General features: G+C 35.8%; 8 protein-coding genes across 32 annotated transcripts; 4 read left to right on the top strand and 4 right to left on the bottom strand.

Annotated features, from left to right (window-relative positions):
• Positions 1-9,575: 9,575 nt before the first annotated feature.
• On the top strand, positions 9,576-15,806 carry LOC114291045 (chitinase-like protein). Of its 2 annotated transcripts, XM_028235042.2 has the most exons (5): positions 9,577-10,014; positions 13,155-13,205; positions 14,380-14,513; positions 15,208-15,308; positions 15,428-15,806. In XM_028235042.2, exons 1-5 carry the CDS (start codon positions 9,628-9,630, stop codon positions 15,607-15,609), a joined length of 855 nt encoding a protein of 284 aa, XP_028090843.2. In that variant the 5' UTR covers positions 9,577-9,627; the 3' UTR covers positions 15,610-15,806. The 2 variants fall into 2 exon arrangements, with proteins under 2 accessions (XP_028090853.2, XP_028090843.2); XM_028235052.2 differs by lacking the exon at positions 13,155-13,205 and having other exon boundaries at positions 9,576-10,014.
• Positions 15,807-27,475: 11,669 nt separating this feature from the next.
• On the bottom strand, positions 27,476-55,637 carry LOC114291032 (phospholipase SGR2). Of its 21 annotated transcripts, none has more exons than XR_014333110.1 (23): positions 54,850-55,607; positions 52,597-52,697; positions 51,800-51,994; positions 50,592-50,747; positions 48,988-49,059; positions 48,747-48,899; positions 48,088-48,138; positions 46,663-46,833; positions 41,859-42,008; positions 37,805-37,870; positions 37,135-37,698; positions 37,000-37,054; positions 36,553-36,674; positions 36,178-36,250; positions 36,041-36,109; positions 35,838-35,940; positions 33,664-33,757; positions 33,521-33,583; positions 31,830-31,914; positions 31,557-31,657; positions 29,733-29,779; positions 27,945-28,210; positions 27,476-27,870 (listed from the first exon to the last, which is right to left on the bottom strand). XR_014333110.1 is itself a non-coding variant. In XM_082874810.1 (23 exons), exons 1-22 carry the CDS (start codon positions 55,091-55,093, stop codon positions 27,976-27,978), a joined length of 2,934 nt encoding a protein of 977 aa, XP_082730936.1. In that variant the 5' UTR covers positions 55,094-55,607; the 3' UTR covers positions 27,476-27,870; positions 27,945-27,975. The 21 variants fall into 21 exon arrangements, 7 of the variants coding, with proteins under 7 accessions (XP_082730936.1, XP_028090827.2, XP_082730937.1 ...); XR_014333109.1 differs by having other exon boundaries at positions 27,476-27,859; XR_014333108.1 differs by having other exon boundaries at positions 27,476-27,859; positions 31,830-31,906.
• An 11,545-nt stretch (positions 55,638-67,182) lies between these two features.
• Positions 67,183-69,659, top strand: LOC145793609 (serine/threonine-protein phosphatase 7 long form homolog). The gene is made up of 5 exons (XM_082876473.1): positions 67,183-67,346; positions 68,602-68,686; positions 68,795-69,229; positions 69,293-69,457; positions 69,552-69,659. Exons 1-5 carry the CDS (start codon positions 67,183-67,185, stop codon positions 69,657-69,659), a joined length of 957 nt encoding a protein of 318 aa, XP_082732599.1.
• A 9,035-nt stretch (positions 69,660-78,694) lies between these two features.
• Positions 78,695-83,822, top strand: LOC114291023 (tropomyosin). Its single transcript, XM_028235015.2, has 12 exons — positions 78,695-78,955; positions 79,072-79,158; positions 79,308-79,441; positions 80,115-80,173; positions 80,264-80,318; positions 80,406-80,456; positions 80,952-80,991; positions 81,631-81,671; positions 81,748-81,846; positions 82,636-82,683; positions 82,956-83,075; positions 83,465-83,822. Exons 1-12 carry the CDS (start codon positions 78,907-78,909, stop codon positions 83,564-83,566), a joined length of 885 nt encoding a protein of 294 aa, XP_028090816.2. The 5' UTR covers positions 78,695-78,906; the 3' UTR covers positions 83,567-83,822.
• Positions 83,823-84,104: 282 nt separating this feature from the next.
• On the bottom strand, positions 84,105-97,326 carry ATSPS4F (Sucrose-phosphate synthase family protein). 2 transcript variants are annotated; one of them, XM_028234993.2, is made up of 14 exons: positions 96,780-97,326; positions 92,051-92,140; positions 89,415-89,641; positions 89,048-89,111; positions 88,643-88,842; positions 87,812-88,292; positions 86,949-87,080; positions 86,692-86,823; positions 86,421-86,597; positions 86,134-86,187; positions 85,960-86,022; positions 84,913-85,749; positions 84,644-84,771; positions 84,105-84,497 (listed from the first exon to the last, which is right to left on the bottom strand). In XM_028234993.2, the coding sequence occupies exons 1-14, from the start codon at positions 97,038-97,040 to the stop codon at positions 84,224-84,226; spliced, it is 3,120 nt and encodes a 1,039-aa protein (XP_028090794.2). In that variant the 5' UTR covers positions 97,041-97,326; the 3' UTR covers positions 84,105-84,223. The 2 variants fall into 2 exon arrangements, with proteins under 2 accessions (XP_028090794.2, XP_028090807.2); XM_028235006.2 differs by lacking the exons at positions 86,692-86,823; positions 86,949-87,080.
• Positions 97,327-107,042: 9,716 nt separating this feature from the next.
• On the bottom strand, positions 107,043-110,386 carry LOC114290996 (Tetratricopeptide repeat (TPR)-like superfamily protein). The gene has a single exon (XM_082872635.1). It carries the CDS (start codon positions 110,303-110,305, stop codon positions 108,035-108,037), a length of 2,271 nt encoding a protein of 756 aa, XP_082728761.1. The 5' UTR covers positions 110,306-110,386; the 3' UTR covers positions 107,043-108,034.
• Positions 110,387-121,104: 10,718 nt separating this feature from the next.
• Positions 121,105-126,544, bottom strand: LOC114279099 (uncharacterized). Of its 3 annotated transcripts, none has more exons than XR_014331281.1 (6): positions 126,342-126,544; positions 125,362-125,481; positions 125,193-125,271; positions 123,316-123,548; positions 122,526-122,588; positions 121,105-121,371 (listed from the first exon to the last, which is right to left on the bottom strand). XR_014331281.1 is itself a non-coding variant. In XM_082872634.1 (6 exons), exons 1-6 carry the CDS (start codon positions 126,395-126,397, stop codon positions 121,291-121,293), a joined length of 486 nt encoding a protein of 161 aa, XP_082728760.1. In that variant the 5' UTR covers positions 126,398-126,540; the 3' UTR covers positions 121,105-121,290. The 3 variants fall into 3 exon arrangements, 1 of the variants encoding a protein (XP_082728760.1); XR_014331282.1 differs by having other exon boundaries at positions 123,290-123,548; positions 126,342-126,543; XM_082872634.1 differs by having other exon boundaries at positions 123,462-123,548; positions 126,342-126,540.
• Positions 126,545-130,940: 4,396 nt separating this feature from the next.
• LOC114290980 (RNA-binding (RRM/RBD/RNP motifs) family protein) lies at positions 130,941-134,303 on the top strand. The gene is made up of 4 exons (XM_028234987.2): positions 130,941-131,198; positions 132,782-132,993; positions 133,494-133,668; positions 133,782-134,303. The coding sequence occupies exons 1-4, from the start codon at positions 131,162-131,164 to the stop codon at positions 133,943-133,945; spliced, it is 588 nt and encodes a 195-aa protein (XP_028090788.1). The 5' UTR covers positions 130,941-131,161; the 3' UTR covers positions 133,946-134,303.
• The last annotated feature ends 9,876 nt before the right edge of the window (positions 134,304-144,179 follow it).

Here is a 144,179-nt window from a genome sequence, read left to right as displayed (position 1 = left end):
TCGACGCCCCACCTCAAGACATTATCAATGTAATACATGGAGTCTTTGAACCTGAGCGTGTATGCGAGCTCAGGGGATCAATCAAAAAGGCTGAACACTTAAGAGATGTGCTAAGTGCCCAACCTGCCATCAAGAAGGGGAAGACAGAGGTAACAAACGTCATGTCTTTTTCAGATAAAGACTTAGAATGGATATATTGCCCACACAATGATGCCCTGGTCGTCACTCTCCGAGTCAAGGATTTTGACGTCAAGCGGATTCTGATTGACCAGGGTAGTTCATGTGAAATCATGTACTACGAAACATTTAAACAATTAAAGCTGCAAGACAAAGACTTGGCGCCTACCGTATCTCCCCTAATTGGGTTCAACTCCATGCCATAATGGCCCGTCGGCAAAATAATTCTTCCAGTCAGAGCAGGAAGCGTGACGAAACAAGTGGAGTTCTGGGTATTGAAAGTCCCCTCCACTTACAACATCATCCTGGGCAGAACATGGCTGCATGCCATGCGATCGGTGGCGTCATCCTACCACCAAGTAATGCGGTTCCCAAATGACACCGGTGTAATTGAAGAAGTCTATGGAGATCAGATCATGTCGAAGCAATGCTTCGTCACGGTGAATGGCAGCCGCGCTGCCAAAGGATACGTTCATTCGGTGGAAGTACCTGAGAGCAATAAGCTATTCGCAGATGTCGGCAAAGCGGCAGATCAGAAAGCAGTAGAGGACTTGGTAGAGGTAAAAATAGATGAAAAGAACCCGGATTAGTTCTTTTTGCTCGGTTCATCGTTGTCCAGCACTGAGAGATTAGAGGTCTTGGAATTCTTAACCTCTAACATCGAAGTGTTCGCCTGGACACCCTACGACATGCCAAGCATTGATCCAAACTTCATCTGTCACCAACTCAATGTCCACCCATCCGCCAGACCAGTCATTCAGCGCACTCGCAGATCGGCACTTCACCATGCCGAAATAGTGGCGGAAGAAGTAGGTAACCTGCTGGAGGCAGGAGCAATTAGAGAGGTGCACTACCCAAAATGGATCTCCAACACGGTCGTAGTGCCAAAGAAGAATGGCAAATGGCGTGTCTGCGTCGACAACAAAACAGTCAACAAGGCGTGCCCAAAAGACAGCTTTCCTCTACCACGGATAGATCAACTGGTAGACCCAACGGCGGGGCACAACCAACTTAGCTTTCTAGATGCATATAGAGGCTACCACCAAATCGCCATGCATGAGCCAGACCAGGAGGTCACATCCTTTACAACACCAAGAGGACTATACTGTTACAAGGTCATGCCCTTTGGCCTGAAGAACGCAGGGGCAACATTCCAACGAATGGTCACCAAGATGTTTGAACCATTGTTAGGAAGAACGATGGAGGCTTACATCGACGACATGGTGGTTAAAAGCAAGGATGAGAATGACCATCTCAAGGACCTATGAGAGATGTTTGAAATCCTGAAGAAGCACAAGTTACGCCTTAATGCATCTAAGTGTGCATTCGGTATAGGATCTGGCAAATTCCTGGGCTTCCTTGTGACCAACCGGGGTATAGAAGCGGACCCCTCCCAGATCAAAGCAATTCAGGATTTGGAGAGACCAAACTCAGTAAAAGAAGTGCAGCATCTCACCGGCATGGCAGCCGCACTCAATCGGTTCATAAGCCGATCGTCAGACAGACTACGACCATTCTTTCAAGCTTTAAAAGCCAAGTTCGAATGGGACGAAGAATGCGACCAAGCTCTGGAAAGCTTGAAAGAATACATGTTCTCTCCACCATTGCTGGTCACCCCAATACCAGGAGAAGAACTCTTCCTGTACCTGGCAGTCTCTCAGCACGCAATTAGCGCAGTGTTGGTCCGTGCTGAAGGAATTCAACATCTGCCCATCTATTATGTCAGCAAGACATTGCTGGGAGCCGAAACAAGGTATTTGCCACTGGAAAAACTGGCATTAGCCTTGATGATGGCCTCCAGAAAATTGGCACACTACTTTCACGCCCACACCATAGTCGTCCTCACAGCCTTCCCACTAAAAGCTTTGTTTGAGAGGGCGAACTTTTCTGGGCGAATCTTGAAGTAGGCAGTCGAGTTGGGACAATTCGACATCAAGTTCCAACCCAGAACCGCAGTAAAAGCCCAATCTTTGGCACACTTCATCACAGAGTTTACTCCTGAAAGTCATCATATCTGCCCAATCGACCTAACTGACACAACTGAACTAGGGATGGAAGTTGACGCCGGAATAGCGCAACCCCTAGCAGAAGGTACTCAGTCAAACTCTAAGGCAGACCAGGCTAAAGACAGCAAGGAAGAAGCAAGCCAAGCTACACCAAACCAAGACTCACCAACAAATAAAGACTTGGTTCAATCAGATAGCGAAGGGCAGACAGCAAGCATGGACCTTGAAGAAAACACCAGCAACATTCTTGACCCCACGACATCATCCGACCCCTCCACTTGCTGGAAGTTGTTCGTTGGTGAGATGTGGAAGCTCTTTGTGGATGGAGTATCCAACCGGCATGGTGCAGGACTTGGCATAGTCCTCATCTCACCAAACGGCCTGGTTATAGAGCAAGCAATCAACCTTGGCTTCCCAACATCAAACAACGAAACGGAATATGAAGCACTCCTAGCAGGACTCAAATCAGCATACTACATGAAAGCCACCGAATTAATGGTCTACAGCGACTCATAGTTGGTGGTAAACCAAATTTCTAGTGACTATGAAGCAAAGGATGATAGGATGGCCAAGTACCCAGAATTGGTCAGAACAGAAGTCAAGAAATTTGAAGTAGTGAGGATAGAACAGATAAGCAGGGAAGAGAACGGCAGAGCAGACGAACTAGCTGGCTTTGCTTCAATGGCAGATACATCCATCCCTCATCCATTGCTCATCAACTACTTACCAAGACCAAGCATCGAAGACCCCGAAGCAGACGAAATATGCTGCGCCGATCTAGGCCCCTCATGGATGGATCCCATCATACTATTCTTGAAAGATGGCATCCTACCGAAAGAAAAGAAAGAAGCCAACAAAATTAGAGCAAAGTCACAGCGATTTTGGCTCTCCCCCATCTCTAGCATTACACAAAAAGTCGTTCTCAGGACCCTATCTAAAGTGTGTTCACCCCAACAAAGTGGAAGCATTCTTATACGAGATACACGAAGAGGTGTGCGGAAGCCATCAAGAAGGAAGATCGCTAGCTTATAGGGCCATTTCGCAAGGATACTGATGGTCATACATGCAAGCAGACTCAGAAAAATATGTGAAAAAGTGTGAGAAATGCCAAAAATTCGCACACCAAATACATCAACCAGCTAGAGAACTCCTACCATTGACCAGCCCATGGCCCTTTGCAATGTGGGGCTTGGACATCGTAGGACCACTTCCAACAGCACCCGGAAACAGGAAGTTCTTTCTCGCAGTAACAGACTACTTCACAAAGTGGGTGGAAGCAGAAGCATTGGCATCAATCAAAGAAAAAGATGTGAAGAAGTTCGTTTGGCAGAATATTATCACTCGATTTGGCATACCAAAAGCCCTAATCTCAGACAACAGCACTCAGTTCGACGGCAGAATCTTCAGAGGCTTTTGTGAAGAGTACAAGATAGAGTTCTACAATTCTACGCCGGCATATCCCCAAGCAAATGGTCAGACAGAAGCATCAAACAAGGTAGTATTGGATGGACTGAAGAAACGATTAGAAAAAGCCAAAGGCAAGTGGGCGGAGGAACTCCCTCATGTTTTATGGGCTTACCGTAATACACCACGACGATCAACTGGAGAAACACTATTCTCCTTAGCTTATGGCATGGAAGCAGTGATCCCACTGGAAGTTGGTCTCCCCACAATTCGAAGCGAAAATTTTGATCCTGACTTGAATGGCGAAGCCATAACTTTGGAACTCGACCTTGCGGAGGAAAGAAGAGAAAGAGCACTGGTTCACATTGCCTCATATCAACAAGAGTTATCCAGGAAATACAATAAAACAGTTCATCCAAGACAATTCAAGGTTGGAGATTGGGTAGTGCGCAAAGTGATGGGAAACACCTTGGTGCCCGGAGATGGCAAGTTAAGGCCTAATTGGGAAGGACCTTACAAAGTGGTTGGATTAGCAGGCAAAGGGGCATACCACTTAGAAGACGAGGACGACAAGACAATTCCCAGGCCGTGGAATACTGCCAATCTCAAATTATTTTATTTTTAGCTTTTTCTTTTAAAAATTGGTGTAAATTTTTTTCTTCTCATCAATAAAATAAAGTCAATTCTTTTCAGCATAGTTATTTTCTGTAAAAGAAAGTTTTAGCAAGTTAGAAACATTGTAAACATTTTATTCTAAGTTGGCAGGAAAAACCAACTTAGAGGTTGGCTGGATTAAACCAACACCCCTCCTAAGCCCAGGATAAGGATCCAGGCTGCAGGACGTTTGGCCGGGATAACCAAACAACTTTACTTTAGGTTGGCTGCAAAAACCAATCTAAAGGTTGGCTGGATTAAACCAACACCCTTCCTAAGCCCAGGATAAGGATCCAGGCTACAGGACGTTTGGTCGAAACAACCAAACATTTTATTCTAAGTTGGCTGGAAAAACCAACTTAGAGGTTGGCTGGATTAAACCAACTCTTTGTACTCTTCAGCCGAAGTAAGGGTATGGCTGAAGAGTGGTTGGCTGGATTAAACCAACTCTTTGTACTCTTCAGCCGAAGTAAGGGTATGGCTAAAAAATGGTTGGCTGGATTAAACCAACTCTTTGTACTCTTCAGCCGAAGTAAGGGTATGGCTGAAGAGTGGTTGGCTGGATTAAACCAACTCTTTGTACTCTTCAGCCGAAGTAAAGGTATGGCTGAAGAATGGTTGGCTGGATTAAACCAACTCTTTGTACTCTTCAGCCGAAGTAGGGGTATGGCTGAAGAGTGGTTGGCTGGATTCAACCAACTCTTTGTACTCTTCAGCTGAAGTAAGGGTATGGCTGCAGAATGGTTGGCTGGATTAAACCAACTCTTTGTACTCTTCAGCTGAAGTAAGGGTATGGCTGAAAAATGGTTGGCTGGATTAAACCAACTCTTTTGTTACTCTTCAACCAAAGTAAGGGTATGGCCAAAGAGTGGTTGGCTGGATTAAACCAACTTTTGTTACTCTTCAGCCGAAGTAAGGGTATGGCTGAAGAGTGGTTGGCTGGACTAAACCAATTCCTAGTACTCTTTAGCCGAAGTAAGTACAATCGGCTAAAGAGTGGTTGGCTGGACTAAACCAACTTAGCGGTTGGCAGAATTAAACCAACACTTTGTACGCTTCAGTCGAAGTAATTATGTCGGCTAAACAGTGGTTGGCTAGTAAGCGTAGTCAGATTGACCAGCTAAAACCGGAATAACAGTTGGAACAAGAAAAAATGATTTCCATTGATCTAGTTCAGAAAGATTACATGGGAGCCCGGTTTCAAGTCAAAGCAAACAAAAGAAAAAGAAAAATTACAGAATCAATTTAAAAGATTCTCCAGATCGGCATCAACATCAATAGGAACACCAGTGTCAGAGGTTAAAGCAGTCTCAGTTTGAAGCCCGGTCTCTATCGGAAGCACGGTTTCGGTTGTGAAGTCTTCCGCCGTTAGCTCCAATCGAGCTAATTGATCATTTGTTTGCTCGTTGACAGCCGGAGTTTCAGTTTGCTCATTTCCTTCATCATCAGAATCCTCAAGAAATTGCTTCTGGAGATTGGCAGCATACTCCGCCAGTGAGTTCGGTATGAAATACTGTGGAGCATTGTAGACCTCGGTGTCAGGACCGTTACCGAGCTGCTCCACAACACCCCTTCAGCCACATTTGAAAAAAAGGTCCTTCGCAGCTTCGCACTGCTGGATATACAAGGCTTCACCTTCTTTGAAACCTCGGCTTTCAGCTTCCTCCAGCTTCTTCTCAAGCTCAGCTATTTCGGCTTTCTTTTTGCCTTCAAGTTTGGCCAACTCGCGCAAGTATTTGTCTTTCATCGTTGCTGTAATTTTTTGTTTTTCTGCTTCAGCCGAGCTAACAAGTCTGATCAAGCGACCATTCTCGGACTGTAGCTCGGCTATCTGCTTCTTGGCTTGCTCCAGCTCGGCTGTCTTTGCCTCGGCATCTGCCATGGCCTGCCTGGTAGTCTTGCGGAGCTCCAACACTTTCTTATGTGTAATGTTGTTCTTCTGAATGGCCTGCAAAAGAGTAGTGACTCTTTTTAGCCGGACTGACAGTTGGGAAAAGTTAGACAAAGAAAAGGGAGAGCCACTTACCAGGATCATTGATTTTGTTGATGACCGGATGGCCTTCAACTCGGTGTTTAGTTGTTTGTTGTGGTGCTCCATGTCTTTTGGAAGGCAAACACTCTTGGCTAGATTGAAAGTCATCAAGTGATCCTTCTCAGCAACAACCAAGTCAGTTTCCTGAATATCTCGATTTTGAAAGGTAAGACTTGGAGCCCATTTGGAGGAGTCAGCTCGGTTAGAGTACTCTGGTTGAGGGCTTGGTTGAGGGCTGGGCGGAAGAATGGTCTCATCCTCATCAACAAGTCGTTGCTCGGTTTGGCTAGTCCGGGCACGCTTGTTCGCCCGAGATGAGGATGGCTGCTGGGATGGAAGGGCTACCACGGTCTCAGTCGTTTGACCGGTTTGTGATACCTCGGGTCTGTTAGTTTCGATTAGAAGCGCCCTTACTCTGCTCCTTTTTGCCATTTCTTGTTCGGCAGTCAGTGGGACGAGGTTGATTTGGGGCAAGGTTGGGTCCGGTTCTAGTGCGTCTTCAAGAAGGAAATCGGTCACTCTGGCTTTTCGGCGACCGCTGTATCTATAGGTCGGCTCAAAATTTAACAGCATAGCCCAACTCCTTTCTTCAACATGTAGCGCGGCACAGAGTGTGTTCAGGTTGGGGTAACTGTACAAGGATGCAAGATGAGCTGAGTCTGCAAAAAGAATACAACTGTTAGATCGGTTGTGAAACCAGAAACCAAAGTAAAACAAAAGCATGCATATAGCCGAAGTAAGTTATACCAGGGATTCCTTTTTTCCAATTTATACGTCGGCCAGGAATCTGGGCTTGATGATCCTCAAAGTTCCCAGACACCCAGAAAAAATCGTCATCGTTTAAGTCTTTATCCGGTGTATATTTTATTATCTTCTCTCGGCGACAGCGTATTCTTAAATAGTAGACCCATCCATCTTCTTTTGATCCTAAGGAATATTGGTGGAATATTTCGGCTAGACCGAGGTTAAGACCGGCTTAGCAGTTTAATTCGACTATTCCTATTATTATACGGTATGAATTGGTGAAAAGCTGGGTTGGGCATAGTCGTGTTTGTCTAAGGAATTCACAAATTAATGGCTGGACTGGAAATCTTAGTCCGGTTTCTATTATTGAAAGGAGGGTAAAAGGTACGAAGCCCTTATTCCCCCATGGTGTGACATCTTTTTTGGCTAAGACAAGTTGTACGTCGTCGAGGATGTTGTAATCCTTTCGGGATTCGGCTAGGCCTCCAGGGGTTTTTACCAAAAACCTATACTTTCTCATTTATGTTTAAGTTATAAAGAAATTAGTTCGGTCGGAAAACGGTGCTCAGTAGCTCGGTTGAGCGCACAGAGGAGTGCCTGGGCAACCTAAGTCTGCAAAGTGGAAAACAAAGGTGTTAAGCACAGATCGTTGACCATGCTACAAAATCAAAGTAAAGATTAGGAAGTCCTACTTCGGCCTATGGGGGATGCTACAGGGTTTATCTCGGTTCAGCATAGTGCTTGGTAGCTCGGATTGAGGAAGGGGTTCGATAGATCGGTTTGTGTGTGGGATTGGTTTTATACGGTTTGAACTACGGGTTTTGTTACCTCGGTCAAACCTATAGGGGCAGCTTTCTTAGTTCGGTTTAAAAATTAGGAAAGCTGGCTTAGCCCCGAAGACTTAGCTCGGTTGAAGGCAAAGGTTTCCAGTTGGCTTAGTTCAAACTTAATTCGGTTCGTTTATCTCAATTAAAGTAAATCAGAAGGTGGTTTGACTTGGTGAAACTACTAGTTTTGTGTGAAGTGTTAGTCCGGTGGGTAGCCTAGCTATGCAGGCACCAGCCACAAACAACTTTTTAGTTCGGTTATGTTGGGGTTGTGGATCAAAAGTGATGTTCTACAGGTTTCATGAAGTTGAGTGGTTCTATTACATGTTTTGCAGAAAAGACGAAGGCTAAACAGAAAAAGTGTTTGCAAAAACACTCAAAACAAAGTACGAAAACAAGGAAAGCAAGATAAAAGTGCAGTGCTTACTAGATGAAGAGGCAAGAACTGGAGATGAGAGCAGCAGCAATGGAGAACACGAGCTCAGAGGTTGAAGAAGCAATGGAGGTTCAGAGAGAGACGTTGAAGAATGAATGGCGTAAGTGATTCTCTAGCCAAGGGTTGTTTTGTGGAAAGAGAAGGGGCAAAAGGCGGGAACTGTTCAAATTGTGCGAAGTACGAGGGCGGCGTGACAGCTGCGATAGGCCAGTAAGGGCGTGCCACGTGTCCTGGGAAGGAGAAGCGATTCAGTTGCTGCGATTGAAGAGACGTTTTGACCGGACAGCTAGAGCCCGGCGTGAATTTAGCTCGGTTGGATAGGCTAAAGGGTTTTTTAGCTCGGTTGGATAGGTTAAAGGGTTTTTAGCTCGATTAGAAAAGCTAAAGGGTTTTGGCTCGGCTGGAAAGGCTTAAAAACCTTAGCTCGGCTGAGAAAACAGGTAATCCCTATCACGCTATGCAGATGGAATTAAGGGGCAATTGAGAGGGTAATTTATATGAAAATTGGGTCGATCTGGGTAATGGGCCGTCATGGGCTGCAATACAAAGGGCTGAGTAAAAAGGCTGTAAAGTTAGTCCGGTCCAAAAGCCCCGAAGCTAGTCCGGCCCGGAGGAGACTTGAAGTTAGTCCGGTCTAAAGACACTTTGAAGTTAGTCTGGTCTCAGAGTTAGTCCGGTCATGGCGTATTGTGGTTAGAACGGTCAGAACCTTGCTACTCGGTAGCTCGGTCTAACCACGCCATTGCTTTGTACATGGGAGAACCGATATAAGGTGTAGCGAAAGGAAGAACCGAACTAAGGATAGTTCGGCCTACTCAGTGGCTCAGCATAACCATGATTACTTCGGTCATATTGGAGTTCGGCCATGGTAAAACCATCTCACTTGGTTTAAGCAGTGAGGATGTGTTGAAGGATAAGCATCATCTTTCAAGAGTATGAATCTTAGGAGGACTCTGCATGGAGGAGTAGAAGCCCTACTAGGATTGTGCCACACGAAACCTATAAAAGCTCACAAACATCATCTTTGGAGGGGTAACACAAAAAGTTTACTTTCTGAATACACAGAGCATATTGTCTATTGTCTAGTTGCTGACTTAGGCATCGAAGGGGTTTCCGGCACACGCCCGCCGGCTAGCTCACGTTTGTGTTTTCAGGTGATAAAACGACGACATATAGAGGAGTGAAGACTTGATCAACAGGATTATACAAGAAGATTTATTTATTTCCCGTATAAATCTAAATTTAGGTAAATTAAAAAAATATATATCTCAATCCGTCGACTTGAATGAACTATTAATACCGTTCGACATGTGACGAATTGGTTCGAACTAACCAACCATCATCACCATGAAGTCTGGTCTGCTCACTGCTCATTCCCTTCAATTCTGTGGCCTCGCTCCAACTCATCACAATCCCTTTCTCAGAACCCCTTCTTCTTCTTCTTCTTCTTCTTCTTCAAATCCCATCTCTGTTGTGACTTTGCGAATCAAGCCCTCTCGTTCTTGTTGGCTCACACTTTGTTCCTCCTCCATCCCCTCAAATTCGAATACCAAATCGACCACGAATCAAACAGAAGAGACTTCGAATCCTAATCTTGATGTAGAAGAGAACGACACGACACAGCAGAATCGATGGACAGTCCAAGTGGGAAGCCCCACTGTTCCGTCTCTTCCAATGTCCAAATTGAGCTTGAGCGATCAAGCTTTCTTTCTCCTGGCCTTCATTGCTTGCACGGTACCTGTTTAATTTTTTTTTTTTTTTTGTTTTTTTTTTTTTTGTTGTTAAATTCAATTTTCTAGTTCTATACTCTTTGATTCTGAGTTTACCACGTACGAACTAGTTTTTGGATTATGCTTTGATAATGGGCAATTATTACGATATCAATGATTTGAAAATGGGTATTAAATGTTCAAGAGTTGCTCTAAGGATTATGGGTAGGGGTGTTCGCGGATCGGTTTTGTGCGGTTTGCGGTTCGGTTTTGACCCGCCCGCATTTATGCGGTTTGGGAAAAAGTCAACCCGCAACCGCCCGCAGTGCGGTTTGCGGTTTGTGCGGATAGGGTTTGCAAATGTGCGGGCGGTTGCGGGCGGTTTGCGGTTTACACTTAACACTTTTTTTCTTTAAAAATTAATTTTCGAGTTTTTTTTTCCCTGCGAATTTAGGCATCAAATTCATTTTATATATTTGTGATAACAATTTTTTGATGAGTTTACAAATAAAAGTTGAATATCAATCCATTAAATGAAAGTACCCAAAACAAAGAGACCTTACACTAGCATTTTTGCCATGAAAAAAAATGTATATCAATGCATTAAAGGTTGTACTCAATTAGAATTGCCAGTTCAGTAATCAATAATCAAACTATAAGTTCTATCGACCATTAGAAGGAAAATTTTATTAGGAAAAAGTGGATGAATCACCAATGAAAATCATATAAGAAACCAAGTTTAGGACTTGATAATTCTACGGCATTAAGAAAGTTGAGAAATACTTAAAAATAAGGATCCTATAGTGTCATAGATAATATAATGGTGCTCCTGTAAAAGTTACAAAGTTGGTATATAAAAAGTAAAAATAATAATAATAATAATAATAATAATTAAAGTGCGGGCGGTTTTTGCGGGTTGCGGGTTTAAACCGCGACCCGCCCGCAACCCGCAAATTTGTCATATTTCAAACCGCATCCGCCCGCATTTTGTTTGCGAAACCGTCCATTTATATGCGGGTTGGGCGGATTGGGCGGTTTGAGCGGTTCGGATAAACCGTTGCCCACCCCTAATTATGGGTTGTGGTTCAATCCGGGAGTGGGTTTCTTTGGAATTTACCTTTTCTGCTTGATTTGATTTTGCCTCTGATTTAATTTTAGAGTGTTTATGTTATGTTGAGGAAACTATTATAATCTTCTATTGTTTTAATCTCTCTTTTCTATCCAAACAAAAGGGGAAGAAGTCACAATCTTTTCTTTTCTTTTCTTTTATTTTCTCTTATAAATTACTAAATCATTTCTTTTCTTTGCTCTCCTAGTTACCAAACATAGTGTAAGTCACTCACCATACCCTCTAGTATTAATGTCCATATTCGATAACCTTTTCTCCTACTTTTGTGTCTTGTAGGACGATACTGTGCTAGATTACGTATTGCTATGCTTGTGTATGGTTTAGCACTCTACTTTTGATCATTCTGTCATTTTTTGTTGCTCTTCCAAGGGGACTATTGTCTTGATTGTTTATGTGAATGATATTAGTATCTATGCTTGTGATTATATTGATATTGATGATTTGAAACACTGTTTGAGTCAAGGACTTGGGTGCTTTTCGCTATTTTGTTGGGATTGAGGGTTGCTTGTTCTTCATGGGGCATCTCTCTATTTCAAAGGAAATATGGACTTGATCTTCTATTTGAGACTGAGCTCTTGGGTGCTCAACCTATACTCTCATGGATTGTACTGTTAAGCTTGACGGTGAACACATGGAACTGTTTCTTGATGATGGTGTGGTTAGCTAGTATATGTATGCTACTCGTTGTCATCATTTTGAAGCTATTTGTTGTATCTCGTGTTACTTAACTAAAGACTTCACTTGGACGAGGACTGCCATATCGGCCTCCTCCTTCCTTTTGTCTTTGTTTATGATTAGCTTTTGTGATGCTAACTGTGCTGGAAATTGTACTGCGAAGCTATCCACTTCTAGCTATTGTACTTTTGTAGGAGGTAATCTTGTTACTTGGTTGGCACAATGAAAAGCTTAGCGTTGTTGTTCACTGTACTGTTAAGGCCTAGTATAGAGCTATGATTCATACTTCTCCTGAGATGTTAGGGTTCGATCTCTTCTTTAGGATCTTGGTATTCCTGTTTTAAATTCTATGTGAATGTATTCTAACAATCAAGTTGTAATATTTATTCTTAATAATCCTAATTTTCATGAGCGCACTAAACATATTGAGATTGACTGTCATTTTATTCGAGACTTGAAACATATTCGACTTCCTTTGTTCGCTCATGATCAATTGGGTGATATTCTCATGAAGCCATTAGCATGTTCTTCATTTAGCATTTGTCTTCAAAACTGGGCATGCTTGATTTGTAAACTCCGACTTAAGAGGGAGTGTAGAGTATTTCGTTTATTTATGTTATGTTGATGGCACTTTTGTAATCGTCTATTGTTTTATGGTAAATTACACTTTTCACTCAACTTTTAATAGAATTTCACTTTCGTTATTCATTTTCTAATTGTAACAATTAAGTCTTCAAACTTCAACCTTTGTTTCAATGTATTCCTTCCTCCGTCACGCACCATTAAAACATTGACAGTAAGTGCTCATATAATGGCCATATGAGCAAGTTTTAAAGGCATTTTGGGGGGGGGGGGGGGGGGGTGTTGGCAAATTCTACCTTGGCCTTCATGTTTCAACTTTCACTCAAATTTTAAACAGTGAGGTGACAGGAGGACTACATTTAAGCTCGGGGTGAAGTCTAAGGACTTAATTGTTGCAATTAAAAAGTTAGGAACCAAAGTGAAATTCAGGTGAAAAAGTGAGGGTGAAAAGTATAATTTACCCTATTTTTAATATAACTTCCTCTAAGGTAGAGGAGGATTTGCTATATACCCAAAACCTATTTGTCTAATTCTCTTCTTCTTCTCCTCTTCTTTCTCTTCTAATTTTAACCTGAATTTCTCATATTTTACACTTCAACCATTAATATGTGTGTTCTGCTTTTTATAATATGATTAGTCTTTTTTCTTATCTTTTTCTTTTTCTTCTTTTTTTTTTTTGGGTGTGTGTGTGTGTGTGTCCTAATTTGTTCTAGTTCAGTACCTCAGTTATGATAATTTGGCTCCGTATTACTAATGCAACTGAAATGTGATGGATGCAGACATCTGTGGCCTTTATGAGCCTTGTCACCGCAGCAGTACCAACACTATTTGTAAGTTATGCAACGTTCTGCTTGGTAGCAATCTTTTTTGCTTTAATGTTTAAACCAACTATATGTGGGTTGTAGTATGTGTTTATTGGAACCTACATTACTCCCATGGATTCCCACAATGTTATTTGGAATAACTATTGTATGCATTGAAATGAAATGCATAAAACTCGATGATTTTCAGTGTAAGCATGTTCTGGACTTCCATTGATTAATTTACGAATATCAAGCTTCATCTTCGCCTCTTTTCAACTTGGGCACAGAAGAGGAGACAACATGTTAGCATTTGTGTTAGTGACACAGTGAAATAGTGCAGATACCAAAACTTAATTGTGATGGATTAGATTAGGGTAAATTACACTATTCACCCTTCAATTTTCATTTGGATTTCACTTTGCTCTTTCATTTTCTAATTGCAAAAATTAAATCTTGATGCTTCAATTCTTGTTTCAATGTAATCCTCCTATCACTCACCTTTGAGAAAATTGACAGGGAATGCTCACTGGCCACGTGAGCACGTTTTAATGCCATTTAGGGAAAAAAAAATTATGCAAATATTACACTTCTCACTCTCTTACTTTACCTCAAATTCCGCTATCGTCTTTCATATCTTAACTTTCATTCAAATTTTAAATGGTGAGTTGACAGGATGACTACTTTGAAATTTGGGTTGAAGTCCAAGGACTTAATTGTTGAAATTGAAAGGTAAAGGACCAAAGTGAAATTCATGGGTTCACTCTCTTCTTTAGTTTTGCTTCTTCTTTGTTTGGTTGGTTGTAACCAATGCCCATTGCCCAAGGCTTCTACCTATGGCAAGGTGTGGGAGAGGTTGTAGGTAGGCATCATTACTAGTGCACATGGCTCATAACTTTTTCTCTCTATTCTTTTTTTATCATTAGTGTTGCTTCACTTTTTTTTAGGCTGACATATGTTGAGGAACAAAGTTCCCCAGTAAAGAAAAAAGAAAAAAGATCTGCATGGTAGGGGTTTTTCTTTTTTAAAAAAAAGAAAGAAAGTAAAGCTCCCAACTTTCTTTACCTTGTGACTTGTCACAAATTGATGCATGACAAGGCCTTAACCTTGAGGTCCACTCTGTTATTCTTTGTATAAATTACATTTTTTGTCTTTGGAGCATGGCATCTATAGACTTAATTCTGTTTTCCTGTTTGTTTGTTAGGCAATGCGTAGAGCTGCAATATCTCTTTCAAAGCTGGCAGACACTGCTCGCGAGGAGCTCCCTAGTACAATGGCTGCAATCAGGCTCTCCGGCATGGAAATAAGTGATCTTACTCTAGAATTGAGTGACTTAAGGTAACATATCGAATTCTTCTATATGATGTGTTGTTTTGAACCTGATCAGGAATTGTACTCCAAAATTAGAAGTATTACAATGAAGCCCCACACCTGCTTAAACAACAAGCTTCTCTACCATGATTTCCTTGATTAGCAGCACTTGGGGCCATAAAAATGGTTTACTGTTTTGAATGGGCAAACAAAGTTTTTAACTCCCTAGACTGTTGATCTAAAATTTTGAACACTGGCTTACACCACCAAAATTTTGATCACCTAGTCTACTCCAAAAAATTTGAACATTTGGCCCACTCTACCAAAATTGTGAACACCCAGCTTACTCTGCCAAAACTTTGTATACGTTATCTGTTAAGCTATGTTTCGAAGACAAGAATTGAAAGGTGGAAAGAGAATCTCATTCTAGTTCTCCATTCCGTTGTTTGTGTGCATCCAAAAATAAAATGTGATTCCCAGTTAGCTTCCAAACACATAAATTGGCAGACTCGAACCCTTGACCTGCTAGTGAAATGCAAAGACTAAGGGCCAACAAACTAGCCCCATTGGTTAGATGATATATATTGACAAGCGCAATTTATTTTATATAATTTGTAAAATTTAATCTTTTGAATGTCTACCTTGTGAAAAATTCTTGGACACAGGACTGCTTTGATTACCTATCATCATTACTCTCGTTTGGAATTTTTGGAATTTTCAGCCAAGAGATAGCTGATGGGGTCAACAAATCTGCTCAAGCTGTGCAAGCGGCTGAAGCTGGAATTCGGAAAATAGGTTCTTTTGCTCGCCAACAAACTATGTGTATGTCATCATATATGCATGTGCTTTCTACTTTGTTCGCTTCACGAAATTGTTCAAGTCATATTTTTTTAAAATCAGAACCAATCATGATTAATTAATTGCTTTGCGTGTATGAACAGCGATGATTCAGGAGAGGGCAAACCTGCCCACAATCCCTTTGCAGCCCGTTGTTGCAGGGGCTGCAATGAAGACTTCTCGTGCTGTTGGCCATGCCACGAAGACTTTTATGAACATGATCTCTAGAGGAGAGCTTGGCGCGGAAAATGAAAGTGAAAACCTAGCTGATAGATTAGAAATATAGCAAGCTTACGAGTTCCTATTGTTTTAGTACCCATTGTCATCAACCCAGAAGTTGTAGTTTATAATTGAGATTAGACGTGTTTAAAATTAGTTATTGCGAGCTCGGTATGACAGATAGGATTTGCTTTGTATACATAGGATAAACATGTACATTTTACCTCCTAATATTTCAGGATTGTAAAGAGATTTATTTTGCTATTTTGTTGCTGGTTTGTACTCGGATTTGGGGTTGGGCGTATTTCAAATCCAAAGCCCCAAAACAAATGAGAAAAACTACTCCCTCAGACATAACTATCCAGATTTTTCTGGATAATGTGTTGTATGGTGGAGATTAAATTTGAATAGTGTGGGATTCATCTATAGAATAAATCTGAATCACAATATAATTATTCTAGGTTGATAAGTCTGGGTTCATAGTATTCCTCAAAACAAATAACCGCATTGATTTTCATAATGACTAAAATCTAAGAATTTCAGTAGGGCATTATTTTCCAACTAACATCATCTCTTAGCTTTTGAAAATGTTAGACATTCCAATTTCAAGGATTATCACGAAATTGAGGAATATTATTAATTTTGGTAATAATCAATGAAGTTTTACACCTTTATACATAAATAAAAATGATATACATACTATTTTTTAAATTCACTTTTTAGATTCAGTGATGTCAATAAGATGATTAGTTAATAATTAAAAAATAAATGAGAGAAATAATTGGTTTAGATATTTAATAGAATGTTACATCATTAGTCTAAAAAGTGAGTTTAATTTTTGAGTCTATTCGTAATAATAAAGTAAAATAAAAAATTACAACAAATATATAGCAAATTTAAGTGAAGCCCAAATTAGTCCTAACAATCATGCCATCTAATATAGTGCAGTAAAAGAAGTCGCATGATAATCAGCTTTAAGTGGGGTATTAATCGAATAAGTTCGGGTTTGAGTTTTTCAAGTAATTACTCAAAAATGATTTACAAAAGTTGATTGAGAAGCTGAGGCCGAAATACTACTAACTTCTGTTTTTAAATTCCAATGGTTGTCAAAATAATAAAAGTGCTCTTATTAACATCTCATAAATTATTTTGAATTTTTTAGAGTGCTGCTATTAGCACCTACTAAAATTCTTTGGACCCCCTATTTCTTTGGACTCCAACCCTAAACTCTAAATTTTAATAATATTTTTTTGGACACCCCACTTATTACCAAAACTACCCATATTCATAATATTTTCACAATGAAATGCACACCCACCTAATTTTTCATCCATCTCCTTCCCTGACTCACTCAATCTTTAGAGTTTGGAGCTTTGGTCCAGTACAGTTCCTCCAACCTCCCCATTGCGTAAGGATGGTAATTCACTCTCATACCCTTCTTCACTACTGTCCTATCTGGCAACACGTCATTCTTTAAAGCTTGCTTTCCGTCAATGGGATGGGTGGGTAGAGTCTCATGGTCTCGCTCAGTGACGCATGTGTGTAAACCATGTCTTTCACTTCTTCGTAGATCGGAGCTTCAGATTTTTCATTGATTTCTTTGAAAATCTCAGTTTCTACATTTGGATTTTTGGAGACAAGCCAGAAGAACCAGATTAAAGCTTTCATCTAAATGCCCTGAACTTAAGAATCTCGATAGGAGATCAGCAGATTCGAGTGATAATTTTGAATTTGTTCACCACTGTGTAGCCGAAAAAATGTATTTTATTCAGAACTGTTTTGTCAAACAATAACAATCCTGTCAGCACTGTATGTCCGAACAAAATTTGTTCATCACTGTGTAACTTGAATCCATTCCAATTCACAACTTAAAATAACATGAATTAAACCCATTCAAAATACATAACTTAAATCCATTCCAATTCACTCTTTTCCATTCTAAGTTAGTTTAACAAAGAAAATTACATAACTGACTATCTGCATTGATGTTCGGAATCTATGTATTGAACGAAAGGATTATGTTCAGTACTGTATTACCGAACATAATTCTAATAGTCAGCAAACCAGTACCGAACAGCTCGAACAAAACAAGAACAACCGAAAACGACCGAGAATGTTAATATAAGACAGATAAACTTATTAATGGAACGCCAGTCTCACTAGAATTGTTGTCCTCGTCCTCCATTGCTCTACACAGTAAAATAAGTGATGAAGTATACGTTATAGTTGAAGCAAAACTTTCAAGTTCAATAGCGTTGATGATGCTGATGAAGATGACACATTCAAGATTTAAGATGATTATGAAAAATAATAGATTTAGGGTTTATATTAATTGGTTATGAAAAGTAATAGATTTAGGGTTTACAAACATGGAATACGTATAGTTGGAGTTGGGGGAGGTGGGGGTGGGGGTGGGGGTGAGGGTGGGTGTCCAATATTATAGAGTATTAGTTCTTATTGATAGGTGGGTGTTCCATTTAATAATGTCTTTTAATGTAATTTTACTTTAGGGTATAATTGTAATAAAAAAAATTATAAAATGAGGAGTCCAAAGAATTTTGGCAGGTGCTAATAGCAGCACTCATCTTTTAATTTTAATTTTTTTTATTACAATAATAACCTCAAATAAAATTACTATAAAGGATATCATTAATTTTGGGACACCCCACCTCACAATTAAACTTATACACCCATTATATAATGAATTAAGGTTTATGAGAGCATCAACCTCCATCACCACCCATCCATCTTCTCCAAATCCCACTTTCAAAACCTACCCACTCTCAAAATCTTGAAACCCATTTGGCGGCAATATTTCGGCGGTAATAGTGGTAACTATTTAATTAGCTACACTTATCTGGCAATGACAATCAGTGAAGGTTTTTTTGGTAACCACAACTCTGTAAGACAAGAGGAGTACAACAATAAAAGCTTAGAGAAGGTTCATAACTTTAATATTGTTTTTAACTCAGAGGAGATTGGCCTTGTAAGGGTAAGTTTCTTTAAAAAAATAGCAAAAATAATAAAATATGTTCGTCATTTTTTCGAGGCTGAACTCTCGAACATATAGCTGAAATTTGGGAACACAAGCCCAAACATTGTTTATTTGTTCGGGAAGGCATTCTCACACAAATAAGTAATGTTCGGGAATGTAGGTTCGAACATAAAAATTTTTTAACACATTGAACGGTCAAAATTATTAACGCTTGCAGAAGTTCTCATTTTTTTAAGTTTGGGAACACAGGCTCAAATATTACTTATTTGTTCAGGAAGGCATTCACGAACAAATAAGTAATGTTCGAGAATGCAGCTCCGAACATTGAAATTTCTTTACACATTGAACAGTCAAAATTGTTAACGCTTGTAGAAGTTTTTATTTTTTCAAGTTTAGGAATACAGGCCTGAAAATGAAAATGAAAATGAAAATGAAAATTTCTTAATACATTGAATGGTCAAAATTTTTAATACTTCAGAGGTAGCCCAAATCCATTATCAAGTTGAAAAGTTATTCCTTTATCACGTAGTTTTGATAATATTGTTGTGTAATTCTCTACTGAACTCACAATTTTATATTATCTACCAACAAAACTAACTAAACCAATTATTATAATTTTTTTCCCGCAAGAAAATAAATTATTATGAGAAAACTAAGAAATTATGCATATGTATATATATAGCGAGAGAGAGAGAGAGAGAACATACCAACTGTGATAATAGTGGATAAGGTAATAAAGACAGTAATCACATTGGCTCTTCTTCTTCTTGGTGGGTTTTGTTAAGATTTTTTGGAAGATGATTTTTTTAGGATGTGGAGGGTGTGTATTCAATGGGTGAAATGTTTTCATAAGGATAATTTTGGTATTATATGAGAGGGGAAGGAAAGAAATTTTGAGGATTTCAAAATTAACAAGTGGGGATCCAAAGAAATGAGGAGTCCAAAATAATTCATAGGGTGTTGCTAGCACCACTCAATAATAACTAGTAAAAGGAAAAAAATTAAATGCATATTACTGAGGCCTCATTTGGTGACAGGCTTTTTTAGTAACTTTTTAGCTTTTTGACTAAAATGTGATGTAAAAAAAACTAGTATGTTTGAAATGACTTTTTGACTTTTTACAAAAATGTGCAAAAAATAGAAAGAAAAAGAAATCTTTGACTTTTTGATATGAGTTGTTAGTCTTTTAATTTTTTTAATAACTTCTTTATTTTTTTTTGACTAAAAGAGACCTTTCCCAAACGAGGCGGGAATATACCCTTTGTTCTATTCTACAGTAGTTGGTTTTGTAAACTGTTGAACATATACACGAATACAATGCAAAATGTTCGCAAAAAGAGAAGGGTAAATGACAGTGACCTCGTCTAAGCTCTGGAAAAAAAAATAACAAATCTCACAGTTTAAAATAATTAAACTGATCTCTCTTTTAACAAAGTTAAATGGTATGGAACCAATGTAAATGGTATAAAAATATAAAGATAAATAAAATAAAATATACATTTTAATATAAAAGAATTGACAAAGGAGACAACGTAGGGCCATTTCCCTAAATAAGTTAAATTATCAATTCAATTCTCAAATTAAGTCTAGTATTAAAAGAATTCTCAAAATAGGCTAAAACGTGGTTCATAACCACACTTTCAACGTTTGTCCCATGAAAATGGCGAAATCGTAAAAGCGTGATTACAAATCACGCTTTTAATTAAGAAAGCGTTGTTCCTAATCACGCTTTTAAATCAATTTTCTTTTTTCAAAAAACATGATTTCTAACCACGCTTTAAAAAAAATATTTTTTTTTTCAAAAAACATGATTTCTAACCACACTTTTAAACAAAACTGTGTTGTAAAGAAAGTATGATTATAAACCACGCTTTCAACCCTCACAGCCCACGCACTCACTCACAGTCACACCACACACTCTCTCTCCCTCTCTCTGACACATCACTCACACACAACTCACATCAAAATAAATATAAATAAATTTTAAGAATTAAATAAATATAAATAAATAAATAATGTTTAAAAATAAATAAATTTTATCCCTAAACAGTAAAGTAATGTTTGATAACATTTACGTTTTTAATTTATGTTTATAAAAATTTTATAAACTGATTTTTATTTATTTTTAGAAAAACATAAATTACAAATGCGTTTAGTTTGAACAAAATATTTTAAAAAATTTAAAAACATAAACTAAAAAATATGTTTGTTCAAACTTGAAATATTTATATTTATATTTATTATTTATGACAATAATATCACACATATTATAATTGAAAAAAATTAATTAAAAAAAATAATTGAAAAAAAATTAATTAGAAAAAAATAATATTTGAAAAAATATATATTTCAAATAATTTTTTTTTCAATTATTTGAAATATTTTTTTTTCCAATTAAATTATTTGAAATAAAAATTATTATTTGAAAATTAGGCCAAATTTTAATTGAAAAAAAAAATAATTGAAAAAAATATATATTTGAAAAAAAAATATTTGGAAAAAAAATTAATTAAAAAAATAATTGAAAAAAACATTATTTGAAAAAAAAAATATGTGAACAAAAAATAATATTTGAAAAAAAATATATTTCAAATAATTTATTTTCAAATAATAATTTATTTTCAAATAATGTAATTGGAAAAAAAAATATTTCAAATAATTGAAAAAAAAATTATTTGAAAAAAAATTATTTGAAATATATTTTTTTTCAAATATTATTATTTTTTTCAATTAAATTGTTTTCCAATTAAATTTTTTTTAATTATTTTTATAAACATAAACTAAAAACGTAAACGTTATCAAACGTTACTTTACTGTTTAGGGATGAAATTTTTTTTTTTTAATTTTATGATTTAGGGTGTAATTCTTAAAATTTATTTATTTTTAAACATTATTTATTTATTTATATTTATTTAATTCTTAAAATTTATTTATATTTATTTTGATGTGAGTTGTGTGTGAGTGTGAGTGTAGTTGTGTGTGAGTGATGTGTCAGAGAGAGGGAGAGAGAGAGAGTGTTCTAACCACGCTTTCTTTACAACACAATTTTGTTTAAAAGCGTGGTTAGAAATTACGTTTTTTTTATAAAAAAAAAGATTTCTTTAAAAGTGTGGTTAGAAATCACATTTTTTTTTAAAAAAAAAAAATTTATTTAAAAGCGTGGTTTGTAATCACGCTTTTACGATTTCGCCATTTTTACGGGACAAACGTTGAAAGCGTGGTTGTGAACCACGTTTTAACCTATTTTGGGAATTCTTTCAAAACTAAGCTTAGTTTGGGAATTGAATTGATAATTTAGCTTATTTAGGGAAATGGCCCATTGTAGATGTCCCCGAATGCCCTGGGAGGGTCGAGCTCCCGTTCTGTTCATTTGGGGTCACTACAGCTCAGGACTCTCAAATTGTCACGGTTCTAAGTCTGAACCAAAGAGTCCAAATCCGGCAAATCATTTTGAGAAAAAACAGATTTTTGAAAGAAGTGCCAAACATGGACTGCTTTGCCAGATACAGAGTCGCCACCTAAATATTTTATTTTTGGGGAAATTTAGGAAACCCTGACTCGTTTGCCTAAGGCCACGTGTCCGTCATCACCAAAGTTGCCTCGGCTCGGGAACTTGGGCACGATTGGGAAAGGTCACTTCGTGAGCACCCCCGCTCGCCCGATCAAAGATCGGCCTCTACTAACCATGATATCAAGTTTTGAAAACATTGTGTGTTCTTATTCCGGTTATTAGCCTAGATTACTATGTGATGCGCACAGCATACAAGTATAGACTGGATCGTTTGAATTGGAACAAAACATTTCATGTTTGTTTTTGAAAGATGGTTTGCTACTCGCAAGTAGGCTTAAAATGTAGATTTTGCCACCCTCAGGTGGGCTTAAGAAAAGATGGTTTTGCCACTATCTAGTAGGCTTAAAACAAACAGTTGATGATTTATTCTAATCCAACTAACCCGACCTTCACCCACAGGCATTCAAGCAGTTATATCACATAAGCAATTAGCCTCATGGTAAGCATGCTATTCATAGCAGTCACTCACACGCATGCAAGGATGCTAAAGCATAAAACTCACCGAGTACTCCAAGCCAAAACAAAAACTCATTAGAAATCATGCATGAATCCTAAGTATACAGAAATGTCTAATGCAACACATGCAAAAATGCAAACTATAGCAGGCTCGGCTATTCTAAACATGGCATATGGAATACTACAGCTAACATGTATTCAACTTGGAATTGAAATACAAATGCAGTTAGTATGATGCGCCGAGCCCGGTGCATGCAAAACAGATGAATGAATGCAAACATGCTATCATACTGTATGCTAATTGAAATATGCCCTAATCTAACCATCATAAGCAGGTAAATAAAAGGGAAGAAAGACGTGGGGTTGGAAGACATACATCACACTCACGCACACTTATTACAACATTGCCCTCGCGCAGAGGGTCCGAATAAATATACAGTCCCGAATAAAAGAATAGTACAGTCCAAATAAATATTACAGTCCAAATATGTACAAATTCCTAATTAATTAACGAATTAACTAAGAAAATAAATAAACTGGCATGCAAGCCAGAGACTGCCTTGACTCTTCTTCAGATGATGAATGATGCATGTTTGGGCTGCCTTGCGCGGAAATCCACTGGGATGCCCCGATTAGCCTCTGTTTTACAATTATTCTTGGAAAGCGCGCCAAGCTCCGGAAGTTTGCTGATTCTTGATTTGCTGCAACAGAGAGCAGGAAAGGGGCATAGCAATGTATTTTCACAAATGTATGCATGCCTCGATCCTCGTGCCACCAATCACGCATCTCGATGCATGATGGCCGAGGAGTCGAATTGCACAACTCAATATAGAATGAATGCATATGAAAACAAAACAAAAACCTAACTCCATCATGGATAATCCGAAGTGTCGGTGACTGGGGAATTGAGACACGTTCCGTCACTCGGAGTACGAAACGTACCTCGTTTCCCGTGCTCGGGCTAACTCCTATCCCGAACACGATGTAATATGCATGACATGCATGAAATGCAACTAAGATACAATCCTAACATACACAATGTCATGGAATGGCATACACGCTGTACGAGGTAATACACAACCGAGCATACACAATGTTATGGATGAAATGGCATATGCAATGCAATAATGGGCTTACACCAACACGAGAGAGCCTCAGCCACACTCACATAGGAGGCCATCAGATGAAAACAAGACAACTCGAAATGCGTGCACGCGTGCACGCAAACCGAGGACCGACCCTCAGGCACCGAAATGCCACTCTAATGAGACATGGCAAAGACATGGAATATGATATGCAAACATGCAGAAATCAGTAGCAAAATGAGGGGCAAAACAGTCCCGAAACAAGGCGAAGTGACACCCGATGCATGGAATTTCTCCCGAAATGCAAAACTAGGTACATGAAATGGCTTACAGCTATACAAAGCATGCATAATTGGTACATGGAATGAAAAGACAAAAGCAAGGCAGCCCCAAAATAAGCATTTTTACAGTTCAAAGCATGGCCAAACAGCAAACACAAATAGGGTAAAACTAGCATGCAAAAATGGCCCTAAATGTGAGATAAAGAAGCAACTCACAGCTGCTGACCCCAAACAGATTTAGGCCCTTCAACAATGTTGAAGAGGAGCCCGAAATATGATGTTTTACAGTTTATGGCAAACCACAAAAACCAGCACAGGTATGGCTAAACTCTCATGCAAGAAATGGGCCAAAAGATGGCCAAAGAAGCAAGTAATGGTTGCTGGTCTTAAACACAAAGGGGCCCTTCAACAATGTTGAAGAGGGGCCAAAAATAATGCATTTTACAGTTGATGGCCGGACCCAAAACAGTATGCAAATATGTCCAAAATGCTATGCAAAATGAGGCCAAAAAGAGAGATATAACACAAAGTATATAAAATATGCCTCAAATCATGAAAGACCCTTAATGAAACATGAAGAATGGGTCAAAATAAGACTGTTTTCAGTTCTGAAAAGAGCCCAAAAACATAAGCACAATAGGCTACAAATCATGCAAAAATGGAGCCAAAATGGAGATATAAAGGCAAGTGAAAGATAGAAGCCTCAAACAGTAATGAGCCCTTCAACAATGTTGAATAAGGGCTCAAAATAAGCAACTTTTCAGTTCATGACAGAGCTCAAAACAGTTTTTACACGGGTCAAAAATATTACACAAGATAATGGCATATAAGGAGGATAATGAAGCAAGTGCCTTAAGGGGGCCTCAAACAGTGAGGGGCCCTTAAACAAAAGTGAAAAGGAGCTCAAAAAAATGCCACTTTCAGTTAGGGTCGGAGCTCAAAACATCAAGCATGTATGACTTATGTATTGAACAAAATATGGACCAAAAGAGGGGAAATGGAGCTTACCCTTGAAGACTTGACTTTGGCACCCTTTTGGCTTGAGATGTAGCACTCCTAGGCCTTGAAGAAGAGCCTCCAGCTGCTGGAAATGGAGTAGTGGAGGTGATGCTAGGTAGTGATGAAGAAAAAGGGGTAGAACTTGGTTGTTTGAGCTTGAAAGAGAAAGATGGAGGGAGATGTGTATACAAGGCTTTTAGGTAATTTTTCCAACCCTCAAGACAGAGCTGGAGGCTCTGTTATGTAGCCAACAATGGGGGAGAAACGGAGGGAAAAAGTGGGGGGAAAACAAGCCAAGTTTCCCCCCAAAAGTTGTCCCCCCCGGATACAGATTTTTGGGGGGAAAAAAGTATACAGCTGGAATATACACACCCTGAGGAGCAAGGCCGCCCAGTTTTTGGAGCTACAGGTGACCGGCCGGCCACCCCCCATGGCCGGCCGGCCAGGGGTCAAAAGGGCCAAGGTGAATTAGTGGCCGGCCACCACAAATTGGTGTCCTCCCAGGTGCCCTTAACACAACCCTGTGGTTCAAAATTGTCAACTGTAAAACAGGAGAGAGAATAGGCCATTTTTAGGAAGGGTTCAAAAGGGTCAAGTGGAATTACTGGCCGGCCACCAACTTTTGGTGTCCTCCCATGTGTGTACAACACAAATATGGGGGTTAGGATTGAAGAAAGTGACCCTAGGGTGGTCAACATTGGCTTGGAAGTGAGAAAAACGGGCGTCGGAGGGCGCTTGAGGAATATAACTGGTTGCTGAAACAATTGCTGGCCTCCCACCCTTTTACGGCCTTCCTGATGATGAAACAGAGGTACCTGCCAAAAATGAACGAAAACCGATGCAAAACGAATGTTCGGGGGTCAGAACGAGCAGTTCGGGGCCCCGAAAACTGCCTGTTAAGCACCGAAAGTGGCATTCGACCACGAAGTGGGTCTCTCAGACCTCAGTGTCCCTCAAAAGGGAGTAAATAAGAAGTATGCCAAAAACCGAAGCAAATGGAGGTGGTTAAGCGGTCCCGAACCGAGGCACACGGCCAACGGCACCGAATAATCGAAAACCGGACTCCAAATGGGCAAAATGACCTACGACCACAAAACGTAGCCTACGGCCACTGAGAGATGATCTACGAGACCTCTCTCTCCCTTCGCGAAGAGAAAACAGAGAAAACCGAGCCTGATTCGCAAACCGAGGCAAAGCACAAAAGAGTCCGGAAGCCCGGAGGCAAGGCTCACGGCCAAGACTCTGAAACTTCTGAACGAGCATATAACGCAACATCACCGAGCACTCAATCGGTGACGTCTGAGTCTTAAGATCGGTCAAAAATGGAGTGTCTACACCCGTCAACGTAACTATGCCAAATTTGTGACATTTACTATATTTTATCCAAACCTAAAGGGAGGTTAGTGTAATTTATCCAAAAAAAAAAAAAAACGGGTGCCTCTATTTACACACCATAATTTATCTCAAGACAAGCCACTTCTAAAAACACACATTTAATAATTTGATAAATATATATTTTGCTCATCACTCACCACAAATTTACATATTTATCCTTACTCACACACTCATCCACAACAATATACACACAAACTCCCATATTTACCCTCACTCACTCACACACCCCACACACCCACCTTCTTCTATCTTCCCCCCTCCATTCTCAATTTTAATCGGTGAACACTGTGTTGGTGCTCAACACAAAGTTAAGCAGTGGTAAAGACATCGTTGGTGCTCAAGTAAAGCAGTAGGTGAGTTCTCATTTCGCCTAATGAACGGTTCGGTAAATGTCGAACATAATCAATTCCAAACCGTTCGACACTCTAAATTGGGGTGGAACATAATAAGTCAAACCGTTCGATTGTAGTTTGTCAAACAGATGTAATTTGTTCAATTATAGTTTGTCGAACAGATGTAATTTGTTCGATTGTAGTTTGTTGAACAATGATATATTATTCACCTCTGGTTAACCGAACAACGATTTACCACCCATAAACGAAAACGAAGACAAAAACAACAAAAAAAAATAACTTTTTCATTACTCCATTGTTCCGAATGAGAATTGTCATATGCATCCTTCATTGAATCCAATCAAAATCTTCAATAATACTATATTTTTGATTATTTGTTGAAGGGTTTTTAATTTTGGTTTTAGGATTTTTGGATTCTTGACAGAAAAGATACGTAAGGAACAAGTTTGAAATTAATGACTTAGGCCAAGTTTGGCTACAAAGGAAAAAGTGCACTTATTTCATCTTTTTATCTTTTTTGGGTCACATCAATCAACATCTCCTCTCTACTTTTTCTACACATAATACAAAAAAAGTCAAAAAGTGCACTTATTTAGTCTTTCCAAACTAGGCCTTATATTATATTGATTCTTGTCTTTTATGAAAAATACGCAAATGGTGTGTATCATAGCTTGTCCTCTATAGTCATTTCACTTAAGGTTAAAATTGTAATAAAAAATAAATTAATTAATGGTTTGCCTAAAGAGGGAAGGTGGTGTGTAAATAAATAGAATGACCCAAACAATTGAAGACCACTGATTCAAGAATACCTCCCTGAAATAACCATTTTCTTAGCTATCCACATAAATAATTCAGTAACTATATATAGTTTGTATATACAAACTATGCACAAACCAACCTACAACATTCCATACATGTAGTGTAATTCCTCACAACAGAACAGACCACTCTCCTCACAACAGACCAGACCAGTCCTAAAATTTCTTTTTCTTTTTTTATTTTTTTATTTTAATCTTCATGTACAGTGTGAAGTTCTCAACTAATGTTAACTTTGTACTGCTGATGATTAAGTAGTTACATCGATCTGGACAATGTACCCGCAAATTTTATTCTTCATAATTCATTCTCATTCTTGTAATTCCAAACGCCGCCTGATCTTCCTTTAAGGAGTCATCCTGTCAACTGCAATACAGCTATCAAAATACAGTTAAAAATTCAGTGTGGTGTTTGGTGCAGAAATTGAAAATTACCACTAACTGCAACTTACATTTTTTGCAGAATAAACAAGGATGAAATTTTCAGCGCTTTTTCATGAGCTTCCTTGCTCCCCTAGAGAAGTTTCTTACGAAAACTCTATCAGCAAATGTTAAAGGAAGCTCTTCATCCACGGCCTCTCTTTGGTCCGACCAGCCTTCGCTCCCATTTTTTGAGCTGCTATCTTTGATTTCTTCAAGCACCTCGGGATCTTCAGGTATGTCTCGATACAAGTGTTTCAGTATGAAAAGGGCAGTATCAGGATCCCTCCAATAATTCCTGTATACCAAAGCAAGTACCAAATAATAAAAACATTTTCAGTAGTAAACATAATACCCCAGCTAGAACCAAATCACCATTTCATTTTATTTTATTTATTTATTTTGCAGACAAGGTGGGTGGAGTAAAAAAATAGGGGAAATTGCAATTCAATGGTGCAATACAAAAATATTTTCATTTCCATGGTAGTGCAAGTTTTATGTGTGCATGGTGCAAGTCGATCTTGTGTGTCAGAGTTGCATCATAAAAAACTTAATCTATAGTACAATTACTTTTCCACTCTTCCACTGATTTGCTATTTCCCCAAAAAAATATGAAAAACCATTAAGTAGGTCCATGACCGCAACAAATTCAAGGTTAAATGTGCTTTGAGGATACTTGCCTTTGACATGTCCTCAAAGCACACATTAACGGTGGATCACAAATATGGAGGATCTGGGGACCATTACTTGGTGAAGTGGTAAGAGCTTGGGCTGTTAGGCATGAGAACACATGTTTGAGTATGCCTCAGTAACTTTGAGCATATTATGTCAAAATATAAGATTTGTCTATAATTTTTCAATGTTTAGGGGGAAATAGCCAGCAATCTCTCTTTGGTAAACTACCTTGCACAACTTGGAGGGAACATACCACTGTTTTTTTTAGTAGGATGCACCTTTCAATACACTGACATGCAAAGTGGTACATTTACATCCCAACCAAATTGAGAAATATGTCTCCTTTGTCAATACTCGGTTACAATCCTATATCTGTTAACAGTGAGCTTGGCCATGTGAATATAAGTCAATTGGGCAGTTTTCAACGGTGAGTTCTACTAAGGGGTTCGTATCATTTGGTATCAGAGCTACCCACCATGTCAAGTATGGGATCAGACACGACCTATGTGAGTATGGGATTGGATGGACTATGGCTTTTAGTATGGGATCGAACACAAACTATGCGAGTATGGGATCAGATGGACTGCAGCATTGCGGTTCAAACTGTGGTAGGGGCGACCTATAGGCTGAATTAAGATACCTATGAAGGTGCAGAGCATGGTGGGATGTTACGATCCTACATCGTTGGTTGAGTGAATATAACTCTCTTGGACACCTTCCCCTTGCAAGCTCGTTTTCAAGGGTGAGTTCTACCAAGGGTTCAGACCTTGCACTAACTTAAGGGAGCATTATGCCACATTTCACAGATGGTGAAATCCCACAAATGAGTGGTATGCTTCTGTATAGCATAGTATCCAAAGAATGGTTCTGTATACTTCAGACTATTCATTCTCTACAATGATTGGAAATTTTCCCACAATCAGTGTTGCAGAAAATTGCAGCATTATAGACAATCATGCATGCACAATGAAATACTAGAAAAAATTCAAAAGATAAAGAATTCACTCCACAAAACTCAAACCTGACAAACTGTAATAAGTTTGCTCATGTGATGCAATTTTTTTCTCAATAAACCAACAAAAAATGAAAATCACTGAGTATAAAAGATACATATCTGAGGTTCGAAGTACAGATAGGTAACTTACGTATGTGCTCCAATCGCTGATATGTATGGATGCTGAAAGGTTTTATCCTGCATTAACAACAACAAAAATAGTTCAGAAAAAAAATATTAAATTAAATTATCAAATGATTGAATGCTACCATCCAAATGTTATTGAGCACATTAAACTCCAATTTTGTGTTTATGTTTGTCAAGGTTGCCATTTTGGATGCTGAAACTTGTAGTCCATTTGGTTTAAGGTTCCAGTGTCTAATTATTCTGTGTCAGTAACCAATACCACAAAATATGCACTGCCAAGGTATCTATTAACAACTGCATGGGTAAGGAATACATATAACACTGGCATGAAAAGCAGATCATAAGCAACAGAAGTCCTGTGTTCACTGTGCACGGTGCGGTTCGGGCGGTTTGAGAGTAAAATTATAAACTGAATGGCAGATTAGCGGATTGCGGTTTGAGTGGTTTTGGGCGGATTGGCGGATAGAAGAATATTCTAACCAATTATCAAGCCCTTGTATAATATAACACTAATTTGCATAATATTTTTCATATATATAATTACTAATTTGTAATAAATTTCACATCTTAAATCTCTCTCATACTCATTTTTACTTTAATATTTCATTATAAGTTAAAAAATATATATGCAATAACTATAGCGAAGCGGAGTGGTTTCGAAGATAGATTATAAATTTTAAAATTTAAACCGCAGTTAGCGGATAGAGCAGTGCGGATTGATGCGGATCGGTGCAGTTTTAGCAGATTATGCGGTATTTTGCACAACTCTTGATGTATTCTCTCTCAACTTAGATTATCTATGAAACATCAACTCTTGAGGTCACCATTACGGAAGCCTGATTTGTTAAACTCTGCTGATAATTAATCAACTGGCGTGATAGTTTAACTTAGTTTCCCTTGGGAAGGCCAGATGTGACATTGTCACAAAGTCCCATTTTACACCACCCAAACATTCACCATTGTTCCCTCAATGTTTGGCTCAAGATCTTTAACTTTTTCGATATATGTATTGGTTAATGATGCAATGTCACTAAAAGAAGACATGCCAATACTTATAATAAAAAACATATGCCAAAAAAATTATTAATGGATGCATGCATTGCTATGTGAAGAGGACTGACAACACAGCCTGAAAAAATTTATTAAACGAAAATCCACTTAGATCACCAAGACAGTTGGAGGTAGTACTGCAGATAAAATCCAAGGTTCTTCAGATGACCACAAATTAATTAGACGGAATTAATGGCATCAATGGCTTCATTAGAAATAACAAGTTACATCTTCATACAAGTTTAGTCTAAAAAAGTCTTAGTATCACACATCATAACTACATCCTGAGGAGAAATCAATGACAAATATGGGAACAACATGCAGTGCAAACAGTCTTATGTTGGGGAATCGGGGAAGCCCACGAACACGCAACGATACCGGCCCAATCTATCAAGGATAAACTCTGGAGTCCACATGCATAACACTAGGGCCCAACATACATTATTTAGAACTCATACCCACTTAAAAGCTTAAGCCTGTAAGTGAGAGTCAATCTAATGTACATTAAGACCAACCCTTTTTACTCTTTATCCGATGTGAGACTCTACTTTCACACATTCTCCAACATCTTAATGTTATAGTAAGGAAGAGACAACAGCAGAACAAAAAATATTTAACAATGGATGCAAAAAATTACTAAAAGGTTTGTTACTTCCAAGAAGATCATGTGCTCCAAGTAGAATTTTAAAAATAAAAAAAAATAATAAAAAAAAAGTAAGCTTCAATTTATAAACAAATAAAAGCTCAAAAGTTAGCACAAAGAGGTACAAGTGCATACTTGAAGCATGTGATCTATTCGCCCATCCTCACTCCCTGTCAACCTCTCCATCATAATTGAACCGTATGATCTCTCTTTCTCATGAGTATCTTCTGATTCTTCTGCAATATATACACAGACGAAGGAGACAACAAAACATGGGATTTAGCAGTTAACAGGGCCCTTTAGCTAAATGATTGTTTCTATTTATACAATTAGCATGGAAAAGGAAATAGTTAAGCAACCAAAGGCAACAAATGTAAACAATAAAGAGAACAGCTATGTTTGTATTACCATCAAGGTTATCCTTGTCTTTTGATTGGCATAGCGTAAGCACTTTGACCTAGTCAAAAAAGTTGACACTTCAGAACCTGCATTTCTACCAACGATCGGAAATAAAAAAAACTAAATGCAAACTAGAATGAATTGATGCCTGCAATAAAAGAACAAATGCACCCAAGCCAGCATTAATTTTATTCAGCAATATGGTGGTGGGTTGATTAATCAAGAACCAATCTCCTCAGATGAATTCATCAATTTAAAGACTACATTGTTGAATAGGTTAAAAAAGGCATGATCCATAGCATATGTATTTACAGAAATAAAATGTTCTTTATTCAAACCCGACAATTACCCCAAGCAAATAAGAACCTAACTTCGTAGCTATTGAGCAAAGAAAAAAATTCCAATCCGAGCAATAAAGTAGGGGTATTGAAGAAACTGAATAAAAAAGATCACAGTTCGGGTAGTAATCTTTAAAGCAAGCAATATAATAATCAATATGAGAATTGATATCACATGGTGAAATTATGTATCCACTTCATTTAGTAGGAATGATTGTGAGGGATTTTAAGGGTCAATGTTAATTAGTTTATATGGCTAAATGGAAGTTAAAACATAGTATTTTTAGGGTGACAATAAAAAAGGCAAGGATTTAGGGGCTATCTATGAGCTGTTCAGAGTGCTCTGAATGGTACTTCTGAATACTATGGTAGGCTAGTTGATTTCCTTTTATGCACTTTCGTAGATGGAATGAACGAAGATGTATGAAGATTGTTCATGGGAGTAATTGGTGGTAAACAAAGATTATTCAGGAATCTTGTTCAATTTCCCCTCACCAAACTTGTATATATGGGTTCACTTTGGATGCCCCACTCCTAGCTTGGGGAAAATTTCAACTTCCTGTGCACCACCCTGTACTACCCCAAGAACTCAACCATAACTTACTCAAACCTTATTTTTTTCTCCAATAGGGGAATCTGAGAAATACTTTTCTAGAGCCTAGGAATTGTTGTGAATCTTAATTGTCTACTATTTTTTAGAATGCCACATCCTCAAGAACTGAGCTTCTTGACTTTTTACAGAGCAAGTCAAATCCACTACAAAAAAGATCAATGGCTGAAAAGTTGTGAGCCGATTTTCAGCTTAAACAAAATGGAGAACAAGCAGAATGAAAAGATATCTGAAGTTAACAAAGACAAGGGGAAAAAAATTTAAGTATTTTTCCTTTTCAATGCAATATAACTTGCAAAATTTTGAAAAATAAGCATCAAAATATAATATTATTTGTCTTCACCTAGGGAAACATTTATTCAATATATTTTGAGTCATGCTGTTTAGTCAGTATCATCCCCACTGCAAAGACATATTGAAGACACAGCTAAAAGGGGTTTAAAAAAACAAAGAAATAGAGCACAGAGATATAGCACTCAAACTAAGGATTCACTAAAGTGCCAGCAGAGAGGCAGAAAATAGGCAAGAAGAAGCCAGTTAAGAATTAAGATGCTAAGTGGGAAAACTTTGATCCAAGGAAATGCATGAATCTTATTGCAAAGGAAACTGAATCTAAGAAAGAATTCTTTAATTCAAAGGATCATTAGTCTGTTACTTATGTAATAGTTAGAATGATATAAACAAACCCACACACGAAAATGACACCAAAAAATGCCGGAAAGTAATGCAAGTTTGAGTCTAGCATAGCCTACCCTTACAGAGTTCAGTTCATCTTTTATTGCCTGAGAACGTAAAGCTAGATCTTCAGTAAATTCCTGGAACACATAGTATGAGAACAGAGTAAGGTGAGGTAGGAAGATTAATCCAAAAATAATATTACTATTAAAAGGTATACCCGAAATCCGATATGCAATCGTTTTCCACCTTTGTGGTAAGGAACAATAACAGGGCGTTTGCTGATGTATTCTTTACAGATGAGTGGTTCTATTCTGTATGAAAAGCCAATATAGCTTCAACATGTTATATTCAACAAGTTAAATAATATATTCAACATAAGCTGATCAAAGAAAATCTAACAAATGTATAAGAATAAGAAGGATTTATGAGTACATGTTTTGTAAAGGTAAAAGGTCATAGTAATCACATAAAAATTTCAGGTGGGAGTTGAGACGAATAACCCATTTTATATAGAAGTACCACAATTCTAGCAGATACCGTTATCTTTAAAATAAAAATTTATAATCACCATAGTGAAGAATAAATTTGGAAAATCTGGGAACAGAGTTTAATGTGTGGATTAATTCAGCAGGATTCCAAGTATCGACTGGGTAAAACCAACCCCACAGCACCAGATTGGAGAATTAGAATCATTGGACTACTAGATAAGCTCTCATTCAAAGGAAAGAATATTCTCAATCACATCTGATTTCATTTTCTATGTTTTACTACTGAGTACTAACAACTACTAGTATAGAACCCATATGTAAATACAACCACAAACATGTATAGTACATGCTGCACAGCTTCCAAGCACCTAGCCCCAGGTTTTTCTTTCTTCTTTTTTTTGGGAATGGGGTGTGTAACTCTACTTTTGCTATTTTAGATGTTTTATTCCTCTTTGGTACATAATATTTTTTTCCCAACTCAACAAGGAAAATAATGTCATGTTTTCTATTCTGTAATTGCACAATACTCCACAATGAACCCGTTGTACATTGACGAATGCCTAAAATTGCATAATTATATGAATTATATAGGCAAATTTGTATTCTTTTGATGTTAATTCCTTTCATTTTGATGAATTGTGTGCTAATACTTAAATTTTCATTTTAGGGATTAACTTGACAATTAAGGTGGCATTATGAGGTCTAGAGATGATTAGGACCAAGAAAGAGGTGGAACAAAGCTAATAGAGCATCTGATATAACATGGGCACTATTTTTAAGGGAAATTCCGTGTACCTCTCCAATAATATTTTATTGTGGTCCAGCAGTTAATATTGAATTTTGGTTCATTTTTTAGATAATTAGTTGTGTGTTATGCTAAAAGGTTTCCTTTTCCAATTAAACTTGGATTTAGGACTTTTTTAATATAAATACATGTAAAGACCCAGAATTGAGAACATCTTTCATCTAATGCCATGTCTAAATGCAAAGTCCTTCCTTCTTCTACATGGATTGCTAAGCTATTTGCTAAGGCTAGGGTTGAAACCGCAATGGATTCTTAGTAGGTATTCCTTTGATAATAATGGTTTCTGTGCAAGATTATTTTGATTGATCAATTATCTGGGACATTTCCACAGCTTTTTGGGACATTTCCATACACCAATCCCAGTGATTTGACCTTGCACTCATGAGTTATATTCACCATGTTTGGTTCCAGAAAATTGAATCCACTTTTCAGAAAATTGAGTTTTTTATTTTCCATTTTTTTTTGTTTTTAGTGAATTTTTTAATATTTTACACAATTTTTTTATTTTTATTTTTTAGATACACCCAGTCTAAATACACTTAAAAACTATAATATTTGTGGAAAAAAAAAAAACTTTAAAAAATTCACCAAATACAAAAAAAAAATATGAAAATTCAATACATTTTCATATTTTGTGGTATTCAGTGGGGTTTTTAAAGATTTTTGTACAAATTTTTTACTTTTTAAGTAAATTAAGATTAAGTGGATCTAAAAATTAAAAAAAAAAATTTGATTAAAATATTTTAAAAAATCATTAAAAATACAAAAATATGAATTGAAAACTCATAAAACTGTTTTTGAAAACTCAAAACCAGACAGGGTGATTGTTTTACAACATTCTCCAATTAGGATTGCATTATAAAAGTTGCAACATAAGTAGTGCATGTGCATATAATATTATCAATAGACATGACATGACAAATCTATTAAGTGTTGAAACCCTGCAATTGAAGTATGGATGCAGCAACATTGAATCAGATTAGATTAGAGTGGATTAAGGAGAAAGTATAATGGCATGAGCCTTTCAAAGAAATAGGGTGCATGTGTGAGATTGATTCCAATATATAAAAGCATCGCAAAATAGGGACTAAGACATACCTATAAGCCACAGGATCAAATGGGTGAAAGATGTTGAACATTTGGCGACAAGCTGGCATCTCTTCACTTATATTTTCCTCTTCCCAATATTCTTTTCCTTTGCCTAGAAAATCGAAAAGAAAATGTAAACGAACAGCTGATTACAACTGAACCTGATAAGTTTCAGAATGGGAAAACTGTTAATAAAAGTGTCAGGGTCCCACACATGCTCTGACAGGGACACAGCTTGTCTGCGAGTGTTGAGCACATGTGCACTGACAGGAACAGAGCTCCTGTATAGCAATAGTATGAACACACAGTTTATAGCAATTACAAAAGCATGCAAGTATTAATTTATTACCAATTCCAATACGAATATTACGGAGGGCAAGAAATACACCAAGGGGAGACCCAGCTGCAAAAAAGGTGTCCACCTAACATATAAAATTGAGGAAAAATAAGGAACACGATCCACTATAACATACAAATAATTGACCAGAAAATTTGAACCTGTATAAAGAATAAAAACCTTAGTGTGTTTCCGTACGAGAGAGAGAGAGAGAGAGAGAGAGAGAGAGAGAATGAGCACTTTGGCCTTATGCACAAAGTGGATGCCAAAAAAATCACTCCCTTTTATTAATTAATTTATTTTCCGAACTTAACATATGCCATACCCTTGGCAGTTTAAACCTTCAACAGTTCCCCAAAAGCTTAAGATTACAAGGAAAAATAGTACCTCGAATTCTAGCTTTGTATATTTTATATAAGGAGTATAACACTCCGCCATATCAATTTCCCCTGGTGGAAGTTTTCCAGAATCAGGTTGATTTGTAATAGTTGTGGGCACCACCTCATTTCCTGTTTATATTATATTACACATCAAATCCCAAATTCCATGTTGACATAAAAATTCATTCCAAGAAAAAGAAGAGTAATGCTACAATGACCGTGTCCATATACCACATTGGACTTACCAAGTGGTGTGTCATCATTGTACTTGCTGGTAACAGACATGAGTGGTGAAACCCATTGAACCAATGTAATTATGACAAATGAGATGGTAAACCCAATGTGGTATACAAAAATGGTCATTGTAGCATTACTTGAAAAAGAAACACTGTGGAAAGTATAAAAGGAGGGGAGAAAAAAAACCACAATTATCTTAAAGCCAGTCTGCATGTACCTTTACCACCACACTGATATTCCAATTCTGTGTTCCTTGCTTTTAAAGAATCAATCTGTAACAGCAGAAATTTTACTCAATAAAAGAAACATAAATATATACAGAAATTAATGCAGCATAGTTACTGAATACCACCTCTTCCCTCAGGAGTTTGATTGCTTTGTCCTTATCACTCTCAAACACTCCTTCGGACACTTCCTCAGAACCGGCCACCAGGATTTCATAGTTCATGCTTGAGGCTTCATTAAAATCATTCCTTTTGCTAGAAAGCATGCCTCTAAGATCAGAAACCTGGTCCTGGACATCTTTCTCCAGTGATGAAATACCATTTGGTTGCTTAGGGTCCACAGCCCTCACAGAAGGATCATCTAAATCTAATGTGACAGAAGAACCAGCAGGAACGGAAGATTCTTCTGCATGTTCTTTCTCCAGGACTGGCAAAGATGGCTGTTCACTCGCATTGTCTTCTCTAATGGGACCAACCATGCTCTTAGTTTCATTATTTAATGAGCCGTTCTTGTCCTGATTGGATGTGAAGTTGCATTCAGGAGGTTGGTTGTTGATAGTAGGGGAAAATTCTTCATTCCTAGTGTGTTCCTTGTAGATCCAGTCCATTGGAAATGGGGAGGATAAATTCTCTTGATGACAAATAATATCGTACGAGATGACACTACCCAAAGAGTGACCGTACAAGGAAACCTACAAAAAGAGTATCACAACCAGAGTATCTTCAGCATGAATCACAAAAGCTAATAATTAAAAACATAATCAAAGGAAAGAAGTAAATGTTCAACAAACCATGTACCTTTCCATCATAACCAGGATTCCTCTTCAAGAACTTCAAATATAATCGGTTTAGTTGGTTGGAGACCTGGAGAGGAATATTGTTGTATATAATGTTCTACAAAAGTACTAAAGTAATGCTCATGACTTGTCTGCAGGAGAAACTATGATGAGCTGATACCTATGATATGACACAATTTAGCACTGCTCTTATTGTGATATCCCTATTCCGTAATATGTTAATTGGTCCTCAATATGAGCATGATTATGTGTTTAATATGATTTGGTGTGCCATTATGTGAAAATATGTGGTTTTGAATTTCTAGCTGTTCACCGTAGGAATATCTGTTTGATTATCTGCTATGGAAATTAAATCGAAGGCCTTATCGGCCACAGAACCCGAAATTGATTACGCCATTGTGATTAGCGTAATTTTTAGAGCCTACGGTGAAATTTAATTGGAAATTGATTCGGATCAGATTAAATTGATTTAATTAATGGCATAGTGCTTAAATTATTTAATATTATAATTTTGGTTAGTGGGACTTTCACTTATAGTGCCATATACACTCTTTTAATTCTTTTGAACTCAAAAATCTGAGTGATACAATTGTGAGAGAGAGAGAGGGCCGGCCATAGAGAGAGCAAGGGGGAGAAATTGTGCAATTTTGGCTCAAAGCTTGAATTTGTTATAGATTGTGAGAATCAAAGCTCCTAGGTGAGTATTTTATGGATTTTAGTTTGTAATTTTGTGTATTCAAGCTAGTTGGGTAATCAAGAGTAAGTTTGGCATGAAATTAAGTTGATTTTGTTGAATTTAAAGCCAATAGATGCATGCATGTAGGAAATTGCTATGAATTTCCATGTTTGAGCATAATGTGTATGATCCATGTTGGGTTTTTGGTTTGAGTCTGTGTATTTGATCATCTCTTCACCAATTAAGTTGAGAATATTGTGTATATTTCACATGCAAGTGCAAATCATGGGAGTTTGAGTCTTGCATGTTTGAATCTAGTGTGTTGGTGATGAGTTTGAGTTAATTTGAGACATGCATGTGATTAAATTGTGAAATTGAGCTTCATTGTGTTATAAATTGATGTTTATACCATGTTAGAATATGTATATGTGAAGTTTGAGCCAAAATCATGCATTTGGAACCTTTGAATGTCGAATTGAAGCTCAAGATCATAATCTGAATTTTCCAGAATTTTGATTCCCGCTCAAGCGGGGAAACCAACACTCGAGCGTGAAAATCGTGTTCCCAGTATTTTCTGCAGACATGGTGTCCGCTCGAGCGGGGAGCCATGTAGAGGGCCTTCCGCTCGAGCGCCAGAGTTCGCGATCGAGTGTAATTTTGATGCATCTAGCACTTTTGCATGCCTTAAGGATCCGCTCGAGCGGGGAAGTCCACGCTCGAGCGGGGGCCCTGTTTTCTGAAATTTTGAAAAGAAATTCTGTGTTTCTTTTTTTGTTCTCTTTCACTTTCAAGTACTCTTAGGCATGCATTGAGCATTGTAAATGAGTTAAAGAGATAAGAATCAAGCCTAAAGAGGAAAATGTGAATTTAGAACGGATCGAATTGTTTGTGACCCTTTTGTGTTCATGGAATGTGTAGGGTCGAGCTCCAGGGCAAACCAACCAACCGATCACTGTGAGTAATATCGATATTTTGAAACTTGCCAATGGTCCAGTTGCTTATTTCTTTATAAGCCTTATAAGTGCTAGTTTGAATTATGGGCAAATGTTTGTTATGAATAACTAAATGGGCCAGAGGCCATTTTGACATGAATGAATGGGCCAAAGGCCAGTTTGACATGAATGAATGGGCCAGAGGCCATTTTGACATGAATGGATGGGCCAAAAGCCAGTTTGACATGAGTGGATGGGCCAGAGGCCATTTTGACATGAATGAATGAGCTAGAAGCCATTTTGACATAAATGAATGGGCCAGAGGCCAGTTTGACATGAAAGCTTGAATGGGCCAAAGGCCAGTATGCTTGGAACTACAGTCACTTGACCTAAATTATGTATATGTATGTTAAATAGAAATATGAATTGGGCCCAAGGCCGTTTGAAGCATGTTGTTCTACATATCGTTTGTATAACTTCTGTATTTGGTATTATTCACTGGGCTATCGCTCACGCTCATTCATGTGTTTGTAGGTGAGCCAAGAGAAGTCCCGACCCAGCCTCAATGATGTCTGTGTGGAACAACAAAGGTTTTGAAGAGTCAGCCCTCGCGTCTCACGCACGAGACCCGTCTTCGCCTTTTTGTCATTCTGTTTTATTTTGTCATGTGGGCGAAGTCTTTGAATATGGTGTATATAGTTTTAATGGGTTGACTTAGACTATTATGATCCTGTACGTACAAAACCTTGTGTGGTACATATTTGGTAGTGAGTTATTAACGTGCATACGTATGGTTTGTTTGATGTGCCATGTAAACACAGCTCTATGGACAAAGTTTTTAATTGCTTCCGTTTGGCCTCCATTACTCTGTTGAAATACGTTTAGATTGGTTTGAGGCCGTAATTAATCTCATGATTACTGGCCAGTTATGTCCTTAACCCATGGGGGCGGGTTCGGGTCATGACACTTATGCTATATGCATGAGAATTCAACAAACCATAAAACTCAGCTCATCAAGTTCTTTTAAGAGAGAATAAACGAATGGGGCAAAGTAACTGAAAAGAAGCACAGACAACAATATGAGGATGGAGTTTCTTGTGATAGCATACTGCTGCCTGCCGCCTGCCGATGTGCAATGGCACCGTTGATATGGAAACATCAACAAATTATGTAGAAATATACTTGAATTTAAATAGAATTTAGGAAAAATATGGAATTTCTATCTATCATCTATGTTAGATTCTACAAACGTTTCTTTACTAACAAATGTGAGTTTATTATCCTTCAAACATCGTAAAAGTTAGAGGATCCAAGTATTTAAATTGGGAATGAGTGTCATACTCATACACATACTCCACACCCTTCCCTTGTCATATTTGACACAGGTACCTGGGGAAAAATAGAAGAGTCCATGTAACATAGTTGTTAGTCAGAGGTAGATTTATCTGTAGGTGATGCAGCAATTCACATTCTACTTGTAGAGAGCCTTTGTTGATGTTTCCATAAGACATTTATTAACTTTACAAAATGAAGATGATAAGATAGTGAGTGGCTTGAGAAGCAAGAGTGAGGCAACCAACAAGAAATCATGTTAGGGGGTTGCAACAGCAAGTATTTAAGATCTGACCATCTTTTAGAGCTCTACCTTATGGACCTTCTTTCAGGCCACTTAATACACCCCAAGTTCTAGACTGTCTTTCAGGGCTTTTACTTAGGATAATATAAATGGTGTTTCGGACCGATAATATACATTTTAAGTACCAGACAATCTTTTAGATCTCTAACTTGGGGTTCAAAAGATTACAATATGGTCTTATAGTTAAGTATGAAACAGCATCTGATGCAGATGTAGGTAATGCAGCCTTAGTATGTGGGGTAGGCAATATAGCCTCAGGAGATAGTCTAGGCAAAATAGCCTTGGGAGATCGTGTAGGCAATGTAGCCTCAATTGTAAGGTAGGTAATGTAGCCATAAGATTGAGAGATGGTTCACAAAACCTTATGTTATTGTAATCCGTTGTTCCTTCCTCTCAAATAAAAGGAAAGGGGTATTTTATAGGTGGGAGGAGGGGGGTCAGTAAGTTGTTAGCATAAGAATGGCACATGTCCCAAAGGGTCAAAATAGTATGGTCCAATAGGTAAGTGACGTCCCAAAAAGATATTCCAAAATTGCTCTTCAAATCAGCCACTGATACTCACATTTACATAATCTATAAGAGAGTCAATTGAGCTTGCACTGTTTTGAATCCTTTTCAATCAATTTGTGAAATTTAAGTTGCTAACATCAATAGAAAAGTATTGATTGAGCTGCATAAGGACAAACTACCATGTTGTGTATGTACATGCCATCTTCAAAGAATTATAGGACACAAACAGGAATGGGGATAAAAAAATTAAAATAAAAGGGAATTAAAAAATGAAAGCTTTTGCGGTTGTAATATATAATACCGAATTGATGATATCCTGGCAGTAGATGGGGCTCATGTAGTACAATACATCATGAACCGTAGCACTCAACATCACACGCAAACCCCGTACGCCGTCCAATGTTATTTTCTCAACTGCAGATTCACCACTTAGCTTCAAGCCTTTCCTCCACTAGAAAAGAGAAAGGGGGGAAAACAAAGAATAAGAAGAAAACGACACAAGTGATCATGAGTATCAATTAAAAAACCATCCTTTTTATTTTTGATAAATAATCAAACTTTATTAGAATAGCATCAAGGTGATGCAACGAATACAAAAAGACAAACCCACAAAGGACACAGAAACTAACTAATCAAACTATCCACAAAATCTACAAAGGCCAAAACATCCAGATCAACCGAGACCGTAACCCAACTATGTAAGAAGCCTACTATCCAACCACATAATCGAATAAGACACAACCTGAAAGACCCGCCTATTATGCTCCAACCAAACCAACCACATCAAAACAATGGAAAGCAAGCAGCCACGGCTTTCGACATCTTCTCCCAACCTTACCCCCCTCCCCCAACTCTGCAACATATCCACCACAGTGCCAGTTGAACCCAAACCAAACCAAACCAAAAGTCGCAACGACAAGCATCCAAAGTCGCAACGCCACCGGAAAATGAATGAGCAAATGATCTATCGACTTCGCAGCACCACAACATAAACAATACCAATTAACCAAAATTTGCTGATGACAAATCAATTCAAAAACCATCCACAGCTAAGAGTGAAGAGTGTTAGATAGCTTGATATACATTGTTGGGCTCATTTCCTAATAGCTTAGGCTTTTGGAAAAATTGATAACTTAACAAGGTATCAGAGCTCTGGTTGAGAGAGGTTTGGGGTTTAAGTCTCTCCATAGCATTTGGTATTATGTCCCCATTTGGCTCCTTCCTCTCTATTTGGTTATTTGCTTCTCCTTCTGTTTGGTTCTGTTTGTCTCTCCACATGCAAGAAGGGAATGCACGTGAGGGAGGGTGTTAGATAGCTTGATATACATTGTTAGGCACATTTCTTAATAGCTTAGGGTTTTGGAAAAATTGGTAACTTAACAAAAAGGACAAACAAAATGAATTTGAGTAAAAGAGAGCCAGGAAGAAGAAGAAAATAAACCAGTTTAAGTGGTGAAAAAATTTGAACAACATATAAATAGAACAAGATTAACATACTTCGTCACTTAACAATATACAAAAATAGGGAAAGTGTTAGAATTTACCATCACCTACCACCACTACCACCTCACCTACTCCACTAAACCTAACCCACTACACCACTATCACCATCCACTACACACCATCCACTACACCTACATCTATATAAGGAACCATTTGTAATATACAGAAAAATCAATACATCAATAAATAATACATAATTCATTCTCTCTATTTCTATATACATCAATTTATTTTACATGGTATCAGAGCAGATTTAGATCCTAATATTTTCGCTTCCCCGGCGGGCGGCAACCTCACCTTAGCCGCCCGCCGGACCTCAATCTATTCCGCTTATTTTCTACACATACCTTCCCATCATTGCCCAAATCCTCTTTCCCTCGGATATGTAACCATTAATTTGCTCAACATCTTTGGCATCTGCTTCACACTCCCATCTGGGTTCACAAACTCTGCTTTTCCAAGTATGGGAATATAACACTAATGGGGAGCATCCCATTGTCGAGGTCATGGAAGAGAGCAGACACATCAGCAAAGAGCTTATTGCGTACTTCTTCACCGATTAGACATCTACTGGCTGTCAAGATGATTAGATGCTCCAACTCATATTTCAAATCCACCTCGCCACTATCTCCCCATTTTGAGAAAATCTCCCTTGCTGTTACCAGGCGGGGATACGCGGCAGCATCACGAGGAGTTGCGTCAGGACCCGTGACCGCAAGAGGCGGCGTGATGGGGAAGAAAGGTGGGGAAGAAGAGGCAACAAAGACTTCTTGGGTGCCTGATCCAGTGACTGGGTACTACAGACCCGAGTATAAAGCTAATGAAATCGATGTTGCTGAGTTGCGTGAGCTGCCCTTGAAGAACAAAATCAGACGACACTAAAAATGAAGATTAATCGAAACTGAAGGACCCTTCATCCATCGCCGGTGAAGAAGATTTGGAGCATTATGAGATGGTTGGGAAGATATCAACGAAGAACGGGGCTGTGCTCTCGTGGATCCTTAAAAAGAATTATTCTCCTCTCCTCTTCTCTCTCTCTCTATAGCTCTCTTTCGGGTTAGATCACACAGGAGGGACATAGCACACACTGTCACTCTCTCTCTCTGCTCCTTTTGGCAGATTCTAGTTGTTCAACCAAGCACGATTGACAGAACTCATGTCCACATGCTGCCAGCTGATCACCCAATTATGTTGTTTTTCTCTCTCCCATGTGACCCACTCTCCAACCTATACTTTTCTTTTTTATTCTTTCCCCACAATCTTTTTTTTAATCAACCCATTATCTCTCTCTCTTGTGCCGTTGTCCACTTTAATCAACCCCACTATCTTTTAATATTATAATATATTTCTCACACTATTATCCTTCAAAAAAAAAAAAAAAAAAAAAAAAATCATCATCTCTCCTCCGTTTGCTTTCAACCATTTCCTTTTTTTTTATTTTTTATTCTTCAACTCACGTGGCATGTCTTTTCTTGATTTTTATTTTCTTTTATCATCATCACATTACCCTCATCATTTCTCCTACATTTCTTTTAATATTTCCCATCATTTCTTTTAAACTTTTCTTCTGCCAACATGTTCCCCATTGATTTTATAATTTCATTTATTTTATCACATATCTATTTCAAAAAAAAAAAAAAACAAAAAAAAAAAACAAAAACTCATAAACCAAAACACACCACACATCGTTTTATTCATGACAGGGAATTAACCCCCATCACATTTCTACACAAAAACAAAACAAAAAAAAAAAAAAAAAAAAAAAAACAAACAAACAAACAAACAAACAAACAAACAACAACAAAAGCTTTGTTTTCTTTTCTGCAGCGGCCATACATCGACCTCACTTCTTCTCTACTCTGCCGCCGGTCTTTTCTTTTTGCCTCCGTCCTGGGCGGCCCTTGACGGTGCTGCCTCCGTGTTTCCCATGCCACCGAGCACATTCAATCCCCCCTGCTCCTCCACTGCAACATATGGAGGACCTCCAAATCGAAACATCACGGTGGCCTTCCGCTTCAGCTCCTTGTTTTCCGCCTTCAGCACACTTATCTCTGCTCGCGCATCCTTATACATGCGTTGGAGCAGAGCCAGTTGGGAGTTTAACTGTTGCACCTCATTTGTCCTGCTCTGCAGCCGGTGCGACAAGTTTGTGACCGCAGTCATGGTTTCCACACATGACTTCAGAGTATACTGATTGGCCTCAATATCAGTTTGCACCGCCATTTTTTGCTCCACCGACCGCATCGGAAAGTTCAACGGAGCAAAACCAGAGGTGTTTGGTTGAGGTTCACTGGCCACCGCACCAGTTATTTCTCTTGTGGGCTCGTTCAGTTCTGGAAATAGCGTGAGCAGACCACGGGAAGAGGAGGCCATGTTTTGGGTAGCTGGACGGGAAGAAGAGGCCATGTTGCTGAGTATTTCAGAGACGGGTTGGTTACAGCGTATTACAGAGTTTCTCTCTCAGGCAAGGAAGAGTTTTTCAGAAGATTTTAGCAGGTTTTCTGCCTCAGCCTCCGCATTGATTTATATAGAACATGACGAAGCGGCAGACACGCGCATCATGCGCCGCTCGACGCTCGCCGACAATATGGGCGCGCCTTTTGATGGCACATTTTTTGATGGCACGCCTTTTGATAAATTGGGCACGCCTTTTGATGGCACGCCTTTTGAAAGATTGGGCACACCTTTTGAGGGTGCAACTTTTACAACGGTCCGACATGACCCTATAAACTGTCCCGACATTGATTCCGGTTAGCTCCTTTATGGGTCCGACAAGACTCTGTAAACTGTCCCGACATTGATTCCGGTTAGCTCCTTCAAGGGTCCGACAAGACTCTGTAAACTGTCCCGACATTGATTCCGGTTAGCTCCTTTATGGGTCCGACAAGACTCTGTAAACTGTCCCGATGATGGGAAGGTATGTGTAGAAAATAAGCGGAATAGATTGAGGTCCGGCGGGCGGCTAAGGTGAGGTTGCCGCCCGCCGGGGAAGCGAAAATATTAGAATCTAAATCTGCTCTGATACTATGTAAAATAAATTGATGTATATAGAAATAGAGAGAATGAATTATGTATTATTTATTGATGTATTGATTTTTTCTGTATATTACAAATGGTTCCTTATATAGATGTAGGTGTAGTGGATGGTGTGCAGTGGATGGTGATAGTGGTGTAGTGGGTTAGGTTTAGTGGAGTAGGTGAGGTGGTAGTGGTGGTAGGTGATGGTAAATTCTAACAGAAAGGCTACCACATGCACCCCAAAAAGGGTGCATATGGCATGCACCTTATACAAAAAGTATTAACTTTTTGCTCATCACAAACAATATAACTTTTTGCTCATCACAAAACGTATAACTTTTGCCACAAAAAAACATAACTTTGCCATTCATAACTTTAGGGTGCACACCATAACTTCACCTTTCATAACTTCCACCACAAAATTGTAACTTTTCTTATGATGTGGATTTAAACATGGTTACATTTTCAGATTCCATTAAGTATAACTGAGAAGTTTGTTATCCCATTTTCTTATGAATCTCATCATAGGATCACAAATTTAGAACAAAAAAACATTGTCTATGGTGAGAGAATATATCGTCTACCTGGCACGGGATGAAAAGGACTCTTTGGGTCCCCAGCTGATATGAACTTAGGTGTCGTTCAGCAAGATTTGTTGTGACTTCGCGAAAAGTAGCCACGTCATCTACCAAATTAGATTTTTCCAACCTTTGACCAATACCATGTACCATAAACACTACATGTTGAACTGGCACCTAGACAAACAATAAAAGGTTAAAGAGTGCAAACTGTGGTCTCCATAACAAAAGCTTATAAAATTCAAATAACAAAAGAATCAAAACTATATTTATTGAGGAATAAATATGAAATTTTCTTATTAAGTGCAAAAAATTGCAGGAATGAGAAAGATCGATATAGCTCAAGTGATTATTAAATACAAAGTAACAGGAATCAATAGCTTAGTTCTAATAGAAACTACATACTTGCTGTAAGAGTAGGATTATTCCATTCCACATGACCCTTTCTCACATGTACAGCCAGCAACATATGGAAATGGTGCCCAGCATATTTTACAAAATAAATTGGTACAATTTGTTGAATGGCTATTGGGGCCATTTCCTAATAGCTTAAGCTTTTGGGACAGTTGGTGATCTAACATAGTACCAAAGCTCATGTTGGGAGAGGTCTTGGGTTCAAGCCTCTTTGTTTGCATTTGGACACTGTTTGCATTCTCTCTTCTCCCTATGTATAGATGTTTTTTTATCTCCACATGCAAGACAGGGTTGCACATTAGGGAAGGTGTGAATGACTTGATATACATTGTTGGGCCGATTTCCTAATAGATTAAACTTTCAGAACAATTGGTGATCTAACACAACTGACCTAATTAAACTGATTCTTAGCGCACACCATTTCATTGTAGAATTATTATAATACCCAACAGCGTGTTCAAGCATCTGCCCTAAATCAAACCTAAAATTTCAAACATGCTACCAAAATTTTCCTAGATATCATAAGCTACCTAGGAGTAATGACCCAATTAAAGAACATGATGAGTTGATTTCGTTAGAGAACCAATTCCATCACCAACTCAATTCCAAATGTTTAGCCTCAGATTTTCCTCCATTGAGTTGTATCTAGTGCTATATTTACCTATAATAATTGGCAATATGTATTTTCTCATAGCATGACTCAATGCATTTCGGGGCATTCCACACATAAAGTTGTCCTGTATCACCAAATCACTATGCTTTATCAGTGTACCACCATCTTATACAACTTTCCCTCATTCTGCACATTACTAACCAATCTCCCACAAACTTTCATATGGTAGTGTCAGTAATCCACCATTGGCAATACTCTAAAGCTCAAGACAATAAGCTTGGACTTTATAAGAAAGTTTAATGGGAGATTGTTATGACCTATGAAATATAAAAATGTTGCAAATAATTAGCAGAACACAATAAAACAAACAAGTTGTTAAAATGGCCATGAGCAAAACACTACACCTGTGAACAATAATCATCCATTTCTTCCTCCTTCTGCTGACGTAACTCATCCTGAAGCAACCAAAAAATAATTTCAAGTTTTAGATGTTTCCTTGAGGATGAAAGGGCAAGTGAATAAGCAACACTTATGGCACCAATGACTACAGCATTCACTAATTCAAAAAAAGAATCTACCTTGATAATTTGAATGCAGAAAAAATGAGGGGGAGAAAATAAAACATAATGCTCCAGAAACATTTAATTATAAATTGAAGATTACAATAAGATGATTGTTTTGCATAACGATGTTTATAATTAAAATAGATGCATTTTATATGCAAAAAATTGTAATGAGAAAGTTAAATTCAACCTTAATATGTGCAAGCATACTTTCATGCTCAAACTTGATTTATTGTATTTTGCAAGTGGAAAAAGGAAGCAAGGATGTCCTTGAGAAGAAATGCACTGATATTAGTCCCAAATTCGTGTGGCTGAATATAATTAAATTACAAAGCATCGATAATATATTAAGTAACATGGAAGTATATACCTGTAGTCCAGGAATCAAAAACTTTAATCCATAGTTGTGGGAAGCAATGTGCAGATCATAGCAAGATTTCGTTTTTTTCAGGCACTTCATACAAATAATTAATAAAGACCTAAATAAGAAAGAAAAGGACCTGAGTTGGTTTCAATGACTGAGATGCAGCATATCCACGCCTTAACATAATGCCATTGCCTCTCAAACTAATCACACTGGAAAAACCAGAGGCATCAACATTTAGCCAAGCCTCCCATGTGTCATCTTCTCCAGTAAAAAGAACATGCAGTCCCTACATGCACAAAACCCAGAGAGACGTATACAGGATATTAATAATCAAAAGAGTGAAATTTGCCCTTTATTGAAAGAAAATACTATACCGGGGTAGAGCCTTGCAAATCAATACGAGATGCAAAAAGTCCTGATGGCTGAAATGTTCGCCGATGCCAAACCTGAAGGCAATAAGACAAGTTCAACCATTTATTCTCCTAACAATTCAAGGAAGGATAGAAAATCCATGAGCCTTAACTTTCAAACATAAAGGAAAGATAAGAAACAGAAAAATAATAGATACAAGTGGCCTCCAAAATTGGAGACCCATCCTGTAGACTTTTTACAAAATATAAATATATAAATAAATAATCTGCAGAAATAAGGCATCCTCAAGAATCCAAGCCAATTACTCCCCATTTTGGCATTCATGTTGTGTTTCCCTTTTTTAATGAAAGTGAAATAGATATTTATTATGATCCCACACAAAATACTGAGAAGCACTAGTAACTATAACATAGAACTAGGGGTGGCAATGTTAACCCAAATCCATCAATCCATCCAAACCCACCCAATATAAATAAGTAAAATCCCAACCCAATATAAATGAGTCAAAACCCAACCCAATTAAAATTTGAGTTCAAATGAGTCTTGACCCACTTATACCAATTTAAAATTAATCCCAAATGGACAAGTATTAAGATAAAAAAAAAAAACAATGCCCAGATAGAACACATAATTTAATGTGTATTTGGGAGGAGAAAGATTGGGTACACACCTAACCTTTAGCATGGACAAGTATTAAGATATCCAATAAATACCCATTAGATAACCTGACTCGACTTATTCTTTTTCTTTTACCACCATTGTCACCCTACCACCACAGCGCTGCCGCCACCACCTTATCATCACTGCCACCAACACCAACACCGCTACCGCCACATCAAAAAATTTTGGTTTCTTACAATCCAAATTATCATAGCAGCTACCCAGATAGTTAATTTTCATCAACTGTACCCTTCTCGCCACATCAATTTTTTTATTTTTATTTTTTTTCCAGTAAGGAATGATAAATCACTCAAAGTTATCAATGGTGCACAGAAGCTCGCAGCCACAACTGAAGTATCAATGTGAAATATGAAAGAAACAAAAAGACAAAACTGAAATTAAAAAAAAAAAAAAAAAAAAATTCCAAACATCTTCCAGATGACTTAGTGGACTGGGACCATCTACAAAGCACAAGCCACGTGGCTGAAGAACATGTTCGCAAACTCTCCCTCCCTCTGTCAAGCCTTCTTCTTGTTCCATTTACGTCTCCATCTTCAATTCCAATTTTACTACTAAGTCATCAATTGTATAAGCTTGAAATCAAAGGGTACCTAATGTTTATTGGGCCTATGGGTGGAAGTTACATAGATAATAGTTGCTGCTACCACAAAATTGGGGAGGTCAGTAGGTGCCCGATGGCATTGGTGGTGGTAACGAGTGGTAGTTATTTTATATGTGAATATAAAATTGAATTAATGGATGGGTTGGATTGGGTAAGAGTAATAATTATGTAGTAAAATGGGTAAAAATTTAGTAAATGAGTAATTAAAATTTTAAAAACTCGACCCATTTATGACTAGCCCAAGCCCGTCCGTTTGCCACACCTACATAGAACCCACTCAATTGATAACTTAAACAAAGTACCAAATCCTAAACTGTTTCAAACCTGGCTGCGATACGCAAACTCCAACTGTTCACTGACATCTTCACGCAGTGGAAGCCAATCGAGCCCCCCTTTACGAGCAAACCAATGACCTCTTAAAACACGCCGATTTTCTCCATTCCAGTAAACAGGAAAGCAATGTCTTTTCACTAAATCTACCTGCCATGCGAATCAGTCAGAAAAACAAATATTCTAAGACGTACCTAGTATTGGTATTTTGTGCAGCACCAAAATCCATATTCATAGAACGGAAACTAGAAAAGAAAAGAGACAATGAATCAACCCTAACAACATTTCTCCTTTTACAATTGTATTTCTAAGAATATTCCAAAAATCATAATACATGAATGTGCATGCTAGAAAATAGCAAAGAACCAAAATAAACAAGTATAAAAAAATGAAATATAAAATAGAACAAAGTAAAATAAATTACTGAGACTTATCATAGAAGGTTTGGGGGAAGAAGACACAAGCTAGGATTCACCACTTGGCAATATGAAATAAATCCAGATGATGGTGTCAATAAGAACCAAGTATTACATATAATTGATAGATAGGTAGATAGGTAGATTTATAGATATTAAATCCACCTTCTTTAAACTTTCGAACTAAGTATTATGCTGTATTTTTTATTATTTTTGAAGAAAATATTCATATATATATAACATATAATAAATATATAAAACTATATATATTGCAAATGCCCTCACGTGTCATGTCTTGCATTTATTTAAAACTATAGTGTCAGCATGTTTTTGTCGTGTCACATGTCTGTGTTCATGCTTGTTAAATTATAATATTAGAAAACCAACTATGATAGTGTCATTGTAAACAAGTCCTTGTGGTGAAGAACCAGAAAAGGGGATGGAGGTGAAAGATGAGAAAGAGAAGGATATATATATATATATATATAGAGAGAGAGAGAGAGAGTGCGAGCATTTGCTGACTCGGGTGCTTCATACATTTAGAAGGGTCCATGTAACATAGATAGACACTATACAATAAGACAAAAATGGCACGAAAACAAAATAAAAAAGATAACCATCGTGAATTATTTATGATGCATAATTTGACAACTACAATTCTTGGGATTCAGGGTGGTGAACACTGTAAATGGAGTACAACAAAATCCTCATGCAAAATTCTAAATCAAGTTCTTCACACCTGACACATGTATCATTAACAAGGGGGCAAAATATAGAAACAGATACCTCATACAAACCTCCCTTCACAGGTACACCAACTCTTTCTTCTTCAAATTCATATAGTTGGGATGATTGTTCACTCTCTAAATAAGATGATTTTGGTTGTGAATTCAATTTAGAACTGGAACTAGGATGGCCCATAGGACCTTCACTACATTCCGCATACTCCTTCCACCAACTAGAAAGCAATTCTTCCTCTCTCTGTAGATGGATATAACAAACAAAACCTTAGGGCATGATGTGTATGGTGCTCATGGTTGTATCTACATTGAACTAAACCATTTATGTCACTTGAGATAAATGGACTTGTTTCTCTCAATTATACCTGTTGACGCCTTTTTATGTGCATTGAATTAATTTGGGAAAGCATGATCATAGGACTTTTGATGGGGTGGGAGAGCAAATTTTAAAGCTAAAAATTATAATTTTGAAGTATTTAGTTGGTTCTCAAGTGTTAACCATCCTTAAAACCAATTTTGGGTTTTGTAGAATCATTTGGGTATAAAATAGTTGTATATGAAATTTTGGTGTTTACTTTGTTTCTCTCGTGCAGGCACCCCCTGTTATCATTTACATATAAAAAAATTAATTATAAAAAAAATAAACAATAAACAAATAAATAAATAGATAAATAGAATTTAATTGGTTTCTGAACATCATTAATCAGATGCAGACCAATATATTCCTGGGAGGAGATCATGCCAACTAATTGATGCAATAAAATCTGAGGTCCGACTAAGATAATCGAGAATTTGACAACATCAACTACATAAAGAACATAACCAGGAGCCAGATAAGATGACCTGCAAGAAAGATGCCTCTATTGCAAGAGAATCCCTCATGGCAAACCGAAAATAATCACCCTTTCCCACTATTTCAGTGCGAGGGAGTGAGGCAGCCAGCTCTGCAGAAACACAAAAGCAACAAGATACCTTTGAGATATAGACATGCATTTAAAGATCTAATGCCATGAAATAAGAATCTTTATGGAAAGAAGAAAACAATGCAGTCAAATAAACTGAATATTTGGTCAATAAATTCGCACAAGAAGAAAATTTTAACAAAAAAATCCCTAGATATGTTTTAGCCAGATGCTTCTGTCTTAAAGTACCATGTGTATTAAATAATCAAATTCTTAATAGTTACAATTCTAAACATGAGATAAGGGTAGGCTTACATATATCACTATTAGAATTTAAGGTACTTCTATTACCCAAAAAAAAAAAGAATTTAAGGTACTTCTAAATGTGAAAGCAATTTTCTTTTAACCTATGTTACACGAACCCAGGTGGGTGTCAGGGGCATATCTATGGGGTTAGATCCATCAAACCTATAATAAGAAGGGTATGTGGACATAACAAAAAAGGATAATCTAATTTTTAAATTTTTAATAATTTTTTAAGGATAAAATGATGTTTATGTAGTGAAAAGTGTCACAAAAGGCACTTTACTCATTTTATAGCAATTATGCAACAAATATACATATAATGCTACAATTAAATAACAAGTATTTGATGGGAAGTATCGAACATATATCCCACACCACTGTTCGAGTGTAATGTCCAACATGGACACTTGATTTATTTTTGAAGCGTCCATGTAACATAACTTTTAGAAATTAGACATTTTATAAAACCCAATCTATTATATTTCCAATAAATAATGTAAAAACACATTTTTGGGAGCATTGTGGCCAATTTTTTACATTTTGTCTACCCAAACCTCACCCTCTTTAGATTTTAATTCATTATATTTTATTTTTTATCCTTCTATCCTAAGGAAATAAATAGTACAAAATTTTATAATAAAAGTATACCATGTTTTGGATTGCTAACTTCACCATTGTCGAACAAAAATGTACCATGTTTTCAACCTTACATTCCAAAACATAAATTACTAGGGTTTTAACATTTTCTAGTAACAATAGGGGAGCCCCAGGGCCCCAAATTGCTCTCAAACTAGGACATGTGCATACAACTAGAGGCTCATGAAATGAGTTCACCTAAACGCAAATTGACCTTAAAGTATTCCTCACAGCAAATCCTCCCCATTCCCAGTTATAAATTTTATCAGGAAAAGAAAACAATATTAATTACAAAGTAGCTATGAAGTTAGCTTCGCCCAAGCTGACAAATTTCCCTACCTCTCTCCCCAGGTTCCTAGATCAAATTTTGAACCTGGTTGATTAGCAATCCATTGGAGTTCCAATGGAAGGTCAATAGAGTACATATTGATTGCTTCAATGCTTGTGAAATTTAAGCCAAAGAATGAATTGAAGCATCTACCATCTAACAAATAATAACTAGGTGTGATTTGCCTAAGAGTGAGCTTCTTTATTTGTTTACTATAAAATAACTGTATATATGTTCAAAAGCTCATCCCCACACCATCCGAAATTCCAAAAACATAACTCCACATTCATGTGTCTTAACAAAAACTCGAATTCATCTAATTCACTCTGCTTTTTTTCTAAGCACACACCACAACTCACCTCAATACAACCAGACATCTCCTTCCTCCAAACTTCAATGCCAAACAAACCCCTTGAACATTATGCCATTGCATTTAGGCTGTGTTTGGTTCGTGGAGTTGGGGAGGGATTTGAAAAGGAAAAGGAAAAAGGTAGGTGAAATGTAAATACCTTTTTCTTTTTCCTTTCTAAATCTCTCTCCAAACTCATGAACCAAACACAACCTAAAGGTCCAAGTGCCATTCATGAACACCGTCCAGGCATAGTTTATAGACTGACATGAAAGTAATTCTTGCTAAGACATAATTAAGCTTTGATAACCACAAAGGCAACGAGCTTATTTGCAGGATTTTCAATCTTTTACTAGAAGCATGGCATTTGTAAATTGTACTAATATCTTGTGATTGCTCAGTTAATTGGGTTTTATAAAATATTCTAACTGCTGCATCACTGAGATTTTCAAAACCCAGTTTGAATCTTCTTCTTTCATTAGTAATGCTCAACTTTATAAGTAACTAATCAGCAAATAAAAGATAGTGTATCATTGAAGTTCAAATACACAGCAACAAATTGACTTACAACTCACCATTATCTCCTAAAGGGACCTTGCAAAAATACCAACGAACATCACCCCCATCGGATGGACTTGTCGTCTGGGTGAGATACTTCTGCCGACCCTCACACTGCTGTATCTCATTCGCCAATCTCCTTATATTCGACGGCGTGTTCTTCAGCCTTTCAGGGTTAGTTTCTTCAATCCCATGAGAACTAGTAGCTTCTGGAACAGAAGCCCCAGCTTCAACTTCACATTTTCCACTAATTCCATCCATCAAACCAGTTCTCAAACAAGTACAGTATCAACTTGAATTGCTCAAACTATCAAATTGCGAACTAAAATAACTCTCAATTGAATCAAATACTAGCTTTTAAATGAAAAATCACGTGAATTAAACCATACCCATTCTGTGTAAATGGGTATGGTTTCGAACTACCAATTAAAATTCAAGAAAAGGGTACAAAATTTTTAAACCAAACAGCACAAGGAACCCTAATTCTTTTAGTTGGAAATGAGAGAAGTTTACAGAAGGAATCGGAAGATAGTTTGGTCAAACCAAAATGAAATCGAAACTACTATTATATATGCATATATAATATAATTGTTGTTTACATAAATGAAATTGAAATGTGATGGGTATGAAATAATTGGAATGATCGAAATTGAGAAATATGGGAGAGAAAGCAACGAGAGAGAATATTCGAAGAAAAAACACAGCTCGGCGTTGAATGACTGGTTGGAACAACCGACCGGCGAAGACACGAGCCGAGGAAAATTACCGTTCCAACCCCTCTCTTTTTTTATTTATTTTTTAATATATTTTTTTGGGTCTGTCGGTGATCCGATTTCAATTATTATAGCGTGCTTGATCCGATCCAATATAACCAGATATCCAACAGCCTCCGGACCGAATTTAGACCCGAGTGTGTGTTGTTCGGGCTGTGGAGTTTATTGGCCTTCAGCCTCCGGACCGAATTTAGACCCGAGTGTGTGTTGTTCGGGCTGTGGAGTTTATTGGCCTTCTTTCAATGATTTGAATACTTTATTTTGTAAGATAATTCGTGCATATCTTTCACCCAAAAAAAAAAAAAAATTGGTAATTGTATTTATCACATTCTTTACCAAAAAATAAATAGTTTACTTTTTAAAATACAATTATTGTCTATTTTTTTAATTAAATACTTTAAATTAAATAAATTATGATTATATAATTAATTTAATTTTTTTATGGATAATATACACAAAAAATCATATAAAATGAATGATATAAATAATTAAAATAAGATTCATGATGGACCTTACAAATCCAAACAACAAAAAATTAGTAAAAATCCATCTTCAACTTTGTGTGGTAAAAAAGGTTCAAATTTTATTTTTATTTTTTTATTAGCTAATGACTCTTAACATTTTCACAGTGAAAATTCAACTTAGATAAATTTTGCCCGACTTAGAAAATTTTCAACCCCAACGCATAGGAATTTTGAAATTTCTTTGTGAAATTATAAAAATTTCACCCGACTTAGAGAAATTTCAAAATTTTTTTGTATGATCACTGAGAAATTCAAGATAAATTTTGAAATTTTTCTGTGAAAATTGAAATTTCTTTGAGTTTAGACAAAATATCTCTTAGTCAAATTTTCTCTGTAGAAATGTTGAGAGACCTTAACTATTATGAAAATATTGTGTACCTTTTATCTTATAAAATTTTAATATCATGAACCTTAAAAAAAAAAAATTCCCTCCAAACAATAAGTTCTAATCGAAATTGTTTAAGTGTTTTTTAAATAAAATATTAATTAACTATGTTATAGATTTATATTTTATTTTTATAATCAATGAGACATTAAATAGATTTGAATTAAATATTTGAATAAATTTAAGGGGTAAGCTTCTCTTATGTTGACATCTCAATATGAGAGAACTTGAGGACCCTATAGAGCCAACCACGTATTCCGTTTCAATGATCCATGTCACAACCCAAACCCGTCCATATAGGTTTAACGTCGTAACCAGCCAATAATCCGAGATTACTAGAGGCCTTCCTATACAAATCAAAATAAACGGGGCTAGTTGAAGCAATATACAAAAATACCAATAGTCTACTGAGTTGTGCATCTATATGAACAAACATGGACATATATAATCGTTAAGTACCCACATACATATACATATCTTATAACAGAATGTCTTATACAAAACATATGCACATGTCAAAAGTGTACATCATGATCAAAAGCTTGACAGTGTCCTTCCAGGCCTAGCCTCAACTTGAAGGCACCCAAAACAACTCGGTGTCAAAATGGTGGCTTGGCTAAAGACCCTTTCTAAACTTGTCCTCCAGAATGCTCACCTATACATATACATAAAAATAATGAGTTAAAGTCTAGTGAGCAACATTAAAGTAAAGGGATTAGTGAACGAATTCCAAATATAACATATCCACAAAACAAATCATGACACAATCATTCATATCAGTCTCATATTGGAACATAACATAATGGTACATCCCACAAAACGTATCACGTATCGTCTTCCGACTAGAGTAATCGGTTCTGAATACTGATTAAACACATATCACCACAATAAAGTGGCTAACGAGATCTCATATCACATATATGTCATGGACCCGCATTTATATGTCGTCCTCCATGACTTAGGACTACCTGTGGATACAATAATAGATTTGCAAACAGGACATTCGTTCACGTATCAAAATAACATTTCAAAAACCATAGCTTATCAGATAACCATTTAAACATATACTATACAAATATATTTTTACAGAAATGTTACTCACAGTGGGCTTTCAAATCCGATTGTTCGGTCTTCGAGTCTTGACCTACAAACACAACATTCATAGCACAATTTCTCAATACACATTCAAGTCATTCAGTTGATTCCAAACCTTATTTGGTTATCCGCTACTTGTTCATTCAGTTACTTCTATTATTCTTTTAATTTCTTTCATGCTTATAAAATGCTAATAGATGTAAAATATACTTAAAAATCATGTAAATGAAAGCTCGAAAGTTAGAAAACATAAAGAAAACAAAATTAGGAAAAACTGTCCTGTTTGGCCGCTCGTGCGGTGGCCTTGGCCGTACGAGCGAATGAACTTCAAAATCGAATTTTGGCCAAAACAGGGTTAGCCGCACAAGTGGTGGCCCAGGCTGCTCGAGCAGTCTGGGTACATTTTTAGTCCACAAAATCTGCTTTGAAACGAAATTCAATCTTTTGCAAAATCAACTTCAAGTTCATGAAAAGCAAGACCCAAAACTCATGAAACATGGTGAATGATCAATTTATAGCTTCAACACAAAATCATGGTTTCAAATCAAACTAAATTTCTATGTAGAACAAAGCAAACATTTGAAAGGAAATGTAAATCTTCAAACCTTACATTATTGAGTTGCAAAACCTCAACTCCATAGAGTTTCCTTTTCATTTGAAAATTGATGCAAGAAAACAAATGATTAAACATGAAAATGCTATGAATTATTACAATTCCTCTTTTTAAACTCATGTGAGTTCTAAATAACAATTTACATTACTCAACTATTTAGCTTGATAGCTGTCAAGGGTAATACGACTTAGATTCCTGAAATCAGAAGGAAAATCTTACCTTGGATGGTTTAATTGTTGAAGATTTAGCTTAAATCCCCCTGTATTCTTCTCATTCCTCTTTTCTTTTCTTTTTTTCTCTTAGTCTTAGTCTCTAGAAGCCTCTCTTTTAGTTTTTTATTTTGTGTTGAGTCTAACACCAAGGCTCATATATATCTATCTTTATCTAAATGTATAAATGATGAACCAAACACAACTTAGTGAATCAAACGAAATTAATTTTTAATTAAACTTCCCAAATGGTTCTAAAAATTTCCATTAGTCTATCAATGTACTCCATTCAATTTTTTGAACCCATTAAAGTCGTAAATTTCAGTTCCAAAGTCGTAGCTCCAACAGATATTTTTCCAATTCAGATAGATTTTCTCAAATTAGTTCATATTAATGCATAATTAAATAAAGATAAATGTGACACGCATTTTGGGGCCGTTACAATCCAAACCGTTCATATTTTATGACTCGTTAGTTAAAATATTCACATAAAAATTAAGATAATCTGATATGGGTAGTTATATGTTTGAATAAATTATATGTTACAAAAAATGAATGGTTATTGTTGAAATTATATTTGTAGTACATTTTTTTAAAATAAATATGATTCAAACATATAGTTATTAATACTTAACTATCTTGATTTTTTGTATGAATATTTTACTCAAATTATCTAAAAAAGTAAACGGTTTAGATTACTATAATTGATTTCAAAATGAATCTATCAAACTAAAATACTATTTCAAATTGAAATGATAACTTGAAAAAATCAAATCTCAAAATTTAATTGATAGTCAGACATTAGGTAAACTTTAATTTATATATTACCGATCTATTAAATTCAATCAATAATTTATGAATTAAATAAATAAATTAACAATAGTTTAGTGGTAGAAATTGAAATTAACCTAGAAGATAATACATTAATATATAATTTCAAAAATTAGATGGGGGATTCTTGTAATTGTGAAATTCCTGAGGGAATATTCGTGTAATTAGCCCATTTTATTTCAGCGAGCAATAGAACGAGGCATTTCCCTAAATAAGCCAAAATAATAAAGGAATTCCCAAACTAAGCCTAGTTTTGAAAGATTTCCCAAAATGAGCTAACTCGCGGTTCACAGTCGCGAGTTCAACACTTTTCCATCCCTGTCGCCTGAAACCTGCCAAAATTTAAACTCGCTGTTACGAAAAGCGAGTTTGATTAAGAACTCGTGGTTACGAAACGCGAGTTTAATTAAATTTTTTTCCTTTGAACTCGCTTTTTACAAGCACGATTTCATGCTGAACTCACTTTTTGAAAACACGAGTTCATCAAAAAATAGATTTCTCCTGAACTCGCTGTTCATAACCACGAGTTTAGGGCAAATTTTTTTTCTTTAAGTGAAATCGTGGTTCACAACCATGATTTTAGAACTTATATTTAACCCCCCCCAGCCCCGTGTTTTGCATTCACGCTTTCTCCTCTCGCCCTCTGCTGTCTCTCTCTCGCTCTTTACTCTCTGTTCTCTCTCTCTCGAGCTACCTGCTCTCTCTCTCTCTGGAGCTCGCTGCTCTCTCTCTCTCTCGAGCTCCCTCTGATTGATTCAGTACTGTCTCTCTCTCTCGTTGGTATGGCTTCTATCATCTACTTTACTGTGAATAAATTAGGATTAGAGTTTATATTTGTGAATATATTTGTGTTTGTGAAAATGTGAATAAATTAGGGTTAGGGTTCATGAATGTGGGGTTAGGGTTAGGGTTTATATTTGTGAATAAATTAGGTTTAGGGTTCATGAATGTGGGGTTAGGGTTAGGGTTTATATTTGTGAATAAATTAGGGTTAGGGTTCTTGAATGTGGGGTTAGGGTTAGGGTTTATATTCGTGAATAAAATGTTGTGAAATTAGAAATAATAAATTAGGGTTACGGTTTATATTTGTGAAATTTTAAGTATAGATAATTTGTTGAATGTGAATGTTGAATGTGTTGAATTTTAATTATAGATAATTTGTTGAATTTGTTTAATTATAGATAATTTGTTTAATTATAGATAATTTGTTGAATTTTAATTATAGATAATCTGTTGAATGTGAAATCTTTTGCTATATATAATTTGTTGTTGAATGTGTTTAATTATAGATAATTTGTTGAATTTTAATTATAGATAATCTGTTCAATGTGAAATCTTAAATTTTAAATTAGGGTTAGGGTTAGGGTTAGGGTTAGGGTTTATATTTGTGAAATCTGTTTAGAAATCTGTTGAATGTGAATGTTGAATGATTTATATTTATCTTAAATCTATTTATAATTGTGAAATATGTTGAATGTGAAATCAGATTTGTATTGAATGTGAAATCAGATTTCTGTTCAATGTGAAATCTGTTGAATGTTGCATCTGTTTAGCAAAATTTAAATATTATGTTTGAAATAAGAAAATGAGGGTTATGGTTTTCTATTGAATGTGAAATCAGAAATGAGGGTTTGGGTTTTGAATTAGGGTTTTGAATTGATGAATGTGAAATCATTTTTCAATTAACGGTTTTAAATTGTGAAATCAGAAATGAGGGTTATGGTTTCAGAAATTAGGGGTTAAGAAATTTATGATAAGTTAAAATTTTTAAATAATGTTATATAATTTTTTTTAGGAACAAATATTTTTTACGTAATGAATAGATAATTATCTATAATAATAATAATTACATAAGAAAGAGAAACGTTAATTTGGCTGTAAAAATTATTATTAATTAGGTGATGTGGAGTAGTAATAACTTAAAATTAATAAAGTAACAAAAATAATTTTGTTCTAACTTTCAATTTTTTAAGTAAGAATAAGAAATTGAAAAGTAAGGAACAAAATTTGTGATAAGAAATTGCTATGGAAGTTTTCTCATCATTTTGGCCAGGAACAAAAATATATATATATATATATATATTTTGGAGATAGGAATATGGCAAAATAGAAAAGTCGGATAATTGAATTTTATGTCGGTGTAGGCCTGCTTAATATTTTCTATGGGTGACCCTTTAAGTAGTACACTAAAATTTTATTAACAAATTAAAAATCTAACTACTTAGAATGTTGACCCAAAAATAAAAAATAAAAGAAAACTTTAAAATATGCCATTGATGCCACATGCCCCTACGATAAGAAAAATTGGTTTGACTAAATTTATGCACTAAATTCAAATGTAATCGTGGTTAAATATAAAAAGTATAGTTTACTTGAATTTCTTGCCCCATTTACGGTTGAATTTCATTTTCGAGTTTTTCCTCCTTAAAATTCATGACATTCCCTTTTATAAATTTGATATAAATAAATGACTTTTTAGAAGTGATCTACAAAAAATTGATATAAACATTAGAGGTCGAATAATTTGATCCACAAAAAATTAGAAATCAAAACATTACTTTTTACCTCTTTGCCAAAAGAGGCCTTCCAAGTTGTCATGAAAAATGCTATTATGAAAACATTTGATATAAAAAAAAAAAAAAAAAATTGTTTAGGAATTATATTTGAAAAAATTAAAATATTTGATTTATAAAATGAGTCATTCTCGATAATTTTTACCCACTTGAATTATCCAATTGACTTATTCTCTATGCACCTGCATTATGTTTATTCAATTAAGTTATAACTTTTTATGATAGTCGGATGTCTGAATCAGTTTACGTATTTATCAACTAATCTTACAATCCACACCAAACGTCCATTCCACGTAGATCCGACAAATCTCAATTAATGAAACATACTGAGAGTTCAACTTGAGATCTGAAAGGAGCATACCTAATTTCTAACACATAATGAGAGCTCTTTAATATTAATGAAACTCAAGTTTGACTCGCTTTAGGTCGATAATTTTTTTGTTATGTTATTTCCCTAAGTTATTTCCTACGTTATTTCGGATGAGGTTATTTCCCTAAGTTAGGGATTAATGTCATAGAAAATAACCTATCAAATAATTTTGTCATTAAGGTCCCTATTGGCAGAGGGAATAATGTCAATAAAAGTAACTTCTCTTTAATTGTCCACAAATCTCACTAATTTGACCACCAATTATAAAAAATGACGTGAACAATGTTTGAAATTAAAATTAAGTACAAGTCATATAAAATCAGTCGAGTTATTTGAACTCAATGAAAAAAATAATAATTTCATAGAAAAAGTTACACTATGATTTAAGATTTTTGCATGACTTGTCCAGTTTTGTCCAATCGCACTGAATAAATACAATACTTCATACAAATTATAGTATAAAATTATATGAACAGAAAAATAAAAGAAGAATCTTCGTAATGTCTTCATATTCAAAATTATTGATATATCTGTCTAGGTTACAAATCACGCTTTTAAGGAAATTTTATTTATACAAAAATTTTGAAGTAATTATTTTTTTAAAGTAAATCTGATTAAGAAAATTTGATTTATACATAACCATGCTGTGGTTAAGTAATTATTTCTATCTTCAGAAAACGTGGTTGCAAACCACGGTTTTACTGTTGACCCGTGGATAATAATCACTTCTAAGCAAAATGTAAAAATTCAACAAAGAATTCAAAATCAGCACTCATTCTTGTTTGTCACAGACACTCACAAACACTCTCTCTATCCCTCTCTCTGACACACACACCCACAACACTCACACTCACATCAAACATATAGGCTTTTTAATATATATAAATTTTATTTTGTAAAATTCATACCAATATTTTATTATTATTATTATATATAATAATAATTGATAATAGCAAATAATAATCAACTATATAAAATGATTATTTTTTTACTTTAATTCTTAAAATGTAAATTTTTTTTTTAGGTAAATTACACTGACACCCCTGAGGTTTATTTGAAAAAAAAAATTCATTGGAAAAAAATAAAAAAAATTTGAAAAATAAATTATTTAAAAAGATAAATTAAATTAAAAAAAAATTAATTGTTCTGAATTGTATAAAATAAAATTTATATATATTAAAAATTATATATGTTTCATGTGAGTGCAAGTGTTGTTGGTGTCTGTGTCAGACAGAGAGATAGAGAGAGTGAGTGTCAGTGTCTGTGACAAATAAGAGGGAGTGCTAGTTTTGAATTTTTGTTCAAAATGTGTTTTGAAAACACGTTTTTACATATTTTACTTACAAGCGTGGTCACGAATATGTATAAATCAAATTTCTTTATGTATAAATCAAGTTTACCAACATTTTATAATTTATATAAGGTCACAACCTAGGGCCATTTCCCAAAATAAGTCAAAATACTAATTCAATTCCCAAACTAAGCCTAGTTTTGAAAGAATTCCCAAAATAAGCTAACTCGCGGTCCACAACCACGATTTCAACATTTCTGGGCCTGTCCCGCGCGGAATTTGGAAAATCTTAAAATCGTGGTTACAAAACGCGCTTTTAATTAAAAAAAATTTATTATGAACTCGCTGTTCTGAACCACGATTTTAGCCAAAAAAAAATTTCTTCTGAACTCGCTGTTATAAACCACAATTTTAGTCCAAAAAAAATTTGTTCTGAATTTGTTGTTATAAACCACGATTTTAGCCAAAAATATTTTTCTTTTGAACTCGCTGTTATAAACCATGACTTTATCCAAAAAAAAAAAAAAAGACTTGTGTACTCAAAACATATATATTAAAATGTGAACAAAGCATCACTTACGTTGTTGGTAGCTGAAGTGGTAGTGCAATGGTGATGCCGAGGTAGTTGTTTGAAAATTGAGTTTTTTGAAAATTGAGAAGGAGTTGGTGTGGTTTGAACCCACGCCTCTGCCTGGGCATCACCATTGCACTACCACTTGAGCTACCAACAACATAAGTGATGTTCTGATCACATTTTAATATATATGTTTTTAGTACACAAGTCCTTTTTTTTTTGGATAAAATCGTGGTTTATAACAACGAGTTCATAAGAAAAAAAATTTTGGCTTAGATCGTGGTTTATAACAGCGAGTTCAGAACAAATTTTTTTTTTGCTAAAATCGTGGATATATGCATACCTGATGAGAAGTATCGACCATACATATGATACACTTATCTAGGTGTCAAGCGTCTGATATGATTACTTGATTTGTTTTCAAGAATCCATGTAACACAGACATTTTTGATAAATTTTAAATTACAACTTCAGAAGTAAAATAACAAGTCCTTATAAAATTAAGATGTTCATCACACAAATAAAATTATATTTATTTAATGATTACAAATGTTGTTACTTTCTAATTTATACAAAATTAATCCAAAATTAATAAAGCTGTTTTTTGACCTAAAATTTAGCTGAATTCCATTTAATGTGCACAAGAGCATGATCTTAATCATAATAAGTAATGTAAAAAGCATAGCATAAGAGGATGATGTTAATTTTTTCATAAGTTGTAAGATGTATTTCTTAAAAAGCTAAAAAATCTAAACCATTATCATTATTTTAACTCATATCTTAATTAAAAAATCAATAATGAATGTTGGATTATAATTGATGATTACTTAAATAAAGTTTTTGCGTTACAAGTAATTGTAATTGAATGACTATAATTTCATATAATTCTTTTACAAGTACAAGGAGATATAAGTATATTGTTGCTATTTTAATGTTTTTTGTCTTAATTGAAGCAAGTATATGGAGACTGTTCCAATTATTTTCTACTAGGGGGGAAACATAATTCGGGATCCTGATGAAGGCGTAGCATATGATGCTGAGCCGAAAGGGATATATGCGGTGCAAATTGGCACCACGCTTAGCAATTTGGAGGAGATGTTTACGTCAAAGGTGGCAAGTTACGGGGAAAGTGTCCGATTGACCTTCAAATGTAGATATCCTTATCGCCAGTGGCAAGCACACAACAAATACAAGATATTACCGATCAATGGCGATGAGGCGTTGAACACCGTATTAAGTATCGGTGCAAGTTTTCAAGCACCAAATTGTTTGGAAGTCTACATTGATAAAGAGATTGTACACAATATCCCGAACATGACACATATGGATTCTCGTCCGTTCACTACATTGCTGACGCATGGGATTGACACAACAGCGTTTCAGTCTCCTATGTATGAATCAAATCAATGTTATCCATTAGGCTACACACAACAGTCATTTCAGGGCCATGGTGTAGAATCAAGTTCACGTGGTGGATATGGTTATGAATTTGACAGTAACACACAAGATGTGCCGACATGCAGCCATCATACCACTCCGGTTGAAGTTACTGGTAATATGGCTGAAACTGTGAACGAGGTGCAGTTTGCTGACAGTGACATGTACGGTCTTGATGTCGCCTTAAACGATGATGACAATGAAATGTGTGAGGAAGAAAATGTATTAGGCGGATCAGATGATGATGATGATGAAGAATATGATGCCCAGGCTCCCGTTCAACCTGAACATGCCCCCATTCCACCTAGAGTTGAAATCCCTTTCTATGACAACATTCACATGGGTGGTGATTTTGACATTAGTACCCGTGATGTCGTTCCCCGTAACCGGATCTGGAGTGCTGAAAATCCAGAGTTGGACAGAGGAATGGTTTTTGTTGATAAGAAGCAACTTCTATATGCTGTGAAATTGTACCATGCAACAAATAATCGAGAGTATAAGGTCGTAGCCTCCAAGCGAGACCTTTGGGTGTCTGCTTGCAAGCACGACTGCAGTTGGTGGTTGCGTGCATCTCTTAGTAGGAAACATGGTCTTTTTGAAATAAAGCAGTACAGGGGTCCTCACCATTGTTTATACCCACGAATGAACAGGGACCACACTAATATTAGCTCCAGTTACATTGCTTCTCATATTTTGGGACAAGTTGTGGTTAGTATAAAAAATAAATGTTTACATATACATACATATTTGTTTGTTTATAGTGTTCACATCTAGATAATCCAACTCATATTTGATTGTCGTATGCAGAATGAACCTGATATGCCAATTAAAAATGTCATCGAAGATATAAAAAAGACCATGAACTATAGTATATCATACAAGAAGGCGTGGCATGCAATGGGCAAAGGCAATTAAAATGGTATTCGGTGATTAGGATGAATCATACAGGCAATTGCCTAAATTCATGCATGCATTACAGACATCTAATCCTGGCACCATCGTGGCATGGAAGCATAGATATACCGGGCATGCAACCATTATACCCGTCTTCCACTTTGTTTTCTGGTCTTTCAAACCCGTCATCGTTGGCTTTAGATATTGTAGGCCTGTTATAACTATAGATGGTACATTCTTATACGGTAAATACACTGGTGTGTTACTTGTAGCAACGATTGTCACTGCCAATGGAAAAATATTACCGCTTGCATTCGCTGTTGTCGACAGGGAGAGTTTGGAGTCTTGGTGGTTTTTCATTCAAAATATCAAGGAACATATTGTCATGGACCGCCAGGGAGTGACTTTGATATCTGATCGAGCTGAGAGTATTTTAGCTGCTGTGAGGCGGCATTGGCTGAATCCCTCGCTCCAATTTGTTGGATATCATCGGCACTGCCTTCGACATGTTTGCAGTAACTTTAACACACATTTCAGAAATAAGGAGCTCAAACAACTTCTGTGAAAAGCAGGGAGTGCTGATCAACAACGAAAGTGTAATGGTTACTTAGATCAGATATAGGCTATTAACCAAGAAGCCATCAATTGGGTCCACAAGATGAATCCTGAGGACTGGGCCCTTGCATATGACGGTGGATATCGCTGGGGGGTATTGACCAGTAATGATGCAGAGTGCTTCAACAGCGTCTTGAAAGGTGCAAGGAACTTACCTATTTCAGCTATGGTTGAATTCACATTTCGACGACTCGTCAAATATTTTGACGAGATGGGGGCCCGAGCTGAAACAGATGTACGCAATGACTTCCAATACCCTAGAGAGATGCAAAGAACTATGGAGGAGGGTATCGCAAGGGGAAATACTTTCAAGTTAATATCGTATGACAGGTTAGTTTGTAATGTGAAAAAATTGTTATTATTATGTTGTTAAGTTAATTACATCTAAAAACATGAACTTGATTAGTTTGTTTCAATATTATCTTATAGGCCCCGCCGTGTATTTGAGGTGCAAACATCTTTTCGCCGTGGACGAGGTTGCAATAGACAGATTGTGCGGATGAATCAACCCACATGCAGTTGTGGGAAATATGAGATAAGACACTATCCATGTTCTCATATGCTCGCTGTAATGTTTGAATGCGGTGACAATCCATTCCAGTACGTTGATCCAGTATACAGGCTTCCTGTATACATGAGGGTTTGGGAAACTAAATTCAACCCAATATCGCATGAAGATTATTGGGATGATCCGCAGTGGACCTTAATGCCTAATGACCTTCGTCTGCGAGAAGTAAAACGGGGTCGTACATCTATGGCTCGTATTCCGAATGAGATGGATATATCAGACAGGCGTTTGACAGCTCGTTGCAGTGAGTGCCACCAGACAGGTCATGACAGGCGAACATGTCCGGCGCGACTTGGTCGATGAAGACTATGTAATACTTACATGTAATATATCATTTTGAAATTCTTCATTTGTAATAGATCATTTAATTATGTATTTTTAAATTCTTTATTTGTAAACGGGGTCGTACATTTGAAGTGTGTATTACAAAATGTGTACTTGAGTAAAAAATGTGTAATGCAAAATTGAAAATGTGTACAATTTATTCAAACTTTTATAATTTATTGAAAATGTGTACTAGTTTTTCACGGAGTACTTGATTCGAAATGTGTATTACAATATTCTATACTTAATCACGTAGTTCTTCTACCATTTCAAAATTTCATATTTTTGAATAAATTAAATATCAAATGCTACAATCATTGTTCACATTTTATAATTTAAAAGATTTACAAATTTTAAAAAAATTAACCTATTATAAATTAAAATTTTAAAAATTGGAATACTGCGGTCATTGTTCACAATTACAAAATTTTATATGTATTTTGCAAAATTTATAATTTATTCAAACTTTTAGCATTACAAAATAAATATTTTAGTTTTGTCAAATATGCCATAAATGTAATCATTAATTTCGAATTGCTTCCGTGTAAGTGGCACATAAATTTGTCTTTTTCTCGAACCCATAACATTTACTTCATTGTATTTTACATCGTTTAGTACAAAATCAATAATTACAGTTTTCTCTGTTATTATGTTATGATTAAATGAGCTTTTGATATGGATCAATAATTTCAGTTGTACAGGCTTCATGGCACATGTACCTGAGGAGGTTCCACTGTTCAGACAGGCACATCGAGCTGACAGTATGTGGGACCGTCCAGTATGCAATAACGTTTGTTGCACTTTACGGCTACAATTAAAATACATTGCATTTTGTTGTATATTTCGGGATAATGTTATTATTTGAACTGGTAATTCTGTTGTGCAGGATGAGGCACGCACCGTGTTGACATGCCGTCGGGCAGATTCTGGATTGTGGGAGCATCCGTTGGACCATAGAGTCTTGCAGTATCTATTATGCGCGGGATTCTATGGTGTGTATCGTATCGGGCACATTCGACTGGACCACACACTCATCACTGCTCTCGTTGAGAGGTGGCGCACAGAGACTCATACATTCCATTTCCCGATCGGGGAGGCCACCGTCACGTTGCAGGACGTATCCGTCCTATATGGTCTTCGGATTGATAGCCGAGCAGTTACTAGAGTTGACTCTTCTCTCGCGGCGGAGCAGTGGATAGCCCTATGTGCTGAGCTATTGGGAGTAGCACCTACACCAGCAGATTTACAGCCAGGTAGAGTGAGGGTGAAGTGGCTGGCTGAGCACTTTGCTCATCTTCCAGATCATGCTCCAGATGAGTTGGTACAGCAGCATACCCGAGCATATATTCTGTGGCTTATTGGGGGGGTACTTCTCCCTGATAAGTCACAGAACCTGATCAAGCTGATGTACTTGCCATTGCTGAGAGACATTAAGGAGATTGGACAGTACAGCTGGGGTAGCGCGGCTCTGGCATGGTTGTATAGGATGCTATGTCGAGCAGCTCAGATGGGTACGAGGGAGATTGGAGGACCACTTGTGTTGCTACAGGTTAGTAACAATTTTATTACATGTCAATTCATATTTATAGCCATATATCAGTATTGTAATTGTATTCAAACTATTGCAGATTTGGGCATGGGAGAGATTGATTCGCATTGCCCCGTCTAGGCGGCAACCGATTGGTCCTGGTGAGCTTCCTATGGGTGAGGGAGACATGCAGTTGCCCACCGGACCGCGAGGTAGCCGGTGAAGGGTTGACATGGGCCACGAGGTCGTCTCGACCCACGTAGTGGTAGTTTATAGAGACCAGCTGGACTGGATGATCGAGGGCGAGGTATGAACTTTTTTGATTGCGTTTTAGTTGTCTTCTTCATTATATATGTTTTGAGTTCACGAGCAAAATTTAAATTATTTGTCGTCATTGTAGTTTATTTGGCAGCCTTACGCTGGGGTCCTCGATATGCTCCCCGACTACTGCCGACTGGGTCAGGAGATATGGATGGCGAGAGTGCCACTTATTTGTTTTGACGTGGTTGAGTGGCATCTCCCCCATCGTGTCCTCCGACAGTTTGGTCGGGTGCAGTCCGTGCCGGATCGATTCGACACTGAGTGGCAGTTGCACGTCACTGATAAGCGTGGCCGAGCTGGCACTGACTGGCGTCTGTTTTATATGCGATATATACAGTTGTGGGATGCCCGCCGGGACAGTATTGTACAGTCTGACTGCAGCGATGAGGTGATCCCCTCTTCCGACCCTTACATGTTGTGGTATCGGCGACATACACACCTACTAGTCGGGAATCCGAGCCACGTGTCTGAGTCTGGATATCAGGGAGTTGGCCCTTATCTTGAGGCATTGGTGAGTATCATATTATGTGTCAGATAATTATTAAAATCATACTTGATTTACTTTCAGTGAACTGTAGCCTAATAATACGTCTGAATGTTTGTTCAGGTGGCTGGAGCTGGGAGGTCGTTTCACTTGGCTGAGGACGCCCATTTGAGACGTGATGCACAGCATGCCTTGGAGGCCGTTGCAGAGATCCGGGAGTTATTGTACCAGGCATTCCAGCTTGCACATCGAGGAGATCGTTTGCATTTTGGCCACTACGGTGTACACACTTCAGCAGCTGCTCCAGATACATCAGCGTCGTCCACGTCAGCGCCTTCCACTTCAGCGCCTGCCACATCAGCTCCTTCGACACTGCCTTCGACCCCACCACATACTACCCCATACATATCTACAGATTCCCTCGACGTACTTCTTACGCAGCATACTGGCATACCTTATGTGCCTGACCCTGATTGGACACCGCCCCGATACATGCATGACGTTGTTACCCCACCCACCCAGTTACCACCACCAGACAGTTCGACCGCGACCATGAGTACACATGATGCAGTTCTCACTGACATCTCCCACGTTGATGCTGAGGGCCATATTGAGCCCCTCCCAGAGCGCGCGGGAGAGGTCGAGGTTTTGGTCGTGGCGGACGTCGCGGCAGAGGTCGGGGTGCGGGCAGAGGCAGAGGTCGAGCTCCAGCTGCAGATCCTGATACAGTTGCACCAGATAATGGAGTTTCACAGCTCACAGCAATATCTGATCTTCCGCCACAACCAAGATCAGGGGCAGCACATGCAGTAGAGGGGGAGTCACAATCACAGGCTCCACAGGAGCCAGATATTCAGAGAGTCTACCGCAGGAGACCGAGGAGAGAGGTCCACGGTCGGGGTTGTGGGACTGGGGGCAGGTTAGGGCATTAGCGGGTGTGATGTGGAGTGTATAGTTTATTTTATTTATAGTTTTTGTATATCAAACTTGTACAGATGATGTAAATGTGTCATACTTATTTCTTCGAAAAATATAATTTCACAATTTTTTATTCTTACTTGTTTTGATGATTTCCATAAAAATGAAAACGAAAACAGGAAAAAAATGATAAGAATTGATAGGATTTTATGATTAAATGAGATTGGAGGACCACTTGTGTTGCTACAGGTTTGTAAAAATTTTATACAACAAAAATCTGGGAAAAAAATGTGAACATTGCATAATGGATTGTTGTGGGGAGCAATATGAACAAAAAGGAAACAAAATAAATATCTAAACAAACACAAGTATTTCAACTATCAATCGATATGAACTCATACCTTGTTCATTAAGTATCATTATTATATTCCACATCAATAATGCATGAAATCATGAAAGTCTAATTCAAGTAGCGTTCTTCAAAATAACAATAACGGAGAGAAAGTAAAGGTAGAATTACAATAAATATTCGAAAACAATTGAAATATCTCCCTTCATTGATAAGATAAGCCGTGGATAAGCATTAAAAATTGCATGTATTACAGAAATGGTTTTGGCGTTCATCCAAACAATTTCATTCAGTATCATCATCATCTGACATCTTAATATCAAATTCATACATAACATCCATGCTCCAGGCGTAGTACTGGTGTGCATCATCCATTAACCCATCTTCGGCACGCTCATTTGCGGTCTTCATTAGTCCGGACCTTTGCAAACGTTGGGTCATGCGATTAACCTTGTCACGGATATGATGCAATGCCCTTTGCAACAACTGTGGAGTGTCAGTTGGCATACGCATGGCTAACCGGCGAGGAAATTTAAGATTTACTTCACGACATAGCTCAACGAGAACATTTGCTCGAGTTTTACGAAATTCCCACTCAGCTCTCATGGTATTGACGGTGGCACGTGAGTAACGCAGATTTGGATTCATTGGGTATTCAAATTCATCTCCATCTGCAACCCAATAACGACCCATTGCTGGATATAGATCAACCACCATATATCTCATGATGATATCGCTCGAAATAGCTGTAAAAATTTTGTTATGGTATGATGCGATATTTATACCATATATACACATGGTAGCTGTATGTATGAAATTATTGTAATCAACTATGCATCAGAGTTGTCACGTCAACTTTTATGACCTGAACAACTATGCATCAACTTGATAGGAGTTGTCACTTCGACTTTTCTGAATTGCATAATTTATTGTTATTCCAAAACAAAAAGTAAAAACATAAAAAAAAAAATAAAATAAAAACTAAGCTGATCAACCGACTAAACGTCTGAAGTAGTCAAATTTCTCTGCCTGAATTTTTTTTTAAAAAATAAATGTGAAATTACAATTTCAAAATCTTTAAAATATTTTTAAATTCTTTGAAATATTTATTCAGAAATTTGTTTTACTTTTTAGGTGTATTGACATATTTATTAATTTATTGTTATTTTGTTATGACACCCCCTCAAAATTTTAATAGATTGCATAATTCACAAGGGCACAGTACGTATGGTACGATAATAAATTGTAGCTCGGCGCGGTGATACGTCCAACATTTGTCAGTGATGCTCACCAATTACTTGAACCGGTGTAATAATTTGGATGCTTTGTTTTTTCCTCAGATGCTATGTGACTTTGTGTAGCGATGCAGTGATGCATCTGACTTTGTGCAGCGATGCATGTGACTTTGTGCAGTGATGCAGTGATGCATGTCGCTTTATGCAGTGATGCAGTAATGCATGTGACTTTCTGACTTTGCCATGCTTATATAGTTTGTCACTTTTTTCCTCACATTACGTGATGCATGTGACTTTCTGCAGCGCAAGTAAATGCTTTATTTTTTTTATCACATTGCAGAATATACAAAAAGAAACAAAAAATGCAAACAGGAGAAAATAGGATGACTGTGAAGTTCATTAAGTGAAAATAAAATAAAATATAGGTTGTTTATGAAGAATATTAGTTTAAAACAAAGAAAATTTAAGGATTTAATTTCATTTATAATTTTTTGAAAATACCAATTTGTACTGAAATCATCAATTCCAAGTCACTACTTACTGTATTAAAAAAGTAAGCATGAAAAAATAGTTTCATGGGGCAATGTGACAACTCACTGCATATTGTTTTATTTGACAGCTCACTGCTCCAATATGAAGGGATTGCAGTGTCATCCTCTGTCCTACAATGATGACTTTATCTGACAACCACGTCCGTGACTACATCACAGGTACACAAAGTCACGGGTACTCAGGATTGTATGAAATGAAAAGCTAAAAAATAATATCACGGGTATCACTTCTTCCATAGTGCCCCAGCATGCATTATCGTCACTAGATCATCTCTAGTTAACCCTCAGTATGATGTCTATAAATAGCGACAACCCCAGTATGATGTTTGTTCAAGTCATAACAATAGTAATATATCTACAATTACTATTATTATTTGTTTGTTTATTTTATGAACAATGTCTTCAAGAGGTGTAGGAAGTTCACGCCAACAAAGAAATCCGAAAGTGTGGCTGCTACCTCCATTTAGTTATGACTACAAGAGCGAAAAGTACTCGAGTCTGGAGGATTATTATGCTGGTATCCGAGCAGAATGGGCGTTCAGGGTAACGGAGCAAGAAGGATTGTTTAATGATCTATGTAACTTTGGGGCACTGGTACCTCATCGTCGTTCATTAACCATGGCTAGACGAAATGTCAGTGACTATGAAAAAGCAGTTAGTAGAATTAAGAAGGAGAACAATAGAATGTTGATGCGAAGATGTCGACATTTCATGCTTCAGCTAGCCACCGAAATGGCAGAAGCAAGCAACAGAGATTTGAAAGTGATTGAGCGAAATAATGTCTTAAACAATGAAAAATATCTCTCTGACTACTACATGTCAAATGAGGAATGAGAAATCAAACACCTTTATCTTTCATATATATTTGTATGTTGTCTGGAGTGTAAGACAATGTTGTTGTTCATCTAACGTACGGATGTATTTGAAGTATTTGTTTAATGAACTTGAAGTTTATGAAATAACTACATTTATAACAACACATTTATTAGTTCATGACTTTCTTTATTGAATCGCAATGAGTTAATGAATGTTCTGGATTAACAAATGGATTAATGTATGTTGAATTATGTGAATACTTAAAACACATAAAACAGAACAGGTAGCTCGGTGAAAAGCTTCCCTTAACTGGGCTCGTGAAATAGAGATCCTGTATGTAAAGAATTTCAATCTCCATGGGGAAAGAAGAAAGAGTCGCCTTCCAATTCCTAGAAGTCCAGTCAAAATGATGACTCTAGTAAGCAATTTAAAACCCAATTGGTTTATCTCAACACCAATTTGATATATGTGTGATCCTCAATTCAGAAAGTCACATGGCAACAGTGAATTCACTGATTTACCCTACAGTGAGCATGCCCTTATTTTGTGGGTATATGCAGATGGACTGTCAGGTCATGTGACTTGGTGCACACACTTTGGTTTTCTCAATTTTTTGCTCGACTTTTTTATTACACTGACAACTCATTTCTTATTAATATATGTGCGATTCTCAATTCTGGATTAATGAATGGATTAATGTATGTTGAATTATGTGAATACTTAAAACACATAAAACAGAATAGGTAGCTCGGTGAAAAGCTTCCCTTAACTGGGGCTGGTAAAATAGGGATCAATTTACAAAGAATTTCAATCTCCATCAGGAAAGAAGAAAGAGTCACCTTCCAATTCCTGAAAGTCCAGTAAAAATGATGACTCTGGTAATGAATGAGGGGTTGACAGAAAACTAAACTCGGTGAAACGAACTACCGCCTTCAATAACACATAAAACAGAACAGGTAGGTCGGTGAAAAGCTTCCCGTAACTGGGCCTCGTCAAATAGGAATCCTCTACGTAAAGAATTTCAATCTCCATCAGGAAAGAAGAAAGAGTCGCATTCCAATTCCTGGAAGTCCAGTAAAAATGATGACTCTGGTAAGGAATGAGGGGTTCACAGAAAACTAAATTTCGGGGGCTGGACAAACAAGCTCAAAGCCAAGCGGTTGGTCTAGTTGGGGGACTAATAAAGTTCAGACAAATGAACTACCGCCTTCAATAACACATAAAACAGAACAGGTAGCTCGGGCTTTGATTTTCTTGATTTTTTGCTCGATTTTTCTATGACAGTGATAACTCATCTCTACTTGATATATGTGGGATTCTCAATTCAGAAAGTCACATGGCAACAGTGAATTCACTGCTTTACCTTACAGTGAGCATGCCCTTATTTTGTGGGTATATGCAGATGGATTGTCAAGTCACGTGACTTGGTGCACAGACTTTGGTTTTCTCAATTTTTTGCTCGACTTTTTTATTACAATGACAACGCATTTCTTATTAATTTATGTGCGATTCTCAATTCAGAAAGTCACATGGCAACAGTGAATTCACTGATTTACCTTACAGTGAGCATGCCCTTATTTTGTCAGTATATGCAGATGGATTGTCAAGTCATGTGACTTGGTGCACAGACTTTGGTTTTCTCAATTTTTTGCTCAACTTTTTTATTACAATGACAACTCATTTCTTATTAATATATGTGCGATTCTCAATTCAGAAAGTCACATGGCAACAGTGAATTCACTGATTTACCTTACAGTGAGCATGCCCTTATTTTGTCGGTATATGCAGATGGATTGTCAAGTCATGTGACTTGGTGCACAATATTTCCTTTTTTCTGGTTTTTCATTCTACTGACAACTCATACCTTGTTCGTTTATGTGGGATTGTCATGCAGGGCCATATTTCTAAAGTTGTTCATAACCAACTATATAAACGACTAAAGGTGAAGACACAACCTTACAACTTATTTCACCCTACGAAATTATCATTCACTTGTTTTAAAAAATTAGCATGGCTACATGGTTCATGGGAGGGAGTGGGAATCGCAGAGGTGGTAGGAACTTGCAAAGGGGTGACAATTCACGACGAGGAGGGGGAAAGGGAAGTGGCGATGCTGAAGATGAAACACCATTTGCTTCGTTAGATGCCTCTTGTGCTTATCATGATAGGTTTGGGAAGCGACATTTTGTCATGCCCAAGTATTATTGAGATCCATGTGGTTTGGTGGAGGAACCATCAGATAATCAAACAGGATATGGTTTAGCAAACGCTAGACTTCTGAAGTGGCCCGCACTATTTATAGAGCGAGTCCAAATAGAAAGATTATGTTGGGAAAATCGATTGAAGGTGCCAAAAGCACGTTCTGTTGAGATCCAAAAGGAAGATCTTGATAATGTTGATCGACTATGTGAAAGACTACAACGTGAGATTTCTCAAATGAACCGTAGGTTAGCCCGCGATATGCAGCTATACATAGTTAAGAAGGATGCCCAGAAGAACAAAACAAAACCAAACCAAATGATGCGGCTATCAAGGGTATCATGGAGGATCCTCAGCTTGTCTCTGATGCTGAGCTTTCGGATTGTTCAGGCTTTGAGCCACCTACCGATTTAAGCGCAAATTAGGTGTTAATGTCTACACTTCGGTAATATTAGGTCATGCATTAATATGTAATGTCTGTGTTAGAGTAAGTGTTTCCGTAATGAGTTGGTCAGATTGTCTGACTAATATTTGTCTGTCTAACTGTTATGTTTATCTATGTATTGTATGTTTAGTTCATGGTGTCCACAATATATTGTTGTTCGAGACTTATGTTTGTACTACTTATGTATTTTTGTGGGAGACTTATGTGTTTTTTCCTCAAGGTTTTATGAATTACATTATCAGCTTCTAACCCAAAACAAAAACAATAGAAAAAAAATATTATTTAAATGAAAACGGCTTTAGTAAAGCCAAAATCAATTTCTGAATAACACATTCTAACCCAAAACAAAGAGAAGAGAAAAAAATAAAAAATATCAAAGTTTACATGAAAACGGCTTTAGTGAAGGGAGAAGAAATTTATGAATTACATTATCAGCTTCTAACCCAAAACAAAGACAACAGAAAAAAAAATTTATTTAAATAAAAACGGCTTTAGTAAAGCCAAAACCAATTTCTGAATAACACATTCTAACCCAAAACAAAGAGAAGAGAAAAAAATAAAAAATATCAAAGTTTACATGAAAACGGCTTTGGTAAAGCGATAAGAAATTTATGAATTACATTATCAGCTTCTAACCCAAAACAAAGACAACAGAAAAAAAAATATATTATTTACATGAAAACGGCTTTAGTAAAGCCAAAACAAAATTATGAATAACACATTCTAACCCAAAACAAAGACAAGAGAAAAAAATAAAAAATAACAAAGTTTACATGAAAACGGCTTTGGTAAAGCGAGAAGAAATTTATGAATTACATTATCAGCTTCTAACCCAAAACAAAGACAACAGAAAAAAAAAAAATTATTTACATGAAAATGGCTTTAGTAAAGCCAAAACAAAATTCTGAATAACACATTATAACCCAAAACAAAGACAAGAAAAAAAATAAAAAATAAAAAACTTTACATGAAAATGGCTTTAGTAAAGTGAAAAGAAATTTATGAATTACATTATCACTTTCTAACCCAAAATAAAGACAAAAGAAAAAATATATATATTTAAATGGAAACAGATTTATTAAAGCCCAAACAAATTACTGAATAACACCTTATAACGCAAAACAAAGAAATAATAATTAAAAAAAAATTGACATCAAAACTGCTTTACTAAAGCTCAAAAAATTTATGAATTACATTATTACCTTCTAACCCAAAACAAATACAAGAAAAAACAAATTAAATTTACTTTAGTCAAACAAAATAAAAAAATGCTGAATTACACATTCTAACCAAAAATAAAGACAAAAGGAAAGAAAAAAAAATTAATATGAGAACGGTTTTAGTAAAAGAATTTTAACCAAAAAAATTATTCTGAAATATATTATCACCAAAACAATGACAACATAAACAAAAGAACGAAATTTTTTTCTTTAAAGTTCAGTAAAATTGAAATTAAAAAAAAAATTACGCTAAAAGCGCGGTTCATAAAAAAATTTGGCAAAAAACCGTGGTTTTAAAGAGTGAGGTTAAATTTTTTTTTCATAAAACGTGGGTTTTGGTGAACTCGTGGTTACAAAGAGCGAGTTCATTAGAAATTTTTTTTTGATAAACTCGTGCTTACAAACAGCGAGTTGCTAAACTCATGCTTTCAAAAAGCGAGTTTAGCCTGGGATAAAATCGTTCTTGCGAAAAGCGAGTTCAAAAGGAAAAAAAATTAATCAAATAAAGAAAAAAAAATTAATCAAACTCGCATTTTCTAACAGCGAGTTCTTAATTAGACTCACTTTTCGTAACAGCGAGTTTAAATTTTGGCAGGTTTCAGGTGACAGGGGTGAAAAAGTGTTGAACTCGCGATTGTGAACCGCGAGTTAGCTCATTTTGGAAAATCTTTCAAAACTAGGCTTAGTTTTGAATTCCCTTATTATTTTGACTTATTTAGAGAAATGCCCCCAGTAGCACCAAAGCAATCCTCATTTCCCTCCAAATTCCAATTCAATATACATACATATATATCCCTCGTCAAGTTCTCTCAGATGATCAACACTAGTTTCTCTCTCTAAAACAAACTTTTTAGCTCTCCGATTTGCAGAGCAATCTAATCACATTCTCTCTCATCTGTTTCGTCAGAAGTCGAAGAAGGCAACGAACAAAGATGGAAGACTATTTGCTTTACATGAAGACATTACGCTCTCAAATGAACGGTACATATACGGAAATCGAATTTGAGATGTTCAGCTTTGTTGTATCTCGAGCTGTTGATGATTTTGAGTTTTGTGATTTCTAATTAATTTGCAAAATATTTGGTACTGAATTGAAGATGTGGAGGATCAAGCGACGAAGATATCAGTTGAAGAGCAAATGCAAATTACTACAATTCAAACTCTACAGAAAGACCTTGATTTAGGTTTTCTCTTCTTCTTCTTCTCCTTCTATGGAAATTGTGTGCCAATCTGTAAATTTCATTGTTGAATTTACTTCACAGAAACTTAAAAATCGTTACAATGTTTAGCACAGAATAGTCGCTAGTTATTGAAGTTGTATGTATTAATGTAGCTCATTCCGATATCAAGCAACTTAAAGAGGAAACTGACCAGATGGTGAAGGCTGAGGGACAGATTTGCGCCCAGATTTTGGAAAAACAGAGAAAAATTGCCTATATGGAATCTGATTCATCCACACTTTCCCAGGTATGCCTTTTTATTTATTTATTTATTAATTCAAATGTTCATATTTAAGTGTTCTCCAAAAAAATTGATGGATTATACTTGTGTGTGTACTTCTCCAAATGGAGCAGAATTTGAATTAATATAAGTTGTGTTAATGCCAGTTCGTGTGGAAGTTTGTAAATGTTGTAGTAATAGTGTTTTGCATGCACTTGGATTCTTTCACACACATATTTAATAACATTGGTAGAAATAGATAAGCAATTATACTAGATGGTGCATGGTGGATATGGTTCTGGTGACCGAAACAAGGCTGGAGAGGGCATGCTAGATTTTATTATCTGGTATTTGATATGAAGTCACCTTTCTTGAGTAAGGCGTTTGTAAGTTCAAAAGGTAACAATTTCATGTAAATGAAATATTGTCCAAAAGGGAAAATAACTTTTCAATGGGCTATTGACGAGAGTTTTTTGTGAAAAGGGGGCATCCAATCAGCAACGTATTTATAAGCAATTATTTCAATCCCTCTGTTTTATCTTAAAAGTTAGAGGGTTCATTTATATGCATGTCACTTATATGTTAAAATAAATAAATAAATTATGTGCATCATAAAAGAACAACTAACTTGGTTTAATTAACCCAAGAAACCCACAAATGCTACTTTATTGATGTTGTTCTTCACTCCTCTGGCATACAGACGCTGGAGCTTATTCAACAAGAAAGAGTCAGCTTGTCAGCGAAATTTGTGGAGAAAAGGTAATTTGAAGTGCAAACTTAAAGATGGGGGTGAACTCAATATTATGCAAGATTGATGATGCCTTTTTATTTTTTTATTTACTGCAACAGCACTTATTATACTAAGGTTTTTGAGAACATCAATGCCAAATTACAAGAACAACAGGTTTTATACCATTTTATTATGTATATATTGCCTTTTTTATATTAACATTCCAATAAGTAAATGAAGGGTCTTTGTTGGTTTGAGTAGGATTGGATGAACTCTTACAAACTTAGTTCAACCGTTGGGCAGCATGGTTTGGTAATTTTCAGCAATACCCTCTCTCTCTCTCTCTGTCTGTGTGCGTGTGTCTGTGCGTGTGTACTTTTGAGTTGTGATAATATATGTACACACATATCAGGCTTTTATTTGGATTCTGTGAGCCAAATATACTCAATGACTAGTCACCGGTAATTGTAAATGCAATGTTTTCTTTCTAATTGCCTCAATAGTTTTCGTGTGTATTTTAATCAAATCAGGGGCATGACACTGAAACTAATAAAAGTGATAAGCCTTTTGATCCATTTGTTTTTTCTGTTTTAAAAAAATGGTACACCCTGTTTAGTCCCGATTGGATGGAGGTCTCAAATAATTTTGTTTATCTAGCTTTCTCACATTATATTTAAATCTTTGCATCGCCTTAATGTTTTTTTAATAAAGTTTGCTTATTTATCCAAAAAAAAAAAAAAACATTATTTTTAACTCTTTACTTCCTAACAGAAATTCTTGTAATGCTACTGATTTTAATCCGTACAGATCAAGGATAAAACTGGTGAGCAAATAGGTGAAACTGAAGGTATGATGCATGATTAACAAAGAAGTTTTTCTTAATGTTAGATGGCATTTATGAAAATTTGCTTCTGATCTGTTACTGCTGCATGCTGTTTCAATGGTGACTTTATTTTGATGGGAAAACATGGCAACCATCTGAACAGTATGATTGCTGACCTGGAATTATCATGAAGAAAAAATTATCTAAGTTGATAGTGCCTTCCTGTTTCAAGCTAATAAACTGCCATAACTACATTTAATCCCAAACAATTGCCCGATTTTGAGTAGTAGTCCCCCCATTAAAAAATATAAATAAAAATCTTAGGAGATGTTCAGAGCAGAGAGTTCAAAAGCCATCATATGTTCAGATGCAAGGAATTGTGTCTGAATTGAAACTCATATAAGGTGCCAGCTCTGCTTGCATGGATTTGCTTCCCAAAATTCCTGGAGTATGTATTTTTTGTCAGATAATATATTGGCTACTGCATTAGGATAAAACATGCTTTTTATTAGCATTGGAAACTGAATAACCAAATTACATATGAACAAGGTAAGTTGTTTTCACGTCAGCTGGGGTGCATTGGAAACCGAGGTACTGATTCGCAGTTTGTATACATTTAATGTATAATATCCACTTTCCTCACTTATTGAACTTAACTTGCAGGGAAGTGTAGTATTGAGAGCTATATCATTTCAGAAAATGTGGTATGGACATATCATTTCATGATCCTTTTGGCTACTATAGAGTTTCAGTGTTTCATTTGTCTTTTTGGAATTTCAGGATCATGTGAAGAACCTAGTGACTAAGTTACAGTCTGCTAAAGCTAAGTTTGATTTGGTGACACAAACAAAATCCAAATTTGTTTTGGAGAATAGCAAGGTTCATATATTAAATTCTGATTTCAATAACTTGAGTGGATGCACATAGATACTTGAAACTTTTATTGTAAGAAAAATGAAATTTTATTTTATTGAATTGGTTGTGAAGAAAATTATAATTATCTGGGTGCTAGGGTCAATTCATCTATTGAAATCATTAGTATCTAAGAAACATGAATTATGTGGTTTGTATACAAGTACACATCACATATGTATATATGCTGCTTCAAGATCTTCTCTCTTGGTTGCTCTTTGCTTTCCATTTTCCCTAATCTCTGATTTTATCCAATGGGGGGAATGCATAATTTTACGTAGTCTTTCACAAGTCCCTTTTATTTCTTCCAGCACTTTCTGATCGACAATAGGTGATGTTGTTCACTTAAACACATATTTTTAGTATATGAATTTATGTATGTTTAGTAACTTTTACAATAGGTTCCCATTCCCAGACTGAGAAATTGATCAAGTTTTTATTGAAGTTATATTTTATATTTTATTATTTTATATGTTTTTTTTCTGGAAGAACACCCAGGTGAAGATATGCTCTCTCGTATTATATATTGTTTATGGTCAGGCTGAATCATTCAAGTATTTCCTTAAACCCAATCCATCACCGCCTTCTGAAAGTACTAAAATGAAACAGAATAATACAAAATCAGTTAGCAGTTGACATTTAGTGAATAACTTTCATCATATTCGGATGCTGCTTATTTTAATTTATGCAGTAGCTATCATACAACTAATTGAAGATTCGAAAGGATGTCTTCATTCATAACTTCCATTATTTCAGGTAAAGAAATCTGTTGAGCTAGTGAAGTGCCGGATAAGTGATTTTAAGGTCAGTTATCTATCAGTGCTTTTTATCCCTTTATTAAGCAAATATCTGTAAAGTTTCTATAATTTTTTACGATCCCACATAATGATGTCAAAATCAACATCAGAGGATGCCACTGCCTGATTGCTTTAAGTAATAAGATGCAAACCATTAAATCATGGGGTTTTGAGAGAAAGTTTTGGACTATTTATTATTTTTATTGGAAATAATAATTTTATATCTTTTGGTCCATTATGTATTCATGTTAATCTTCTTCAATTGTTGGGTGATTATAGCCAGAGCTCTGGGCAATGAATGTGAAGACCCTGGAAGAGGAATATCAAGCTCTCTTATCTGACAGAGCTGGAGAAACTGAGTATTTGCACTCTCTGCAGCAGCAATTTGAGAGACTGAAGGTTGATATCTGTGTCTATTTTATTTTTCTTTTTCTGGTGATAACAAAACATTTTTGTAAATTTTAAAGTTAAATAGCTACTATAACTTTTTGATGAAATGACTATTGGATCTGGGAAAATATGAGTTGAAAAAGAAGAATATTTGTTAGATGGTTTAATTAGAAGTTCTACCATGGTGACCTGGGATTTTGTTTTGCAATGACGTCAAAATCTTGGTTGTGAAAACTAATGGAAATTGGATAAAATATATGAGTTGTACTACTCTGTTTGTTTTGCAACAAATTTTTTTTTTTTTTTTGTTCCTAATTGAAGACAATGGTACCTGCTACAATTTATATTTTCATCATGGAAACTCCTATGGAATTCATTTTTGCCACTGCTTTTTACAGGATATTTCTCATGTAGTTAAATGTGCTTGTGGAGAGGAATACAATGTAGAAGTGGATCTTTTGTCAATAGCAAAAAAAAGGCATGCAGTCAACTCTGCATAACTAAGGAGGCGAGGAAAAGGAATCAAAATTCATATAGATTAGAATTTGATGATTCAGCATTGTCACTGGATAGGTAAATGCATAAACATTTTTGTTAAAACTAACTGTGCAAAATGAGTGATGGAACTGCTATAGTTGTTTCAATAAAGCAAAACGAGGCACAACTGCAGAATGCCTTTATCCAATCCTGTATAAATTTTTTGTTGAAGAAATATTACACATCATCACATCATAAAGCTGTTTCTTTATTTTCTGATATGTGATGAAAATGATCTATACCCATGCTAAAATTATAGGTCATCACTATGGGAAAAATTATGTCTTTCACATTTAAGGAAAAAATTTGGTGTAAAAAATTATATTTTTCACATTTTTGCACTCTCATGTTCCATATTCTCACCCACACTCGGCAACTTACCTATCTCTAGGCACAGATCAGAACACATTTATAATGCCAAATAATATTGTTGCTGGAGAAGTTAATTGTTTCACGAGTGCCTCATATAATGATAATGTCAATATGCAAAACTTGTAAATCTTTACATCAAATTGGATTTGTATTTTCTTTATATATGTAATTATGTACTTATTTCTGCATTATCTATAAAGGTATAACATGACCCCTTCATCCCATAAGTGATAGTGTTAAAGTAAAAATCACATGATCTGTAGAGCCTTTAAAGCTGCAGAGATATCATGAGCTTCATGACCCTCAATGAACGCAATGCTAGGGCTAACTTGAGGGACTACATCTTCCCTTTTAAAACTTTCTTCACTGCGCAAAAGCATCTCACTGCCAAATTCCACAGAATTTCTTAAAATAACAGTCTTGTGAAGGCCAACCAACAGGTCTTCATAGTCTGTATCCCCTCTTTCCCCAACGAACACTACCATTTTGGAAAGATCAATACCCCACCTCACTGACAGATACCTGAATAACATGCAGGAACATAAGGTGTGATTGGCTGATCTCATTTTTTACTGTGGTACAACTAAGTCGTGCGCATGTAGACTACACAACACAAAACCATGGTGCACACCCACAGAATTAAGCAAATTATGAATAGAAGGTCTAACCTTAGTGTTTGGGCTCTTGATGCAAATAATGGTACGACATTCAACCTGGATGCAGCATGAGTGTAGACAATATTGCATCGCAATCCTCTCATCCGCAGCTTCTGGCGCAGTTTGTCAACCCTTCGAGTCTGCTAACCACACATTTTAGCAATGATTAGAAAGATTATACCACCATAATGCAGTGTCTTAGATAGTAAGCTCTATGATCTCTCTCCGATGTCTTTTTTCTAATTATCGAATATCATGTACAATGGTTTAGAAAATCTTACCTTGGCTCCTGGTTTGATGATGTAAGAATAGCAACGAGAGCTAAATGCATCTGGATACTCCAAAATATCATCCTCTTCTCCATCTTCTGCCTTGCCAAGTCTCATTATCATCGATCGTACATTCTCACCAGGCCACCTGTACTCAATATGGGCTTCATAGTCCATATCAGCTACGGAATCCCTCCATGGATAGTATAGTGTACTTCCACTGTTACAGACTAAAGCATCGAAATCTTCCAAACGTACATGGCTACGTTTTAATATTTCCTTTGTCTCAAGTAAAGTTAAACCTGTCAACAATAAAAATCCTATCTGGCTTGAGCTCGAAACTGCAGCCTCCATCACATTCTTGATGACTAATGGTAAGGTCTCAGTGCACACACCATCCCTATGGTAACAATCAGTGGCTATAACAAATAGCTCCTGCCTTCTTCCTGGACAGTAACTAATGTTGGAATGGCCATTGGAGGAAGCCATTTGGGTTAGGGCCTCAATGAGTTTGCTTTGTCTATTTGCTGCGTCAAGGTCTCCATTAGGCTTGAAGTCTGCATCAATGGAGAATTTTAAAGAAAGGTCTTCCACATCCCTTAGTGAGTCGCTCATGGGTTCTTCAGGCATAGGCATGATCTCAAGACGGAATGTAGGATGGTGGTTCCTGCAATTTTCAACATGGGAAAGGTAGTTGCGGCAATGTTCTGGCCATGAGAAGCGGTTGATATTCTTTAGGCCATTTTTGCGGCACTCGACCCAGAGGTTTTTATCAGCTACAAGCTTTAGGAGGGCATCTGCTATGGCTTTCTGGTCATGTGGATCGATGAGAAGACCATTGTTGAGTGCCTGATTGAACAAGGAGCTCCCAATCAGATTTGTTGACTACTTTCTTGTGAGACACCTTTTAAAAGTTTAGTGTATAGTTTTGGGCTATCATGGGGTCGAATCTCAACAGATGAGGTTCAAGTACCCACTAAAATCCCAAATTAATTAGTTTGTGGCCCAAGAATCAACCAGTGAGCGACTGAAGAGACTTAAATTATCTATGAGTTTTACCTTGAGAATATCCACAGGCCCACCATTTTTTGTGGCAACAATAGGTAAACCATAAGCAGCTGCCTGCAAGATATGGAGATATTTGAGCCGTAAGTTTTTTAGTCTTTCCTTTGCAAGGATAGTCAACCTCATCAAGTCCATTCAATAAGTGAGATGGATATAGTTTTGACTAACCTCTATGAGTGTCAGGCCAAATGGTTCAACAAGGGCTGGGTTGATGAAAACTCCCTTCAAGAGACAAACCCACCAGAAGTAAGACTATTAGCAGTGTTAATGTTGCAATGAAAAGCCAAGTTAAATAATATACACTGGTGAACTGTGGTCTACAATTCACATAGATTATCCCATCAGGGTCCACCAATTATTGGAACCTGGCTAGCTGATGACTTAAAAATCTCAGAACCATCTCCTAAATTTGACCTTACAATTTGCTTAGAGTTAAATCAGGGTACATATTTTACCTTTGTTTTTGCAGCCAGGCGATAGATCTCAGGGACATCTGACTGTTTGTGATGCTTGGGATATGCTACCTGACCATACAGATCATACTTGTCAATGAGCTTGAGTACTGTTGTAAGAACAGCTGAACTGCTGTTAGCCATCTCCTCTATGTCATCTCTGTTACCAAGTATTAGGGTCTGCAATAAGAATTTGGAATCATCCACAGATGTTACTCAAAATTATGAGCTATGTAAATACCACAAAGATATTGCAGAGAACTGTTATTTTTACCATGTTTGCTAGTTCTCTAAGTGGTCGGCATTCTCCAAAAGCCTTGAGCAAAGTGGTCACATTTTTCTTAGGGTCTGGACGAGACAATGCAAGGATCATAGGCTTGTGAGGGTTTATGAAAAATCGCATTATCTGCATTGAAATACCCAAAAGGTTAATGGTATTATTTATTAAGACATGACATCTATACAAATGAAAATGATCATTTGTTAGGATGACACTATTATTTGCAAGTGGGGAAGAAAAGGATGCCTGACCTCGGACCATATTGGAGGTACGTGCCTTCTGTTTTGGTTTTTATCAAAGTCAATCAACGACTTAAGATCTCCATCACCTTCCAATGAATCTTGTGATGTGACATAGCTGAAGTCCATCCCCGGTGGTATAACCTAGTTCCATGTAATAATCAGATTATGAACTTAGGCTTAGTTTATAAGCTAAAAATTTCAAGGAGTACCCAACTACCCATTTTACAGTACAAAAATGCACATAACACGGAGTACCCTACAAAATGCACATACAACTTCCCTTCCCTTGGGAGATCCATCGGTTTGATTAAGCTAGTATGTTGGTGAGTTTTTTTGCTTAATTAAACTATTGATTTTATCATTGCACAGGAAACTCTCTTGAAGGTTTATTTCGTTAGTTTTATGATCCTGTAGTTCTGATATCTGTAAGTACATATATATTATCTCTGGCATGCATATTTGGAGTTTGACAATTGCTTTTTTAACAGTTTTTTTGTTGGATTGTTTCGGTTTTAGTAAACTTTAAAAAAACAAAAGTAAAAAAAAGCCTTACACTTGTAGGTTCGTCTCAACTAGACGAACTTAAAAAGTAAAAAATAAAAAAAAAAATATTTTAAAAGGTTTACTATAAACCAAAAAATAAAAAATAAAAGTTGGATTAAAAAAAAAATTTAGATGCTTCTAGACTAGACGGATCTAACAAGTAAATTTTTTGACACAAATCTACAAAAAAATTTCAAGAAGCATTTTTTTTTCAAATTACAAAAACGCCACATTTTGTGCAAAAAATGTCCCTTTTTTAGCTGGTCCCAAACAGGAAGATGATTTTAACTGTCATTCGTGTGTTTATCAAGAAGTCACTGTACACGTACCACCATCCTTGCCATGTGTCGGCCAAGACAACTCACTCCACGCTGTCTCCTAACCCTAAGCTTCCTCTCCAACTTGACATCAAACCCATCATATAAACCCCATTGCTCATCAATCTCTTGCCTTGTGCTAGTTACCACCATTTCCGCAGCATCCAACGCCAACTCTTCAGCCTCAATCCTCCTCATAATCTTGTACATTGAATTTATGTCCTCCCTAGACAGCCTCCCTTGTTGAAGTAATTGCTCAAACTTGTTCCGTCCCAAGGAATGCCCTGTTAGGACCATAGGCACGTTCAATGCCCCTGACAAGCGAGCTGCTACTTCCCCTGCATCGGCATAGTGACCGTGAATCACATAAGGCCATGTCGGCTTCCCGCCATCCACTTGCTCTCCTAGAACTCTTGCCATGTTGACAATGTGGCCTAGAGCCCCATCCACAAATTCTGGTACGTGAGGCCACAGTGATTCTTTTGGTATGTACCTGTTGTTGTGGCCACGATTAGACACATTGGCCATGTTTGTTTGGGTGGACTGGATTAGCATTCCCATGACTAATAGTCCTAGGACTACGAATCCGTTAGATTATGTATCCTATCTTAACTAATAGTCAAGTTTAAAATAATTAGTCCCTACTTCAATTGTTTAACCAAACATCGGATTAATAATTTTATTGGACTATTAGTCCAATCCCAAGCTCATGTCCACCCAAACAAACATGACCATTGTATTTTGGAATATTCGAACTCAACTTGCACAAGTTTATTTAAATTAGTGGGATTAAACAGCTTAAAAACAAAATAAATGAAATATGTATGTAATGTAATTAATTACTTATCGCGAGGTCCACATGGGATGCGGATGATGTAGGCACCACAACTACCTGTCCCATCAGATGGGCATGACAACATCTCAATGGGCTCGCCATAGCTAGAGTCGATATCTGATGAGGAGATTTGTCTAGTCAGAAGGTCAACACGGTAAACTCCATTCATGTTGGCCAGTGCTCGTGCAAGCTCTACTACATACTTCACCTGAACATATATAAACAAAATTATGAGCATATACTATATGATACAATATAATACATTTTAGAATTAGAATTGTAATATGAGATTGACTTAATTTAAATGCTGCTTTTTTCAGTTTAGACCATTGATGGCATTGGCTTGGCATCAATTAAGGGCTAAGTGGATTGTGTATTCTCTTCCCATAGTTACATTGTCATTAATTAACTACCTGACCACCAGTATCTGAATCTCTTCCAAGTTCCATGTTTTCTCCACGCACCAATCCATGCAGACTACATAACACGATAAACATATCATATCAGACTCATACCCATTAGTATCATCCTCATTTCTAGTTCCATATTTTGTACAATCAATTTGACAAGTATTGCCTACTAGAAAATAGCATAGGCCTTGTTTGGTGCAACTCCTTAGAGTTGCTTATAGCCTTTTTATTTCAAAATTTGTGTCAGATAGTTTCTGCTTTTAGCTTACGAGGTAGAAATAGCTTTAAAAAAAATTGAAAATGCTGATTATCTAGAAGTTGGGTTTTCTTTCTGTTTTCAGTTTGATAACTGTTGTGCATGTAGTAGTACCTAATTAGGACGATGTAGAGGCGCCCAGATTTGTGGTCGTCTGACCAGATTTGCATATCGGAGGTAATTCTGGGAATCTTATCTGATGATGGAGATTCTGTTTGATTGATATCACCCTTCTCCCTTTCGCCTTCAGAAAGGTCAGAAAGGTCGTCTGCAGCATCCTTGCGCCCTTTCTCCCGCTCTCGTCGTCGTTTTGTAAGGTTTTTCTCATCATCCCAAGCTATCTGCAAAGGTAACAACAATTTTTTCTCCCAGATTTCTAAGTCCCAAACATTATATCAGACCATGAAGAAAAGCTACATAATTATATAAAGTTGTTCATTACAACATTTGTAGAGCTTTTTTACTTTTAACAGCAGTATCAGTTTGTGTGTTTTACCTGCTGCTGGATTATAGTTTACATATTGTTGTTCTTTGGTTTTCATGAAAAGAATCATCTAAAAATGTAAACAAGTTAATGCCACCAAAAGGGGACAAAACACAGAATATTGTTAATGAAATTGATTTCTAGCATTTATTTTTCTTGTTTTTTTTCTCACTCGGATACTTACATTCTTTGTGATCCTTGTGACCCTTTGGTTCATTCACTGTGAGAAAGATTTTGGCATCTCAAAAGAGGCATTTCTGGAGGATAAAATTAAAGTGGCAGTAGGCATGGCCATCTGTCTTAATAATTTGTGCGAATAGCATTGGGCTCCGTACGGTTCATGGATAGAAAAATGCCCTGGAGCTCTAATTATTGAGCTCTAAAGAACTAGCAGTGGGTCCCACTCACTGTGATGTGATTTTTTAGGGTGTGTTTGGTAACGTTTACGTTTTCAGTTTATATTTACAAAAATTTTATAAACTGGTTTTTGTTTATTTTTTGTTTATTTTTAGAAAAACATAAACTACAAACGCGTTTGGTAATTGACAAAATGTTTAAAAAAAATTTTAAATATAAAAAAGAGTGAGAAATGGCGAGTGGTAGCAAGTGGCGGCGGAAGACGGTGGTGGAAAGTGGTGACGGTGGGTGGTGGTGGGTGGTAGCGAGTGGGTGGTGGTGGCGGGTGGTGGGTGGTGGTGGTGGGCGGGTGGTGGTGGCGAGTGGATGGGTAGCGGTGGCGAGTGGTGGGTGGTGGTAGGTGGTGGCGGGTGGTGATGGTGGGTAGGTGGGTGACGGTGGCGGGTGGCAACAAGTGGGTGGTGGTGGTGATGGTAGCGAGTGGCGGATGGTGGTGGCAGGTGGGTGGCGGTGGCGGTGGCGGTGGCGGTGGTGGTGGGTGGGTGGGTGGCGGATGGCGGGTGGTGACGGTGGTGGTGGTGGTTGGGTGGGTGGGTAGGTGGTGGTAACGAGTGGGTGGTGGTGGTGGTGGTGGTCGCAGGTGGGTGGCGGGTGGGTGGTGGTGGTGGTGGGTGGTAGTGGGTGGTGGGTGGTAGTGGAGGGTGAGTGGCAGGTGGCTGGTGATGGTGGGTGGCTGGTGATGGTGGGTGGCTGGTGGTGGCAGGTAGTGGATGGTGGTGGTGGCAAGTGAGTGGTGAGTGGTGGGTGGTGGCGGCAAGTAGGTGGTGGTGGCGGCGGGCGGTGGATGGTAGTGGTGGGTGGTGGTGGTGGTGGGGGTGGGTGGTGGTGGCGGAAGATGGTGGTGAAAAATGGTGGCAGGTGGTGGCTAGTGTTGGGTGGTAAAAAAAAAAACTGAAAACTCAAAATGAAAACACATTTTTTGTGTTTTCATTTTTTGGCCAAATTTATAAACTGAGACCACTGATTTATAAATCAAAAATTTTACCAAACAAGTTTTTATTTGAATTTTTTAAATTTTTGTAAATATAAACAGAAAACTGAAAACGTAAGTGTTACCAAACGGCACCTTAGTTTTCGATTTTTTTTTTTTTTTTTTTTCCCTTACCATATCATTAGTGTTCCATTAGGGCATTAGTGTTCTGAAACATTGTTATTCATGGATAATCGAATGTCTGTAGTGACTTGATTTGTTGATTTTACTTTTTGGTCCTTCGAATAATTGCCAGCAGAAGATAAATATTTAGGAAAATTATAGTGTAGCTATGAATTTTTTTGGAAATAGAAATTGTTTTACCAAGCTTCAAAACATGAGTTATGTGCTTAATATGATATAAAATAGCTATATATATTGATCATACTTGCAGTACAGTTTGTGTGTTTTCAAATTTCCATACCATTGCATAGGGAATCCTAGCTTCAAGTTCATCATCCATATATATATATACATAGCATCTGAGTCCACGGGATGTGTGGGCAAATGAACATGCATTGATTTGTTGATTTTACTTTTTGATCCTTAGAGTAACTGTTAGGCAAAGGTAAACATTTACACCATGTCTAATTTGGAGATTTGAGAAGGGATTTTAGAAAAGGAAAAGAAAAAAATGTGTGAAATTAGGTGAAATATAAATATATTTTATTCACATTTTATGTTTGGAAAGATAATTGAATTTTTTTTTTTGGTTAAATGTGGTATTTATGAGAAAAAAAGTGAAATAATTATGAATTTAGAGTGATATTTTATTTTATTAATTATTTTAATTTATTTTATCTTTTAATGCTATTTTTGTCTAAAAAGTGAAAACAAACCTATTGCCAAACACGGAATGAGAGAGAGAGAGAGAGCGACCTGTTTCTTTTTACGGGCGAGATGCCAAATACGCCAGCACATATTCTCAAGTCTGTTGGTGCGTTCACGAGTATTCCTTGTAGCTATTACCTGTCAATTCATAACACCACCATCAAAAAACACAAAAATAATCAAACTCACACGCCTGTTTGTAATCCTTTCATTTTCAATTTTCATTTTATATTTGTAAAAATTTTAAAAATTGTTATAAAAATTTATTTAATAATTTTTTTATTTATAAATAATTATCTCAATTTATAAATTTGAAGAAAAAACGTAAACTTAAAAAATGAGTTTACGTTGGTTTTTAAAAAGAAATTTAAAAGTTTAACTAATAAATTTTTCTTTTCAATTTTTTTTTTTCAAATAATTTTTTTTTCTAATTATAATGTGTATGATCTCATTTTCATAAATAATAAAAAATAAATATAAATATTTTAGATCTGAACAAACATATTTTTTAGTTTATATTTTTAAAATTTTTCAAACATTTTTTTCAAACCAAATGCATTTATACTTTATGTTTTTTTAAAAATAAATAAAAATTAATTTATAAAATTTTTATAAACATAAATTAAAAACGTAAATATTACCAAACAGATAGTAATTTCCCACTTTGACTTCACATCTCCTTTTCACATTTATGATTGACAATAGTTAAAATAAGCACCACAAATACTTCTTCACATACACTAATTATAAAGATTTCTCTTTTACAAATAATCTTCACGAGCTACATCACATGTCCTCTTAAATTTGGAATATCTATATATATTTTTGGTACATAAAATTTGAGTTTATTGTCATTTTACTTGGCATTAATTAACTTGTATACAAGTTATGCACTACTTCGTCCTGTTTGATTCGGTGCTTTGTTTTGTTTTATTTATTTATTTATTTTTTTTGTTGGCTTATTTTGTCTTTAGTCATTTTTTTATTTATTCTTCTAGATTGTACTCAATGAGATGGATTGGAAAATTTAAAAAAATTAAAAATTTCAAAAAAAGTCTAAAAAAACAAAAATAAACAAAGAATGGTTTTTTATTTATTTATTTGTTTGTTTATTTTGGATTTTAAAAAAATTAAAAATTTCAAATTTTTTTATTTTATAGATTTGTCTACATAAGACAAACTAGAAAAGTAAAAAAAATTGACATAATTTTGAAAAACAATCTTAAAGATAATAAAATAAAATAGAGGAAAAAATGTAGCTTATGTGGGAGTTCATAGGGCCTTTTTTTATTATATTGTCTTTTTAATTTTTAGAATTGTGCAAGAGTGGCAAAACTTGTGATTAAAGTTTACTACATAAAAATAATTTAAAAAAATTAAGCAATATTTTTTATGACTTTCTAGTTATCAAATATTAGTTTGATAGAAGTTGTAAACATGCACAAAGTTCAAGTTACTAAAAATTTATAATTATTGTGCAATTCTCGCGTTGCGTAAGAATGGTATTTGTATATTTAGGGGTTGTTTGAGATGACCTAAATAAGTGTATTTTTTATCTTTTTACGAAAAAATGTGTAAAAAAATAGAGAGGTGATGTGGTAGAAAAAAGATAAAAAGATAAAAAGATAGATTATTTTGTGTATGCCAAACTTAGCCTTAGAATGGTTCATTATGTTTTTCACAACTTAGTTTTTTTATCTTCAATTTCTTGTATCTGTAACATGAATTATTTTTTTTAAAGCAATGTAACATGATTTTTTTTTTAAACTTTTACAGTATTAGTCTATTGCTTTAAAGTAGGAAATATCTCCATCTTCAATAAGAAAGTTTGTCCTCGTTAATGCTTAAAATATCTGTGCAAAGCCTAACTTCTTTGGAACATCTGATTAGATATCAATGCAAAAAAAAAAGTCCAGAATCCTTACTCTGGTTAGGGTTACAAATGAATAAAGTCGTTCGTGAAGAGCTTCAAATTCAGCTTCATAAGACACTACAAGAAAAATCATTTTTGGCGACTAAATTTTTAGTCGCCAAAAGTCCGCTTTTAGTCACGGAAAGTCGAGTTTTCACTTTCAGCGACTAATTTTTTTAGTCGCCCCTTTTGTCGCGCATACGTGGTCGCGAGAGGTATCGGCGACTAAACTTTTTTTAGTCGGCAAAAAAGAGCTCTTTAGCGACCAACTGTTTAGTCGCCATTGGTGCATTACACTTTTTAAAAGCACACATTTAGCGACTAATATTTTAGTCACCAATAGTCCATGAATCTCCGACTAAATTATTTTGTCGCCCAAAATAACACTTTTGGCGACTAAAAGTTTAGTCGCCAAAGGTTCTTCCGTTAAAAAAAAAAAAACAAATTCTTTGGTTTTTCTGATATTCAAATCGTGAACCATTCCAACTGCCAACACCTTTACCAACATACTCCCTTCACTATGCCACTTGAACATCACATGACTATATATGCAATATATATTATTTATATACTATTTTGACCGGTATTCATACAAAACCATATATGTAAATATAATTATTTTTATTGAATATAATTTATGTAAAAAATAAATTATTTATTAAAAAAAAATGTAAGCCACTTTTGGCGACTACATCAATTATTTAGTCGCCAATTCTATGAGTTTTGGGCTACTAATTAATTTGTTGTCGCTAAAAAAATATGTTTAAATTAAAAATAGCACTTTTGGCGACTAAATCTGTTTTTAGTTGCCAAAAACGTCCCGTTTTGGCTACTAAATTGAAATTTAGTCGCCAATTCACTGTTTTTAGCTACTAATTTTTTTTTTGTAGCCAAAAACCTTCATTTTCAGCGACTAATCTTTTTTTAGTCGGCAAAAGACCTATAATTTAGTCGCCAAAACCATCACTTTTGGCTACTAAATTATTTTAGTCACCACAAACCGTCGCTTTTGGCTACCAAACAACCTTTAGTCGGTAAAACTGCTACATTCGGCGACCAACAAACAGTTTAGTCGCTAAAACCCTGGTATTCGGCGACTAATTCATTTTAGTCGGCAACAGGCTTCATTTTTGGCGACTACATCCAGTTTAGTCGCCATTTGGTCAACTTTCAGCGACGAAATTCTGAATTTTAGTCGCCATTTGTGCTTTTTCTTGTAGTGAGAGCTCGTTTAAATTCGGTTTGTTAAATTTTTTTTTGCGTTCGAGCTCAAGCTCGAGCTCGTTAAATTTTTAATAAACAAGTCCAAACATTTTAAAGTTTAGCTCCTAAACTCGACTCGTTAGCTGACTCGTTTAATATTTATTATTTATATTTTAAATAATATAAAAATATGTATAAAAAATAAGATAAATATGTTATTTATATATTTAAAAAATATAAATATAAATAATAGTTAACTATAGATAGTACATTTATATAATAGTGGTAGTAGATATTATTATTTTAATAAAATATTGACTTTTTTTTTAGAATATTTATATATATATATATTGTATAATAAAAGTTTAAATTGTAACTTTAGTCTCATACGCAAGTATGAATTTATAAATTTTTTAGCTCGTTAAAGCTCGTGAATCAGCTTGAGCTCAAGTCAAGCTTAAGCCAACTCGACTTGAGCTCGATTCGTTAAATTTTTATTGAGTTTGAACTCGAGATCGAGTTTGTTAAAATTTTAATAAATAAATCTAAATATACTAAATCTCAGTTAAACTCGACTCGTTTACGATCCTTTTTGCTAACTTGTTCAAAAACAATTAAAATCTTTATACATTTAGAAGCTATACTTTATCATCAGATTGCAATGAAAATTTGTTGCTTTAAGTGTATTTTTTTTGGGGGAGATCCTGATTAGCTACATACACACAGCAACGTGTAGCTTTTTTATTGGCTGTGATCCACTTAGGTGAAAGTGGGATTTGATCTTAGATTTTTAATACAATTTTGCTCAAAGATTTTAACTAGCGCATCTTCAGTTGATACTTTAATTAATCCTAAATAAATAAATTAACAAAAGGATACCTTTGATGATATTTTGGTCTCTATTTTAGTTATCATCTGATTTTTTTTGTCAGTTAACTATATTTTTATATTTCCATTAGTGTTTTGTCTTTATTTAAGTAATAGACTGATGTATATACTTCCAAAACAGACCATGGGGCATATAGATGAGAGTGATGAGAGCGTTTGGGGTTCCAATAGAACCCTTGTTTGATGCTCATTATGAAGGACCCCAAGCCTTTAGGCCCACAAGGACCTCATAATTTTATTTATTTAATTTTTTATAATAAGATCTTTTGGTCAATATATATGCGCGAATCTCAATTAATTTTGAAACTCTAAAATTAACGATGAGACAAACTTCCAATGACCTCAAAATGACTCAAACTCAAAAGCTTGTATATATTGTAGAATTACCCATAAATTAGAGAGAATAATAAATAGTATAAATTCTTAAAAAACCCATGGCCCCTAGCTTTCCCTCTATGGTATCTTTTAAACTTCAATTATTTTATTTGCACAAAATTAATTAGAGAATTCGACACAATTTTCTCATATATATATGTGAGACTCACAAAAAGTAAGATTCAAATCATGTGAGAGGATTGTATTTAATTCTGTGATCAATTTCTATATTTGTTAGACTTTTTCATTAAAGCTATAGCTAATTTTTTCAAGTGCATGGCATTCTCATTTCATTATTGTGTTGATCTTTACACACACACACACACACACACATATATATATACAGATATAATTACTTTGATAGTTGGTTAGAAACTAAACTAAATAATTAGAACTAACCTTGATCCAAGTTCTGTAGAGGTCAGACTCATCAAAGCCATTAACAACTTCCTCAACAAAGTACTTGGTGGTACTGATGAGCTTATTGTCTCCCTTCTCTTTGTCAATATCATGATCAAACTGTTCAAGTCTCAACTTCTCTTCAAACCTTTTCTTTTCATTACCACTACTAATACTGTTGTTGCCATGAACTCCTCCTCTCCCTGCTCCTGCATCCAATATCGCTTCCAAGTACCCGTTTATCCATTCATTCCTCGCCATCTCTATCCCTTCTCGCTCCGTTTTTTTGTTTTTGTTTTTCTTGCTTCCAATCAAGCAAAAGATAATGAGAGAGAGAGAGAGAGAGTATAATATGTATGACTTCTAAATTATCTAAAAGTTTATAAAAATGTATATAAACAATGATAGGCTATGTATGATGAATTGAGTGAAAAAAGGGTGGAGTCTCTGTTCTGTGTAGAAGTGCAAAAAGAAAAGGTAGGCACGCAGAGAGAGAGAGAGAGAGAGAGAGGTATGTTTTTGAGGATTTGCAGTTAGAAGCCGATTTGGAAGAGGAGAAGCTTGGCCACCTTTTTAAAGGCCTAATTTTTTTATTTGTTTTTGTTTTTATTTTTTTTCAGTATATACAATACTAATAAATAAATAAAAAACAACGTCCAATTAGTATTTATTAATGTGTGTTTGGGAGGGAAAAGAAAATAAATTAAAACGAGAATTTTGGTTGGGTTGAGTGGTGGCTTTGGTGCCTTTCTTTTATGGGGTATATTAGCTAGACATCCTTATTATTCTTCGTCTTATTATTATTCTCCACATACAAAGTTATACCCCTTGCAATTCTTTCGTTTTTCTTATGTCCAATTTGATGCCCCCTTTTTTGCATTCTCTTCTTACACACACATACACACATATAGTATGAAAAAAGAATCATTTATTTGTTTGGCATCTTTGATTTGCAAGTCTAGTAATTTCATACTTACCCAAAAGAAAGTCCAGTAATTTCATCCTTCCAATATTTTAATGAAAACGATATATAAGTCTATTTTTTAGATTCAATAATGTGTAAAAGAGATGATTAGTCGATAATCAGAAAAGATATGAGAGAGAGATAATTATCTTAGATATTTTAGTAGGCTAGTATAAAAAGTGAGTTTGTGTAACACTAGTCATACTCTTTAACTGCATTCATTTAATTTTTTTTTTCCCTTCTTCTCTTGTAGTGCATATTTGAAAAAGTTGTATGTGCATTTATTTTTTAAATTTTGTATTCTTTATAAATCATGACTCTTCCGTGGGAAATTCTATGGTACATACTTCTTTTGAGATGTGTAACGTATGCACCTTTGATTACGATCTTTATAGTCTTTAATTATGATTTATTGTGGTTTTACTTTTTTTTTTTTGATCAGCAAAGAGAAAATTAATAGCATGAAATTAAAGGTACATGAAGATGACATGCATCGAGAGAGATTCGGAAGTATAAAAATACCCCTACTACTGCTACTCGCAACCATACAACCAACCCCTAAGCCTTTCGATTTTTTAAACAAAAAAGTTAAGAAGAACTTAACTAGAGAATTAAAATACATGAATCCCCACATATTCAACCCACCAAAACACCCAATACAAACTAAATGAATTACCCTGCACCCAAACTAAACTAAATTAACTAAACCAACCCCGGGAACAACACCAACGCCTCTGTCAAGTCCACTCCTCTGACGCTGTTGCAAGAACAAGACACGCCTCTGCAGCTTCAACCACCCTCTCCTAGCTGCTACCCACGCCACCTCTAAGCTGCTGCAACTCCATTGTGGTTATACTTATGACTTATTGTGATATTAATTATGACATTATTTTGGTTATGATCCAAGAGCTCTTTGATTATTCCTTAAGTAGTGTTTGGTTATATTATATTTATAATAATCAAACTCACAAATGTCATAACTTACATATGGTACACCCATTTTCAGAATGTACCATATCATTATCCCTCTTCCATATAACCTTTATGTACAATATATATATACATATATTCTCTTGACCTAAGTACCTTTTTTCCTTCTTTCAATTTCATGTGTCACACAACATTCTTAGCTCTCTTTTTCAAATATTTGGGTTATTTTTTAGTTTGTTTAAATTGTTATTGTTTATTTCTTATCTATTTTAAAAATATATATATTTATGACCCTAATATAGTTGGTAGTTTTTTTAGAAAAATTATAAAACAGTTATATTAATATAGTTGGTAGTTGATTGTCAAGTAATTGAGACAAAACAAAATATATGCAATAGTAAATCTTTGGTTGTCTTCAATCTTTGACACCTTGGCCAATTTGGATGACCTTGGTATGCATGCGTTGGCCGAGGGAGCCATGGTTGGCCATGACTCGAATTTCAAAGGAAAAGGGTAGTACTAGTTAGGTTGTGGTGATGGGTTGGTTGAGAGGGATAGTGATGGCATTCTAATAATGCCATAGTCATTCTTGTAAGGGTGCGAGTCATGAGATGTGGAATGGCATGTGCACAAAGTGATGGTCGTGAGTGGGTTGGGGAAGATTGGTAAGGGTGGTGATGAGAGGTAATGGTAAATGTGGGGAGAGGAGTAGGAGCAGGTGGTGGTTGAGGGGTAAGAGCAGGTGGTTGTTGAAATGTTAGGAGAAGAAAAGGGGGATAAGGTAATAGGATAAATTGTCTTTGTATGTGAGGGTGATTTGATCATTTTGTTTACTAACCATAAAGAAACTTTGTAGTTTGAATTGTAACTTTTCCTCTTTAAATGATTAGAAATTCTAGTGTTTTTCTTAGTGTTAAATCTTATATGGGATAAATATTTTACCAACACGCGAGTTTAACTGAAGTTTCTATTTACATGAATTTTTCAGTACATCTCTTTATGTATTGTAACACTTTTACTTTGTGAAAAAAAGACATATACACACAAATATAAAGAGATATTAATGGGGTTTGATTAGAAGTTTCGAGTTTAACCCTTTAGTTCATGCATTTTTTAATATCTTATTATAAGATGGAACAACAATGCAATATAAATTGGGATTTTTAATGCTAATTCTCTTACTATATTGTTATAGTAATAATGCTAATAACTTTTACACAAAAATTTTCAGAGTTTCTGGGAGTCTAAGTGGCAAGAGTCCGCTGTGGAAGGCTGGGCTGGATTTATCCTGACTCAGAAATTGAAGTTGTTAAAAAATAACCTTAAAAGTTGGAATGTAGAGGTTTTTGGCAATGTAGTGAATAAATTAAAGTCTGTCGAGGGAGATCTTCACAGCTTGGATCTTCTGGCAGAGGTTAGAGACCTTGATGGGGAGGAAAAGGTTAGGAGAAGTGAAGCTAGAATTGAAATGTGGAGATTGAGTAGGATGGTCGAATGGTTATGGCTGCAAAAGTCTAGGCTTAACTGGACTATGAAAGGGGATAAGAATACAAGATTTTTTCATGTCATAACAAAATGCAGAACAATAAGAAATGAAATAAACTCTATTACAGAAGGGGATGTGGTGTTTGAAGAGCCGAGGCATGTAAAGAGCAAGGTGCTTGAATATTTTCAAAATCAGTTCTCAGAGAGTTGGGCAGCAAGACCTGTGTTGGGGGGTCACTTTCCTTCAGTACTAGATAGAGCCAGGGCTGACTTGCTTGAAGCAGAGTTTACAGAAGCAGAGATAAAATCAGCTGTGATGGAGTGTGATGGGAACAAAGCACCGGGACCCGATGGGTTCAATATGCTGTGCTTCCAGAAGTTTTGGAATGTCATGAAGGGTGAGGTTATTAACTTTGTGAACGAATTTCATAGGAATGGCAAGCTGGTAAAAGGCATTAACAGTTCCTTCATAACCCTCATTCCTAAGAAGGACAATCCAATTGGGCTAACTGACTACAGACCCATAAGCTTGGTGGGTTCGACTTATAAAATCCTAGCAAAACTGCTGGCTAAGAGATTGAAATCTGTCATGCCATTTATCATTAGTGAGCCCCAGTCTGCGTTCTTAAGTGGGCGGAATATTCTAGATGGTGTACTTATTGCGAATGAGGTTGTTGAGGGTTGGAAGAAAGCAAAGAAGAAGGGAGTACTTATCCAGTTGGATTTTGAAAAAGCATATGATTCCATAAATTGGGGCTTCCTTTTCTCTATGTTGAAGAAGCTTGGGTTTGGAGCTAAGTGGGTCAATTGGATGAAGGAGTGTATTACAAGTACAAGAGTCTCAGTTCTAGTCAACGGTTCCCCAACTGAAGAGTTTAGCCCTCAAAGGGGTCTAAGGCAAGGTGATCCACTGTCTCCTTTCTTGTTTAACCTAGTTGCAGAGGGTCTCCACTTGTTGTTGAGTAGAGCTTGTGAGCTAAATCTTATTAAAGGGGTGAAGGTAGGATCTAAGGGAGTCTTATTGTCTCACTTACAGTTCGCAGATGATTCACTCCTATTTTGTGAAGCTGAGGTGGAAGAGGTGAGAAAGTTGAAAAGGGTGCTAAGATGTTTCGAAATTCTGTCTGGTCTTAAAATAAATTTCCATAAGAGTGTGGTATGTGGTGTGGGTGTCTCTTCGGCTAGGATGAATGAAATGGCTGCAGTGTTGAATTGTAAGGTTAAAAAATTACCACTCACTTACTTAGGGCTACCTCTCGGAGCTAATCCAAGAAAGAAGGCCACTTGGAAACCAGTTGTGGATAAGGTTAAAAGTAAGTTGGCTGGTTGGAAGAGGAAGATGTTGTCTTTTGCGGGGAGGCTCATACTTGTTAAAACAGTAACCTCAGCCTTGCCAGTGTTTTATTTATCGTTGTTTAAGTTGCCTGAAGGAGTTGCTTCAGAGTTGGACAGGCTCCAAGCTACCTTTTTATGGGGTGGATCCGAACAGGTTAGGAAAATCCACATGATTAATTGGGAGGATTTGTCTAAAGGTATGGACCAAGGAGGGTTGGGTATCAGGAATTTGAGAAATGTGAATAAGTGTCTGTTAATCAAATGGTGGTGGAGGTTTGCTTGTGAGAAGGATGCGTTGTGGAAACGTGTTATATGCAGTAAATATAAGATGGGGGTGGGTGATTGGATTCCATCACTCACTCCGTCAAATAAATTCTCACCAATTTGGAGGGGGATCATCTCTGCTGCTGATCAGTGCACTAGCTTTAAGGAGCATTACTTGAACAATTTTCAGTTGAAGGTAGGGGATGGGCAGAGGATAAGCTTTTGGGCCGATAATTGGCGTCGTTCTGGGTGTTTGAAGGATGAATTTCCTACTCTATTCAGGCTGTCTTTGGAAAAGAAGGAGACCTTGAGCATTTTGGTTGATAAGAAAATCAGAGCAGGGGGTTGGGCTCTGGCTTTTAGGAGGGAGTTGTATGATTGGGAGAAGCTGGATCTGGCTAGGCTCCTAAATACACTGCTTGAAGCCCCTGACCTGCGTCCTGGTTGTCCTGACCAGTCTGTCTGGCTAGCTTCTTCTTCTGGAGTCCTAACTGTGGCAGATCTGTACAAGTCCTTTCTGGCTTCTGCAGGTGATACCTTGAGCATAACAAAACTGATATGGCTAAAGCTTATCCCTCCCAAGGTGCAGGTTTTCTGTTGGTTTGCATGGAAGGGGAGAGTAAAGACCAAGGAGTATTTACAGCGTTTGGGTGTGCTTGATCAGGGAGCCTCTACAACGTGTGTGTTCTGTGGCAGTGAAAGTGAATCAGTGAACCATGTACTAATTTGGTGCCCCTTTGTGTGGAAAATCTGGGCAGAAATGCTGAGATGGTGGGATACCCAAGCTGTTATTCCTGGCTCGGTGGAGACCCTTCTCTGGTGGTGGGCAGGAGGGAAGTTGAGGAAATTAGAAAGGAAGATTTGGGGAGTAATTCCGATGGTTGTAATGTGGTCCACTTGGAAGTGCAGAAATGAGTGTGTGTTCAGTGCAATCACCCCGAATCTGGAAGATCTTTGTGAGGTAATCAAGCTTCGGATTGCCTTTTGGGTAAAACCTTACTTTCCAGATTTCTGCTTTACAGTGTAGGACTTCATCTGCAATTTAAGTCAAATCAGAAGGTGCTTGGGTGGGTCTGTGGGCGGTATGTGAAGGGTATGTCAGTGTGGGTTTAGGCTCCTGGTTTGTGGACAGGCTGTCTGCCAGGAATGCGTCTGTGACCTGTTATTATGCTGTCTGGTATGTTGAATGAACTTCAGCAGGCTTGGGTATGCATGATGCTCTGTTGGGTGGAAATTCTGGAATAAGGCCAGAGGAGTAGTTCTAATGGAAATTCTGATATAAGGCCAGAGGAGTAGTTCTGGTTTGCCTCTGTGCAACATTGAAGTTATATGCCATGCAGTATGGTTGTTCTAATGGAAGCAAAACAGGGTTTCATCTAATTCTTTCCCGGCATCGAATCTGCTATGGCTCAGTTCTGGGTGCCCACACCTTACTTCCTTGCTGTCCAGATGAGCTAGGCTGATGGGTTGGCTTCATCTGTGTCCTGCATTGTTTTGCAGGCTGTTGAGTCTTTTTGTTCCCTTTTGTGCTGTTGTTCTGCTCTTTCATTTTGGAGCTTCGAGCTTCAGTAAGCTTATAGCTCCTCTTTATTGATGTCTTGTATCCTTCTTGTATACTTTCATCAATAAAGATTTCTCTTTGCCGATCAAAAAAAAAAAAAAAAAAAAAAAATAGTAATAACTTGTACTTTGGTGTGATCCAAAACAACTAATTAATCTGTAAAATGTAATTGACATTTATTCATCATTTGTAAAAAATGTGGCCAAATAAGATATGGTGTGTATATTTGGATATGGGATGTGCCAAAAAAATATGGAAATAGCACATCTCTTCGTACCATTATCTTTTATATTTTAATTTGTGGACTTCATCCTGGACCATAACAATAATTTTGAACCGTTCATTTCATAAACTTAGCAGTAAAGACGAGTTGTGCAAGAAATCAGTTTAATTGAACATCACTAGACACATAATCAAATTATATTTTGCTCTTTACAATAGACCAAAACTATAAGTTTGAATATAAATTGTCCATTTTATAAAATAAAATGTGATTTGTTCATATATTCATCAATATCTGATGAAATCAGATGATCTTAATTACAAAATTTTAAAAATGAATAGTTCATATCATTATTATTAGCTCAAAGTGAGACCCACAAAATAAAATATAAAAGAAAGGATAATGCTATGGTACCATATACAAGTTATAACATTTGTGAATTTGATTATCACAAAAGGTTATAACTCAAACCTATAGGAATCATAATTTAATATATATATATATATATATATATATATATATATGAGTTATAACTAAACACCACATAGGCATAACTAAGGAATTTTTGGATCACAACTAAAATAATTTCATAATCAACATTACAATAAATCATAATTAAAATTATAATAGATTATAATTAAATATTATAAAAATCGTAATTAGAGATGTATAATAGTACACATTGCATAAAATTTAATATGAAGGCTAATAATATAAAGCAAATAGTTGTCGGTCGAAGTAAAACTTCCAATGAAATTGCTTAAGACAGGTCCTATTAAGTTCATTGATTGGTTTTGATCATTCCATTCTGTAAATAGACCAGAAATTAAATAGATATTCTTGATCAATGTGACAAAAGTAATGTGTACGTCCAAACACTGGATTATTAGCTATAGCTAGAAGGCATGTGCCGACATGTCCATCGCAATCTAACAGTTAAAGGTAATTTTTCAGTAATTTCGAATTATGGATCTCTGATATTTTATAGTATTATGATGGATAGAAAAAATAGATAAATAAAATATTATGTTGAGTGATTAAAAAATATGAGGGTGTATTGAATGATAATTAGTTAAAGAGTACAGATACGTGATATTTTGAAAATATTAAATAATTTTTCCAGTTAAAAACAATTTTTGGGTTCTCAAAAAAAAAAAATGATTTAATTAAATATATTTGTGGAATCAGATACCTAGAATAGGGGCAATTAATGGGTTCACAAGAATAATCCACTTGGGTGACTAGGATTGGCCAATAAAAAACAAAAATAATTTATGCATTTTGGCAAAAGGTTTGTTTTGGAAAAGAAGGAAGAAAAGAATCTTAGGAAAGATAGAGAGAAAAAAAAAATTTAAGGTGAGAAGGAGAAAAAACAAAAAGAAATATTGAAAAAAAGAGAGGTGCCAAGGTCTTTTAGTGGCAAGTGGTATGAGAGAGTATTTGGGTTGGGTGTTTAAATTTTGCCAGAATAGGGTAAATCGAAAAAGCTTCTTAAATTCTTATCTGTTCCACTATTCTTGTCACTTAACGGGTCTCCTTTCTCATCATGCAACAAATATTATATTTTCAAACTAAGTAGGAATCCAATTTTCTTAGACTCGAATATTTAAAATTTTATTATTTTCACATTGACTATCCTAACAAAACAAAACCCTTCAATAACATCGATACATGAACTTCATTATTACTAGTAATGTCATTATTAGTAATGGGATTACCTTCCCTTCAAGATTTTCGTCATCCTAACATTATTTTAGGAGTAACATTATCTGTATTTCCAAACCTAAAAAACAGAAAAGAAAAGAGAGATAGGTCTAGTGTATGGACATGGAGGGTTGGGAAGGTTACATCACATCAGAAGAACAAAGGGATCAAGTGGATATTATTAGTAGTAGAGCATTGGAGGCAATGGAGGTGGGGGGAATTAGTTGAAAAACACCAAGATGCAATCCCAATGGATATTTCAAGGAATATCCAATTGGTTTAATTAAAAGACTCTCTCTTATCAAATTTGTGGCCATCCAACTTTTCCCACCTCCAACCTTCCCAAGAATTATATGCCACTTGCATGCATTTTTTTGACATTCCAGTCACTTAACTAAGTTTTATATATAAATGTAAATTTATATACACGTATATGGATGAATGCATAGATAATATATATATGGAAACAGCCCTGTTGGTGTGGATCTCATTTGAAACTATGTTTGCTTATTTTCTCATATTCAAATAGCTTCTATGCAACTGTCCAGGTTTTTTTATGTTCAATTTTGATTTCTTCAAAAAAATTCCCCCTCCATCTACAAATATCTATGTATTAATTTTAGAAAAATAGTTATAAGTTACAATCGCCTCTCATTTCTACACATACATTGAGTGTGCCATAACTTCTAATATATACAGTGGCAGAGCCACACCTGGTCCGGGGGGGTCACGTGCCCGGATTTTGGAATAATTTTTTTTTACAAATATAAAGAAAACATTTTAAATAAAAAAAATTATAAAATATTATTTAGAGTGAAATATCAATGACATTTTTTTAAATTATGAGAACAATAATGGTTTTTTTTTTATTATTGAAAATAAAAATATTACGATAAATCATATTATTATCTATGAAAATTTCAATACAATGGTGATGTCCATCATTTTTAACATGCAATTATAATTAATCTCAATGAAGATATGAAATTTATTGAATTGTTAGTTATATTTGACATGTGGGGTTCATTCTCTCTGTGTTTCTTTACTATTGATTGGTGATATCATATGTCAATAATGACGTAGTATTACTATTATATTGAATTTTTACTGAAATTTTGTATAAAAAAATACTTTATCATTATATAATTTATTTTAAAACTTATATCCATAACTTTTTTTTATATTATCCATAATATACTAGTTACAAATATATATATATTTAAATTTCTTGAAGTCAATCGCAAAAATTTATGTGAAATATTTTTGTAAAAATTTTCAATATTGTAATTAATAAGTGCCCCTCTGATTTAATTTTTTGACTCTGTCACTGAATATATATATATATATACATATGGATGGAGTAATCCTTCTATTGAGATAAAAGCAATGCATGGTTTATGAAGACTTGATGCTCTTACTTGCGGGGAGTGCCTTGAAAAGTTGTCATTGGAGGTGATGCTCTTTAGATATATCACACAATAACAAAACAAGAAGCAGCACGTGATACAGCAAATCCAATATAAGACTTAAATTTTGAAAATTAAATTTAGTCACTATGATTGTGTTGATAATCGGGTTGTGCATAGTGAGCGGGAGACTTATAACGGCAAAAATAAATAAAAAGAATCTTATTATAAAGGCACTATCACCCAAAAACAACCCTCTGAATTTTTAGCTCTCATACTAAAAAACACACCCAAAAAAAAAAAAATTCAAGCTCTTGTGCAGACTCCAAGTTCCACCCAAAACATGAGGAACTTGGGACAGTTATTGGTTTTTTTCCTTACTAGCATACCAGAGACTAAATTACAACAATTATTATAAGCTGCAGGAGCTGGATACCCCATTTTTGCAAACAAGAAATGTTTAACAACTTAGACAATAATTTCTCAATCAAGATGGCACAACATGATGTTAGTTTTCTGGTAAATACTGTGGAAGGCCAAAAATCTAAAGCAAGCATATATATATATATATATACATATATAAAGCCACTGAATGCATCGAGTTTGCCGAAAGAAAGAATCGGATTCAAATCCTTGGAAGCCATTAGATTAAATCTCATCAAATCAATGCCTCTTTGGAGTTGGTCATAAAGCACAGGCTAATGTGAGTCAACAAGAATTGAAATGAGCAGAGCATCTTACTTGGTAACTGCATAACTCGAGTTCTCATCTCCAAGAGAATAACCATGTCAGTGTGCTTTGAGAAGCAATGCATGTGTCTTGCGCGGTTCTCCTTTGTTGAACACAATATCAACCCAATCCCACCTTTTAGGTCCTTTGGCTGCTACGCCATGCAGGCCCCGTGGGCTGCCTCAGCCTGACCCCTGGAACTCAGTAGGCTTGCTGTCATTCAGGCTCCTCTGATTCAGCCACTTCCAACCCAAACTCTAAAGCTTTTATATATATATATATACACATATATATTTATCTCATCTACTATTCTATTAACAAAACGTACACCTGAGCTGGTGTGAACACTCATGTTTTTCCCTTTTCCACGAATGCCTAACTATCACATTCAATAACCATATGAAACTGCTAATCAGTTTTTATTTCTGATTTTGTTAATCTCCAGGAGTAGTGAGGGTGCTAATGTTGAGGAAAACCTCAATGTTTGGCATCAAACCTGCCACAAAAATAACCCACAAAATTTGGGGACGGATTGGAAGTTACTCAAAGGTAGAAACTTGAAGATGGCTCAATTTCATCCACTTTCATGAAAACTTTTCAGCAAGGAGGATAGAAAGAGACGTAAATCAGGTTACGCTGAGTGATGTTGGGAGGTTACCAATAGTCATTGCAAGAGCATACTCTGTCTTTAAAATGGTGGAAACGGTTTGAATCTCTCACCACAATCTCCCTTTGAACTAGTCCTGATGCAACTTTCATAAAGTTATGGCAGTCAACACAAATACGAATGTTCTTCACAATCTGAATAACACCCCTGCTGCACTGTAAGCTAACTGCATTCATTAAAGCAAACACCAAAGCAAGCTTCTCACTATGGTAATACAATTGCTCCTCTTTTTGCTCCTCTTCCACGTCCTGCAAGACCAACCTTGTTTCAGGTACATAACCCAAACCTTTCAACCTCCCAACTAGCTGTTCGAGACTGGCACGTATTGCCTCTCCCTGAGGGTGCTTTTGACCACCAGAGGCAAACTCATGGACTTGACTCCCAACTTCAATCCAGCTCAAACCGGGCTCTTTTTGTACTCCAAGCCCTTTCATCTCCCTCCTTATAAGCCCTGCTTCAGTAAAAATACCAGCTGAGCAGTATATATTTGACATTAATACATAGCCTAATGAGTTTTCGGGATCCAATTCCTTCAGTTTTGTTGCTGCTAAGTTCGCCAAATTGGTTTCACCGTGTTTCCTGCATGCTCCAAGGAAAGCACTCCACACAACAGAATCCGGCACCATTGGCATTTCGCTTATAATTTTCTCGGCTTCAAGAACACGACCAGCACGTCCAAGAATATCAACCATGCAAGCAAAGTGATCAAGTTGAGGAACAATACCATATTTTTCGGACATAGTGTCGAAGATTCTAGAACCTTCTTCTACCATTCCGGCATGGCTGCAAGCTGAGAGGAGGGCAACAAATGTGGTGGCATCAGGGTGGACATTCATTTCCCCAAATAACTTGATTGCTTCTTTGGCCTGACCATGCAAGGCGTAAGCCTTCAACATTGTATTCCAAGAAACCGTGTCCTGGAACTCTGTCTCATCAAACACTTGCTTGGCTGAGCCAATTGAGCTACACCTAGCATAGGCATGAATTAAGGCATTCGCAACCACTACATAATCTTCAAACCCAGCTTTGATTACTTGTGAATGGACAGCCAAGGCAGACCGCTGAGTCACAAGTCCTGCACAAGCTTTTAGTACAGCCGAGAATGCATAAGAGTCTGCAGCTAAACCCTCTTGAAGCAACTGACAGAAAAGAAAGAAGCCCTTTTCTGGGTCCCTTTCTGCGAATGTTGCTATGATACCGGTCCACGAAACAATATCTCGACTACCACTGGTCTCCAAAAAGATATTGTAACAATCATCAACTGCTCCACCTAGGTCTGAATAAGCTTTTACGATAGCTGTTGCCACTCCAATTTCCATTAAAAACCCAGTCTTGATCACTAGACAGTGCAATTGGAAACAACACTGGAGACCTAAAGCAGCATCGCTTCTGCTGCTGCTATTTCTATTTCGACACAAGGAAGATAAGACACTGAGGAGCGTGGCGCGATCAAACCCAACGTCCTCACAGTGCATCAATGAGAAAAAACCCATAGCTCGGTCCTCCAATCCGCGAATCGAAAACCCTGCAATCATTGAATTCCAGGTAACTAGATTGCGAAACTTCATATCCCTGAACACCATCCAAGCCTCATCTTTATAATCATCATCATAAACACCATAATCACAACCGTTCGAATACATTTTAATAAGAGCATTCGCTACGTAAATGTAACGATCAAACGAGGTTTTCAAGGCAAGAGCATGTACCTGCCGGCCACATTCGATTCCACAAGAAGTGATCACGCTCGCATAAGCAAATTCATTCGGGTGGCAATGAGCTAACATACTAGCAAATAGACTGAAGCTCTCGTTAGCTCTACCAAATTGGGCATAACCCGAAACAAGAGAGGTCCAAGAAACAATATTTCTGCGAGGCATTTCGTCGAACAATTGATGGGCATAGTCCAAATCGCCGCATTTAGCGTACATGTTGAGAAGATGGTTCGTGAGATGAAGGTTAAAATGGTAGTTGGGGTTGTGGGTAAGCATGTGGTGATGGAGAGCTCGGCCGCGGCGGAGGGAGTTGTGGGTGGCACAGGCGTGGAAGAGAGTGGCATAGGTTTGTTGGGAAGGAGGTAGGTCGAGTGAGTAGAAGAGAGAGAAGGCTTGTTCGAGGTGGCCGAGAGTGCAGAGAAGGTGGAGGTTTTGAAGGGTGGCGGTGTGGTGGTGGTGTGATGGTGGAAAAAGAAGATTGGCGGCGGTGGTGAATGGGCGGACGAGGAAGGTGTGGAGGCGTAGAGGTGATCGTAGTAACATCACTCAGCAACGCACAGCAGTGCGTGGTGAAGGGCTCAGGAAGGTTTCCATTTTGTGTTTTTGTTTTCAAACTTTTAAGGATTGTTTGAGCTGTTCTAAATAAGTGTACTTTTTATATTTTTAGACTAAAAAGTTGAGATTGAAAATATGAATGTTTGGGTTAATTTTTTGACTTTTTATGGAAAAATATGTTTTAAAAATTTGTATAAATTAATGTGTAGGGAAAAATTAGTATTGAGAATTGTACAGCTGTAATTGTTGACTTTTGGTGAATAGTGATAACTTTTTAACTTTTTGAGTAATTTTTTAACTTTTTGACTTTTTTGAGATTTTTCAAACTTGGCCTTAATTGCTAATTTGCTATGTTATTTTTATGATTAAATTTTATTGGACTCCATTTCTTTGCGCTCCTATTTTAAACTTTAAATTTTAAATTTTAATAAAGTTTTTTTTGAACACTTTTTTTAATGCCGAATTTATTTTTATTTATAATATTATCACTTTAAGGCACACTCACCTGATTTTTTATAAGAAGAGATGTAAAAGTAGAGATAATAGGTTAACTTGTTATAGTGACTTTTTGACTTTTTAAGTAAAAATATAAATTTCCAACCGTGACCATATATATATATATATATACACACACATATACACAAGATAAGATCTGAACCAGATACATAAACTCAAGAAAAAAAAAGAAGAAGAATAAGCATAAAATTTCTAAATGAACCTCAAGCTACAATTGGTTAGGAAAATTTAGGGCTCAACTGCGAAGGGAAGGAAAATGAGGTAGTTAATAGAATTGTTGAGCTTGAAGAAAAAGACCAAGCAAGAATAGAAAAAGAGGGAGAGTCAGTTTAAGCCACTGATTGGTAAGAGGAGGATAGGAGTTATGAATTTTGTTTCATTATAAAGATTATGACATGGAATGTAAGAGGTCTAAGAAGACCTCAAAAAATGGATAAGATTAAGAATTTGGTTAAGGAAAGAAAGGTAGATGTTGTATTGCTTCAGGGGCAGTATGGCCATTGGAGGAGCTGGGTTACATGGTGGTTGATGCTGAACGCAGTGTAGTGGCCTTCTTTGCTTATGGAATCTAGATATTTTTGAAATGAAGGATTACTGCGGTGCTACCACAATGAATCAATATAGGTGGAATCGGTTTTTCCTAACAAGAGATTTCATTTAACAAAGCTCTTAACCAATTTGTTTCTTCACTGGCTGTAGCTAAAGCAATAAGTTCAACCTCCATTGTTGAATTAGCAATAATGATTTATTTTTTTGATTTCCAACTTATAGCACCACCTCCCAAGGTAAATAAGTAACCAATGGTTGATAATGAATCACCTGGCAAGGAATTCTAATCGACATCACTGTAACCTTCAAGTACTGCAGGATACTTATTATAAAACAAACCATATTTTATGGTACCAGATAAATATTTCATAATCCGCTCAATGGCTAGCCAGTGATCACTGTCAGGCTTGCTAGTAAGCCTGCTAAGTACTCCAACTGCATAGGCAATGTCAAGTCTAGTACAGTCAGTCGCATAACGCAAGCTACTAATCATACTAGCATATTCCTTTTGATTAATTGCATTCTTATCATTTTTAATATTAAATAAATGCACATGAGGATCAAAAGGAGTAAGAACATGCTTGCACTTATAAAAATTATATTTTCTCAAAATTTTCTCAACGTAATGCGACTGATCAAGAAATATACTATCACAAGTTTTGGTGATTTTCATTCCCAAAATATAATTAGCCTCACCAAGATCCTTCATATCAAAATGGCTACTAAGCATATTTTTAGTTTCCACGATGATATGCAAATTAGAGCCAAATATAAGTAAACCATCCACATAGAGGCTAATAATGACATGTGAATTCTCTTCAGATTTATAGTAGATGCATTTATCACATTCATTCGTTTTATAGCTATTCTCAATCATGCAGGAATCAAATTTCTCATGCCACTGTTTAGGGGCCTGTTTTAAGCCATATAGGGATTTAACTAGCTTGCACACTTTGCTTTCTTGACCAGGTTCCACAAAATCCTCAGGTTGATCCATATAGATTTCTTCACCCAGGTTTCCATTTAAAGAGGTTGTTTTAACATCCATTTGATGAATTTTTAGATCATAAATTGCAGCCACTGTAATTAATAATCTAATAGATGTAACTCTAGTAACCGGAGAAAATATATCAAAAAAGTCAAGATCTGCTTGTTGTTTAAAACTTTTTGCAACAAGCCTTGCTTTATATTTATCAATAGTTCCGTTCGATTTAAGTTTTTTTTTCTCAAAACCCATTTACAGCCAATAGTTCTACAACCTGGTGATAAATCTACTAATACCCAAGTTTTATTAGATAATAATGATTCCATCTCATCATTTACAGTCCCATTCTAAAAAACAGAGTTAGGAGATACCAAAACTTTTTGTAAAGTTATTGGTGTTTCCTTCGCATTAAAAACATGATAATCATGGCCATAATCTTTTTCTAATATGGCTCTTTTACTCCTTCTAGGTTCAAAAACTACAGTATCTTGGTTTTGTAAAAGAGGAATAGAAGAACCTGTTTCAGATAAAATATTTTCTTGATAATTTTGACCCCCATCATTTTTAGATTTAAAAAGAAATCTTTCTTCATGAAAAATTGCATCACCTAATTCAAAAATTATTTTGTTTTCCATATCAAAAAATCTATAGGCTATACTCTTTGTTACATATCCAAGAAAAGCACAAGTGGCAGCTTTCACACCTAATTTAGGTCTTTTAGGGTCCACAAGTCTAACAAAAGCCAGACAACCCCAAACCCTCAAATATCTCAAATTTAGCTTATGCCCTTTCCACAACTCAAAAGGTGTAACTTTTGTTTTTTTATGTGACAGTCTATTCATAACATAACATGCAGTTAAAATTGCTTCTCCCCACAAATTTGAAGCAGCACCTGCTTTAATTAGCATAACATTTGTTAAATTAGTTAAAGTTCTATTTTTCCTTTCTGTTACACCATTAGATGCAGGTGAATATGGTGGAGTAGTTTCATGGATTATTCCCAAAGACTGAGCAAACGAGTTGAATCCAAAAGATTCATACTCCCAGCCTCTATCACTTTTATATCTTTTAATCTTTTTACCGAATTGATTTTCAACTTCAATAAAGAATTCTTTAAACTTTTAAAATGCATCACTTTTATTTTTCAACAAGTATACATAAGTGTATTTTGAAAAATCATCAATAAAAGTAATAAAATATCTATTTCCACCACGTGTTAAAATTTTTTCAAATTCACATAAATCAGTGTGAATTAATTCTAACAATTCAGTATTTCTCACCACACTTTTATGAGGCCTTTTAGTTGTCTTTGCTTGACTGCAAACGTCACATTTCTCAAACTTATTTGTTAGTCTGGGAATTAATCCTAAACTACTCATGACTCCCACATATCGGCTATTAATATGACACAAACAAGCATGCCAAAAATTCATAGAAGACAACATGTAAACAGAAACATGTGCTTTCTTATTCTCAACATTTAATTTAAACATTCCATTACAGGCATACCATTTTTCCACAAATATGCCTTTTTTAGTGATTACATATTGGTCAGATTCAATAGTCTGCTTGAAACCAACTTTGTTGAGCAAATAACTCGACATCAAATTTTTCCTCATGGACGGTGTGTACAACACATCTTTTAAAACAAGCACACGTCCAGAGGTAAATTTTAGCTCAACATCCCTACACCTGAGCACCTTGGTTAAACTGGAGTCACCAAGCATAACAGTCATTTCCTCATTAAAAGGAGTAAAATCTTTGAACCAATCTTTATCATAGCAGACATGCCTATTGGAATTAGAGTCTGCCCACCACCTTTCCACAGATTGAACCATAAAAATATCTGTAATCATAGCCACAAATGGTTCCTCGGTAACATTAGCCTGTGGTCAAGATTGTTGTTCCCGAAATTTGCAAGTTCGAGCAATATGCCCACTTTTGCCACACACAAAACATGTCATATTTGTCAGATCTTGTCAAGGGGATTCTTGGTTCCATTTCTTTTGCCTTGGGTAATTTTTATTTTGTGGCTTTCCAGTATTTTTTCAAATTTTCTTAACTGGCTTCAAGTGACTATTTTTATGAAATCGGCCTTTAGGTAAAGTATTTCCAGAAGTTAAATTTACCTTTGCAATGGAATGCTCTTGTGTCACAAGCACATCTTGTCCTCGTGCTTCCTCCTCCACCTGAATCCGTGTGATTAGAGTCTCCAAGGACGTCTCTTTTTGCTTGTGACGCATTGACTTCTGAAACTCCCTCCAAGATGATGGTAGTTTGTCAACAATACCTGCTACAACAAGATTGTCTCCAATTTTGATGCCTTCGGATCTAATTTCAGCACTAGAATCTGAAAATCTTGAATTTGCTCCACCACTGATTTTCCATCTATCATTTGATAGCGAAAAAAATGGCTTGCAGCATATTTTTTAGCGCCTGTCTCTTCAGTGTCATATTTATTCTACAAGGCTTTTCAAATTTTCTTGGCAGTGGTGTAAGTAGTATCATAATAATCATAAAATTGATCTGAAAGACAATTCAAAAGATAACATCGACATTTATGCTCATCTGTGTTGTATTTCTCGATTTTTTCAAGATGAGTAACATACTCCTCGTCGATCATCTCTTCAGTGAGGACTTTGTTCGGATTTTTCTCGGTCAGGATATAGGTTACCTTGAGGAGACTGAAGTAGAAAAGTACTTTGCCTTTCCATCTCTTGAAATGAGCACCCTTGAACCGAAAGGGCTTGTTGAGATCGCCGGTATTCTCATTGGGCTTCTCCAATACTAGCTCCATGAATTTTTGCTATTTGAATCTCCTTAAAATTGTTGGTGATAATTACAAATAAAACACTAGAAAATACAAATAATAAAAATTACAATAACTATTGTAAGGGCTGAGGCGCGAGAAATTTGTTATCTTTAAGGAGATTCAAGCCTTCTGCGGTTAAGCATAGCCTCACACCGGTGCAGCAGAAAAAAACTTGACTTGTCTCCTCCAGGATACAACAGCCCGACTAAGTCGTATGGTTCACCAATGCTGCACAATTGGTTGAATCCAAAACTTTATCATATACACCATTTTTTATTTGCCTAATAATCTCACACAAAACATAATAAAGCAACAAACACTTCTTCTCACTTTCAAGATAAATAAGTTAGATCAATTTATAGAAGATGAAACTTGGTAGGCAAGTGTCTTGGAGGAGAAGAAACTTAGTGGATAAGTTTTTTGGAGGATTCTTAGAAGTTGCTTGGAGGATAAGTATGACGACTTGACTTGGTTGACAAGAAGACTTGACTTGAAGACTAGACTTGGTAGGCAAACAAACTTAGAGAGAAAGAAAAGAAAACTTGGAGGAAAAGAAAAGAAAATCAAATCTATAACACATTATAATATTAAAATATCTGCTAACATACTACACAAATATGATTTTATTATTATATCTATTTTATTATATAAAACACAAGTAAAAAATTGTCAGTTTTTTTTTTCTCTCTCCAAAATATCTATAAAATTGATTAGTTGCTAAAACTCCACATCCGATGACCAAATTGTTTCACCTTCTGAACGATCGTCGACAAGCATTGACCATCTTCTAATGACCAAATGGTACTCCAATGGCTTCCGACTACCCTTGTGGCGGCGACCTTCGCTCATCGCTCAACTCTTCGATATCCAACTCTAGTAGCCACTCTTGTCCCACTTTGCCTTAGCATCCCATATCCCATTTAGCTCATATTTTCCATGCCTCAGTGAAAAAATGAGATGGGAACGAGTTTTGCTTCCTCCATCTTGTTCTAATCCACCCTGTCTGAATTATATTTATATATAAATAATGGAAAAGTCTACAATGTGCACCTTATAAAAGGGCATATGATATGCACTTATTGTATGGCCCATATCGTGCCACATCATAAACAATGACCTGCTAAACCGGTCATGTAACAGGTTACAGAAAGAATCATAACATTCATTGTAATATCATAACAATATTACAATGAATCATAACAATGTCATAATATTCATCAAAGTGTCATAACAAAGACACTATAAATCATAACAATATGATAACAACTCATAACAAATATAGTTATTTGTAATTAATTATCATAACATTTGAATCGTAACATTTTTTATTATGATTCACCATGGCAAATCATAACTTTTGGTGGTACAAATCATAACTTTTAGTGACGATTCATAACCATAACACATTGAGTATAACTTTTTTTCCCACAATCATAACGACATTAACAAACTATCATAACTTTTATCAATGAATCATAACATGGCATGTTGATTATAATTTTGTCCCAAAAATCATAACAACATTAACAAAACATCATAACTTTTAAATTTTCAAACATAATTGATTGTGTAATCAATTGGTATAGCATATTGGAGTGAATGGAAAATCATAATTGATTGCAAAATCGATTGGATTGAAAGACCACAATTGATTATACAATCGATTAGTGGCTAGAGTTTTGAACTTTCACAATTGATTGTACAATCCATTAGAATATAAGGGAGATTGAAATATGACAATTGATTGTACAATTGATTGTAGGGATCCTTGATATAATAAACCTAATTGATTCAATAATCAATTAGTTTTCATAAGCCACACTAAACCAATTAATTCCCAACTTATTCATAGTTCCCAATGAATTAGTAAAAGCCTAATCATTAATATCAATTTAGTCAATATTCGAATAGTAATTGATCGGTTTATCGGTTACCATTTATATGTAATTTTGTTGTTGTGTTTTCATTACCTCAAACATTATCACTAACAAAAACGCATGACACTGCAACTACGTTTCTCGTTTTTAATTCTCTCTCTCTCACTCTCACTCTTTCTTTCGTTGTCATTATTAGTGAATTAAACAGCAATGTTATTGTTACCAACTTCAATTAATCATGCCCTTTGATCCATTGAAACACAACCATCATCATCGACTTAGCCCATTATAATAGCATTGTTGCCACTACTAGTGTCATGTTGTCATTATGTCCAAATGATGACGTCGGGTATAAATGACTTTGACACACACTACAAGAATTTTCACTTTTGGCGACTAAATTTTTAGTCGCCAAAAGTCAATTTTTTATACAAAAAATAAATAACTTTAACTGTCAAAGTACACACAAATCAACTATTGTCCAAATTAAAATAATAATTTCGTACAAAATATAGAATCATACAAAAAGTAAAGCCTTCTATATACAAAAATTACATTTACTACCATGTGAAATGACTATTTGGCATGGTACAAATTACCACGTAATCTGTACCACGACAAAAGGTGATGTATGTACCAAGACAAAAGTACATCTATGTACCACGACAAAAAATCATATATATGTACGACGACAAAAGGTGATCCATGTACCATGCCTGTAATTATCTGTTGGCTGCCAAAAGTTTTTTGTATCAGTAATAGTGAACTGCACAAACGCCGGGGATAACAAAAGTATTACATTAGTTCTATACAAAAGTGAAATTTCTTCTCCATACACCAAAATATTACTCTGAAAGTCCACGCAACAAAGTCATCTACAAAAAACAAAAAAAACAAAAAAATGTTAGAATTGGACCCAAAAATGCCCAACTTCATGAATGAATTTGGGAACAAGTTACAAATAACATATCAAAGAAGCAACCTTCCATGATGAATCAATTATCAGTCTTTCTAAAGTCTTTTGTTATAAGGAACATTGTTAAATGCAGAACAATCATTACTAAATCTGTCATTACTAACATAAAGCTAATGTAACAATCTTTTATTTGTATGCAACATGTATCCAAATTCTATGGCTAAACCAATATCAAAGCCCGATGTGAATAGAAACTATTCTTTTTACCAACTTCCTCATTAATTGTTTGCAAAAACCACTTGAATCATTAGATTGGATATAAAACTATCCCTACTTATTAATGTCTGTCAGTGCCATTTCATTGAAGATATTAGAACATGTGAGAAAAATAATAGCCAAAATAAAGTTCAATCACAAAAGGAAATATGTAGAAATGTATGTTCAATCACAAAAGCAACCTTCCATGATGAATCAATTATCAGTTTTGGGCATATTCGGCTCTAACTCCCAACCAACGGATCCGAATTACATTTCGTTAGTTGTCACAAGTCCTATTTGTCATGGGGAAGCTGCCCATGAGAGTCACACGGTGGTTCGGGGGCTGTTTTGAATTTTCGCCCCCAAACTGCCATTTTTCGAGTAAGTTTTGGGCGTATTCGGCTCTAACTCCCAACCTACGGGTCCGGATTATATTCTGTCAGTTGTCACAAGTCCTATTTGTCATAGGAAAGCTGCCCGTGAGAGTCACATGGTAGTTCGGGGGCTGTTTTGATTTTTCGCCTCCGAAACGCCCTTTTTCGAGTAAGTTTTGGTCGTATTCGGCTCTAACTCCCAACCTACGGATCCGAATTACATTCCGTCAATTATCACAAGTCCTATTTGTCATGGGGAAGCTGCCCGTGAGAGCCACATGGTGGTTCGGGGGCTATTTTGAATTTTCGGCCCTGAAACGCCCTTTTTAGACTAAGTTTTGGGCGTGTTCGGCTGTAAATCCCAATCTATGGGTTCGAATTACATTCCTTCAGGTTTGACAAGTCTTATTTGTCATGGGGAAGGTGCTTGTGAGAGTCACACGGTGGTTCGGGGGCTGTTTTCAATTTTCGCCCCGAAACGCTTTGTTCGAGTAACGTTTGGGCGTATTCGGCTCTAAATCCCAACCTACGAGTCCGAATTACATTTCGTCAGTTGTCAGAAGTCCTATTTGTCATGGGAAAGCTACCCGTGAGAGTCACATGGTAGTTCGGGGGCTGTTTTGATTTTTCGCCTCCGAAACGCCCTTTTTCGAGTAAGTTTTGGGCGTATTCGGTTCTAAATCCCAACCTACGGGTCCGAATTACATTTCGTCAATTATCACAAGTCGTATTTGTCATGGGGAAGTTGCCGGTGGGATTCACACGGTGCTTCGGGGTCTGTTTTGAATGTTCGCCCCCAAACCGCCCTTTTTCGAGTAAGTTTTGGGCGTATTCGGCTCTAACTCTCAACGTATGGGTCCGGATTATATTCCGTCAGTTGTCACAAGTCCTATTTGTCATGGGGGAGCTGCCCGTGAGAGTCACATGGTGGTTCGGGGGTTGTTTTGATTTTTCGCCTCCGAAACGCCCTTTTTCGAGTAAGGTTAGGGCGTATTCGGCCTTAACTCCCAACCTACGGGTCCAAACACATTCCGTCAGTTGTCACAAGTCCTATTTGTCATAGGGAAGCTGTCTGTGAGAGCCACAAGGTGGTTTGGGGATTGTTTGAATTTTTGCCCCCGGAACGCCTTTTTTTAACCGAGTTTAAGGCGTTTTCGGCTTAAACTCAAAGCCTACAAGTCCGAATTACATTCCGTCAGTTCAATAGCAGAAGATTGGATCAAATCACACACAGGACTGGACTTGCAGCCTAACAGTAAGCTCACCTTAGCATACCAGCAGCCCAGCCCAGAACTTGCAGCCAGATTCTGGCTTGCCATTGTAACAGATCATCTACCCAGCAGATCACCAGCCATCCACCATCAGACCAACAGATTCAAACACACAAAACACCCCACAGGCAGAACCACAGCAGATTGGATCAGATGACACACAGGACTTGACTTGCAGCCTACCAGCAAGCTCACCTTAGCAAACCACCAGCCCAGCCAGTACTTGTTCCAACTCTTTTTTCTAGGATTCAAATAATGTGTATATATTTAACATACTCTCAAGGAGGTGTGAAAAGGGAGCTGCTAGTTGTAAAGATACGAACTAAGGCCCCGTTTGTTTTGGGATATAGAGAGGGTATTGGGACTAGTAATACCAAGGTATTACTGAAGCCCCTGTTTGTTTGCAGAGAAAGCCTTGGGACTATTAGTCCCTTGGTATTGCTAATACCCTTGGAAGGGAGATTGGTAAGGAGGAGGTAGAAATGGTATTAGAAAATAGTGAGGGGATTAGAAATTTTTTTATTTTTTATATATTGGGAATTTTTTTTTAAATATAATGTTTAATTTTTTATATTTTTTTATTTGTTTTATTATTTTATATAAAAATAATTTAACAATTCCTCACTACTAATCCCCTTACTATCAATCCCCTCACTAATAATCCCCTCACTATCAATCCCCTCCATTCTATCTCCCAAAACAAACAAAGCTAAAGGCCTTTATCGATGCCACCCAACGTCAGACAAGTGATAATTGCTGAGCTCAAAGCTCGTTACTTGAGTTGTTTCAACTCTTATTTCTCCATCACTTTTGTTTTAATTGTGTTCTGAAAATGTCCTCATAGTCGATTTTGTATTTTTAATATACAACTTTAAAAGCCATAATATAAAATTATTTGAATTCTTATTTTGAAAACAGAAGTTCATAAAACAATTTAAGTTTGAAAATATAAATTAAAGCACTCCTGATTGGGAATCAAAAGTTGTGTTTAATAAATAAATTAAACCACACAATGATCAGAAAATAAAAAACCAAACCCAAAACACATGTAAAGTAGGTTCCTGCTGGTTTTGATTTACAAAGTAATTATTTTTTCAGTTGAACATCATCATCACATAAACATTTACACTGTTCTTGAATCTTAGATTAGATTTCTGGACTAAATTATTTAAGGCACATAAAAAATAAATAAATAAACAAGGCTTTAATAACTGGAAGAAGATATGATGTGAAACAAATCAAGATCAAAAAATTTTGCCACCAACATTGTATAAGTTTATGTAAATAGACAATTTAGAATTCTACAGCTATTTCTCACATCCTCCATACCTATTACAATGCAAAACAGGCCAAAGAATCAACAATACTCTTGAAAAGAAATTTTCCTTCCACTGAGCTACCATCCTCACAAAGTTTCACTTTGCATCATCAGATGACCTAATACCGTGCCGCTTGAAAAATTCTCTAAATCCATATGCACTCTGATCATAGTTGAACTGGTAATTTCCAGGGGCGAAAAAAAAAAAAAAAAGTACAAGTCAGACCACTTCCACTCAATGAAAACAAAAAGAAACAAAACGGGAAAAAATAATCTTGACAGAATCTCTATGATATTATCACAATTTCCTACTGGCCTACCTCATGAAGTTTTGTTTCATGTTCAAAAAATGCAATTGTTTCCTTTCAAAGTGGAGAGAGGAGAAAAAAAGGACAAAAAGTACGGCGATGCTTTTCTTTCATAAGCAACAGCACAATTATTGTAAAATACAGACCAACAATGTCAAGGAGATTAAAAAGAAGAGCTAGATGGGAAGAAACAAGAAAATTAATAAAAACTTCAAATTTCCTATAATGTTTCCTTTTAGTTTTATCAATCAAAGGTAGTCGCAAATTGAAAAAACTTTTTCCTTCTATTCAATACTCTGCAAGAAAAGTTTATGTGATAAGAATTGAAGGATGCGATCATATAAAAATATCACGTGTTAACAAGTATCTGTCAATTTTCTGTTCTCTCTAAAACAAAAAGAGTCTTGCTAACAAGTGCCCTTAGGGCATTGGTTAACATAGCTTAAATAGTTTGAGAGTCTTTACTGCACACATTTTTATGAAGAATGTACAACAATTTCAAACTTGTTAACAAGTGCACTTAGGGCTTTCACATCAGCTACCAATCATCAGTAAAATAGAGCAAATTTCGAGAGTTAGATTTAGGTGATGATTTAAGCTTTGATGATATTATCTGACAACAATTATGAACTGCACATTTTAGTTCGTTGTAGAAATAAAAGAGCTCTGATTCAAGTGGAACATTAAAGCTGGGTCAGGAATACAGGCTTACAATGAAAGCAGCATGTGCAAAAATTAAAACCCTATTAGGGCTTACTATTGAGAGCCATTATATTATATATGAGAGCCATTATATTATACATTATTTTTGCCTCAGCCCTAGATTTAGTATTGCAGTGTATACTGTTGTCATATTGTAGGTTCTCTTCATGTAGGTTGTTGATTGGATATCCATGTTCACTTCCTTGTCAGTTCTTTTTTTTTTTTTTTAAAAAAAAAAAAATAATAATTGTGATGCAAATGTACAAGCACATTAATTAACTTGGTAAAATCAAATTATAATTAAGCTTCAAAAAACACTCACAGGTAAAACTTTAACAGCGTATTTTGTAATATTTGGATCAGCAACCCTTCCTTGACTAGGTGCCTGCACCAGAAAAAAAAAAGCAAATTCAATGATTGGTGGTTAAAAGCTGCAAGAAAACAGAATTGACATGGATCTGAACAAAAATAATTCACAGTTGCATAAATACTTTGGCAGTAAAAGTCTGAAAGAAGAAGAGAACACAATATTCAGATTAAAGTCTAGTAGGCCTCAAGAGAAATGAAGCCTTTATAGTGTGTTTTCCACAAGGCACAAATCAATCATCTAAACTGAAATTATTACATAATTGGAGCTCTGCCGGAGGTAGAAAAACATAAAAAGAACATAGGACTATTATATGCTTGCAATGATACATATACATTCATAATACTGCCAAACCACACCCCCTGCAACTGCATTGCTGGGGAAAGAGGGGTGTTGTTGCATTCAGAAGAGAAATTAATAAAGCAATACAGAAACCATTCATTTAAAAGAATTTGAAAAAATATATAAAAAAAATGATTCATTTTAAAGACGTGTAAAACAAGTACAAAGACTTCATTTCAATGGTTCTCATTCTTTTAAAATAAATACAAGGAGCAGTGGCATAGTTTGCATCTGAATAAGAGATCCTAGGTTATATCTTCCTCAATTGATCACAGTCCCCTTATCCTTTCAGCATAAAAAGAGGGAAAAATTACAAATGTAAGGAATTGTAAATATTTTTTTATCAAGAAAACACAATAACAAAGAAAACCATTTACAGTTAAGCCAGGGACAGGAAGACAACCAAATTCTAGCAGTCTATACAATATAGAAGAAACACTTTCACCAATTCCAATAATTTGAAGCGAAGTCAGACATGGAGATTTCACCATGTATAGCAGCAACAAGACCTGAAAAAACAATATAAAAATAATATATAGTCAAACCTACTTGCTCTGGGCTATGAAATATTTCAACAAATGGATACTCCTTCCTCTGTCGTGTTATGCAAAATCCAGGATACTTTGGACACTCAACCTGAAAAAGCACCATACAAAAAAAAAAAGAAAAAAAAAAGGTAGAAGTTCAATAAGTTAAAGATTTAATGTGGTCATGGATGTAAATTGCTTAACTTAAACACATGTGATGTGCGCACACAGGGTTGTCTGCATGGAGGGAGAGTGGTAGGAAGGAAGAAATACATACTAAAAAATCTGGAATTGTATACCTTCATTGAACGCAGGCATGCATTTTTACAAATAAAACAAAACAAAAAGGACTATGATGGTATAATATAACACAAACCTTCCCTAATATCCTCATTTATGTGTAGCTCTCGGCCATCCACTCGCATCCTACTAATCTGATTAACCCTCCGATGAGCATTTGCCATTCGATGGAAGAATTTTGTATTCCGATCCCCATCCTTCAATCACAAATATCTAGACTTTTGACAAAAGTATTCCTCCCCATACGGGATATATGAACAAAATCTTGTTTAGCCGCCTTCTTGCGGATACCGTCATCAATAGACAGCCCATCTTGAACCTCTAGCTCATCCAAAGATTGAAGTAAAGACACCACCGCTACTTTTTGGCCCTCTAGCCGACCAAACTTATAATGTGTTTCAAGTGTCTAACAGATGGACATGTGTGTTCCCTAAGTGTTCGAAGCATGTATGGGTCTAATTTTTAAAAAATAAATAAAAAAAATAGTATTAATCATTATGATGTGTGTCCAACACATGTCGGGAAGTGTCTTGTGAGTGTATCATGTTCAAACTTGTGATGTGTTTCAAGCATGTCTAACGTGTGCGTTCCCTATTCGAAGCATATGTGGGTCTAATTTTTTTTTTTTTTTTAAAAGGAAAATAGTATTATTCATTATGATGTGTGTCTAACACATGTTGGGAAGTGTCCAATGAGTATCATTGTTGGACATGACATGGACACACATTTTCTTCGAAGTGTTTGTGCTTGTTAAACTAGTAGCAAAGCACAATTTTTTTTTTTTGTTTTTGTTTTGTGAGGAGAGGGGGGGGTGGTGTTACAAAAGCACAAAATCAAACTGGATATGAGCATGTTGGGATAAATAGTAGCATTACATGACAAAATAAGAGGCAAACTCATCTACGGAAAGTTAGAAACTGTGCATTGGACATGACATGGACACACATTTTCTTCGAAGTGTTTGTGCTTGTTAGACTAGTAGCAAAGCACAATTTTTTTTGTTTTTGTTTTGTGAGGAGGGGGGGGGGGGTGTTACAAAAGCACAAAATCAAACTGGATATGAGCATGTTGGGATAAATAGTAGCATTACATGACAAAATAAGAGACAAACTCATCTACGGAAAGTTAGAAACTGCGCATCTGAAAGATAAGATGCAAGAAATTCATCTAAGATGATTTCTCCATTTGATAGTCAGACCAGTGAACGCACAGTACCCCAATGGAAGAGTAATAGTGAATACACTGTTCCCCAATGGAAGAGTAATTTGATCTAAGGGAAGGTGCCACAAGGACAAGAAGAAGCTCAAAACGAATGTTGGTTAAGGATGGAAGAAAGGAGATAAGATAACTACCTTGGTTTAGCAAGGGAATATGGATTGCAAAAAATTAATCGCAAAAGATGGATTCATGTAGCTAACTAAGGCAAGTTGAGATAAGATGACTTGCTTCTTACACGCATAAATTTAACACGTGGATAAAATTCAGCAGCTGCTTCCTCCAGTACTTTGTCAAGATATTTAGTGTAATTACCCCTGCACCACCCCAAATAAGTTGATTTACCAGAGAGTCAGTTCAATGAACATAGGACAACAAAAATGAGGAAAGTACTGGTCCCAAATCACCTTATTGTAAACGCAACAACCACAGGGTATCCTTTATGTAGAAGCTGAACAAACTCACGCTCGGAAGTAAAATGAATAACTCGTGATGGCCCAAGATCCTTTGGATAACCGGTGTAATACCTTTGAACGTTCATTAAAACATGAAGGTGAGAGAAGAGGTCTTTCAATAAAACAAGAAGAATGTGATCAAATAGTGCACACCAAGACTACGTCTAAAAAGCGGGTACGTATCCATGTGACACTTCTATTAAGAAGCTCCTTCCCCATCACATTCGTACTCTATTAGAATTTAGTGGTTACGAGAAATAAATATTCATCTTCATCACAAACAAAAACACTCATGGGGAGGAATGAGGATCATGTCCATGGTCCATGTTTGTTGCACACCAACACTAGTACCACGCATCTAGGTCCTCATTGGAAAGAATCAAACCTAAAAGCATCCAACACCTCAAAATGATTACTTTTCTTCAAAGGGGCCATATCAGGACATGGTTAGCATATAATTGCATCAGAAAAAAAGAAAATAGAAACTCAATAAATTTTTCAAGCCTGCCATCTCTAGAAATAGAAGATAGAAAAATATCACGTTTTCAACAGTAAAAAAAGGTTGGGGAGGTGTTTATTTCCCTAACACATCAAACTCTAAAAAAACCAAATAAGAGAGGTCCATATCAGTTACACAACATAAAAGTAGAAAAAATAGAAAAGAAAGTGTTTCTAACTTTAAGATACCAATTCCAGAAGAAAGCATCACAAAATGTGATAACCACTTTAGAATATGCTTATCCTAGCGTTTAAAGAATCAATCATATTTGAATTCAGTGTGTTAAAAAAAAAAAAAAAAAAAAAAGCACTTGCCCAAAATATATGATAAAAAAAACAAAAAAAAAAAAAAGAAAACAGGAGCGAAACATGATTATGGATATGAGCAACACAATATGCATATAAAGGTATCAAAAATTATGACACATACATACTTGCATGGTGCACGAAGATGACTCATCATTCGATCAAAAACCGGTGACTCTGCCATTTGACGCAATCACAGAAATGGCGCCAAACCCTGCTTCTCAAAGGTCCTGTGACAAAAATTAGTTTAAAAAAAATCCTGTTTTCCAACCAGGAAAGGATTATTAATGACAATGATACAATGCCCTCCAATATATTCAAATTGCTAACGTGCGGTGGACTTTGAAAGTGTTTCAAGAAAATAACTTGAATGTGTTTTCGTTACTAAAATATTAGAATTTAGTGGGGCGGATTTTGATTGTGTTTCAAGAAAATAACATTTTCTTTATAATAAATTTTTTACACTATGTTTGGGAACTTAGGAAAAGAAAAGAAATCATTACATAAGTTATGAGAGAAAAGAATAGAAAAATGATTTTTCTCCACTCTTTTTTGGTTGAACTACATAAAAGAAAAGAATTTTTTTTTTTAGATATTTCACGTTATATTATCAAAATAACTTTTTATATAAGAGGTCAGTTTTTTAATTTTTTCTATATCTAAATGGGCAGTTTTTGGTATTATAAAATTTAGTGATTTGTTGGAGATTTTATTTTTTATTTATTTTTTCACTCCCAATCTCTCCAAATTCAAAATGTGGGTTATTATAAAAATGAGTTTCTCTTCATTTATACTAACTTCTCTACTTTTCACTTATCCAAACAAACAGTTAGATAAAAGTGGTGTTGAGATACTAAGGCTAGGTTGCAAAGTATATAAAGAGGGGTGTTGAGATGTATGTATTCTATTCCTCCAAATTGAATAAAGGAAAAATGGCACAAAAGGATGCTTAAAGGAGCATTTGTGTTTACATTTCTCATTTTTTGGCAAGAAGTGAAATGACAATATACGGATACTCTCAGACGTAAGAGATTGATGTTTCCATGTTCTGTGCTCTAATAGAAAGCAAAATGACAAAACACAATGCGTGATTAAAACGATGCTTAAAGGAACACCGAAACGATGTTTTGTGTTTACATTTCTCATTTTTGGCAAGAAGTGATATGACAATATTCCGGATACTCTTAGAAGTAAGAGTTTGATGTTTCAATTTTCTGTACTCTAATAGAAAGCAAATGACAAGACGCAATTTAGCCTTCAGTAATAAATTTAATGTTTCAATCCACTTCTAAGAAATTTAGCCTTTAGAAGTAAGAGTTTGATGTTTCAATCCACTTCTAAGAAATTTAGCCTTCAGTAAGGGCCCATTAACAGACAGAGTGTAAACTCCAGTTTGTTTTGCTCGGAAAAAATTCAAGAAGAACACAAAAACAATAATATAGTCTAATTAAAAACTCTTAATTTTCCTTTGCAAGACCTAAGCTACAGTTGTTTGCTGATTTTTTTTTTTTTTTTTTTTTTTTTTTTTTTTTTTTTTTTTTCCAAGTTGGTTTAGGCATATTATCAAACACATGGTGAACAATAGATGGAAGCCAAAACATCTCAATCTCTTAGTCAAAGGTTTTAAGTATTTTGTGTTCAATCTCTCTTGATATTGTGGTCATGTTGTCTATGTTCTTCAGGTTCTCTCTTTGCAGCAAAAACCATAGTTAATCCTTCTCACGATATGAGTTTCGCAATCCTTCTACTATATATACAAACGTGAAAGGGGCACTTTGAAGAATGGGAAGCAAGAATCGATACAGGAAATGGGGGTTAACAAAAGGGGATTTCGAAGAAGGGAATCAAAACAACAATCAAAGCAAACAAACATAAAAAACCTAAACCTAATATTTTCCTATTTTTATAAACAAACCCAGTGAGTTCACAAACGTGAACTCACAGTTTCAAAGAAAGGGATTGCGGTCTAGGGTTTCATACAATGGACATGGACAAAGGGGGAGAGAAAAAAGTTGCAGAGAGAGAGAGAGAGAGAGAGACATACCTTCAGGCGAAGTCGAGGGTGGGTCGTCTTCGCAGGGATGGCCTTCGAGAGATGGTCTTCGAGGGCGAAGAGGAGGGTCTGCGTGCTGTCTCAAAAACAGAGGGGTTTGGAAAAAAAACTGAAAAATTTTGAAAAAAAAAGGTAACCGGTCGAAGGGGTTGCCAATATTCTTAATCAAATTATTCAGTGGCTGAGATTCATTTGTAAAAATCTAATGGTTTAAAAAAAATGTGTATATGATGTGCACATCTTATTGAGGTGCACATCTTAACAGCTCCCATAAATAATATATATTCTCTAATATTTTTTTTCAATATCGTAAGATTAAACCAAAATAATATAATAAGATTACTATTCATTTTTACTCGTTTATTATTCTTTTGATATATTTTAATTTTCATTAATTATAAAATATTAATGTAGTCTCTAATTATTAATAATTATATTTTAGGGTAACTTACGCTCATCTCCCTTGAGTTTTGACAAAATACAGATAATCACCCATTTTTAATATAATTACACTAACTATCTTTTTAGTATTGATAAATTAATAGAAACTAATGCTAATGATAGATAGATACTAAAATAAATAAAGACAAATTTATATTTTAGTATGAAAAAAATGATAACATTATTTTTTTTATTCATATAATTAATGAATTATTGATAAAAAAAATAACTTAAGTGTTGTGTGAATTAAAATTTTGAGAGATATTGGTATAACAACAATGCTATAGAGCTCTAAAAGTAGAGCTCTAAAAAGAGCTCTACTGAGCTGGCATGTCCCAAAAAAAATAAAAATAAAAAAAAGATTTCAAGTTAAAACATCACATCAAGTTGGACCCCACACAGCTCCATGTCATTAGTGCATGGTTTAGAGCTCGTTTTCTAGAGCTCTCAACCATTTTTCATCGGCATAATTGTATCAAAATTATGAAATTAATTATATTTTTTTTAAACCTCAAGAAAAGTGAGTATAATTTATACTATTTTTAAATTACAAAAATAACCCGCTCCTGCCGTGACACTAACCCGATTTGCCTGGAACCTAATGTGATACGGGGTGAAGGTAAAAGATCACAAACCTACTCCAAACCTGCTCCATAGCCATTCATAGCAGCCACCTTAGCAATTACATTTGTTCACCCACCAGTCAGTCACCCCTCCGAACAACTCACACAACATTTTTTTTTTCCATATGCTTTCAAAATATTTTATATCAAACAAGTTTTTATTTATTTATTTTTTGTTTGCATGAGCATATTGATCTTGATGATATACATAAAATATTTTATAAAATAAATAATTTAAATTATCGAAATTAAATTTGTGATAAGTGTCAGGAGCCTAAACAACCCTTCACTCTTGACCATAAATTAGAGGCAAACCCGACCCTTAATATTTTTATACATGATTTGAGTTTCAAATTGTCCAATTTATTTATCTAGGCCCAAAAGAATTGGATTCGGCTCAACTTCTGCGCTTGACAATTGGCCTTTTTTATTTAAAAAAAATTAAAAATTATTAAAAAAATATAAAAATATAAAAAATCAAAATTCATTTTTATTCTATTTACAATTTACACATTTTTTGTAAAATTTTTAAAAAATATTCCTAAACACAACTTTTAGCTTGATATTTGAAACTGTTTTTTGAACCTTTTAAAAAAAAAAAAATCTAAATTAATAAAACTAAACGCTAAAAAAATATTTTAAAATTTTTATAAAATTATTTCTTTCATTCAAAACACAAAAAATTATATAAAAACGATAAATTTTTTTAATTTTTTTACCAAGTTATTATTATTTTTTTTAGAAAAAATATTAAAAATTAAAAATTAAAAATTAAAATTCAAATCTAAATTAATTTTTTTTGATTCATATTTTAATTAAAAAAATTAAAAAAACCACTAAAAAATGACTTGTCAAACCAAGCCTTATTTAGGGGTGCAACTCAGGTGGATTCGGTCGAATTAGGGAGTTATCCAAGCCCAGCCCAAGCTGTGCTAAGATCTGCCCAGGCCCGCCCAAGTTCGAATTGTAACCTGAGGTTGCTGGCCCAAGCCCGACCCTAATTAAACCCGAGTTGCCCAAATTGTATTTTTTTTTGTTACATTATTAAATTATTTAAAATTTGACTCTATTTATATTTTTTTTATATATAGAAAATTATTAATACCATCAAAACAAATAATTTATATAATGTAAAAGAGATGTTGTTATAGTAGTCTTTACAATTTATGAGTAAAAAAAAAAAGAGAGTAAGATTTTATGTTATTTGTATATATAATATATATTCAATATGATTGAATAATCTAAATTACTTTAATATCATGTAATGGCTAATAATATATATATATTTAATATTTTTATATATTTATATATGTATAATTTAAGTTTCGGGTTGCTCGAATTGTTTGATATTTTTACCTAAATCCGTCCAAATTTAATTCAGCACTAAATTTAAAAATATCTTATTCTAGCTCTAAAAATATGTACACTAATTTCAAATTGCAAAATGCTTCAGACCTAGTGAGGTGTAGCTCCGTGATTGGGTAAAAAAAAAAATTATCTTTCTTTTTTTTTTTTTTTTCAGCGAGTAAAAGCGCGCCACGTCACTGGAGGCGCGACCCCCTACTGAGAGCTGCAGCACTTCTCTTTCGAACTACTCGGGTTGAGCCTAGACAAGTTACACCTTTAGCCTTATTTGGACTAAGCCCGCCCGACAGAAGCGGAAAAAACCGCTTTAAAATACAATCTATCTATACGAATATATATGTATTCGTATATCTAACAATAGATCACCGCTTAAAACCCCCTAATCATCAGAGCAGACAGAGTCTGGAGGCTAGGGTTATCTATCTTCGACCCACACATTCTCTCTCTCGCAAGCTTGGAATCAGTCATGTCTGCCAACAACTCTGCTTGTAAGGTCTACATCGGTGAGTTCTCCTTCTCTTCTCTTCTTCAATTTTGATTGTCTGCTTGTTTTAACGGAAAATTGTTCATCGGATTGCTTTTTCCGCCCAAAAAAAACCATGTCAATAAATTTCAATTGTGAAAATTGTTTTTTGGGTTCTAATTCCTGAAGATAATTAAGTATTAGTCTTTTGCTCTAATCGAGTTACAATTGTCTATTTTATTTTATTTTTTTGAAATTTTTTGTACCTTCTAATTTTATTGTAATTTTGCTTTGAAAACATGACAAACCCACCTACAATTGTGTTTTAATTTTAGTTTCGTATTTGTTGCTTAATTTAATTTAATTTTATCTTTGATTGCTGAGAAATCTGGAAACAAATAAAAAAAAGGAATTGGGGTCAGCAGTGACTGTTGTGCCTCATTTTGTAGTACATTATGGATTTATTTTTATAATCTGAACCGTTTATGTTGTAAGGTTTGTTGATTACTTTATGCCTACCAAAAATCATATTAATCGGATATCAATAACTATATGATTGATAACCAAAAAAATAAACAAGAAGTTTTTCTTTTGAAAAATAGTATAAAAATATGTAATTTGATCATATAGTTATTGATATCCGATTAATATGATTTTTGGGAGGTTTGAAGTACTCAATAAATCCTACAACAAATCTTACAAAATGAACGGTTTAGATCATAAAAATAAGTCCATAATGCATTTCAAAATGAGGCACAACACAGCAGTGACCCCAAAGAGATTTTTTTTTTTCTTTTCCCCTTTATTAGTTTGGAAAGAATTTGGTCTCAGGGCAGTAAATTTATTTATATAAGTTAGGCAATTCATCTTTAAGCTCAGCAAGATAAAGTAGAAAACCTTCAAGAGTTGAGCTTTGAAGAGCTAGGTGCATGTTGTCTGCACAACCATTTAATAATGTGGTTAACCTCTTGGGAACCACTTTATGCTAGCTTATTGAGGATATTTTATGGTGGTGAATCGTGTTTTGGTTAGTTCTTGGTTCACGGTGAAGTATCTTGTGTAATGTCACTTGGTTGTTCACAAGACCAAGCCTTACAAGGTGCCAACTACAATAATGTGTTGGTTTTATGATCATAAAAAATAAAAATGAAAATTGAGCTAGTTTGCTGGAGAGATCTAACTCTCGTCATTCACAATATCCTTGGATTGCCTCATGTAATGGTGTAGATTATATTCTTGGCGATCTTGGGATTACAAAGTTTCTAGCCTATTCTGACCGTTCTCGTTTACTTTGCTGCTTGATGATTATCAAATGAAATCTGTTTTTTGCCACTGGAATTTGTTTCCCTTTGAGATACTTGTTATTACTAATTATTATTGTCATATTGTGTTATGATGTTTGTTAATCCTAACTGGACTTCATCAATTCACACACACACATCCCCCCCCCCCCCCCCCCCCCCCCCCCCCCCCCCCCCCCCCCTCCCTTATGAATGCACAGAATTTTCATTTTGGTGATACAATTAGCAAGTGATTCTTATTATACTAAAGAAATCCTCTTGCATCTCTTTATTGACAAATGAATATTCATCTTAACCTGGTTTTATTATGCTTTCTACAAAGGTAACTTGGATGAGAAAGTAAGCGACAGAGTGCTGTATGATATTCTCATTCAGGCGGGCCGTGTGGTGGACTTGTATATTCCTAAAGATAAGGAAACTGATCGACGGAAAGGTTTTGCCTTTGCTGAATATGAGACTGAAGAGATTGCAAGCTATGCTGTCAGGCTTTTCTCTGGCCTTGTGACTCTCTACAACAGGACACTGAAATTTGCGGTGCGTTCCTTTTTGCTTCTGTGTTGAACTAAGCTAAATTTCTTAAGATTTTTAGCTATATTGTCTTTTAGTTGAATTCTATGTTGGCTTGGTATACAGCTTGAATACAAGTGTTGCTTTTTACTCCTGATTTCAGCAATAGCATATTGTAACATGTAAAGTTTATTTATGGTTTTTAAGGCTGGGGTTGGCTCCTCAAAATTTAACACCTTTTGCAACCTGTCTTAAGTTAATGTGTAAGAGACAATAGAAATGGAGTGCTGTCATTTCTTCAAGAAGATGCTGGTCAATTATTAATTGACTGTTGTTTGTTTAGTGGAATGACATAGCTCCATTTGCTTAGGATGATTTGACTATAGATTATTGTCGTGGGCGCTGTCTGTTGAAACCTTCAGGAGGAGGAAAAATCTGTATGGGAGGAGCCACCTTCATAGGACCTTGTCCTGGTAGAGTCTTCTTTGAGAATTTATCAATAATGACACATGAACTGTGAAAAACAGATTTCTGGGCAAGACAAGCCCTCTCCAAACTTGTCCACAGCGACCACGCCCATGTTGAATTCTTCTCCCAAAGTGGGGCCACCCCCTGTGCCATTTAATAATGTGGAATCTCAACATTCGGAAAGATTATCGACATCGTGTAGGTTTTCTGAACAACCGGTAAATTATGGACAAGGTGATGTGTTTTTCTAGATAAGTTTTTATTTATTTTCTTTTTTCCTGCTTATTAAAACTGGTTCATTTTGTTTTCCTATGTGCTTAACAACCTTGATTTTTATTTATTGTCAGTCCGGCCTGGTGTAGTACACCAATCTAATGGGTATAGATCGCATTTTGACGGCAACAATTATGATTACAATCGAAGAGTTTTTGGGGCAACAATGGATAGTATTAACCGCTCTAGGTCAAGCCGCTTTGATTCGAGTGTCCCAATCAATTATCCATATTACTGATTCTTCAAATTAGTGATTAACTAGATCTTGTCTATATTTTGTCTCGGGCAACTCTAGCATAGCTGTTGTGGTAAGAAAGGGAGCTTTTAGTGGAATACAACATTTAGGTGTGTCAGGTGCTAGTTTGTGTTACTGGTGTTGTCTTTTGTGTTGTGCTTTCAATATGTAGACTTTGTGATATGTTATTTTTCATATGATGTTATGATTCTCTTCAGTGTTTTGAACTTAAAAATCCCAGGGGTATTCAAAATTGTTGCTTCAAATCTTTTGTATACATTGAAAGAACTTTTACCTGGTGTAACATTTAGTGGATTGCTTACCTTCATCAAATAAATAACCTCCTTTGTTTCTGTTTAAAGTTACTGCAGGAGATAAGGTATGTTGGTTGTTGTGAGGTTTGGGGAAATGGGGCTTAACCAGTCTTTAGAAATTATAATCATTGGATTATTTAATCTGGCTCAACCTTTGTCATCATAACAGTTGGAATCTTATGATAAACTAAATATGAATGTTACACTTATAGTTAAAATGTCTTATTCAATAGCAGAGTTCAAAGGATGTTTGGTTGGTTGTATGATTGGTATGGGTTTCAATATGATTTTGCTTTGATTATTGGCTGGGCTAGGGAGGAGGGATACAACGTTTGACGCCTTTTACTTGGTGCAACTATAGGACTGGCATTTTCTTTCCTCAGATTTATTTGTTAGGAAATTGTCCTGTGCCAATGCAAGTCATACGCATTGAATTATTTTCAAAATTATAATACGTCTGTGATTTACCATATTTTCCCCATCTGATTATTGATTGTTAATTGACACCAACCCATGATCCACTTCTAGTGGTCCAATTCAAAGGTTTTGTAACTTTTGTTGCATTATTAAACATGTTGTTCATTGCCAACTGCCGGGCCCCTTTCTGGACATCTCGTATGGGATTGGATTCTTGCACAGGCACATCCACATAGGTGCACAGATGCACACAGCATGGCAAAGTTTCCTATGAATAATGATCCTGGTGTGGTGTGTATATAAATCATTATATGAAATTATTTGTTGGTATTATTAGTAAGTATTAACTTTCCCCATCCAAACCTCTTCATTTTCAATATCCCATGAGCAATCTCTGTGGAGCTAATAACTGGTTCATAAGTTCGGTTGTATTCCCCATTGGTTTCTGAAAAGCCTGTATGGTGTGGTTGGAATTTTATTAGTAAGCTCCTAAAAAATCTATATTTATGGAAAGTCCTTTTGTGTTCATATCATGTTTTATACAGTACTTTTTATCTAGAGGCAATAAGCAAAGTTTGTCAGCCTAATTAAGCTGCATATGAGTTCTGCTTAGGGTTGTGTTCTTCAGACTCCAGTTAATTGAAGCAAAAGTCTCAAAACTTTTTAGATTTAACATTGAGTCGGTTGATTGTGTTTGTCTAGTTATTTTTAATTTTTTTTCTTCTCCATTTAATAATAATAATCAGTGTGTTTGGTTTCAATTTTCTGAAAATTTGGTTTTTTATTTTTCATGTTTTTTTTTAGTGAATATGTTTAAAATTTTAAGCAATTTTCTTATTTTTTTAGATGTATCTTACTTAGATGTATTTAAAAAGTAAAATATTTATAAAAAATATTTTAAAAAATTAATAAATACACAAGAATACGAAAAATATATTGAATTATTGTGTTTTTTTTTATTTTTTATTTTTGGTATTTAGGGAATTTTCTAAAGATTTTTTTTACAAATATTATATTTTTAAGTGTATTTATGTTAGAGGTATCTAAAAATTAAAAAAATCACTTAGAATAAAAAATTCAGTGAAAAGTAAATAATAATGAAAATAATTTTTTTTAATTTTTTTGAAAAGTAAATCTTGAAAACTCAAATCAAGCAAGCTGAATGGTGTTATTATTATTATTTGGTATATTGAAGGCCTTCGCATGGGGAAGGGAGAGTTTGGAATGTGGCAAACCTTGACCTGTTGGTGAGGTGTTGGGGTTTTGGCCAACTTAGTTATTCCCCAGTTGGTAATGATATTTTCTTAAATAACTATTGTGGTATCTTCTTTCTCTTTCTTTGTCATTTTTAGGGCAAATTAAACTAACCTCTCTTCGCAATTGTTCAAATTATAGTTGGCTACGCTACGGCATCGAATTTTGTAGGAAAATGCCAACTTTACCTTTGATTATGATTTGACAGTGGTCAACAATAAATAAAGAAAAATAAATTGATGAAAAATATATATAAAAAAAAAAAAGCCAATTGTGCTCTCTCCCTCTCCATCCTACGAAGTGCTGCCTCACCAGTGCATCTGCTCTCCAGGCATGGCACCACCTAGCATTGCCCACCCTTCCCTGGACTCCACCAGTGACTTCCAACTGTTGGCCTCTAGCAGCTCATGGCCCCACTCATGTCCTCTAGATTTGCTCATTACAAGTTTACAACAACCCTGCCCCCGCCCCCGCCCCCCAGTTGTGACTCCTACAGTTACCCCCACCGCCCTTTTCGCTTCTCTCTACTTTCCTCTTCCATTTACCTCACAATTTCTAACATGAAAATTGGGGATTTTCTGAACCCAAGTGTTGGGTGGTTGTGAATGTATAAACAACAAGGGTTTGTGTGATTGTTTTGGGGTTTTGTGAATTCTGTTGATTGATTAGTTTTGTGTTATGTATTGAGGGGGGTTTTTGGGGGTTTTTTTTTTTCTTTGTATTTGTAGAGAGCGGCGAAGGGGGTTGGGTTGTAGAGGGTATGGTGGTGGTGGAATTAAGGGAGTAGGTTGTGGCATTTGAGGAGAGGTTGGGGTTGGTATGAGAGGGGTTGGCTGCTGGTGTGCAATGGTGGTATGAAAGGGGTTGAGGATGTAAAAAATTTGCTTGATGAAGTCACTCAAAGAGAGTGAATTACAGGGGTCGTCATCTCTCTTCACCTTGCCTCTCTTTCATCTTCCTTTTGGCATTGATGGGTTTTTGTGAATCTCGGTATCAGCAGTGGCCTGGCAATGGGAGTCATAATGGCAGTGGGAATGGGGAGAGATGTGGAGCTAAAGTAACGGTTTGGGGAATGGAGGGGACTGAAGGAAGGGTTTGGGAATGAGATTGGTGGATGGATTGTATTGGTTTTGATTGCTTTGTTGTGATCCACGGTGGCTGAGGGGCATTTGGAGAGTAGTTGTCAGGGGAAAAAAGAAAAGAATGGTGGCTGTGGAGAATAATGGATATAACAATAAGATCATATTTGTTTAGTCAATTAGGTGATGAGATTGGATTAGCAATTTGGTGGTCCTCTCACGAATTCCATGTAGATCCTTTCCATTAAATCATCTAAGATTGTGAAAATTTCACATGAATAGTTCTAAGGATTTTTTCTTAATTTGAAATAAAAATGAATTTATATGATTATTTCAAAACTCTTGGATGATGTAATGGAAAGGATCTTGATCTACATAAATCATGTCTGGTTGGCAGTCTTATGGGACTATGAATTCTCGAACATGGTGGGTTTAACATTCTTATAATCTCATTCAACTTAATTCAATAATTGAACATGTGGTTTCTATTTACATTCCAAAAACATTTCATTACTTCTTTTTTATATTTTTATTACAATTTTATCTTTATATAAAATTATCAAAAAAGTATTCTATCTCTAAAAGTTCAAAACCCTAATCTCTCTCTCTCTCTCTCTAGTGGAGAATGGTTAGGAAGGAGGGTTGTAGGGTGGGAGAAAACTGGGAGGGGTGACGGTTGAGGTGCGGAAATGCGGCTTGGAGATGAAAGTGATGGCTATGGCAGTGTTGGGGTAGGTGTGGAGATAAAGGTTTGAAAGGTTTGGGGAGTGTAAAGAGAATATGGGAAGTTAGGGATGAGAGTATGGATGGACGTGTATAAAAAGATAATATAATTTTTTTTTTAATTTGTTAAGGATGTGCAATTAGAAAGGCTGTAAAGAGTTCTTTTCGTTGGGTAAATAGAAGCTCCTTAAAAAATTTTGAAGTTTTTGAAATTTTCTAATATGTTTCGGAAATACATGTAATTCTTCGATTATAAAATCTCACGTAAAAAGGATTATACTTGAATCACACTCACATTATTAACTCAAAAGAGGACCTAGTGTACCCTCCAACCAAGACTCTCCACCTCTACTCTGTGGATCAAAAATAAAATAAAGTTCGGGATTGAATAAAACAAAATTTCTAAAAATAGAGCATACGAAAACAAAACTTAATTTAAATAATATTTTTTAAAGTTGGATTGGAATAATGATTCATAAGAGGTGGCACTCCCCATCTCTACTCCGTGGACCCAAAAAAAAAAAAAAAAATCAAGGGTGAGATTGAATAAAACAAAACTTATATAAAAATAGAGCAAGTGATATGAAAACAAAATTTAAATAATATTTTTTTAAATTGGATTGAATAATGATTCAAGAGAGGTGGCAAAGGGTGTGGTGGGTTTGGGTGGGTCAACATGGATTATGCAATAAAGCAATCAAATTTAAACTTGCTCAGGTGTGTTTGGTAACGTTTACGTTTTCAGTTTATATTTACAAAAATTTTATAAACTGATTTTTGTTTATTTTTTGTTTACTTTTAGAAAAACATAAACTACAAACGTGTTTGGTAATTGACAAGATGTTTAAAAAATTTTAAAAATATAAAAAATAGTGAAAAATGGCAAGTGGTGGCAAGTGGCGGCGAAAGACGGTGGTGGAAAGTGGTGACGGTGGGTGGTGGGTAACTGGTGGTGGGTGACGGTAGCAGGTGGGTGGGTGATGGTGGCGGATGGTAGCGAGTGGGTGGCGGTGGCGGTGGCGGTGGCGGGTGGTGGGTGGTGGTGGCAGGTGAGTGGCGGATGGCGGGTAGTGGTGGGTGGTGGCGGGTAGGTTATGGTGGCGGGTAGGTGGCTGGTGGTGGTAGTGGGTGGGTGGGTGACGGTGGCGGGTGGTGGCGAGTGGGTGGTGGTGGTGGCGGGTGGTGGGTGGTTGTGACAGGTGGGTGGCGGATGGTGGGTGGTGGGTGTTGGCGGGTGGGTGGCGGATGGCGGGTGGTGGCGGGTGGCGGGTGGGTGGTGGGTGGTCATGGTGGTTGGGTGGGTGACGGTGGCGGGTGGTGGGTGGTAGCGAGTGGGTAGTGGTGGCGGTGGCGGTGGCGATGGCGGCGGCGGGTGGTGGTGGCAAGTGGGTGGCAGATGGCGGGTGGTGGTGGGTAGGTGGCGGGTGGTGGTGGGTGAGTGGGTGGGTGGGTGACGGTGGCGGGTGGTAGGTGGTAGCGAGTGGGTGGTGGTGAGTAGTGGTGGTAGGTAGGTGGTGGGTGGGTGATGGTGGTGGTGGTGGCGGGTGGTTGTGGCAGGTGGGTGGCGGATGGCAGATGGCGGGTGGGTGGCGGATGGCGGGTGGTGGCGGGTGGGTGGTGGGTGGTGATGGTGGTTGGGTGGGTGACGGTGGCGGGTGGTGGGTGGTAGCGAGTGGGTAGTGGTGGCGGTGGCGGTGGCGGTGGCAAGTGGGTGGCGGATGGCGGGTGGTGGTGGGTAGGTGGCCGGTGGTGGTTGGTGGGTGGGTGACGGTGGCGGGTGGTAGGTGGTAGCGAGTGGGTGGTGGTAAGTAGTGGTGGTAGGTAGGTGGCGGGTGGGTAATGGTGGTGGTGGTGGTGGTGGGTGGTTGGTGGTGGCAGGTGGGTGGTGGTGGCAGGTGGGTGGGGAGTGGTGATGGCAAGTAGGTGGCGGGTGGTGGTGGCGGACGGTGGATGGTAGTGGTGGGTGGTGGTTGGTGGATGGCAGGTGGTGGTGGTGATGGCAAGGGGTGGGTGGTGATGGTGGCAAGTGGGTGGCAGGTGGGTGGTGACAGGTGGTGGTGGGGGGTGGGTGGTGGTGGAAAATGATGGCGGGTGATGGGTAGTGGTGGCGGAAGACGGTGGTGGAAAATCGTGGCGGATGGTGGCTAGTGTTGGGTGGTAAAAAAAAAAAAAAACTGAAAACTCAAAATGGAAACACATTTTTTGTGTTTTCATTTTTTGGCCAAATTTATAAACTGAGACCACTGATTTATAAATCAAAAATTTTACCAAACAAGTTTTTATTTGAGTTTTTAAAATTTTTGTAAATATAAACAGAAAACTGAAAACGTAAGTGTTACCATGTATAGGTTGGGTTGAATTGAGTAGGAGATGAATAAATTAATCTAATCAACTTATTTACTTTATTGAACTCTTTTAAATGGATGCTCACTTCTAACCATTTTAAAATAAATTTTAATTAGATTTGGAAAATTTTAAATAAAATCTAAATGAGTGTAATTGAACAGATTCATTGTTTAGGTTGAGTTTGTGACCTCTCACATCGAATTATAGTTAAGTGGTTCAAAACTTATATTTTTTATACTAATTTGTATTAGTAATTTTTAGTTCTTTTGATACTCATTGGTTTGTAGGTTTCTGAAATTTTAGTTCTTTAGCTTTGGCATTATACTAATTTACTTACCGAGCTTGTTAACTCTAACTCTATTTCCCTTTACATATTTTTAGGTGATGAGGCTTAAGGGCTCATGTGTCCTTTCTGAATATGAATTGTGACCAAGAACGAAGCTTTGAATAAATATATATTGTATTCATTGTTATGAGTTATTTGTAATATGAGATAGTGGTTGACCAAATCACCACTTTCTCTTAATTTTCAATTATTGGTTTATTTCCCACTACTTGTTTGTAAATTTTCCTCTTAATCCTTGTGAGAGAAGACCTCTATAATATAAACAAGTTTTATAAAGATGAAAGCTAATAGATGAATAAAAACAAAAATTGAATGACCTTGAAGATCAATCATCGGTAGTAGGGTGTTTGGTTTTGAAAACTAAATAATTATTTTTTGTGTTTTTTTATTATTTAATTTATAATTTTTTAATGATTTTTTTAATATATTTTAAATTCATTTAACTTAGATGTACTTAAAAAATAAATTTATAATAAAATAGGATATATCCACTTAATTTTTTATTGCATAATGCTCCGAACCCCCATTCTCCCCCACCCCTACCACCCCTACACACACGTGGGGGTTGGTGAATGGAGGAAAAGAAAAAAAAAAAAAATTTGGACCAATGGGGTGCCAGTAGGAGTCTCAATCACGGTTCTTTTTTATTTTAAGCTTGAAAGTGGACACTCTAGATCTCTCCCCTAGTTGGTGACTAAGGATAAGAGTGTAAAAATGGCTCGCGGCCCGGGGCGAACTCAACCCGTTTAGGCTCATTTAGTCCCGTGGTCTGAACCTAGCCTGAGACCTTAGGCTTAGGCTATCATTTTGAAATCTGGCCCGGTCCGTAGTTGGGTTCATCGGCCCGTTTAAGACCCACTTAAGGTCCGGCCCGTTCGAAGTCCAGTGTTTTTTTTTTTTTTTTTGTGAAAAATAATAAAATTTTGGTAGAAAAAATTTTAAAAAAATAAAAAAAAAATGTTCAGGCCGACTCAATCCCTCATGCATATATATATATATATATATATATATACTAGATATCACCCATGTTAAGTATGAGATAAAATAATATATTATTTATTAAAAATACAATAATTATATTTAATTTTTTTATTTTTTGTCTCTTGTAAATAAAATTTTATATATAAATTTAAGGGTTTTGTTTCAAATATTCCTTTATTATAATACATAGTATAGATAGATTAAAATTGTTGTATTGACAATTAATAATGAAAATTATGCTTTGTTATAAAAAAAAATGACATATTTCTAATACTTCACTATTTTAGAATAAAAATATATGAAATTTAAAAAATTATCATATTGGTTGTTGAAATGGAAATAATTGAAGAAATTTTAAAAACTTAATCAGTAAGAAAAAGAATCATTACAACATGTAAAACCACTAAAATCACAGTTAAACCAACAAATCATTCAAACTAAAAACGGTTTAACTTAATCAGTTAGGTCAAAAGACTAATCAATTTACACAAAAAATAATTAATTAAAACTTTTAAATTTTATCTTATTAAAATTTAAACTATCACTAAATATGGAAAGCAATCTATTAATTTAAATTTAAAATCGACACAATATAAATTTAAAATTATAATAATCTATCTCATAATTTATAAGTTTTAAATACAAATTTAAAATTATCATAATTATTTCATAATTTTTGTATTTAGAAGTAATAAGAGTGACATTGAGATTATCGATATATCTATATATTTTTATAAAAGACTACTTTAAGGAGAGATATTATGAGAGTTTTAAAATCTCATACAAAATTATTTTTAAAATCAAAACCTCTATGTAGGATTGTAAAATAAAAATTAAATGGAAGCTAACCAATGAGGTTTTTCTTAATTATTTAAAATTAAGAAAATCAAAAAATTAGTATAAGATATTAATCATAAGGTTTTTCACTAAAGATCTCTTTTTGCTTAGATAAATGGGAGTATAAGATTCATTTTATAAAAGTGAAACAATTACTTTTTTTTTTTCTTTTCTCGATGTGAGATTATAAAATAAAAATTAAATGTATGCTAGCCAATGTGAATGTTTATAATTGTTTAAAAGTTAATAATTGTTTGGGTGGAAAGTTTATCTTGAATCAAACAATTTTAGCCGTTTAATCTTTAATAAGGTCAATCTTTAATTTATTTCGAATCAAACAAATTTAACAAAGATATTTTGATAAAACCGCTAAAATCGCAGTTAAACTAGTGGATCAGTAAAACCAAAAATGGTTCACCCTATCTGCTAGGTCAAAGGACCAACCAGTTTATACAAAAATTAATTAATTAAAGTTTTTAAGTTTTATTTTAATTTTAAAATTTAAACTGTCTTGAACTGAAACATACACAACACTACAATATTAAATAGGAGCATAAGGTTTATATAGTAAAACAACTCATTTTTTCTTCTTTTTTGTGATGTGAGATTGTAAAATAAAAGTTAACAATTGTTTAGAATGGAAGTTTATTTCTAATTAAGAAATCTCAGTCGTTCAATTTTTGATATGGTCAATCTTAGTTTATTTCAAATCAAAAAAAGTTAAGCAACATATTTTGATAAAACAGCTAAAACCGCGATTAAACCAGTGAATCCGTCAAACCGAAAATGATTCAGCCTACCTGGCTAAATCAAAAAATCAACCAATTTACAACAAAATTTATTAATTAAAACTTTTAGATTTTACTTTAAAATTTAAACCATCTTGAATTGGAATATGTACAATACTATAATATTAAATGAGAGTATAAGATTCACTTTATATAAGTGAAATAGCTCATTTTTTCTTTCTTTTCTCGATGTGGAATTGTAATTATTCTAAAATTAAATGTTATGAGAGTTTCAAAATCTCATACAAAATTATTTTTAAAATCAAAGCCTCTATGTGAGATTATAAAATAAAAGCTAAATGGAAGCTAACCAATGGATATTTTTTTAATTGTTTAAAATTATGAAAATAAAAAAATTATTGGTATTGATTATAAGGCTTCTCACTAAAAAAATCTCATTTTGCTTATATAAATGAGAGTATAAGATTTGCTTTATATAAGTGAAACAATTCATTTTTTTTTCCTTCTTTTCCCAATGTGGGATCGTAAAATAAAAATTAAATGGAAACTACCCAATGGGGATTTTCTTAATTGTTTAAAATTAATAAAATTCAATAATTTATATAAATTGGATCATAAGATTCACTTTATGTAAATGAAACAATTCATTGTTTCCTTTTTTTCTCGACGTGAGATTGTAAAATAAAAGATAAATTGAAACTAGTCAATGGGAATTTTCTTAATTGTTTAAAATTAAGAAAATTCAATAATTTTAGAATGAGGGTTTGAAACTTCTAGAATGCTTCTCCCTCAAAACTTTCTTTTATAAGATTCACTTTATATATACAAAACAACTCATTTTTTTTTTCGATGTGGGATTGTAACACTTTATTTAAGTGAAATAACTCTTTTTTTTTCTCGATGTGGAATTGTAATTATTTTAAAGTTAAATATTATGAAAGTTTCAAAATTTCATACAAAATTATTTTTAAAATCAAAACGGCTATGTGGGATTATAAAAAAAAGTTAAATGGAAGCTAGCCATTGAGGATTTTCTTAATTGTTTAAAATTAAGAAAATCAAAAAAATGAGTATAAGATAATGATCATAGGGTTTCTCAACTAAAATCTCCTTTTGCTTATATAAATTAGTTTATTTGGAATTTAATCAATATATTTTGATAAAATCGCTAAAATTGTGATTAAACTAACG

This window comes from Camellia sinensis, chromosome 6 (assembly GCF_055761805.1).
Source record: "Camellia sinensis isolate YWXY chromosome 6, ASM5576180v1, whole genome shotgun sequence".
Taxonomy (NCBI): domain Eukaryota; kingdom Viridiplantae; phylum Streptophyta; class Magnoliopsida; order Ericales; family Theaceae; genus Camellia; species Camellia sinensis.
This window is presented reverse-complemented; position numbering and strand designations above follow the sequence as displayed.

Excerpts from the sequence above, each read along its gene's own strand:
- LOC114291045 (XM_028235042.2), top strand. The coding sequence starts at position 9,628 with ATGAAGTCTGGTCTGCTCACTGCTCATTCCCTTCAATTCTGTGGCCTC. Across the intron at positions 10,015-13,154 it reads TGGCCTTCATTGCTTGCACG|ACATCTGTGGCCTTTATGAG; the intron begins GTACCTGTTTAA and ends TGATGGATGCAG. Across the intron at positions 15,309-15,427 it reads TGCTCGCCAACAAACTATGT|CGATGATTCAGGAGAGGGCA; the intron begins GTATGTCATCAT and ends GTGTATGAACAG.
- ATSPS4F (XM_028234993.2), bottom strand. The coding sequence starts at position 97,040 with ATGGCGAGGAATGAATGGATAAACGGGTACTTGGAAGCGATATTGGAT. Across the intron at positions 87,081-87,811 it reads GACACATGGCAAGGATGGTG|GTTATACCACCGGGGATGGA; the intron begins GTACGTGTACAG and ends ACATGGAACTAG. Across the intron at positions 84,772-84,912 it reads TCATCAAACCAGGAGCCAAG|ACTCGAAGGGTTGACAAACT; the intron begins GTAAGATTTTCT and ends TGTGGTTAGCAG.
- LOC114291023 (XM_028235015.2), top strand. The coding sequence starts at position 78,907 with ATGGAAGACTATTTGCTTTACATGAAGACATTACGCTCTCAAATGAAC. Across the intron at positions 81,847-82,635 it reads TTGTTTTGGAGAATAGCAAG|GTAAAGAAATCTGTTGAGCT; the intron begins GTTCATATATTA and ends CCATTATTTCAG. Across the intron at positions 82,684-82,955 it reads GCCGGATAAGTGATTTTAAG|CCAGAGCTCTGGGCAATGAA; the intron begins GTCAGTTATCTA and ends GGGTGATTATAG.
- LOC114290980 (XM_028234987.2), top strand. The coding sequence starts at position 131,162 with ATGTCTGCCAACAACTCTGCTTGTAAGGTCTACATCG. Across the intron at positions 131,199-132,781 it reads TGCTTGTAAGGTCTACATCG|GTAACTTGGATGAGAAAGTA; the intron begins GTGAGTTCTCCT and ends CTTTCTACAAAG. Across the intron at positions 133,669-133,781 it reads ACCGGTAAATTATGGACAAG|TCCGGCCTGGTGTAGTACAC; the intron begins GTGATGTGTTTT and ends ATTTATTGTCAG.
- LOC145793609 (XM_082876473.1), top strand. The coding sequence starts at position 67,183 with ATGGTTGAATTCACATTTCGACGACTCGTCAAATATTTTGACGAGATG. Across the intron at positions 67,347-68,601 it reads AAGTTAATATCGTATGACAG|TTGTACAGGCTTCATGGCAC; the intron begins GTTAGTTTGTAA and ends CAATAATTTCAG. Across the intron at positions 69,230-69,292 it reads ATCATGCTCCAGATGAGTTG|TCACAGAACCTGATCAAGCT; the intron begins GTACAGCAGCAT and ends CTCCCTGATAAG.
- LOC114291032 (XM_082874810.1), bottom strand. The coding sequence starts at position 55,093 with ATGGATGGAATTAGTGGAAAATGTGAAGTTGAAGCTGGGGCTTCTGTT. Across the intron at positions 36,110-36,177 it reads TAATATTCGTATTGGAATTG|GAGCTCTGTTCCTGTCAGTG; the intron begins GTAATAAATTAA and ends ATTGCTATACAG. Across the intron at positions 35,941-36,040 it reads GTGTCCCTGTCAGAGCATGT|GCAAAGGAAAAGAATATTGG; the intron begins GTGGGACCCTGA and ends TCGATTTTCTAG.
- LOC114279099 (XM_082872634.1), bottom strand. The coding sequence starts at position 126,397 with ATGGCAGAGTCACCGGTTTTTGATCGAATGATGAGTCATCTTCGTGCA. Across the intron at positions 125,272-125,361 it reads GTTGTTGCGTTTACAATAAG|GGGTAATTACACTAAATATC; the intron begins GTGATTTGGGAC and ends GGGGTGGTGCAG. Across the intron at positions 123,549-125,192 it reads CACGTGTTAAATTTATGCGT|GTTGAGTGTCCAAAGTATCC; the intron begins GTAAGAAGCAAG and ends GTGCTTTTTCAG.
- LOC114290996 (XM_082872635.1), bottom strand. The coding sequence starts at position 110,305 with ATGTTACTACGATCACCTCTACGCCTCCACACCTTCCTCGTCCGCCCA.